Source organism: Chanodichthys erythropterus, chromosome 13, assembly GCF_024489055.1.
Source record: "Chanodichthys erythropterus isolate Z2021 chromosome 13, ASM2448905v1, whole genome shotgun sequence".
NCBI lineage: Eukaryota > Metazoa > Chordata > Actinopteri > Cypriniformes > Xenocyprididae > Chanodichthys > Chanodichthys erythropterus.
In genome coordinates this window covers 11660434-11788470 of record NC_090233.1, presented here as the reverse complement: position 1 = coordinate 11788470, position 128037 = coordinate 11660434, and the positions used below count along the sequence as shown (strand labels likewise).

At 36.9% G+C, this 128037-nt stretch overlaps 3 protein-coding genes across 8 annotated transcripts; 1 reads left to right on the top strand and 2 right to left on the bottom strand.

The window, feature by feature from the left end:
* Window positions 1-8638: 8638 nt before the first annotated feature.
* Window positions 8639-20196, bottom strand: tnfsf13 (TNF superfamily member 13). Of its 4 annotated transcripts, none has more exons than XM_067407090.1 (6): window positions 19896-20196; window positions 18549-18648; window positions 18405-18455; window positions 16556-16638; window positions 13114-13252; window positions 8639-9921 (listed from the first exon to the last, which is right to left on the bottom strand). In XM_067407090.1, exons 1-6 carry the CDS (start codon window positions 20121-20123, stop codon window positions 9812-9814), a joined length of 711 nt encoding a protein of 236 aa, XP_067263191.1. In that variant the 5' UTR covers window positions 20124-20196; the 3' UTR covers window positions 8639-9811. The 4 variants fall into 4 exon arrangements, with proteins under 4 accessions (XP_067263191.1, XP_067263192.1, XP_067263189.1 ...); XM_067407091.1 differs by having other exon boundaries at window positions 18405-18452; XM_067407088.1 differs by having other exon boundaries at window positions 8640-9921; window positions 16556-16674.
* Window positions 20197-29284: 9088 nt separating this feature from the next.
* kif1ca (kinesin family member 1C, a) lies at window positions 29285-74293 on the top strand. 3 transcript variants are annotated; one of them, XM_067406671.1, is made up of 25 exons: window positions 29285-29517; window positions 29624-29820; window positions 43454-43587; window positions 50720-50796; window positions 51481-51660; window positions 53923-53988; window positions 54333-54511; window positions 54646-54757; window positions 54835-54912; window positions 56387-56452; window positions 56629-56707; window positions 58187-58265; window positions 58357-58505; window positions 59836-59996; window positions 60835-60914; window positions 61986-62061; window positions 62520-62599; window positions 62696-62790; window positions 63791-63874; window positions 64704-64884; window positions 65198-65270; window positions 66255-66353; window positions 68624-68794; window positions 69107-69478; window positions 71272-74293. In XM_067406671.1, exons 3-25 carry the CDS (start codon window positions 43482-43484, stop codon window positions 72181-72183), a joined length of 3555 nt encoding a protein of 1184 aa, XP_067262772.1. In that variant the 5' UTR covers window positions 29285-29517; window positions 29624-29820; window positions 43454-43481; the 3' UTR covers window positions 72184-74293. The 3 variants fall into 3 exon arrangements, with proteins under 3 accessions (XP_067262772.1, XP_067262771.1, XP_067262773.1); XM_067406672.1 differs by having other exon boundaries at window positions 29336-29347; XM_067406670.1 differs by having other exon boundaries at window positions 29285-29820.
* Window positions 74294-80550: 6257 nt separating this feature from the next.
* LOC137033953 (voltage-gated potassium channel subunit beta-3) lies at window positions 80551-120242 on the bottom strand. Its single transcript, XM_067406467.1, has 14 exons — window positions 119914-120242; window positions 94394-94437; window positions 93825-93862; window positions 93271-93350; window positions 88923-88967; window positions 88164-88208; window positions 87834-87877; window positions 87679-87765; window positions 87494-87579; window positions 85785-85905; window positions 83703-83797; window positions 83407-83527; window positions 83048-83136; window positions 80551-81921 (listed from the first exon to the last, which is right to left on the bottom strand). The coding sequence occupies exons 1-14, from the start codon at window positions 120147-120149 to the stop codon at window positions 81832-81834; spliced, it is 1221 nt and encodes a 406-aa protein (XP_067262568.1). The 5' UTR covers window positions 120150-120242; the 3' UTR covers window positions 80551-81831.
* Window positions 120243-128037: the final 7795 nt, after the last annotated feature.

Sequence of the window (128037 nt, the reverse complement as noted above, 5' to 3'; positions counted from 1 at the left end):
CTATGGCTATGTGTGACCAGGGACGTTGTGGAATGGGTAGTGGCTGAAGCAGGCCAGCGGGAGATTGATGTGGTGTCTTGGATGTCTGACAAGCGGTGCAGTGGTGAATGAACTGGGTGATGTCACGGAGCATGGTGTCCCACCAGAACCGGTTTTGCAAGAGGTGGTGAGTGGCGGTAATTCCTGGGTGTCCAGAGCTGGGCAAATCGTGAACACGATGCAGGAGCCTCTCTCTCAGAGCAACTGGTACGAACAGACGGTTAGGGGGACATGTAGCTGGAGGAGCAGACTGTTCGTTGGTCTGTGTGATCTCGGATATTACATCCCACTGGACGGGTGCGAGAAGCAGAGTGTCAGGAATGATATGTTCTGCGTGTTCAGTACGTTCTAGGTGTTCAGCTTGCCGGGATAGTGCGTCGGCTTTCGTGTTCTTGGACCCAGGTCTGTATATCACCTTGAACTGGAAGCGAGTAAAGAACATTGCCCACCAAGCCTGGCGAGGGTTAAGCCGTTTGGCTGAGCGGAGGTACTCTAGATTTTTATGGTCCGTGAGTACCGTGAATGGATGTTGGGCTCCCTCCAACCAATGACGCCATTCTTCCAGCGCCGCCTTCATTGCCAGCAATTCACGATCTCCCACATCATAATTACGTTCAGCCGCGGATAACTTTCTGGAGTAAAAAGCACAAGGAAACATTTTCTCTGGGGTACCTTGGCGTTGGGAAAGAATGGCACCAATGCCCGTGTTGGAGGCATCAACCTCGACGATGAAGGGCCTTTCAGGATCAGGATGACGGAGTATGGGAGCTGTAGTGAACCGTTCCTTCAATCCTTCAAAAGCCGCCTCTGCCTTTGGGGACCAGTGCAGCCGAGATATGTGACGCTTAGTCATGGAAGTTAAAGGGGCTGCAACACTGCTGAAGCCTCGTATAAACCGCCTGTAGAAATTAGCGAAGCCCAGGAATCTCTGTAGTTCCTTTAGCGTGCGTGGTTTCGGCCAGTCCAGTACGGCTTTCACCTTCGTGTCATCCATTGCGATGCCGTCTTGACTGATAACATACCCCAGGAAGGAGGTTGAAGTCTGGTGGAACTCACACTTCTCTGCTTTTGCGTATAACTGGTGTTGGATGAGTCTTTGTAGCACGGCCCGAATATGTTGTATGTGTTCCTCCAGTGTATTGGAATATATGAGGATGTCGTCGATGTAGACAATAACCCAACGGTTCAACATGTCTCTGAACACATCATTAATGTAGGATTGGAAGACGGATGGACTGTTGGAGAGCCCGAACGGCATAACAAGGGTCTCATAGTGACCGGTGGTTGTGGAGAATGCTGTCTTCCATTCGTCCCCCTCACGTATCCGAATGAGGTTGTAGGCACAGCGGAGGTCGAGTTTCGTGAAGTATCTGGCTTGTCTTAGTTGCTCCAGAGCGGCAGGTACTAATGGTAATGGGAAGCGAAACTTGACTGTGATCTCGTTCAGACCTCGATAGTCAATGCAGGGTCTCAGACCTCCATCTTTTTTTTTAACAAAGAAGAACCCTGATGATGCAGGGGATGTGGATGGTCGAATAAAACCTTTGGCTAGTTCCTCCTCAATGTAAGCTTTCATGGCCGCGGATTCTGGTTGTGACAGGGGAAAAATTCTGCCTTTAGGAGGCGAGGTGTCGGGTAGCAAGTCTATAGCGCAGTCTCCAGGTCGGTGAGGTGGTAATTCTGTAGCTTTTTGTTTGCTAAAGGCTATGGCCAGGTCTGTGTACTCAGCTGGGATGTCAAGCTGTCCAGGGACGGTTTCCTGTATTTCCACAGAGCGAATGGGTAAAGGAGTGACGTGTTTTAAACAGTTTTGGTGGCAAAGAGTGTCCCACTGCAGGATTTGACCCTCCTTCCAGGAGATATGTGGGTTATGGATACGAAGCCACGGTATACCAAGGATGATGGGGTTGTTAGGTGAGTGGATGACGTAGAAGCGGATGGGTTCTTGATGAAGGATTCCTACTTGGAGTTTAAGTTCGTCGGTGATATGAGCGATCCTTCCTCCTCCAATGGGTTTCCCGTCTAGCGCCTCCACTGTTAAGGGAAAGTGGCAGTCAGTTAAGGGGATATGGTGATCTTTAATGAACGTGTCAGACATGAAGTTTCCCACAGCTCCAGAATCCAGCAGGGCGTGAGTGAGTATGTTCCGTTCATGAAATGTGATCTGGACAGGAATTTTGAGGCAGTTAGATGCGTAATCAGAGGGAAGAGGAGAACTCACCGCCCGGGAGCTGGTTGACGGGGGTCGAACTGGACAGTTAGCCTTGACGTGGCCAGCCTGGCCGCAGTATAGACAGAGATGCATCTGCCGTCTCCTCTCTCTCTCCTCCGGCAGAAGTGGAGTGTATCCGATTTGCATGGCCTCAGGGGCAATGTTGGTTGCGCTGGGAATCCGTGCAGGACGCCTGGTGCGAAGGAGGTTATCAATGTGAATAGCAAGTTCGATAAACGTGTTTAGTGAGCTTCCCTCATCGCGGCAAGCGAGTTCTGCTTGTAATTCCAGCGATAACCCTCGACGAAACAGCAGTTTCAGTGTATCCTCCACCCAGTTAGTTTGAGCTGCTAGAGTGCGGAATTGCAGGGCATATTCAGAGGCTGTCGTTTTACCTTGCGTGAGAGAGATTAACTGGTCACCCGGGCTCTGGCCGCCTGCAGGATGTTCGAACACCTCTCTGAATTGTTTCAGAAACTCAGTGAAAGTGGGGAATACTGAGCTGTCATTCCTCCAAACAGCAGTAGCCCAGTCCAAAGCCTTACCCGTCAGTAACGAGCAGACAAATGATATTCTACTCGTCTCGGTGGTATACAGAGAGGGCTGTTGGTTAACATACAGGGAGCACTGTAGCAGAAAGCCCTTACATTTGGCCGGGGTACCGTCAAACTTCTCAGGAAGGGCCAGGCGGGGATTGACAGCAGGAGGAGACGGGGAGGCGGCGTGGCGACCTCGGTGGGGTTGAGCCGTAGGCCCTGCAGTGTCTTTACTAATTCCTCCGTTAATGAAGTTAGTCGACTCAGCTGATGGTGATGCATCGCTAGCTGGTTGGCTTGAGCTGAGAGCTCGGAGGATCAACAGAGTGCGGATCCATTTGCAGCTTTTTATTAAAACACAGCAGTGTTTACAAACAAGGGCAAAGCAGTACCGTAAACAGGGACAGGCAGGGGTCGAGGCTGGCAGCAGAGAATCAGAGTCGGGTCACAGGCAGAGATCAAGACAGGCGGCAAACAAACACAGTCCAGGGCACAGGCAGAGATCGGGGTAGGCAGCAAAGGTACAGCAGAGAGTAACAGTCCAAGAAACAACGAGATAACAGTCCAGGGAATAACGCTCAGAAATGACCACCGTAGCAAATCAAGACTTCGCGATGTATGAATGCAAGTGTGTGTGTTATATAGGGTGTGTGTGATGCCGTGCAGGTGTGTGTGCAATCAGTCCCAGGAATGAGGGCCTATGGGTAATGGAGTCCGAATGAGATTCAGTATTCCGGTGATGGCTCCCTCCGGCGGTCCGGAGGATGAGACGAGGGAGCCACATTCATGACAATATCACGCAATTGCGACTTTATATGTCAGAATTCTGACTTTATAACTCGCAATTGCGACTTTATATCTCAGAATTCTGACTTTATAACCCGCAATTGTGAGATATAAACACATGAGAATTCTGAGATAAAAAGTCACAATTAATCTTTTTTTTTTTTTTTTAGTGGCGTTTTTTTTTTTTTTTTTTTGTGGCGGAAACAGGCTTCCATACAGAGCGCCCTCCGTAGAGGTATGAGTTGAAAACACAGTAGATCAGTGTATACAGCGTTAATATGATGAAAACAGCGCGTTTTGGGTAAAAATTTAATAAATATTCCTCCTCTGTATAGAAAATTGATATAAACGTATGACAATCCATCAATATTTCTCCAAATGTGCATGCCTTTAAGCTAAAAGCCCTGAGGGATGTTATTTTGTCGAGTTTTTTCATGATGATCTCACAGGAGATTTTTCTCAATGGCTGAGGCTGACGCTCATATTTCAATGAAAAGGTAACCACTCCGTTTTTCATATTCATAACTCCTGATACATATTAACAAATAACGGACACCATACGAAATTAAGAGTAAAATAAAGATTAAAAATTGAAGCTTGAGTCTTAGATCTTTTTAATGATGTATAGTTTGTCAAGGTAATTACATTACATTTAACAGTAAATTTGATCTAATTTAAACAAAGAAGCGTCGGTGCGCCAGTGAAGGTTAACAGGTTAACCTAAATTAAAGATAAAAGTGTTTTTGTATTTGAATGAAACAGAATGTCTTTGTCTCATTTCTCCCAATGCAGGTTAAGATACTGTGAAATGACAAATGAAAGTAGTTCTGCTGTGACTTCAGTGTAAAATGTGTAAAAAAGTATTTTGTGATGTGGTGAAATAAAGATGATCTCTCTTCCTCTTTTTTATGAAGATGATGTGACTTTACAAAATATAGTTTTATTCTGTCTTCATTTATTCTCTTTCTTTCAACACAGGTTAACATGCCATGAAATGACAGATGAAGGTTGTTCTGCTGTGACTTCAGCTCTGAAATCAAACCCATCACACCTAACGACACACGACAATGTATAAAGGGCTCCATTACCTTCTATGTTACATTATGGCCCCATAGAAACAGTTTTTGTAAAAATAAGCTAACGATTGCTTCATAACCACTCGACTCTCTGTCGCACAGTAGAGAAATTACCGTACAGACAGGAGGAGAAGCTCGCAGGCAATCGGGGAGATTATCTTAATATGGCGTACTGGCGTTACATTTTAAAATACTATACAAAATAATTAATCAGAATACTTACTCCTGCTCACTCACGCCAAAGAACTCCCCGCTCAAGCTCGCCGTCTCTGCAAGATTAACGATGGCAGTTTGCACGCACAGCTACTAGAAGATTTACATCTGTCAGACAGGTTGCGGACGTCATCAAGCTTAGTTTGAGTCTGCGCGTCAGAAACGGAAGTGCTAAAAATGGGCTTCACTTGTCTCAATTGAGTTCCAATGGGGTCGCTGTGTCCATTTCTTTTACTGTCTATGGACCAGACTCATCCGCTGGTACAGTGGTGAGGCTGGATTTTCCAGGCAACAATAACGGTGCATATTCTCTTGGAGACGATGAGAGATTAATCTAATTTATTTTCTTAATATTTCTCTTGTGGCCTATAGTGAGAAAAAATAGTATTTTTGCTGAATTGAGAAGTATTTCATCTTAAACAAGTTGTTTTTAATTGAGGATTAAGCTGTGTAACTAATATTTTATTATCCTCGCAGCGCGTCAGTTATGCTGTGATGCAATATGATATCGCAAGGCAAATTAATTGCAATATTAATTAATTTAAAAAATAAGTTATAAGTTAAAATAAGTTAATAGCCCTGCTTGCCCGTCCGCTATATGCAATGTCACGCAATGTCACCCATGGTTCCAAGTTTGGTGGAGGGGGAATTATGGTGTGGGGCTGTTTTTCAGGGGTTGGGCTTGACCCCTTAGTTCCAGTGAAAGGAACTCTTAATACTTCAGCATACCAAGACATTCTGGACAATTTCACGCTCCCATCTTTGTGGGAACAGTTTGGGGATGGCCCCTTCCTGTTCCAACATGACTGCGCACCAGAAAAAATAATAATAATTTCTAAACCTTGTGGAAATCCTTCCCAGAAGAGTTGAAGCTGTTATAGCTGCAAAGGGTGGGCCAACTCCATCTGTTTATCTCATCCCCAAAATGGCTTAATTATCACAGAGAAGAAGAAAGTCAACAGTTATGTTGTTTCTGCACCATTTGGGTTGATCACATCATGAGCAAATGGTCATCAATTGTAGAATGGGAATGGGTGTAAAACTGGTAGAAAAAGAACCCGGAAATGACATCACAGAGAGGATCCCTGTGGACCATCATCACTGTCAAGGTCAGCAGATATTTTTACCTTTTTATTAAAAAAACGTTGTGTTGAAAAATGCACAAACATGAATACAAATATTACCTTATTATATGTAGCTATTGGTTGTGCTTTCTGTCTTTATTTTATAGAAAAGTGAATTATAGACAGAAAAATATAGATGAGTTTGGGACTTGATCCAGATCAGATTCAAACCCTGTATCAGTGTTTCAACAACGGGAATAATAATAATTAAAAAAAAAAAAAAAACATTCGGAAAGATAGATTTAGATACCAATTTTGTATTATATTAACTTAAAATATATTTTAATATACAGTATATCCTTGTGTTTTCTGTCTGTTGGTTGTTGTCTCTACACTTCAGTAATGCTATTATGTTCCTTGTTTCCCCGGTTGGATTATTATCTCTGTCTTCATGTTTGGATTATCTTTGTTTATGTGTTCATGGAAAAAAGGCTGCTTTCTAAAATCATACCTGCATACCTGTGACCAGTGTTGGAGGTAAGGCATTACAAGTAATGCAAGTTTTGCAATTGCAATATGCAAAAATTTCAAACAAGTAATGCAAGTTGCTTTGTTTTCCCATTTGTTGTCTGACAGCTCTCCTTCATCATGTTGAGAGAAATCGGGAGTGCAGAGGTGTTGTGTTGTGTGTGCTGTGCAAACATGATGATTATTCTAGATTAGTTCTAGACTAAATGTGAGCATACATTTACTTCTGCATCCTATTCTTCTGTATTCCAGAATGGCAGCACAGCTGAAAGGTTTGTTTGAGCTGCGCCCTCTACTGTACAGGCATGAATTTGCATTTCCTTCAGCCTGTAAGGCTTACTTTTGGTACATTTGCCAAAAATAGAACTTTATTTGTTGTCATAAAAGCAAACAGACAGCCCGGCCCAGATGAGAAAAAGTAATGCATTACTTTTCATAAAAAAGTAACTACACGATTAATTACTTTTTTGGGGAGTAATGCAATTATATTGTAATGCAACGCTTTTATAAGTACAATTTTACAATTTTTCATACATTTTAAATGTAAATGTTTTCACAATGAACAGATTTTAGGCTGATTCAAACAATTTGAATTAATGCAATGTGAAAATTATTAAAAAATATATTTAAAAAAAATACATTCCAATAGTTTATAAACAAACATGTTTTTGAGTGCAGAAATATTGGGTGTACATCGAGTTTGTTTATTTATGGTAAAACTGTGTAATCCAAATCTTAAATTTATGCATAATTGTTTTTATAATAATTATTTATTGTTAATTTTAAATATACCATGGAACTGAAATTGGTACTACCATGATAAATGTCCAAAAAATGGTATCATTGTACTATAAATACTCTAAATTGTTACAGTACAATTTATTAGTTTTTCTCAAATTAAATTTATGGTTTGGTTCAAACCTTAAATTTTGATTTCATATTAATAAAACTATTTATTTTCCCAAGACAAAAACATTCATACAGTAAAAAGCTTACTTATTATAAAGACCATATACCACACATAATCAATTATTTTCTTTAGACATAAGCCAAAATGTTATTTAATATAGGTCAATATAATAATGTTTTGGCTTTTTACTACTTAATTTTACCATAAACAAAAGCTAAATTAGTTCTAACATGAAAACAGATTTTTCATTAAAGATGAAACTAAGAATATTTTGTTAGTCAATGTTTAGTTTACTTACTGTAAATGAAGAAAACTAAGGCCTTAATGTTTATTGTGATGTCTTTTTAAAATATGCATCATATTTTCTGTTAAGTACTAAAATAAATATATAAATAATAAAACCCACAATCATTTCTGCAGTCAGTAAATCTATCCAGCATGTGTTCTGCACATCAACACTCTGGTGTTGAGCAAAATTAATATTCAAACAAAACTTTTTTTTTTTGTTGCTGTTTTTTTTTTCATTTGTTCTATGGGGAGTGTTTTAGACACTTTTAAACACAGCAGTTTTAAACTGGAAACCATTATTTTAGATTATAACAATATAAAAATGCTCTTTAAATAAATGACAGTCATTTCACTTTTTTACAGTGTGGATGAAGTCAGTTCCTGTCTAATTCACACGTCTTCTACCAGAAAGTGTCCAATTTTCTAATGTTTATTAAGTGTCCAAAGATTTTTTGGGGCAACTGTACCTACATCTGATTTGTATGGATGTATTTGGTTGGTCCAAAGAGTTTCCGGGTCACAGGCACACAATGTAATCTCAATGATTAATGAACAATAGTCAGAAAATATGTATGACTGCACACATTAAATTTTTTTATCAGGTCAGGGAGGTTATCTGAGCAACGATGGGAAAAGGTTAAAGGGCAAATCACACAGAACCAGACTGAGAGTTCAGTGAAGATTGAACAAAGGCAATAATGGCTTCTATCTATCTATAAAAAAAGAAGCTATGGGACAGTGCAGTATTTTCCGCTGTGTTGTAGTTTAGTGTTTGTGTGACATTTCATCCCATTTCTTTCTCCCTTTTTTGTTTTTAAAGAGAAGAAAAAAACAGAATGCAAATTGTTACAAGTCCCTGATTTTACATCTTTATTTGCAGTGTAAGAAATAATTATGAGAAAACAATGCTGCACTTGCAAACAACTTCTTAAAGGCACAATATGTAAGTTTCGCCACTAGAGGGCGCTTATTCAAAACAAAGGCATAGCTTGATGATGCCGTGAAGGAGCGCAGAATCGTGGGAGTTGTCGTCTTCATATCCACAGCCGATGGAAAGGAATCCGACAGACTTGGGCAGAAATCATGTTCATGGAAGAGCTAATGTGTTAAAGTTTTACTAATGTTATGGTGGTATGTCTTACATGGTTAAAACAATCATCATACTAAATGCATTCGAGTGTATTAAAAGTTATATTATAACATTACTCTGTGTGTTTGCTCAGTGGCTGCTGATATAAGAGGCTTGTTGCACTCTGAACGCAGTAATCTAGACATTAGTAAAACTGGAAATCAAAGGTAGGGCGGGTATGACATCATTGACAGTCGACGCAATGACGCTCCGTACCCTGGATAAAATAGCTTATTTCTCTGGATCTAAACATTGTTGGAAATTTTTGGGATAATGCATGTACAAAATATATAACATTGTTCTAGTGGTTTTTGGACATTTTAATTTAAAAATCTTACATATCGTGTCTTTAAATGATAATAATTAGTTCTGTTATCAGTAGTTTTTCCAAATAAAGTTGCAATAAATAGAAATAATAACTCAAGTTGTGACATTAGAAGAGAACAGATGAAGGGGAGTTTATCAAGTCTGATTTATTGAGATTGAGAAGGATAAGTTATTTCTGTTCAGTGTTTGTGTGTAGAGAAAACACTCCTATGTGTATTTATTTATTTTTATGTTTTACTGTAAACTTGTAAACTCTTAAAAAGTGTTGAATGAAAGGTTATTATACTTGCATAGCCTATCATTTTTATTACTGCATGTTCATCAAAATGAAGGGGAGGTAACATGGTACCATACAATATATCAGATGTAGTAACATATAATACTTTGTCATTGTGGTACATATTATGGTACTGAATTATTGTCATATTCATATAACATGATATTTACATTCCAAAATACACTGAACTACCATGAACCACGTTCGTACATAGTAGTACCATGGTAAATCTTTTGTATACATTAGTACCATTAGTATCAACTTGCCAGTGTTTCAACTCTCCACTAGGTGTCACCCATTCTCCATTTAAAAATCACTTGCCGGAGCGTTCAGAATTAAACTATAAAAAAATTATCACATACAGGACTAAAAGTAGGATGAAAAGGTTTCTGTCAGTTAAACATGATGTACATGTGTGTGTGTGTGTCATATGCTGAAGAGGCCCATGAAGGTAGCGTGAGCCGTGAGGATGAGCTCTGCAGATTTACGGGGAACAGAGAGCTGAAGGGAGGATCCAGACTCCAGGAAGTGAATTCCTATGACAGAAACACATACTTCATAATCAGGCACAGAGTAAATATTTTGTAAATATTTCAAGAATTTTGTATGAACAAGAACTTCTAAAACAGATGGTAAGAGATGGTTTCACCTTCATCAATCATCAAGCAATTGAGACTAAAGCTAGAGTCCATAGAAGAACCCTGGCAACTTCTCCAGTCAACACAACATAAACTCATCATGTTGCTGATTACTACAGAAAATGCTTTAATTCAAACATCAACATACTTTCCTAGTTGATTGATCAGAGCACATTAAGATAAATGCTCTGTATTACAAGTTTTCTGAAATGTTTAAATATTAGCGGGTGTAATGGTACACAAACATGATGGTTCGGTACATTCGAAGTTTGGTTTGACAATGAAAAATGTACCAAGCACAATGTTCTCTCACCATTTTCATTCACAGCGATCGGAGTGGTATTGCTGGTGTCAGAGCAGAAATGAAAGCTGCTGCTCTCTGTATGTTTTTCCGTCGTCTCCGGGTGTGTTCAAATGTAAATTGTGTGAGTTTATTTTCTCCATTAGATCGAAAAATCTGAAAAAGCCCATACATTTACCCACCCACAGACCCTCCCCTTAAAGAAATCAGGACTGAAATGGTTGAAAGTGGACAAAAGAGAAGGATTAAAACACCAGGTGTAAACAGGAACGTGTCTCCCTCATCCACTTGTGATCCGATCAACCAAAACCAAAATCTTAAAAAAAAAAGGGTACACAGGGCCTTATTTAACCATATAGTAAATAATTAAGACATTACTAACAGGTAAAGTAAATATAATGACTATATTAAAGCTGCAAGCAGCGATGAAAGGGCCCTCGCACCCGGGCTCACCGCCATCCGTTGGCCTCAGAAAAACAGCAAACAGGGGGCGACATGCATGTGACCGAGTAATTACAGGAGAATTCATGTAATTACAGGAGAATTCATAGCAAAATCATGTAAAAGTGCCACACTTCCTGCTGCCAACAGGTGGCGCTATAGCTAGCTGAATATTGTCATATAGATGTCTTTAGGCCAGGACTTTTATCACTCATGTGAAGTTTGGGGCAGATCACACATAGTATGCCTGAGTTACAACAGCTTCCTCTTTCATTGCGAAACATCAGACTTTGTCAGTCCGCCACCGACACGCCCTTCAACGAAAACTCAAGATCTTTGGTATTTAACATCTCAAAGGCATTAAGATTAGACTGGCCACATATGATGTTGATCTGGTTTAATGTCTATGAGGAGTTAATCACAGTGTAAAACATGTCATTTCCTGTTGCCCCCAGGTGGCACTATGACTGTAACTGAATATTGCCATAGAGATGTATTCAGGTCAGGACTCTAATAAAACATGTGAAGTTTGGGGCAGATCCGACATTGTGTGCCCGAGTTACAACAATTTCCTGTTTCATGGCGAAACATCAGACTTTGTCAGTCCGCCACCGACACGCCCTTCAACGAAAACTCAAGATCTTTGGTATTTAACATCTCAAAGCCATTAAGATTAGACTGGCCACATATGATGTTGATCTGGTTTAATGTCTATGAGGAGTTAATCACAGTGTAAAACATGTCATTTCCTGTTGCCCCCAGGTGGCACTATGACTGTAACTGAATATTGCCATAGAGATGTATTCAGGTCAGGACTCTAATAAAACATGTGAAGTTTGGGGCAGATCCGACATTGTGTGCCCGAGTTACAACAATTTCCTGTTTCATGGCGAAACATCAGACTTTGTCAGTCCGCCACCGACACGCCCTTCAACGAAAACTCAAGATCTTTGGTATTTAACATCTCAAAGCCATTAAGATTAGACTGGCCACATATGATGTTGATCTGGTTTAATGTCTATGAGGAGTTAATCACAGTGTAAAACATGTCATTTCCTGTTGCCCCCAGGTGGCACTATGACTGTAACTGAATATTGCCATAGAGATGTATTCAGGTCAGGACTCTAATAAAACATGTGAAGTTTGGGGCAGATCAGACATTGTATGCACGAGTTACAACAACTTCCTGTTTCATGGCGAAACATCGAACTTTGCCAGGCCGCCACGGACACTCCCTTCAACGAAAACTCTAGATCTTCGCAATTTAATGTCTCAAAGGCCTTTAGATTAGACTGACCAAATATGATGTTGATCTGATGATGTTGATCTCTAGGAGGAGTTTGTTAAAGTACAACATGTGGAAATGGCAAAAACTGCCAACATTTTGTAGAGAAAATTCAAAATATCTCACTTCCTGTTGGGTTTACAAACTTGCACCCAGGGGCTTTTTTGTAGGTATTGGGCTGTTACATCTGTCTACCGAATTTCATAACTGTACATGAAATGTAGCACGAAGGGCGCTTAATTGAAATTTTGTAGGTGGCGCTATTGAGCCATTTTGCCACACCTAATTCTAAAACCTAATTCACCACTTCTGACGCGTGTGCAAAGTTTCATGAGTTTTTGAGAATGTTTAGGCCCTCAAAAATGCAATTCATTTTGGAGAAGAAGAATAATTGGCTGAGCAATTCCAATAGGGTCATCACACCATCGGTGCTCGGGCCCTAATAAGCTAATCTAGTGCATATATTTAGTGATATTCTCCCCTCTAGAGTTCATTTCTCTAGTGTACTAGGATGCTGTGGACACTAAATGACTTGCCTGAGGTAAATGTGATACTATGTGACATTATTCCCAAGCTATTTTATTGATGTCTTTCCATGGTTGACACACTGGTTGAGAGATTAGATGTAAATATATCGATAGCCCTGTCCCAAAATTGTCCCCCATTTATAGATCTTTTTTTTTCTTTCGGTTTTAACAGCACTGTATTACTGCACATGCCCTTTTATGGATTGTCAGTACCGTGGTGGTTCAGGACAAATACATGTTAAACAACCTATTAAATATGCAAATATACTGGTGCGATATACTGGTTCACAACCTAGGGAGCATCAATTCTCCTGGTTTTCATAGTGCATTGTGGGACTTTTTAGGGAGCAAACGTTTCAGTGCACTGGAAGGAATTTGCAAATGACTACTGACTACTGAACTAGGGAGCTGATTGAGACGCACCCTTTGTTGATATTTACAGTGGTACAGTACAAGGAGTCTGAGTTCTACTATCTGATGCATAAACGATGCAAGAGTTAATTCATTTTTTGAACTTTGCTGTCCTGATAACTCACCTGCAGTGTAGCAAGTGTTGAGTGGTTGGCTGACGTTACTGGGCATGCTTTTTAGACACTTCATCAGCTTAGTCTCCGCCCCATTCAGCCTCTTCGTGATCACATGACCCATTACCCAGGTGGTATCTTTATACAGCACCTGAGGCAAGCAAACAAATAAACTTTAATGCTTAAAGTCATTTATTATAATGAGTAGGGGACATTTAAATAGTACAAAAAGTAGTTTATATAAACTTGACCTGCTCTCCCACGAGACCAGATGCAACAAAATGTGCCGCAGAACAAGACAGGAATAGATGGAGCATGTGTAAACTAGCCTTCCCCCGCCTGCTGCTACTTCTGATTGCTTTTAGAAGGAAAATCTGCCCATTACTGCTGGTCAGTTTTCTTCATTATGATAGCATATTGGCGAAGTAGACTTGGCAAGTGATCCGGTGCGTGTCTGTGTTTGCGCTCTGGAGAGCATCAAAGGTTTATATTTACAATGTGTTTTTGCAGCGTTGAGCAACGTAGCCAATCACAAACATAACTGTACAGCTTCACTGATTATAATGGAACTTTTTGAGATTGCGATAAACTAAAATGAGTGACAGCTTTTTTTTATTTAAAGGGTTATTTCACCCAAAAATGAAAATAATGTCATTTATTACTCACCCTCATGCCGTTTCACACCCGTAAGACCCAAATTAAGATATTTTAGTTGAAATCCGATGGCTCAGTGAGGCCTGCATAGCCAGCAATGACATTTACTCTCTCAAGATCCATTAATGTACTAAAAACATATTTAAATCAGTTCATGTGAGTACAGTGGTTCAATATTAATATTATAAAAGCGACAAGAATATTTTTGGTGTACCAAAAAAACAAAATAACAACTTATTTAGTGATGGCCGATTTCAAAACACTGCTTCATGAATCTTCGGAGAGTTATGAATCTTCTGTGTCGAATCAGCGAAAATCACATGATTTCAGCAGTTTGTTGGTTTGACACAAAATCCGAATCATGATTCGACACGCTGATTCATAACGCTCCAAAGCTTCATGAAGCAAGGCAAGGCACTTTTATTTGTATAGCACATTTCATACACAATGGTAATCAGTGTTTTGAGCAGTGTTTTGAAATCGGCCATCACTATATAAGTTGTTATTTCGTTTTTTTGGTCGCTTTTATAATAATAATATTGAACCACTGTACTCACATGAACTGAATTAAATATGTTTTTAGTACATTAATGGATCTTGAGAGAGGAAATGTCATTGCTGGCTATGCAGGCCTCACTGAGCCATTGGATTTCAACAAAAATATCTTAATTTGTGTTCAAAAGATTAACGAAGGTCTTACGGGTGTAGAACGGCATGAGGGGCGAGTAATAAATGACATTATTTTCATTTTTGGGTGAACTAACCCTTTAAAGGGTGGTCTCTTTGCACGCTTTATGCCACGGTTTGTGAATGTAGATGCTTTAACATAATTAATCATAACATAATTTATCGGGAGTGTTAATGCTGGGATGTGTAGGTTGTGGCTTGGGGGCCTAACTTGAAATTATTTTATGGTAATTTCATAGACGTATACTGAAAAAATCTATGTATACTTTTACCTGCGGGCTTATGTGTGCGGAAGCGGAACAAAACAGGTGAGTGAGAGCAGGAGGAGGTGACATCTTTTTGTGGGAGCATGTATATTTAGAACTTTCTATTTCTTTTGATTTCACAGAACTGACACATTTTAAGTAACCAGAATTGTTTCATTGCGTTTGAGTTTAAGGAACTTAAATTTATATGAACTTAAGTTTTATCAGCTTTATTTATGATGATGATCACATGATCACTGAACAAAAGACATTTAAGGACCTGTAGGTCTTGACCCTGGCCATACACAAGGTTTTAGAAATACCAAGATCCAATAACTGTGCAAGATGTCTGCAGGGCAAAGACTGGATAATAATAGCTTTAAAACATTTAAGTCAATCTGTGTAGGTGACAAAAATAGATGGTTAAACATGGCATTTGGGTTTAAAATGACAAAATATGAATAGGTAAATGATAACAGAATGACAATAGAATTTTCATTTTTAGGTGAACTATACCTTTAAAGTTTGAGCACAGAGCAACCATAGACATATCAATTTACAAAGGTTGCAGACACTTGGGGGCTTTTTGTCAAATTATAAGATTAAAGAAGGATTTGTATCAAGAAAAATACTTAAAGAAATAGAATTTAAAGTAATGCATTTGATCTATTTGCAAATGTTTTTTTTTTATTTATTTATTTTACAGCCACACATAGTTGTGCTCAGAATTATTGGCAAATATGATCAAAGATGACTGTAAAAATAAATCTGCATTGTTTATCCTTTTAATCTTTAATTCATAAAATTAGCTAAAATCTAAACTTTCTTTGAAGGAAAAGAATTAAAAGTGGGGGGAAACTCACATTATGAAATAAATGTTTTTCTCCAAAACATGTTGGCCACAATTATTGGCAGCCCTAGAATTTTTTACGAGTAAAATATCTCTAAAGTATATTCCCATTCATATTTACATTTGTTAGCACACCAGAGGGATCATGAACATGAAATTATCCAGCCATAACTTCCTGTTCCAGAGAAGTATAAACATGAGGAAACACAAAGACCAAATTCCCCTTAATCATTCATTACAAGGAGTAAAACCAAAGAATATAGTTCTGATGTGCAGCAAAAGATCGTTGAGCTTCACAAATTAGAAAGTGGCTGTAAGAAAATAGCTAATGCATTGACAATCACCATTTCCACTATCGGGGCAATAATTAAGAAGTTTCAATCAACTACAGATGATACAAATGTGCCTGGAAGAGGACGTGTGTCTAAATCGTCCTAATGCGTGGTGAGGAGGAAAGTTTGAGTGGACAAAGACTCTCCAAGGATCACAGCTGGAGAATGGCAGAGATTATTTGAGTCTTGAGTCTCAGAAAGCTTAAAAAATGATCAAACAGCAAGGAGGAGGAGGAAACTGAGGCTTTGCCGAGCTCTGATATAAATGAAACGCTACTGACTATTTAAAAAAAGGGCTGGAGGTGTTCGATATGTCCTGCCCTGTCTTTCTGTTTCGGTAGAAATTATGTCAACACACTGAATAATGCTGCACGTTTCAAAGCACTTCAGTGGGCCTTTAAAACTCAAGCGTTGTGATAGAATTCACACTCAGCTTCAGTAAATAGTAATGGTAATACAAACCTTCTGCTGACCAACATACATAAATTGCACTTCAAACAAAAAAAAGAAAAGAGAAACCGAAGCTCAATCGCTTGCATGACGTGAGAATCACTGACGTTTGTTATTGCACGTGACGTCAAGCACGTACGGTCGAGCTTCCATGAGGTAACAGAATTTTTGGGTGAACTATCCCTTTAAGACTGTATTTTGATAATGCAGTAGTATCAGTAATAAACAATACCAACCTGACTGTAAATGAAGTAGGTACCCTCAGCCTCCACTGTTATAGTATCACCTGATACCTGAAGCCCCTCCCCTCTGCTCTGCCCTAGTGCCCAAGACAGAACAGTTGTGTCATGATCATCTGAGAAAAACACAGAGAAGAAATGAGAGAAAAACATCTCCAACATTTCTATCTATCTTTCTGAAGCACATGAGATTTAAAGGATTAGTTCACTTTCAAGGTCCCGTTTTTTGTGGTTTTATGAAGCTTTGATTGTGTTTATAGTGTGCAATATAACATGTGTTCATGTTTCGCGTGTTAAAAAACACAGTATTTTTCACATAATTTATGTATCTGTATGCCGCTGTTTCCACTGTCGTAAAAACAGGCTGATGACTTCCTTGTTCTATGAAGTCCCTCCTTCAGAAATACGTAACGAGTTCTGATTGTGCCAGCGGTTCCTGTGCTGTGATTCGACAGCAGCTTAGCGCTTCTTGCCCGGAAAGGTCACGCCTCTTACCATAACGTGGAGATGCACGCGCTCAGTGTTATTGTAAACATGTCTTTAATTTTACCCTATCAATTTGAGCCGGAATCAGACCCCGTGATTAAACTGCGGGATGAAAATAACAGCGTTTCGACAACATGGCGACAAACACACTCTACAAACGCAACTCTTGTGTATTCCTGTGGGCGGAGGTTAGTCAAAAAAATGTTTTAGTGACGTCATTAAAGAAGGAAGTAGAGGGATGTAGTCCAAACTGGCCGTCACTGTAGGTGACTTCTGTTAAATAAAATATCTCGCTTGGCATTGAACTTTGAGCTTTAAAATTTTACAGATTTTATTTATACTCTAACAACAACATTACACAAACTAAACTAAAGTTTGAAACATGGGATCACGAAGAACCGGACCTTTCAAATAAACATTTCCTGATAATTTACTCACCCCCATGTCATCCAAGATGTTCATGTCCTTCTTTCTTCAATCGAAAAGAAATGAAGGTTTTTGATGAAAACATTCTAGGATTATTCTCCCTATAGTGGACTTCAATTGGCCCCAAACGGTTGAATATACGGTTGAATACGATACCAGACAAGGAATAAGGGTCTTATCAAGTGAAACAATTGGCCATTTTCTAAAAAAAAAATAATAATTATATACGTTTTAACCATAGACACTTGTGTATTACTGATTTAGTATTACTGCCCTCCACAGGTCAAAGTTTGAACTAATTGTTATATACTTGCACTAGCATATTGTATATGACAATTTAGTTCAAACTTTGACCTGAGGAGGGCAGTAATACACTTAGCAGTGTCTACACTGCCGGAATTCTAATAGAGAAGAAGAAGAAGAAGAAGAAGAAGAAGAAGAAGAAGAAGAAGAAGAAGAAGAAGAGAGCTAGCTGAAGACTAGTGTCTATGTTTAAAATGTATGTAATTTTTTATTTTTTTATTAATATATATTATTATTAATATATTTTTTTATTTTTTACATAAGGCTCTTATTCCTTGTCTGGTATCATTTAAAGCCATTTGAAGCTGCACTGAAACTGTAATTTTGACCTTCAACCGTTTGGGCTCCAGTGAAGTCCACTACAAGGAGAATAATCCTGGAATGTTTTCATCAAAAACCTTCATTTCTTTTCGACTGAAGAAAGAAAGACATGAACATTTTGGATGAAATGGGGGTGAGAAAATTATCAGGAAAATTTTATTTGAAAGTGTTTAACAGCTGTTTCTTCAAAACATCTCTTTTTTTTATGTTCCTTGGAAGGAAGGAGGTCATACAGGATTGGAATATTGTTGTGGATTATCTTGGCTGCTCTATTTCCTTTAACTTTAGACACTGTGGGTGTTACACTCACTGTATGACTGCAAGGACACAGGAACAAGGTGGAGAAATGTGTGCTGCTCTGCTAAAAGAAAGGACAATTCACATAAGATATACAGACAAACAAATGTTTTTCTCTGATAAGACAGACAGAGAGGAAGTGACAGAAGCAACTCACTGTGTCGTCTCTTTCTCCGCTTCCCCTGTTCTGTCACATCTCTCTTGTCTCGGCCCCCTTCGTGTTTCCGTCTCTCAGGGAATCTGTGATAACAGCTTACCTTATAACAGAATGTATTGGAAATTAGAAATCACATACTAAAGCTCAACTGATTTCACTTCAGGGTTTTACACTGGACAACCCCACTCAATCACTTATTTGTTCTGTAATGCCAGTAATTCCAAAGAAAACACTGTCGTGCGGAAAGCTCTATTGGACTCTTCCCAAACTGTTGCAACAATGCCAAAAACACAATTCTTGGTCATTGTTCTCACATATATTACCGGAATAGCTCGACCCATCTGAAGGGGGTGTATGTTGGTCATAGTACCATAAACTGCACAGGCCCAACAATATGCCAAATTGTTTGACATAGACCTTATAGTCTTTATATTTGGTTTCATAATTTCAGCAGCCAATAATCAACGAACATTTTTTTAACTTGCAGTAAATACTTTTGTTCTTTTTTAACATTCCTTGTTAAAAGTTGATAAATCTGATATCCATATGATTATATGGTTTTTTGGATATTATTATGTGTAATTAACATTATTTCTTGAGTCATTCATTTATTTATTTCACATTTGTTAGAATGGTGTCCTAATATTTGATATTGTAATCATGGTCCAATTTGACTTTTTGTTTCAAATTTAAAATTATTTTATGGTACATTGTGAACAGAGGGCAGCCATCAGATCTGTAAGTGTAATTTTCTTTGTAAAACAGTTTAAGATGAGGAAGTGAAATCAGTTGCACAATTAAATTACTGTGGTGGTACCATGGTACATTGATATATACCACATAAATATGATAGTGGGCCACTCAATGATTACCATATACCACAAGTTTGTGGAGGCACTATTATATTTTATTATAGTATATAGTATTATAGTATAATATTTTTTTAGATCTGTACCATGGTATTCTTGAAAGTGTGTTGGAGTACTATGTAAATACAACAGTAGGCCAAAGTACATCAAAGTACTACTATAGTATTGTATACCTTAACTACCATGACACTGCTACAGTACATGTATATAATGCAGAATGATTACCATATTTATATACCATGGTGTTGGTACTTCAAGATGCCATGTTATAACAATGACAATACTATGGTACTTTGATATAATACTGAAACATTAGGCTACCATTCATATTTACATTTTAATCTGACTTTCTTCAGAGAATACCTACCTATAACCAGGATACATGTGCAAAACAGTGCATTAATATTATTTGTTTGTGAAGCAATAGATGAACAACGTTCAGCAGTTCAAATACACAGTAATTAAAGCACTCACCTACCCCGTAGCACACGGCGGCATCGCAGCACATCCCACCTTCGTGTCCCGCTGTATCCAGAGGCCTGAACCGCTGCGTTATTTCAGCCATTTCAGCTCTAAGCATCCAAATGTATGTCCACTGCATATACACCACACCCACACAGGTGCAGGCAACAGTGAACACAAGAAACCCCTTCAACACATCCACGTTCACCTTCCAAACAGACGCAGGAATGTTGTGGTTGTTCATTGTAAACGCTGATGGGATGGACAACGGCGTTTAGAACGACAGCGGTAATATTCCCCAATTGATACGATAACTTTCGGTTTCGCAACTTTCATCAGACATGTGAAAGAAGTGGGAGTGGAAAAAAGGTGTCAACACATGGTTTAATGTAAATTTGATCACATTCGCCAATAATAGGATCAACGAATCAAATGCGATCCTAGTGGATATGCCAGGCTTCCGAATAAATTGAAAGTAAAAGTAATGAATTCCATTTGCTTTCCTTTAGGGATTTTTTGATGACTAAATAATGGGAATGCCATTTCATTCCAGAAAGCTTTATAATAATGAAAAAAGTGAGTGAATGTTGAAAAACAAAACATTACACACAAATATATACAGTCAAAACAAAATTTATTCAGATACCTTAAGCATTTCATTCATTAATGCAATTTATTCACTATAGTTTTAAAAATTGTAATAAAACATGACAAGATCTCAGAGTTAAACTGTGTCAGAAAACACTTCAGCAAAACATGGTCATGGCAAAGAGTCTGATCAATTTTTGGATCCAAATTTTTATCAGTTTTACAGGTAGTTCACTGTATGAAGAATTTTTGGATATAATTTGTCACAGTTCACTTTATTTTGCTATCCTCACTTGCATAAATGAACTATAGTGTCCTGCACCCACTAGTAAAAATATATAAAAAATGTCTGAATAATTTTTGGTTTGACTGTATATATACATGTTTGTTCAGCACATCCCACAGATGCTCGATTGGATTGAGATCTGGGGAATTTGGAGGCCAAGTCAACACCTCAAACTCGTTGTTGTGCTCCTCAAACCATTCCTGAACCATTTTTGCTTTGTGGCAGGAGCATTATCCTGCTGAAAGAGGCCACAGCCACCAGGGAATACCGTTTCCATGAAAGGGTGTACATGGTCTGCAACAACGCTTAGGTAGGTGGTACGTGTCAAAGTAACATCCACATGTATGACAGGACCCAAGGTTTCCCAGCAGAACATTCCCAAAGCATCACACTGCCTCCGCCGGCTTGCCTTCTTCCCATAGTGCATCCTGGTGCCATGTGTTCCCCAGGTAAGAGACGCACACGCACCTGGCCATCCACGTGATGTAAAAGAAAACGTGATTCATCAGACCAGGCCACCTTCTTCCATTGCTCCGTGGTCCAGTTCTGATGCTCACATGTCCACTGTTGGCTCTTTCGGCGGTGGACAGGGGTCAGCATGGTCACCCTGACTGATCTGCATCTATGCAGCTCCATACGCAACAAACTGATGCTCTGTGTATTCTGTCTCCTTTCTATCAGAACCAGCATTAACTTCTTGAGCAATTTGAGCTACAGTAGCTCGTCTGTTGGATCGGACCACTCAGGCCAGCCTTCGCTCCCCACTTGCATCAATGAGCCTCGGCCACCCATGACCCTGTCGCCGGTTCACCACTGTTCCTTCCTTGGAGCACTTTTGATAGATACTGACCACTGCAGACCGGGAACACCCACAAGAGCTGCAGTTTTGGAGATGCTCTGATCCAGTCGTCTAGCATCACAGTTTGGTCCTTGTCAAACTCACTCAAATCCTTACGCTTGCCCATTTTTCCTGCTTCTAACACAACTTTGAGGACAAAATGTTCACTTGATGCCTAATATATATATAAGCATATATATATATATATATATATATATATATATATATATATATATATATATATATATATATATATATATATATATATATATATATATATTATTATTATTATTATTTATTTATTTTTTTTCCAGTTGTACCACATGATTACTATATAATTATGTACCATAGTATTTACATTGCACTTAGCAATGATAAGTACAAACAATACTGTAACAACAAAATGTCCAACAAATACAAAGGAAATTTTATTATTTACTGTCTGTTTATCTGTAGGATTAAGCAGACACATTAAAAATCATACAGACAATCACAAATGGCAATACAGTAAACATGTATCTCCATTAATATACATTTAAATTGCAAATCAGAACTGAACTTTGGTCTGTCCCTGAGAGCAAAGTCAACATGCAAGTCTATTCTTTCATAAGCCAACTGCATTAAATACTCAAAATGTTATACCAATCTTCTGACAGAGCATTAATGACTCAAACACTGTAAAGCTTATTTAAAAGAACTCAAGGTTCCGAAGAAGTAACATCTCTTCTTCAACACTCCTGGGGAACACATCAGATCCCACGGGATTCACTGTGGCACAAGCATCATCAAACATCAAAAGCGATCTATGGGCTGTTCCTGCAACAAATGCCATCATGGGGTTCCCTCCTGGAGCAAGGTCAAGAAACTGCTCATTTCCTCTAAATAGGAACTGCTGGGGGGAAATAAATAAATAACAAAATTTCTGATTTACATTTTTTTTTTACAATCACCAATTCTGGTTTTTCCACCATTTCTCTTTTTTTTATAGTCACCATTTCTGGTCATCCTACAGTACTTAGATCATTTTTTTCAGTTCTCCTAACCAACTTTCAACTTGGCACAGCAGTTAATTTCACATTCAAAATACACTAAAACTACCAGAACACTTCATACACGACTCAAATCAACTCATTCTTCCATAACACTAGCAACCAACAAATACACTTTGTCACTCATAAAACAATGACCTAAAAAACACGAACAACAGGTAGTATACATTTTTTTCTTTTGTAATAGTTCTTTACAAAACAAGAATGACACTCTCTACTTCAAATTCATTACAGTATATGCTTCATGATCCATGTTTACATCACAGCACAAAATTATTCATAAATTGTGCCCTTTGAAATGAAAAGACTTACATCTGTATAGGTGTTCAGCTACATCGATTATTTTTCATAGTATTTATTTTTTTAAATTTAGAAATATATTTTAATATGGTATTACTGTATAAATGTAGCAAATTGCTGTCTTGTTAAATGTTGTATTATAAGTTTTGAATTTAAGTTTACAGTTTTTTTTTTTACAATCGCTAGGACCCATGTCTCAATACTTGGGTCAATGTTTTTAAACTCTTCACACTCTGAGTACAATATCAGTCTATGTGTGCTAAAATGTAGATCATTTATCATTGCTTTGGAACGAAATGCATTCAATTCCTAAGAATTCTTTCAGTTTACATGAATTCTTTCATGTTTATTCTGGCTGTTTACACAATACTGTTTTTAACTAAAATTGGTCGCTCATTTATATGACTACAGGGTTTTGTGGGTCTGCAAATGCAAGCTTTTAATGGGATTGTGTGTATGCCTTGTGTGTATGGCTCTTTTTGGCAAACAGGTACGCTATGTATGTAAGTGGGCGTCCATACGGGTTTTGCACAAAAGATGAACATGACGGCACATGCTAGTGGATGAGTTGAACCAACTCCACAGCAACTACATCAATTTATCCACTAACCATTCAGAAACGTCCAGTTTCATTCTAAAAGTTGTAACTTCTCTCCATCAGTGTCGACTCCGGTTTGAACAATGTAAGGCTGAACACCAACACTGACAATCCTCATTTTGGCTGCGTGAGATTCTCCAGCTTTGGTGTTGTTGAGCTGTTAAAGCTCCGCCCTCTTCTGGAAAGAAGCCAACTGCAGCAGCTCATTTGCATTTAAAGGATTAGTTCACTTTCAAATTAAAATTTCCTGATAATTTACTCACCCCCATGTCATCCAAGATGTCCATGTCCTCTCTTCATTCAAAAATAAATTAAGGTTTTTGATGAAAACATTCCAGGATTATTCTCCTTATAGTGGACTTCAATGGCCTCCACACGGTTGAAGGTTAAAATTACAGTTTCAGTGCAGCTTCAAAGCGTTCTACACGATCGCAGACGAGGAATAAGAAACTTATCTAGAGAATAAGAAACTTATCTAGAGAAAGAAAAAAAATTATACATTTTAACCATAAATGCTCATCTTGAACTAGCTCTCTTCTTCTTCTTCTTCTTCTCTATTTGAATTCCGACAGTGCAGACACTGCTAAGTGTAATACTGCCCTCCTCAGGTCAAAGTTTGAACTAAATTGTCATATACAATATGCTAGTTCAAGTATATAACAATTAGTTCAAACTTTGATCTGCCATTAAAAACCTTTCGACTGAAGAAAGAAAGACATGAACATCTTGGATGACATGGGGGTGAGTAAATTATCCAGAAATTTTAATTTGAAAGTGAACTAATCCTTTAAAGGGACACACAAAAAATGCATGTTTTTGCTCACACCCAAATTTGACAAGCTATAATAAATGATCTGTGGGGTATTTTGAGCTGAAACCTCACAGACACATTCTGGAGACACCAGAGACTTATATTACATCTTGTGAAAGGGGCTTTATAGGTCCCCTTTATGTTAAAAACCTAAAGTAATACAAAAATGAACAGCAATTTGCTACATGTTTACAGTAATACAATATTATAATATAATATATACTGAATCTAAACATTGAATTATTATCAAAACAATAAGATGGAGCTGAACACACAGGTGTTGGGTCTTTCAATTTCATTACTATCTATACAAAAGGGGACAACTTAGGAATAATTTTGTACTGTAATGTAAGCAATGACCATGCAACATATATTGCAGTGAATTATAATAAAAAACAGTGTGTCATTCTTGTTTTGCAAAGAAATTTTACAAATGAAAATATTGTGCTAACTGATGTTAGTGTTTTTTAGATTGTTGCTTTATGAGTGACAAAGTGTGTTTTTTTGGGTGAAAACCTTATGTTAGTAGTTGATTTGCAATGTGTATAAAGTGTTTTGGTTGTATTAGTGCATTTTAAAAGTGAAATTTTCTGCTGTGCCAAGATGAAAGGTGATAAGGTGTATACTGTGTTCCAAATTATTATGCAAGTTACATATCAGTGGGAATTCAGTACAATAAACATTCAGTTTTTAGTTTTTCTAAGAAAGTGTTTGTTTATTTTATTTCTCCTTATCTTTTTAGATAACTGGTATCAATTTCAGACAGGTTTGTTAAAGGTCTACTTGGTAAATGGAAACCCTACTTAAAGAGGTTGTTCCACATTATTAAGCAAGTCACAGTTCTCATGCAATATGGGGAGGAAGAAAGATCTTTCTGCAGATGAAAAGCATGAAATGGTGCAACATCTTGCAAAAGGCAAGAAAACAACTAATATTTTAGCAATTTACAGTACAAGATAACTCGTCAGATAAAGGTTTAAATGTTCTGTCAAAAAATGCAATTGTATTAAAAGGACAGCTATATAAAAAAAGCCACTGCTGAGCAGCAAACAGGTATTTGAAACTGCTAGTGTCTCTGGAGTCTTGAGAAGCTCTCCATGCAGGCTGGAAGTTGTGCATTATGTTACATTTCAGCCACTCCTAAACAAAGCTCACAGAGGGAAACATTTACAGTGGGTTTAGAAATACATGAAGACTAATTTTTAAAGTTTAAGGAATACCATACTACAATGGATAACCCACTGAACTCACATGAACTGTTTTAAATGTGTTTTTAGTACCTTTATGGATCTTGAGAAAGGAAGTGTCATTGCTTTGAATGCAGGCTTCACTAAGTCATCGGATTTAATCAAAAATATCTTAATTTGTGTTCCGAAGGTGTAGAACGACATGAGGGTGAGTAATTTTGGGTGAACAAACCCTTTAAGTAGGTTTTCTATTTACCTAAGTAGACCTGCCAAACTACTTAATAAATTTTTTTTTGTTTTTGAAAAACTAAAATCTGAATGTTTATTGTACTGAAATCCCACTGATAAGTCACTTGCATAATAATTTGGAACACAGTGTAATGTGTTGATCTAACTGATCTAAGTATTACGAAATGGGTCTTAATGAAAAAAAAGTTTTTTGTTTTTTTTTGTTTTTTTTTAGATAATAAAATGTTCTTCACACTGCCACTTTTAAGAACTGTTCAGTGAAAGGTTATTTGGGGAACTCAAAATGGTTCTTCTATTTCATTGCTGCAATACCCCACTTTTGGAGAGTGTAGGACAAAAAAAAGCCCGCCTTTCAACAAATAAATTCTACCTGATGAGTCAGTGAGGAAGCAGCTTCACGAGGCTTTGTGTTGGTCACGTCAGGATTGTCCATAAATAAAGTACCGAGGCTATCACCATCTGTACGACCAAGAAGCTGCTCATTCCCGGCCTCAGTTGGACTTCTGCTCTCCTCTGGGCTGGACACAGCAGTGGCACTCCGCCATTTGTCCCCCTTCAACCTGGAACAAAATAGACTCATCTATCACATATTTTCTAATCCTTAATGCTTTTCCCTCCCACATTCCCTTTCTCTCTCTCTCACGCATTTATAAGACGCTGTTTCATCCTGAGTTCTCCTAGATGTTTCAGAACGTTTGCATCCACTTTCTGCAGTCCTTGACGTCTCCTCTTTCCACCCATCAGCTGTGAAGGATGCGGCAGCTTCTCATGAGTCAGGCCTACACTCTCTCTGTTATGTCTGCTCACCTGAAAGAATGAGTTTACAGCGGCTGATGTGATGTACCATAGTAAAGTGATGGTAATTCCATTCCAGAGTTCTCCAACCCTTGTGAAAAAGAAGTGTGCTTGATTGTATTGAATGTGCACTAACAGTGTACTTTAAATCCCAGTATATTAAAAAAAAAATGTACTTGCAAATAATATATTATGAATTAAATAGGCTACTGTGGACCACTCAGGTTTACTTTCATCTTTTAATAATAAAAGCAATTTGTAATGTCAGATTCAAAGTTTTACTTTAAAGTATATTTTAAGTCATGCTTTAAAGAAGTGCACTTATTTTGATGTGTTGATTAATATATTAAAGCACATGTAAAGTACTTAAACATCATTTTAACTGTAGTGTTATTTGATATTATTTGAAGTTATTTTAAATTAAATGCACTAAATTTATTTAAAAACCTGACATGTACATTTTGTATATTTTAGTTTACCATAAATGTTTGTCTACATTCAGTAGTATATTTTATAGTTCAAAGACAATAGAAGTAATTATGAAAATACATATAAAGATGTACTTAAGTGGGTCAAAAAGCACTTTGAAGTTGCGTTTAATATGCATCTTTATTTAAACTAAAATACATTTTCATTTATTTGCAGTTAACATGCAACTAAGTGTCTGAAAGCATCACATTCAATTCACACTTAAGTATACTCTTTTAATATAGGTTATTTCCATTAAAAGTGCTCTTTTTTTTTTTTTTTTTTTTTTTTTTTAGTAAGCTAATGTTAACTTCTTTTTCATAATGGAAGGTACTTCAAAAACACAATGGGATGACTGTCATGGTACCATTTCCAAGAAAAACATGTTCAAACCATGATACTTCAGAGTCATGCAGGTGGAAAGGTAAGTCATTTAGTCATTTATTTTATACAATACAAACTTTTCTATATTGAATATAATAAATAGAGCAAAGTTTGTTTCACGATGACTTTAAATGGATCTAATATGCTTTGAAGTGATAAAGGTGTATCGAGTCACTCACCATCCCAGCAGGTGAAGTGGAATGCAGGCCTGGATCAAGAAAGGGTTCACATCTGAACGACTCCTCACTGCCAACAACCATACAAACACAGTCAAACTTTCAGAGCTCCCTGGAGTACTTTCAGAATCTTTTCGACTGAGATAAGGCTATTAAATAAGCAGTTTTACCATGGCAGTGGCACATCTGGCCTCCAGAAAGTCTCGGCATATTGAGTTGGCACAGTCTCCTCAAGGTGACGCTTCACTTCCTTTGATCGCCTGCAGATGGCACAACAACATTGCTATGCAGACCATAGACACATGAAAATAGATAAACTGGAAAAAAAAAAAAAAAATGCTAGTATATTTAATTGTATTAAACGTGAAATTTTGAAGTAAAAACACCCTTAAATTTTCTTGTAAAACGTTCTCCAATAATCTGTTTTATTTACAACTTCTAAAAATATTTTTACAGTTTTTGGACATAATTGACAGAAAGTCTTACTTTAGGTAAGGCGGAAATAGTTCCGAATCCTCTTCTTCAGTTTGTGGTGACAGATATTTCGTGCTCCACATTTCTTATTGCCGCTTTTAAACTTTGCCTGAACGTATATATTATTCGTTTATTATATATTAGCGATATTCTAAGGCTTAAATAGGTTAGCTTATGTGGAATATGACCTAAAATGGGTTGAAAATATCTCTTCAAAAGCGCTGTACGATGTTAGATTTTTAAAGACATTTTCGCGCCTCTGACATGACTGCGCGTGAGAGGTAAGGTAGCCTATATATAAAACATTTTACATACATATTAATAATTTAATTACTTTTCCATTGAAAAAGTAAAGTAAGGGATTACTCTTAATTGTCCTGTAATTTAATATTTAATTTAATATAATTTAATATATTATCCAATTTATATTATCATATAATCCAATTATCCATCAGGATTATCCAATTATCCATCATTTGATCCAATCTATTTTTTATTTTATTTTTTACAGTCTATGGATCCAATGCAAAAAAAATAAAAAGCAAATACTTTAAACAAGTTCAATTAACATTTAATATAATTAGCCATAGGAAAATATTATTATTTTTATTTTTTCCCTTGAAAAAGTAAAGTAAGGGATTACTCTTAATTTTCCTGTAATTTAATATTTAATTTAATATACTTATAATTCTGTATATCCATCGGGCCTTATTTGATCCAATCTATTTATTATTATTATTATTATTATTTTTTTTTTTTTTTTTTTTTTTTTACAGTCTATGGATCCAATACAAAAATAAAAAAGCAAATGCTTTAAACAAGTTCAATTAACATTTAATATAATTAGCCATAGGACAATATTATTATTATTATTTTTTTTTTTTCCCCTTGAAAAAGTAAAGTAAGGGATTACTCTTAATTTTCCTGTAATTTAATATACATATAATTCAGTATATCCATCGGGCCTTATTTGATCCAATCTTTTTTTTATATATATATACATATATTTTTATACAGTCTATGGATCCAATACAAAAATAAAAAAGCAAATACTTTAAACAAGTTCAATTAACATTTAATATAATTAGCCATAGGAAAATATTATTTTTATTTATTTATTTAAATTGGAAAGATGTAGCAGACGAACAGGACTTTTAACTGCTCTCCGAGTCTGCTCACGTCATGCTCTGATCTTTGGGAAGAGTGACGGCAGGGCTCTAAACTTTCACATACCGGCGATTGTTTAATTCATCCGCCTTCATTCAGTAAGATATGTCAGTATCCTTAAGAGTATAAAGTAGTTTTGTTATCACTCACAATATTGTTAGATTTACTTGACGAGAGCGCGTCTCCAGGTTTAAAAGCTTTTTTTTGTTTGAAGTGCGGAGATTTGGGATAGCCACACGTTAAATGGACGCATGCGGATCACGTTCATGTATGTGACTAATAAACAACTTCTCAATACAGGGAGCAGAAACGAAGAACTGGATTTCTGTTTCTTTTTGACACGTTTGTTGTGTTGGGTTTTGTGCGAATTCCAGTGAACGGAAAAACTTCCACCCAACTTTTCCTGCTGTTGGTCGTCGTGTGATCCAGCAGGTGGAGAAACACGAGCCGCTGTTTCATCAGAGGAGAGAACATTGGAAATCGAGTTTAAAGTAATTCTGTTTTCTTCTGAAACTCCCTCTGGATTTAATTTCACGACTTGGTGGCTTGAATAAGCAACTACCCAGAACTGGTAAGTGGTACAGATGTGCTTATTTCAGAGAACACATTTACAAACACACAGGGTTGTTTCATTATATATGTTTAAGTACATCACATCTTAAAGGAATGACAATGGAAGTGTCATAATTTAAAATAAATCGTAAATGGAATATCATATTTAAGAATAAAAAAGCCATACAGGTACGCTGGTTATTATTTTTCACACACAGTATTCTTATATCTTTCAGTTTATTGTTCAGAATTTAAGTGAATTAGTATCCTAGAACATTCCTTTAGGATCCCTTCAAGGTTATTTGACAATTAATTTGCTAATTAAGTGGATTATGTTTGCTGTATCCTCTCCCACACCTACTACATAAACCTTTTTTGACTGTTTATGCACTATTAAACTCATCTTAGTTTTAAACTAGTTTCACTTTGTCCAAAAGTTTCAAAGAAATGTGTGCATGACTCATTTTAGAAAAAGATCCCACTGGATAAACTGAAATTCCTACAGGATTTTTCTTCTCGCTCATTCTTATGTATAAACTGCTTGTATTGCACCAGAATAATGTAAAGAAAATCAGTGAGAGAAACATGTTTTCCTTTTGATGTCCTACATGAGCATTTTTCCTATTGGGGGTCATCATAATAGTTGAATTGTGAACTGTTTTATGAAATATCTATTCTATTCCCGCTGAGATCCATTAGATTGTCTTTGAATTATTGCGAACTGACAGTAAGATGATGTGTGGCATCTTGAAGTCATGAATAAACCTGTTGAGTTACTTCAGGTGTCTGGAGTACATGAATTAGTTTGATTCATGCTGTTGGCTCCAGGCTTTGCTTGATTGATTTTGACAGCATGTTATTGTTGTGTTTTGGACGTAATATCATGGTAATGCCACTATTTTTGGACTTGCACCATGATATTCCTTGAAGTACCATGGAGTACCCTGCAAGTATCGTGGTGTAGGAATATTCAGTTACATGTTATACAGCCAAATAATGTAATATTTAATATGAAACCACCATGTTACCACCACAGTGCCTTGAAGGATTGGTTGTGGCCTTGATATTGCTGTGGTTATGAAAGGGAAACCACATTTTCTTATCTTAGTTCCGGTTCAGGTGTATTGATGCACTTTATTTGACATTGTATGTATTTATTTACTTAACCTGTATAAAGTGTGATGTCTGGCTTGCTCTTATTGTACTCTCAGCCTCGTCTCTGGTACTGTAATTGAAAACTGGATTTGCATGCCTGTACTCTGCACTGCAGCTGCTTGTCTTTAGGGACTTTATTACAGGGCACACACACACACACACACACACACACACACACACACACACACACACACACACACACACACACACACACACACACACACACACACACACACACACACACACACACACGTAATGACAGACCAACATTCCTCAGTCTCAGAAAGGTATGCTGTCTCTGTCTTACTCATTTTAGCTGTCCATCTCTCTTTGTCTCATTCTTTCTCTCAGATGGCTCGTGTCCAAACATAGAATCTGGCTGAAAGTTAATTGTATGAGTTGTTCAGTCTTTAACATGGCATAGTTTAGTTCTTACATAGATGGCTTAGAGAAAAGTTTAGGAATATAAACTTAAGCCCTATTCGGACGGGATTATTTTTACATGAGGATGTGGAGTAAAGTAATTTTACCTCAGGACGTCTGTAATATTAATTGGCCAATTAGCACAGGACAAGACATCTCAGTAAAACTAGCAGAAGTGGGAAGGGTAACTTGATTTATGCACCGCCGTCACCTCCCTGTCGTCATGTGGGTATACGTTGTTTCCTGATACCATGTGCGCAAACCTGGCGCAAACACATATAATCTAAATATATAAACTATATATAACAGTTGGGTCCGGTCAAATGATTTATTAATTAAATTCTGATTGTATTATGATGGTAATATGCACATTAGTTTTGTGCCTCTGACAAGTGGTTCAATCTTCTTTTTGCTCTTAATGGTATGTGGAAAATACTTGAGGTTTGCCACAAACTTGTCCCACCACCTACAACACAAATGAATGTTTCTTCAAGCGCTTCCATGATTGAAAAATGCGCAGAAAACTACTTTTAAACAGGAAATGATGGAATTTTACCGTACATATTTACAACAGGTCTATTCGAACTGGATTAGTATTACCTGAAGTAATTTTTCCGGACCTTTTTACAGAAGGTAAAAGTCGCCATAATCTTTACTGACATTGTCCGTAATGATTACTGAGATGGCACATTCGGATGGGACTAAAATCACTGAGAAGCTCTGGTAATGATTACTTTACCCCCACCTCCCCATGAAAAACTAATCCCGTCCGAATAGGGCTTTAGAGGTAGGATACAAAGTTGGGAAGATGGGTGGCATACGTTGCATTCCCAGATGAACATTATAGTGCCATGCTTCACTCTGAAACACGCAGTGTAGGGCTGCTTGCTTATTGCAAAAAAAATAAATCCTAATGGCTATTATTTTTGTCATAATTGTAATTGAGGTTATTTAACACGATTAGGAGTGGGCGATATGACCAAATTAAAAAAGCAAAATATATTATTAAATATATTAAATTAAAAGCAAAATATACCAGTGAAATTGATACCAATTTCAATACCTCAGCAGAAACTAATACTAGAAGAAGAAAAAAATACAATCTAAATGTGACCTTTTTGTCAATTTCAAAAAGGGCAATACAACTTAAAGCGTTTGTTCATCCAAAAATGAAAATTATCCCATAATTTACTCGCCCTCAAGCCATCCTAGGTGTATATGAATTTCTTCTTTCAGTCAAACACAATCTGAGTTATATTAAAAGATATCTTCGCTCTTCCAAGCTTTATAATGGCAGTGAATGGTACCCTAGATTTTTAAACCCAAAAAAGTGCATCCATCCATCATAAAAGTAATCCATACGACTCCAGGGAGTTAATAAATGCCTTCTGAAGCGAAGCGATGGGATTTGGTAAGAAATATCCATATTTATAACTTTCATAAACTACAATCGCTGGCTTCTGGGTAACAGTCGTCCGTGCGTTTAAGAGTTCTGGCAGAAGGTGACCACTGACCCAACGTATGACGAACGTATAGTGTAAGCTCAGGTGAGAATGGACGAACATGGAAGCGAAGAGAATGGAGCAAAACAAAACGCAGATCACGAATTACAAGTCTAAAACAAGAAGTTTTAAATAAAAATGTTGGAGGATTTCTATATGAGAGAAGAGGAGCTACGTCCTATGTCGGGTCAGAGGTCACCCTTCTGCCAGAACTCAACTCTCTCGTGAACTCGTAGTCAGCAGTTACCGGATGCTAGTGATTACAGTTTATAAAGTTACAAGTATGGATATTTTTCTTACAAAAACCCATCGCTTTGCTTCAGAAGGCCTTTATTAATCTTCTGGAGTCATATGGATCACTTTTATGATGGATGGATGCGCTTTTTTGGGGGTTCAAAATCTAGGTTACCATTCACTCCCATTACAAAGCTGGGAAGAACCAGAATATTTATAAGAAAAAATATTGAACTTGATATTAAGTGTGGAATTTTTTAAACGGAGACCGAATAAAATTGTGCTCTGCACTCTCTGTAAAACTGAAATGGCAAACTATAGCAGCACAACTTGTATACAAGAGCATCTGAAAAGAAAATATCCTGGGGCTCTCCTACCTCAAAACAATGAGACTGCAGCGTAAGTATTTGGACTATTACAGTGAATTTGTACACAACACTAGAATATGGTTGTCAGTCCCATAATTTGTGCTTAATATGGCTGCTTTCATACTGCATTCTGTGGGTGCAAAGTGCGCTGCTCAAACATACTCTCTGCAACCATTACAAAGCATTTAACGGTGCTGTTGGTTATTTAAAATATCTAATGGATGATGAACTCACACCTCGATTGGACTCATTTATTTACTAAAATGCTGTCAATCATGGTTAAAATATGGTTTTATGGACACTGCCATGTTTGAAACTGTCATGGTTAGTTAAAATGCGGTTTTGACTTAAGCTGTTTGTTCATACAGCTTTATGAACATATTTAAGCAGCTACTTTAATCTCCTGAATGAACAAAACATTTCAGAATTCACACTTGCAAGCAATTGCTGCTGTAAATCCCAAAAAATTGACTGAATCCAACCATAGTAAACACCTTTCCTAATCAGGCCTACACTGTATAAACCAGGGTTCCTCAAATCCGGTCCTGGAGGGCCACTGCCCTGCAGAGTTTACCTCAAACCCTGTGATTTTCTAGTGATCCTAAAGACTTTGATTAGCTTGCTGCCCTATTCAGGTGTGTTTGATCAGGGTTGGAGCTAAACTGTGCAGGGCATTGGCCCTCCAGGGCAAGATTTGAGGAACCCTGGTATAAACCTTATGTTTTGTGAGAAATAGTTTTACTTCATACATAGATTTGTTATGGTTATTTATTGGTAAATTAACCAAAGGATTAATCAACTACTCAGAAAAACAATTATTAGATTAATCTGGAAAATAATCAATAGATTATTCAATTGAAAAAAATAAAAGTCAATGGCCCTAAAGTCAATGGGTCATTCACTGACCGTGCGTATTCAAATTAGCCGTCATAAAGGGTCAAGTGACACGAAAACAAATGCTGTTCAGAGTAATTGAGAGCAAATCTGGTGCTGCACATCTTCATGCTGTATATGAAAATAACAAATACACACAAGTCTATTGTATTTCTTCTGAAGAGCTGTAATAGCTTGAGAGTCAAATGGATTACTCTTATGATATTTTTATGCCTTTTTTTTTTTAAAGTTTGACACGCCAAGTCTCCATTAACTTTCTTTCTATGGTAAAGAGCAGCATGGACATTCTGCTTAATATATCTTGTTGTGTGCCACAAAGAAAGATGAGAGTGACTAGACAACAGATGTTTCATGTTTGTATGAACTACCCCTCCAGATGGATAATAAGAAAGTTCAGAATTGACAGGAAGATTTGGTCTTAGATCAGCGTTTTTCTTTTATCAGTGTCCAGCTCTGAGCAGGCCGTATGTGTTAGCGGCTGTGCATTGTGATTTGGTTCTCTGCTCCAGATTCCAACACTTATTACTAAAATGTGACCAACATTAAAGTTCCAGACGTTACAGAAACACTGTGCTAGAGGGGAAAGGGAAAGTGAGTAAAAGGGCATAAAAGAGCGCCCTTGTTGCAGGAAGTGCTTTATTTTGACATGAGTGTTTTTAAAGTGAGTCTTTATTTCAGGGATTGATCTTTATTGATTTTAACACACAACTTTTTTTTTTTTTTTTTTTTTAATCAGCCATTTTTGTTGCTGTCATCACAAAATGCTTCACTGACAATATTAGAGGGTGTTTACTATATCATGGGGGAAGATATTGCAGTCATATGACCAGTCAAATAGGACCACAACAGTATCCAGCTGCAGAACCGCGGCTCCAGCAGTTTCAGACCAGCAGACACAGGATGGAAGTGAAGGACAGGGCTTATACACGTAATTTTCTTTTATTAGATGTGAGCAGTTTTCACATTGATTTTTGATATCTAACAACAATAATTTTAAATTCTCATTGTACAAAGTAAGTGACTAATGCTTTAAAACATTGCCTATTAATCATGTTTAAAGTTAGTGGATACAAACACAATAGTTCATTAAAAAATATATTAATAAATGTGTAACAGTGTATCCCATTTGATTGTTATATTATCATTACAAATAATACTTAGACACAGAGTATGTGACATTAAATGTCAAATATAACACATGAAATTCAAAATAAACATTTAATACAAAGCCTTGAATAAGTGAAATGTGCATTTCTCTTTATGAAAACAATAAGATATTTTTAAAAAATAGATAAAATAATCATTTAAAAATGTCTAAACGTTCATAATTACAAAAATATGCAAACTTTATGCAACAAATAATCTTATACTTAAATTATGAGCGCTCATGATTTATATTCATAAAAAATAAATATAAAGCATACAGTAACTTAATCGCAAAAAGCCCATTTACAACAACCATCTATGCACCCATAAGTAATTGAACAGACCACAGGAAAATATTCTAAACAATAAAATAACAACCCATTCAATAATAAAATTGGATATTTTCGCCACATCATGACAGAAATTTTACCACTCGACCACAAAATGTTGAACCTTACATGCGCCTCTTCTATAATGATTAGCATGGCAATTAATTTCTGTTTTAAGATATTTTATTGGGGGCTTTAATAAGGACAAATGTCAGGGTGATGCAACTGTCCTGTTATAATGAAGTAAAAAGCCTCATTAAAAGAATGAAAGTTTAAAAACAAAAGTTTGAAAGAATAATCTTTCTTAAATTTAACAAAACCGCTTCACTGCTGGATAATATTTGAAGAAGTTTAGTCTCCAAAATCAAATAAATGTGGTGCAACTAACAGCAGTTTTAAAAAGATGACCCCAAATATTGAGAAATGTGTCCTAATGATTGTGAAAAAACTGTAACAATATTAGCTCCAGCATTGGATATTTAATAATTGTAGGGGAGGAGATCAACACACATGTAAGCAGTGCAGACTAATAAAAGTATGGCACAATCTGCAGCACGCAATCTCATTTGAGTGTATGAGTCAGGAGTGTGAAACTTTAGATGCACTGCTTGGCTGACAGACACCCAGTCACCTGCTGCAGTTGCATAAGCCAGCAATATGTTTGTAATGTAGACTATGAGTGTTATGCGGGCTGTGGCACAGTGGCAAAGAGTGTGTTTGTGTTGTCTGTGCTAAAGGGTGTAGCTCTGTCCTGTAACTTAATTTGTAACGCAGATCTTTGAGTGTCTTTGTTCAGGATCCAGAAATCACAGCCTATACATGATTCACATACTAATTTTACTTGAGCTTTTTCCTCCACTCATCCTGTTTTGTGTTTACTTATTTTCACCTAGACTACAGTATCAGCTCCTTTTGTTTATGTGTTGGCTATTCAAATTTGTACATACAACACACAATATCCCTTAGGGTGCATTGCTGACTAGCCCATACTGCCCCCTCATACCAAGCTGCTGATGCCTGAAATACATTGGAATGTGTTTACAATGGGAAACATGCATGTGCTGTTACACTAACCCAAGAGAGAACAAGTGTGGGTAAAAATATGTTGTAGGGATGGACAATATATTAACATTAGCATTTTTATAATTATTGTTATTCAGTCTCATTTACGAAAGCTAATAATTGCTCTGTTAAAAAACCTTAGCATTTACATTCATGCTTTTATCAAACACTTTTCATCCAAAGTGACTTAACTAGATAAGAGGAGAAATGCAGATAAGAAGTTTTTGTTTGCTTGTTTGTTTAAATTTGTGAGTGCATTGTTTTTAAAATTGAAACAAAACAGTTGTTTTTTTCTCCGTTATTATGACGTACACTGATGAGCCAAAATAATATGACGAGTCAAAGGTAAAGCAAATATCGTTGATCATCTCCTAACAAAGCCACATATTAAAGGGGACCTATAATGCCCCTTTTACAAGATGTAATATAAGTCTCTGGTGTCCCCAGAATGTGTCTGTGAAGTTTCAGCTCAAAATCCCCCATATTATAGCTTGTCAAATTTGCCCCTATTTGGGTGTGAGTAAAAACACGCTGTTTTTGTGTGTGTCCCTTTAAATGCAAATGAGCTGCTGCTCCCGGCCTCCTTTCCAGAAGAGGGCGGAGCTTTAACAGCTTAACAAGAACAAAGCTGGAGAATCTCATGCAGCCAAAATGAGGATTGTCAGTGTTGGTGTTCAGACTTACATTGTTCAAACCAGAGTCGACACTGATGGAGAGACTCGGGAAGAAGTTACAAATTTTAGAATGAAACTGAAAGTTTCTGAATGATTAGTGGATAAATTTATGTAGTTGCTGTGGAGTTGATTCAACTCATCCACTAGCATGTGCCGTCATGTTAATCTGTTGTGCAAATCCAGCGTTGAATTGATCCTCGTTTGTGAAGCAGTCCGGCGTAAAATGATGGCATGACAACAACACTCTACTACAACAACTCTTCCTCTTCTCTAAAGCAGCCAAACATGGCTTCACCCCGCTTTTTTTGTGTTCTCGGGGGTGGGGATTATGTACATTTTGGGGTTTGTGATGTCACCAACCTGGGAAGAAGCTTGTTGTAGTCCCTACCAAAGATGGGCACTTGATTTAGTGACTCGGACTCGAGTCACATTTTAATAGACTTCAGACTTGACTCGGACTCGACCTGAAATGATTTCAGACTTGACTCAACACAAAAGACTCATAAATATTTTAAAGACAACTCAAGTCTTTTACCCTTAACTACTGATATAATAAATAAAGAATTTGTGTTGTGTTTGAATGATTGCATAATATCTGCATCACATATATTTCCCTAGGGGTCGTGGTAGATCGGACCTTTGTCATAGAATTTGATTACGTATGTCCGTGCGCGTAAACTCCGAAATGTCATAGTAAGATTCCCATGAAACATGACAGGAGCTACTGTGCCTTCTGTTCTTTCGTTTGGGTTTATTAACATGTCAGGTCAGCTAGATGCACAGAATGCAGGAAAACAATTAAAGACACCAGAACAACGACATCGGATTTTATGAGACATTGCATCCACAAAGGTTAGTCACATTAACTCGCACAGCTAGCTGTGGTGTAGCTGCATGGATTATTTGGATTGCCAGCCTGTTAAAATATAAACAAAAAACCTAGCCTTTAAACCTAGCACTACGTTTTATCAATCTTTTCGTTGTACATGCAGCTTTTCTCTTTCATAATGTGTGTCCATAAGAGAGAGATGGAAAGAGAAGTTAATCCATGTATTACTTAAAGCTCATATTTTAACATATCTCAATCAGCATGCATACAGTTATGCAGTTTTCTATTCTCCAAAACATTCTGAGGTTTGATATTTTCTGATAATGAATGTTGTCAATAAGAACGAAGCTGTATAGCAAACTGACAAACCGTGACTCACTGGCGCCATCTTGCCATCTTAGAGACTATTGAAAATGACTACTCGTGTTGCCAGGACGATTATGTACATTGTAATGGATTATAAAGTAACAAGCTGGATGTACATTATTCCTTACACCGTAGGACCTTAATTTCAAACAAAACATATGATAGAAAAAAACTTTCTTTTTTTTTTTTTTTACTTTTTTTTTTCCTCCTAGATATATAATATAAAATAGGATTTGAATATAGTTTTTTTTCTTTTTTTCTTTTTATGACTCGAGACTTGACTCGGACTCGTGACAAAAGACTCCAGACTTGACTCCAAATGAAAGACTCGTGAACATCTCTGGTCCCTACCAGCCGTTTGTTTTATTCCTTAAAAAGAGATTTCTGTAAAAAAAATTCTCCCTTTGCATTGAACTTTGAGCGTCGTAACTTTGCAGATGTTGTTTTTGCTCAAACAGCAACATTACACACTAACTAAAGTTAAAAAAGTGAAATCATAATCAAGGACCCCTTTAAGATCTGGGTACATCAGATGGTATACCAACCATTAGTTTTTGTAATCAGGAGAAATATTGCATGTGGGAGAAATGGTCAGGATTAAAGTTCTGAGTGACTTTGACAAGGGCCAAATTATGGCAAGGCGACTGGGTCAGAGTATCTCTGAAACTACAATGCTTGTTGCTCCTGGTCAGGAGAGTCCTGGGGAGAATTTACCAACAGTGTCCAAGGAGGGACAAACCGGCGACAGGGTGTTGGGTGCCCAAGGCTCATCGATGCACAGGGGCAATAAAGGCTATCCCGTCTGGTCCCAGCCAACAGAAGGTATACTATGGCACAAGTCATACAAAATTCTAATGATGGTTATGGGAGGAATGTTTCACAATGCTCTGCTGTGTATGATGACCCCTGTCCACTGTCGAAACCACCTACAATGCGCAAGTAAGCGTTGGAACTGGACCTTGGAGTAGTGGAAGAAATCACCTGGTCCAATGAGTCCCGTTTTCTTTTACATCACATGGACGGCCATGTACGTGTGTGCTGTTTACCTGGGGAAGTGAAGGCATCAGGATAGACTTTGGGATGGTGACAAGTTGGGGGAAGGAGTGTGATGCTCAGGGACATGTTCTGCTGGGAAATCCTGGGTCCGGCCATTCATCAGGATGATATAGCAAAAAATATGATGACTGTAAATAATATACTTATATAATTATTAAATTAAAAAAAAATGCACTGGTTTCACATCTTATGATTTTAGAGGTAGAAGTTTGAGTAAAAACAAATTTTGCATTTTGCATTTTTTCATTTTCTCAGTGTTGTCGCTGTCATGGTACCCTTTCAGGTCATGGAGGAGGTTTGTTTAGTTTCCTGCCTTGGTTGGAACTGACAACCAAATGTTAAGCAGCACAACTATGTTCATAATAATATGATGTTCACAACTATGTTGATAATAATAAGAGACAACTTTCAAAAACATAAATTGTAATGTTTCCAAACTTTTGACTGGTACTGTAATTCCTAATTTTCACCGGGTCACAGTGTGTTTACTGCACTAATATGATCGTACAATAACAGTAGCAAGTGTGAATGGTCTTTGTGTGGTGGAATTGGCAGAATAAGCACTGTTTTCCTCTGTTGTTTGCTGGTTTCATGCGTTTTATTGTATCTGTTGTAATGCCGGACAGCAGTAATTATCATCTTTTATAGTAACAGTGGGTGTTCCATGTTTTTGTTGTAGTTAAAGTGGTAATAATGTCCTGAGGTTGTGTGTGTGTGTGTGTGAGATTTCTCTTGAGCTGACAAGTGTACACGGCTCATTGGCTGCTGGCCAGACTTTCATCCTGACGCTGAAGACACCTTGTTGTAAACCAGTTGTAAACAAGTGATGACATATGGTGGAGTGGAGAAATAATGTGAGAATGGTTTTGATAACGTTGTGGTGATTATGATACAAATGGACCGTGCTTATTCCTCGTACTTTAATATTTGGAATTATCACAATTAATGTAAACTTAATTTTCACACTGGCAGATCAGATCAAACAAGTACGTTGTTCAACCCGGAGGGTGCGTTTATTTCTTGTGCAACAGTGAGGATGAAAGGAGTGTTGGCGCTCTTGTGCTTCTGTTGTGTAAGTGCTTGAGACCGTGGAGTGGAGATGGCAAACTTCAGCCAGACAGCAGGAAGTTAGCTTGACCAGCAGAGAGTTCTCTCAAGGCTTCCAGGATCCTTCTAATTAATCACTCTCTGTAAGAGAAAAGGGTAAACAGAAGGCAAACAGACTTTGTGAATGTCTGGGAGATCGAGCCCAGCCCTGCTCTTTCTTTACTGGTGTTTATATGGCCCCAGAGATGAGTGGGAGATGGTATCCAGGTGTGTTGATTGTTGGTCAGCTGCTCTGTGTGGCACGTCCTGATATTGATCAGTTAGATGCATTCCTGGGTCAACATATTTTGTTGATCCTGGAACAACATTCTAGTCTGAAAATTTAGTCTTATTCCTACCCCTAAACCTAACCCTACCCATAAGAAAACAGAGAGAAATGATAGATGAATAACACTGATGTAGAAGCACCAATTCATTATTTTTAAGCCTAAACTTGACATAATCTGTAAACTTGTCCCCCAAATCTGATGTACATGATCTGGTTGATTTGAATGTTGTTCCAGGATCAACAAAAATGTTGACCCAGGAACATGTTGAAATTGGCAATATCTGGTTATGCCTCCGTGTGTGTTGCCAGGATATCAGGATATGTATTTATGTAAATGTGTGTGTATATATAAAATATATATTCATGTGTATATATGTATACACATACATACACCGATCAGGCATAACATTATGAGCACTGACAGGTGAAGTGAATAACACTGATCATCTCTTCATCACGGCACCTGTTAGTGGGTGGATATATTAGGCATCAAGTGAACATTTTGTCCTCAAAGTTGTGTTAGAAGCAGGAAAAATGGGCAAGCGTAAGGATTTGAGCGAGTTTGACAAGGGCCAAATTGTGATGGCTAGACGACTGGATCAGAGCATCTCCAAAACTGCAGCTCTTGTGGGGTGTTCCCGGTCTGCAGTGGTCAGTATCTATCAAAAGTGCTCCAAGGAAGGAACTGTGGTGAACCGGCGACAGGGTCATGGGTGGCCGAGACTCAGTGATGCACGTGGGGAGCGAAGGCTGGCCCGTGTGGTCCGATCCAACAGACGAGCTACTGTAGCTCAAATTGCTCAAGAAGTTAATGCTGGTTCTGATAGAAAGGTGTCAGAATACACAGTGCATCAGTTTGTTGCGTATGGAGCTGCATAGCTGCAGACCAGTCAAGGTGCCCATGCTGACCTCTGTCCACCGCCGAAAGAGCCAACAGTGAACACATGAGCATCAGAACTGGACCACGGAGCAATGGAAGAAGGTGGCCTGGTCTGATGAATCACGTGGCCTCTTTCAGCAGGATAATGCTCCTGCCACAAAGCAAAAATGGTTCAGGAATGGTTTGAGGAGCACAAAAATGAGTTTGAGGTGTTGACTTGGCCTCCAAATTCCCCAGATCTCAATCCAATCGAGCATCTGTGGGATGTGCTGAACAAACAAGTCCGATCCATGGAGGCTCCACCTCACAACTTGCAGGACTTAAAGGATCTGCTGCTAACATCTTGGTGTCAGATACCACAGCACACCTTCAGGGGTCTAGTGGAGTCCATGCCTCAGGGCTGTTTTGGCAGCAAAAGCGGGATCAACACAATATTAGAAAGGTGGTCATAATGTTATGCCTGATCGGTGTATATATTATGTTTGTGTGTATACAATCTATTCATATTTTGATTTTACTTTTATTTCTATAGTTTCAGTTTTCATTTTAGTTTCAGTAATTCAGTCATTTTGTGCTTTTGTGTTTGTTTTTTGTTTTTTTAATTTGGCTTTTTTTATTTCAATTTTAGTAATTTTAGTTCTTTTAATTTTTGGTTCAAACTTGTTTTATTTCATTTAGTTCTATTTTTCTGAGCTATGTTTAGTAGTTGTAATTTTCGTTTACGTTTTTATTTTAATATTTTTTATTTTATTTCAGCTTTATTTCATTTTGTATTAACTAATACTGCATTTCAGTTCACAAAAACAACACTGCTACACTGAACAACATTTTATATGGTATAAATGTGAAACTGTTTTTGTGTGACTAATTATTCAGCAGCCGATGGAAACTTGACAAGAATGTGTACACTCCCAAGTCTAGTAGTGAGTGACTATCCTTTCTTTCCACGAAAGAAAAAACCCCCAGATATATTTAGATACATTTCTTTATTTTTTTTATTTATTATATCAGTTTAGTTTTTGTCAGGATGCTCAGCTACTGTCGAATGGCCATCAAAGGAGGTAAATGCTTTCTGCAGCCAGATGGTATAATTACGGCTTCTGCCAGCATGGGCTAATATCATGACAACCAGCAAAACTTTGAGCCCCTTGGTCATAATGCAGAAATGTTTATTGTATCAACCACCATTTCTGTGTTCCTTCCTAGTACATTCTTAAGTTTTACATCCTGAGAAATGGATTAACATGTTGAAGAATAGAGTATGTTATTTCTCAGCCTTTAATAAAGTGGTTCATGAAAAACATTTTTATGATTTTGTGAATTTTGTGAATTCTGAACGTTGTTTCACTTGTCTTACAGGTGGTGAGTAGTTAGGCTGCTGGTTGTCATGGCGTCATCCTCGGTGAAGGTGGCGGTGCGTGTACGGCCTTTCAACAGCCGAGAGACAAACCGAGGAGCCAAATGTGTGATACAGATGCAGGACAAGAGCACCTGTGAGTGCAACACAAACGCACACACACTGTGTTTTTCTTTCATATTATACCTTAATTTTTCTGTCTGCATTGTTTCAATACAGTAAGATGAGAAATTGAACACTACTAAAAAAAAAAAAAAACATTCCTTTCTTGTGAATGCATAAATTCCAAACATTTTATCCACTGTAGTTCATGGAGCTGGATAATTTATTTTTTTTTTTTTTTGTGCGTGTCAAAGTTATGCTGCTTTTTGCTAACAGATAAGTAAACATGCATCAGCCTGTTAGTTTTGAAATAAACATTTTGCTTTTTTTTTTTTTTTTTTTTTTTTTTTTTCCACAAGAGGACCTGCACATAATTTGCTGCCACAATTTTGCAATATGATCATCACTTTCCACAGAATTTTTACATTCTTAGAATCTTATTACCTTCCACAGGGCTTGACGCTTACTACTAGGCCAATAAATATTTACATAATTAAAATAGAGTTTGAAGCAGAAATATTGTACCTGTTCTTTTACAATCAATCATAAAATACTCAGAAACATTTAGTAAATGTTGGCAGGAGCAGCAAGAGCAGCTTCTTGGAATCTGTGGGAAGAAAACTGGTATCAGTAAGCTTTTACTAATCAGTATCTTATACTAATATTCATGTTTGCAATGTTACAAAAACAGCTAATACCTTGTGCCATCTCGTCTGTCAGACATTTAAAGGTGCCGTAGAACGTCTTTTTAAAAGATGTAATATAAGTCTAAGGTGTCCCCTGAATGCGTCTGTGAAGGTTCAGCTCAAAATACCCCATAGATTTTTTTTTTATTAATTTTTTTAACTGCCTATTTTGGGGCATCATTAAATATGAGCCGATTTAGGCTGCGGCCCCTTTAAATGCTCACGCACCCCACCCACGGAGCTCGCGCTTGCCTTTAAAAGCATAAACAAAGTTAACACAGCTAATATAACCCTAAAAACGGATCTTTACAAAGTGTTCGTCATGCATGCTGCATGCATACATCGGATTATGTGAGTATAGTATTTATTTGGATGTTTACATTTGATTCTGAATGAGTTTGAGGCTGTGCTCTGTGGCTAACGGCTAATGCTACACTTTTGGAGAGATTTATAAAGAATGAAGTTGTTTATGAATTATACAGACTGCAAGTGTGTAATGATGAAAATAGCGACGGCTCTTGTCTCCGTGAATACAGTAAGAAACGATGGTAACTTTAACCACATTTAACAGTACATTAGCAACATGCTAACGAAACATTTAGAAAGACAATTTACAAATATCACTAAAAATATCATAATATCATGGATCATGTCAGTTATTATTGCTCCATCTGCCATTTTTCGCTGTTGTCCTTGCTTTACCTAGTCTGATGATTCAGCTGTGCACAGATCCAGACGTTAATACTGGCTGCCCTTGTGTAATGCATTGAACATGAGCTGACATATGCAAATATTGGGGGCGTACATATTAATGATCCCGACTGTTACGTAACAGTCGGTGTTATGGTGAGATTCGCCTTTTCTTCGGAGGTCCCTTAAACAAATGAGATTTACTTAAGAAGGAGGAAGCAATGGAGTTTGAGACTCACTGTATGTCATTTCCATGTACTGAACTCTTGTTATTTAACTATGCCAAGGTAAATTCAGTTTTTAATTCTAGGGCACCTTTAAGTTTCAACCCGTCAAACGATTAGCGTGGCCACTGCTGTGACGCTATATAGTACACACACAAAAAAATGTGAGACTACCGACATTTTTCCTATTTGTACAGTAATAGTTTGATAGGAATACAATGTAATGCACACCTTCATTTCATTCAGGAAGTTTTCTCTCAGAACAAAACACAAAATGGACCGTTGGCAAACGTATCCAATTTTAACTGGTTTGGCACAGACCCAACATTGGGTTACATTGACCCAGCACCCAGCATCACTTGTATTGAAAACTACTTCGCTCCTGGGTAAAAATATTAAAAATTACCCAAGAGGCTGAACCCAGCATTTTGGTTAAAAAAACAAAACAAAACAAAAAAAACAGCATCTTTTAGTGGTATGTATGTATGTGTGTGTGTGTGTGTGTGTGTGTGTGTGTGTGTGTGTGTGTGTGTGTGTGTGTGTGTGTGTGTGTGTGTGTGTGTGTGTGTGTGTGTATATATTCAATGCAGGCTCTTGTAGCAAAATATCAATAGCCAGGATAAAAAAAAAATGTATGCATAATGTGGGACTTTAAATTATTAACAAGCCTGAAATACACAGACTGCAGAGAATCTTATTTTGAAATATCTATGCTTTAGTATTGCCAGCTGTTAATTAAAAAAGATGGGGCAAATAAATGCTGTGTTCATGCCATGGTGTAATTACTAAATGATTTCAAGATGAAAACATGTGACGTTCCATTCAGCTGTTTATGTCCTCGGACTGGGAATTATGCATTTCTGTGGCAACACTATCAACACCTAAATGAATCTGCATCAGTCAGGTGGTACAGCGGTCACGTGGTGCAAATAGGAGCTCTCAGAAAATTCCCAGCTTACAAGTTGTAAATACGAGCTCTACAAGGACGTGGACGCTTTTTACAAGTTGAAATCTTGTAATTATGGTAATTATGACATGGTGTGAATGCACCTAAAATATAGTGCACTCTTACAACCATCTACAACATATTACGATATAAACACCATAAAGTGAACATCATCATAATTCATCAACAGTTAATCATAAACAATCACAAGCCTGTCAATTGCGCAACAGTGCTCATGCTCGTGCTTATATTTATTTAATGAAATCATAATCTTTTGAAGTTTAATAATCACATCAACAGTATAGCGATCCCTGTTTTTCCATTCCAAGATTTAATCTATTCCATGTAATTTCAAAACATTTTCTTTTAGATAAAAAATTGCGTGATTTCATTAGTACAATCAATTCAATGCCAATAGATCGAGTTGTGATGTGATTCTGAAAAATCATGCTGCACACTTTTACTAGTTACTCTCCATGAGCTTTTCCATTGTAATATCCAAAAATACTTCTGTCTCCACCCACACGTTGAAAGAGGGGGAATTTGGAAACACGCCTTCAAACCACAGTCCTAAACCACTGTAAAATCCTGTTGTTCGCAATACTGGCTGCCAGACCTCACATTCCCGTCTTCCTCTACACAGCATTTCCACCTCACTCTCTCTTCCACTGCATCCTGCAGCGCCGCCACTGCATTTGCCTTACCCCTCTCTCTCTCTCTTTATCTCTCTCACTCACTCTCTTTCTCGCACTCTCTATCTAAAGAATCTGCCGGGCTGGCAGTCTGTTTGGTTTGACCCCCCTCCAACACAAACACTGAGCTGTGTGAGCTCAAGGCAGCAGTACTCCATTGTTACCCAGCAGTGCTTTATTCTGCTGGGGCCTTCTCCACCCTTTGGCTTCCTTTTAATGACCCTGCTCACTGGAGTTTTACTTTTACACTCATCTCAAATTAACTACATCAAACTGAATTTTTCAGAGAGGACAAAAATGATCTAGATCTGGTTTGTTTTTAGCATCATGTCCTTACTAAAAAAAGCAAAATCACAGCTAACCACAACATGCAATACCCCTCAAAATTGTTGTAGGAGAAAAATATTATGCTTTGATGCATTTGTGTGCTAGAGACAGTTCTGCTTGCTGCCAATTCCACTCACAAAAAACCTTGAATAGTATCTAAATATAGTTTGGAAAGGGTAATGCAAAGTACATGTACAAAGGACTATTTTTACTGTGACTGACTGTGATGAAGCGTTTCAACCGTCATTTACATTCTGTGTATGTATGTGTGTGCATATATTGTGTATATATTCTGCTTAACAAATTTATTTTACCACCACCCAACTGTATTGGTGATTACCAAAATCATTTTTTTATGTTTCTGTAATGGTTAATCCACACCAGTATGTGTAAGCTCTTTAGTTACAGTGGTGTTTCTAATGCTAAAGTATAATTATTGTTGGGATTTAATGGATTCAAAGATAGATCGCGACAAAAGTTTAATCAAAAGCAAGTCTTTGGGAACAACTAGAAAGTATATGGAAGTCAATAAAAACAGAGACTGTGGAAAAGTACATAAAAACAATGCCAGCAAGAATGCAAGCTGTTATCAAGGCCAAAGGAGGCCATACAGAATAAAAATAAAATATATTTTTTTCGTTATCATGTTTGAATAAAGACTATTTAGTTGTTTCGGTTTATTTGCCTCATAAGTAACACGTTTTTGACAGATACCTAAAATATGTGTTTTCTCTTTATTATGACAGATGGTCTAATAAATTTAAAGGGATAGTTCGCCCAAAAATGAAAATTTGATGTTTATCTGCTTACCCCCAGGGCATCCAAGATGTAGAGGACTTTTTTTCTTCAGTCGAACACAAATTATGATTTTTAACTGCAACCGCTGCCGTCTGTCAGTCAAATAATAGCAGTGATTGGGAACTTGAACAATAAGAGTCAAAAAAACTTCCATAGACAAATCCAAATTAAACCCTGCGGCTCGTGACGGCACATTGATGTCCTAAGACACGAAACGATCGGTTTGTGCGAGAAACCGAACAGTATTTATATAATTTTTACCTCTAATACACCACTATGCTTCCGGCTAGTGAGGTCTGATCGCGCTCTGACAACGGAAGTGATGTCTCGCGCTCATTGAATTATATGGGCGAGACATCACTTCCGTCATCACAACGCGTTTTTTGACCTCACTAACAGGAAGCTGAACGAAGTTGGACATAGTGGTGTATTAGAGGTAAAAATTATATAAATAATGTTCGGTTTCTCGCACAAACCGATCGTTTTGTGTCTTAGGACATTAATGTGTCGTCACGAGCCGCAGGGTTTAATTTGGATTTGTCTAAGCAAGTTTTATTTACTGTTATAGTTGAAGTTCCCAATCACTGCTATTATTTGAATGAAGAAACAAAGTCACCTACAACTTGGATGCACTGGGGGTAAGCAGATAAACATCAAATTTTCATTTTTGGGTGAACTATCCCTTTAAGCACTGTGTAGATATAGTAGAAAGTAGAAAATCTTAAATTTAAAGTCATGGCATTAAATGTTCCATGCACTGTGAAAATGAATATCTTCCTCAGTATTTTTAGAATCTTTAGAATCTTTAGTAATTTCCACTGGAAAATAAACCAAAAATTCTAAGGAAGAACATCACTTGTTTACAGTATGACAAGAAAGTACAGTAAAAGTTATTTCCATATTGTAGTGTTTGGGAGCATAGCTATTCAGCCCTTAAGATTCCCTACATTTTCATTAATTGAGCTTTAAGAAGATCTTTGAAAAAAGTCTTAAGTTTACCTTCATAAAACCTGCAGAAACCCTGTATTTGCTGTAGTCTCCTGTTTATTCCTATTGAAGTTTGCCCATTAAATTAATGCCACATTATTTGATGTTTTATTATATATATCTGTGTATATAACAAAATGCACTCTGTATGAGATGTTTTGTATGCATCTATGTAGAGTGGGAGTTTTCAGTTTTTACTGAGTTTTCATTGTGTGCCGGGCCTGGTAGGGATATGATGTCAAAGGTCATTCTAAATCTACTGAAAGAAATGTGTATGGAGGGGAAGCGCTGTGGCCCTGCAGTGTTTGCAGAGCTGGGATCTTTCCATGCCCATTATGATGGCTAGACAGGACTGCGTGTTGCCATGACTTGGAAATGATATCTCCTAATGAAAAGCCTCCATTGCTCCCTGATACTCTCATTCAATTAAACTTTTAAGAAGCAAGGAATGCTTGCTAGTAAATATTACACAAATAGTTCTGCTCTTGGATGCTGATTGGTCAGTACAGTATTCCAGACATGCTAAATTATATAATATAGTAACAGCTAGGGGTGGGGGAAAAATCATTTCACATATGAATCGCGATTCTATCTTCCGCCGATTTAAATCAATTCACAAATTTTGAAAATAGATTTTCTAAAAATGTATTAATGACGTGATGTTGTTGGTTCAAAGGAGGTTAAAGTCACCCAGGAGAACAGTTCAGCTTGCAACGGAGGAAGCATTATGAATGAAGCTTACTTGACAACAACAGTTACTATATCAGTAACTTAATGAATAAAAAATAGCCTTAAATAATGTTTAGTTACAAGCTTCTCTTGCGATCCTGCCATGAACAGGTACTTTTTGCACACTAAAAGCGCATTCAAATACCCGCTTATAAAAGCGAATGAACATATCATTTCAAATGAGATTTGAAAAATAATAATTCAACAAAACATAAGTTTAATTACACCTGTGAGTTGTATTTAATATCAATCGAGAGCACAGGATTTCTTATACATGGGGGCGGGGCAGGGCAAGAAATGATTTTGAATCGATATGAATCGAATCGTGAGATTCTAAAAGATTCCCACCCCTAGTAACAGCTATGACACCTGTATCTGTGTGCAGAATGCTGGGGATGTGCAAAACTTCAAATGTTATAAATCTACTAGTCTGTGGGTTATCTGAACAATTAATCGCTAGTATGTGTTCAGGAATCCCTGAATATTTAATAGAATGCACCAGTGTATCTGCCAATAATCGGTATCGGCCGATTAAAAGCAATAATTTTCACTATCAGCGGATTGTTTACAAACAGCCGATGATCGGGCTGATTATATCCTGTCAATCAAAAGGGGGTAGAAAAACATGTCAGAAATACTCTGTGTGAAGAAAATGTAAAAGTGATTAATGGATTTAGATAAGTCACTCAAGACTGTGCTTTATTGAGAATATCATCACGGCTGAGGGTTTTCAGGAACTCCACTGTGTGTTTTCATGTTTCATGCATCTCTTTGTCTTTTATTTCACGTTCATATATTTCATAAAGTATATTGTAGATCATTTTTAGTTTCCAAATTTGCACTTTAAAAATATTATATTATATTATATTATATTATATTATATTATATTATATTATATTATATTATATTATATTATATTATATTATATTATATTATATTATATTATATTATATTATATTATATTATCATTAGACAGTTTTTTTGGTCTAAATTATAATTTATTTACTTGTTTTTACCTAAAAATACAGTTGCATTTACCAATACTGTGTGTGAAATTAGTGTGCTGAATTATGTGTATGTCTTACAGGTATTACTAATCCCAAACAACCCAAGGATTCACCCAAGAACTTCACGTTTGATTATTCATACTGGTCACACAGCTCAGTAAGTTTGAAAAACTTTTTCTTTTCTTTTTTTTTTTTTATTTGTATGAATCTATTAATAAAAAAAAATGTATTTGTATAGTGATTTCAATTTTTTTTATATGTTAATGTCTAAGATGTTTTTTTAGATGTTTGTTTTTTTTTTTTTTTTTTTACACATATTCAACTTTCTTTAGTGTGTAATATTGCTGTTTGATCATGAAAAAGGTCTGCAATGTCATAAAGCATAAAGTCCCTCCAGCGGGAGTTATTCTCTATATCACAGTGTCACTGTTTCTGAACTCCCTGAACTGCCTCCATTGTAGTTTTGAGTTTTCCTTTGTCACAATAATCCTCATTTAAATAATTCCTGTCCAAGGTACACGCAAAATAAAGGGGCGGGGCCTGCTTGAGTTAGTTAGTGATGCCTCAAAAATGTTATCATTAGTCATGCAACATATTATTGCATGCAAAAAGTATGTACTTTCTACTTTGTACGAATGCACATCAGTGACGTGCAGCCCATATTAGCTGTGAATGCTCTGCATGCTCAAGATATCAATTACTGAACCACTGATGTACATACACATTTAGTTTGTTGAAAAGTATGTGAATTGGGTCTTATCAAACGCACTCACTCTTATCTTCCTCAGACATTCGTCTAAACACAAACTCCTTTTGACTGTCCCTGTTTACTGTGTTGCAGGAAGAAGACCCATCCTTTGCATCTCAGAGGAAGGTGTATCAGGACATTGGCGAGGAGATGCTGCTTCATGCTTTCGAGGGCTATAATGTGTGTATCTTTGCTTATGGACAGACTGGAGCAGGGAAGTCGTACACAATGATGGGAAAACAGGATCCTGGGCAGCAGGGCATCATACCACAGGTGTTTATATGAAGATGGCATGAATGAAAGCGTCCTGCAACAAGTCATTTTACTATCCACAAGTGAAATGCACAAAGCAATGGAATCACAGCCAATCCATATATATTTGATGTTTAATTTATAGCTATGTGAGATTTCACTATAAATGATAAAAAACGAACCAAATGACTCAAAAACTTTGTAGTCTATAGATGAGCAAAACTATATTTTTGTGAGCATCTTAAAGAAGATGTAGCCAAAACCAAATATTTCTGAAAGGGGGTCAGAATGAGATTAGAAGATAATTATTTTGCAAATGTGGCTGTGCAAAAAAAAAAAAAAAAACATACTAACCTTATAAATAGACATCAAGGAACATACTAAAATAATAAAAAGGGACATCATGAGCATGATTTTAAAATCATGTTCTTGCTTATAACACCACTACTCACAAAGTAAATAATTATCTGGACTTGCAATATTGATTTGACCAATATATTTTCTCAAAGCATTCTACTAAGAATAAAGTAATCCTTTACAATGTATAAAACAATCAAAATGGCAACAGGACGAACACTACAACAATATTACAATAACATTAATACAGAATTTCTTTGATTTAATATTCAAAACAACTGATAATTGGGATATAAGATGGCACCAGTTCAGTTTGTATGAGAGTACGTTTGTAAGAGTGAGTCTGTGGTGATACAAGAGATATGAAAGAAGAAAAGTAGGTTCTGGAAGTAAAAATTCTACTCATTTTCTCCATAGAGTAATTGACTTTTAACGTTTACTTATAAACCGTTAAACACAGCCGTTGTTAACCGATGGTATATGCTTTTTGTTGCATTTGCAACTTAATTTTAAATAATCATGCTTAACAGTGGAGTTCTTGGTGGAAAAACTACATTATCCATAATTCTGCAGAGAAATTTCCACCAATCAGAGAATTGCTGTCCCCTCCCATGAAGCACTGTGAATGACAGAGTCAGTCTCCCTATGCTCTCAAACAACTTAAAGGTGTAGTATGCAATCTCCCAGAATTGTTGTTGAGCACTATTGATATTTGAAATCAACCCAAACAAACCCACCCCTCTCTTCATTGCGCCGCCTCCCAAATTCCGACTTTATCGCCCCCACTCCAAGCCACCTCGCTCTGAGCTGGTCTTGAACCCCTATCACCAGCATTCAAGACTGGCGTGCTAACAAGGACGCTAGGTTTACCTTCGCAGCTCTCACTAGCTGGCCTCCGTTACACATTAAATGCAAGAGTGGATGTCTATTTATCATAACAGCAGCGAAGCAAAATGATGCTTCACAAAAAATATAGCAAAGATGATGAATGAATGGAAGGAAGCACAAAAAAAATAACATGCAGTACATATGAGTAAATACAATCAAGATTCGGTTGTTAGTCACCAGCAGCACAATGGCTCCAGTCAACTCACTCAAAACTGTCCTGTTACTACAGCTAACATTACAACAACAGCATTTCTTGGTTGTTTGAAACGGCAAAACCAATGTTACTCGCGTATGGAGCAGAAACAACACAACCTCTGTGTCCATTTTCACACCTTCCCGCATTCATGTTATTATGCGGGTCCTAAAGCCATTGCCTGATCATAACCCATCTTTTTACAATGATATTCCTCTGATTTTCTTTTTTGTATTCAAATCTCCTTCTTGCTCTCTGTGTCATCCACCATCATTCGCCCCCTAATGCTGATTGGCTACACATTTGTTGTGGTGCTTGGTCTGAGCAACTTTTCAACAGGGTTTTTGAAAAATCGCTTACTACACCTTTAAATGCACCCCTTCTTGTTAAAAAATGCCAGTGCAGACAGCCTACATTAGATGGGTTTATTATAAGCAAGACGCCCAGGTTCGCTCTAGATAGTGTTATTAGCCTATTCAGTTGCTTACACATCATGACACATAGGAAAACTGTTAAAGGTATTCCTAACATGTTGGACCATTTATTGAAATTAGTTTACTTTTACCTGTTAAGTCATGCCTTCACAAGCACCCGTAAAATCTGTATTTGTGATGTTTGAGTTGGAGGAGGTGCAACACATGAAAAGGGCAAGTTGTTTGAATATATGCTTTTGCAATATGCACTTCGTAATAAACAAGAACAATAACAGTTGGGTCTTTTTATTAGGGAGTAGTGAGTGGACAATTGTAATTACTTGAAGTAATTAATTTATTCTGTAGTTGTGTTGAATTGAGCACTTTTAGTGATCACATCTCTCTCTCATTGTGCAATTTTTCCCCCCATAGATGTGTGAGGATTTGTTCAGGCAAACAGCAGATAACACTGACCCTGACCTGTCCTTCTCTGTGGAGGTATGTTTGTGTGTGTCTGAGCCACTGTGTGCTGGAGTGTCCATTTGCAGTGTTGAAGTGCCTCTATTATGCTTTTTCGAATATTACCTTTCATGCAGTGTGTAATGCAGCTGTTTGTGAACGTAAACGGTCTGCAAAGTTTTAAAGGTCAAAGTGCAAGACAAATTAAGTTATTGTCTCCTGAAAGAAAGAACTGCATGGACTCATAATGCATGTGACTTCAGATTAAACTGTATGAACATTTTCTTGATATAAAATGAGCTGACTCTTTATGTATTATATTATATATTTATATATAACTTATATTAGGATTTGATATAATTTTATGTATAATATGTTTTTAGGTTTCATATATGGAGATTTACTGTGAGCGGGTCCGGGACTTGTTGAACCCCAAAAGCAAAGGGTCCTTGAGGGTCAGAGAGCACCCTATAATGGGCCCTTATGTAGAAGACCTCTCCAAAATGGCGGTTACAAACTACAATGATATTGCAGATCTCATGGACACTGGCAACAAAGCCAGGTATTATTATACACACAAACATGATTATGATTGAGTTTGAAAATAAGCACTGTTTTGATAATTGATTAATCTGTCAATGATTACTTCTATTAATCAGATTAATAAAAGCTAAAAATAATTTTTCTTACTTAAAGGACGGTTGCTGCTACCAATATGAACGAGACCAGCAGTCGCTCGCATGCAGTCTTCACCATCCTATTCACACAGCGTCGACACGACCACATGACCAGCCTGGACACTGAGAAGGTGTGTGTGAGAGATTAGAAAACACACCTTTTTATGTAATTCTGTACTCACTTTGGTTTCTTTTGTGTACTGCTCAGGTGAGCAAGATCAGCCTGGTTGATTTGGCAGGAAGTGAGAGAGCAGACTCATCTGGAGCCAAAGGCATGAGGTTGAAGGTGTGTTTGATGTCATATTAGTTTTGAATTAAAGCAAGGAGTTTAAACAAAAATAACGTACTATCATCATTTACGCACCCTCATCATTTTAGTTTTTTCCGTGGAACTCAGGAGATTTTCTGAAGGATGTTCATGCACCTCTTTTTCATACAAAGGGGATGTCAAAATTAAAATACTCCATAAACTTCTCATAAAACTAGTTGACTTATATATGAAGTACACAGACAAGCACACACAGAGACACATATAACCAGTCAAAATAAAACAGTAAAAATGGTAATATTGTGAAATATTATTACAATAAGAACCGCTATTAATAATTGAGCACCAAATCATCATCATTAGAATGATTTCTCAAGGATCATGTGACACTGAAGACTGGAGTAATGAGGCTGAAAATTCAGCTTTGATCACAGGAATAAATTGCATTTTAAATATTTATTCAAATAGAAACAGTTATTTAAAGTTGTAATATTTCACAATATTTTGTTTTTTACTGTGTTTTTTAATCAAATAAATGCAGTCTTGATGAGCAGAAGAGACTTCTTTCAAAGACAAAAAACAAAAGTGACAATCTTAATTGTTCCAAACTTTGGTCCCACTTTATTCTAAGTGTCTTTAACTGTTATACTATAAATTAAGTCATCTGCAGCTACATATGTGAAATGTATATAAGCAGAGCCTAAAATTAACACTCGCCAAGTGCCAAATGCAAGTAGAAATTGGTATTGCCGAGTATATGAATCTGTGTCACTTGCCAGTTGGGGAAGTTGATGGGCCAGCGCTGCATTGTTACGAAAGTTTAATTTAAGTTTAATACGAAACAATTTAAATATTCAAGCACAAGAAGACATGACATGGAGCTCATTCATTTTATGTGCGCACACATCCGAAGCGCGCACCCAGAAAGCCACGTCTTGGACAGCGCATGAATACTAAACTGAGCTCTCATTCACGTCGTCTTGTGTTTGAGCGGACAAATTCACACAAATTATGTAAAAAAAATAGTATCCTTGTAAACAGTTGGTTATGTCTTAAGTAAACAAACAGTTGAGACCATAAACACATGTGTACAGTATCAGTATATTAGACCTGTGCATTCACTCTTAAAGTGACAGCAGCCTAATATTCCTGCTGCTGTTTGTGTTTTTAATGTTAATCAAACTACAAAAGACAAAGAGAAATCACTCACTTCTCTTGACTGAATAACTTTTGTTTAATAAATGTTTAAATTACTTAAAAAACGGTATATGAGCGGAAGGGAATTTATCTTAAATTGGACACACGTCATATGTAACCCAGATGTATCAAGCTTTTTTGTAGTATTTGGAGCTTTACATCTCAAGTTACTTATCTGTACAGAAAACCTTTGGACATTCTGTTGAGTAAATTATGACAAATAACTCTTTCAGTTGAATTAACCTTTTAATCTTAAAAGTATTAAAAGATGTTTTAAAATAATTTTGTTTTTTAGGAGGGAGCCAATATTAACAAATCTCTGACGACACTGGGTAAAGTCATCTCAGCACTGGCAGACATGGTAAGAACTTCTTTTTCTTCTGCTCATTAGTTTTTCTGTCTCTCCTCTGTTTCTTACTGCTGCTTCAGTTCTGTTTGTTTCCCATCTCTCGTCTCCTCCTCTTCACTTGCCTTTTATTGTTTTGTCTCAATTGTTGAGTTCATTGTCAAGAGTAACAATATACTTCCCCTCCACAGCACGGCTCAAAGAAGAGACGCTCTGATTTCATTCCCTACAGGGATTCTGTGCTCACGTGGTTATTGAGAGAAAACCTAGGTATGTCTTGCTGTCTAAAGGCCTATTCACAGGCTGTGAATTGAAACGATACATTCCTATTGATCTGCTCACAACAGGGGGGAAATTGGTCTGACGAGAACCTTTTTTTTTTTTTTCTTTTTTTTTTTTTTTTTTCCTCTTCATTTAGAGAGTCACTGAAATAAACTCATCTACCAATAAGATGCTTTTGAGTCATGTGTTGTTAGACCCTGTCAACTCACCAGGAATGTCCTATTAGAAGACAACAACAAGTTTATTTGATATCCAGCTATTCATTAAGTTACTCTTCTATCAGTCAAGAGGAAGACATTGTCTTATAGCATGCTAAAAACCTTGAATTGGAGGCATTCCCTTATCTATAACTTAATTCTGAAGACAAGCATAGCACACAACAAAAGATTCAAAAGTAACAGAAAAATAATATAAAATGAGTAAATCTTGTGTATTTTTCATGTGGGGTTCTAGCAACTTACAGAGATGCAGATATCAGCTGTTTGTCTTGTGAAAGATTTAGATTTTAATTAATTTTTAAAGAAAATTGACATATTTAAATAGTTGATCCAAAAATGAAAATTGTCACCATTGACTTGAAATACAAATGAAGATCAAAATTGAAATTCAAAATTGATCAAAATGATCAAAATTTAAATTGAAAGTCCTTGCAACCAAAATATTTTACTGTTCTGAAGTTGTTGCTTTTTTTTTTTTTTTAAGAAAATAAAAACTTTTTTTCAGCAAGGATGCATTCAAATTGATCAAAAATGTCAGTAAAGACATTTATAATGTTGCAGAAGATTTCTATTTAAACTAAATACTGTTCTTTCGAACTTTCTAAGAGAATCCTGAAAAAAAAGTGTATCGTGGTTTCCACAAAACTATGAATCAGCAAAAACTGTTTATAACAGTGATAATAAATAGAAATGTTTCTTGAGCATCAAATCAGCATATTAGAATGATTTCTGAAGGATCATGTGACACTGAAGACTGGAGTAATGATGCTGAAAATTCAGCTTTGATAGGAATAAGGAATAAATTACATTTTACAATATATTCAAACAACAAAAAGATTTTTAAATTGTAATATTTCACAAAATTACTGTTTTTACTGTGTTTTTGGATTTTTTTTACTGACCCTATACTTTTAATGACTGTATAAACAGTTGCAAAAATGAGACCTTATAGACCTGTCGCTCTATTATTTTGTTAATATTAATCAAACAGCAATATCAAATGACTTCTCTTCATTTATTTATTTTATTACTGTCTTAAGTTTACTTGAATAATTGCTTGAATTAAAACATTGTTTACTTAATTGAGAAATACTTGAAAGCTTCATATCACTGCTTTAATTTAATTTGTTAATGTATTAATTTTTAACTTTAATGATAACATGAAGGAGTGTGTTCAATTGTGTACTCTTGTCTTTGGTGCTAGCACATCTTTAAACACTGATGTTTAATTGAGTGTTTGTGTTTGAAGGTGGAAACTCTCGCACGGCCATGATTGCTGCTCTGAGCCCAGCAGATATAAATTATGAAGAAACACTCAGTACTCTCAGGTAAAAACACAGTTCTTTCTTTTTAAGAATAAATTTGAGGTACATTTTCTGTTTTATACCATCTAAATTCATGAACTGTGTCTTGTTGCAGGTATGCAGACAGAGCTAAGCAGATAAAGTGTAACGCTGTGATAAATGAGGATCCAAACGCTCGTCTCGTCCGGGAGCTCAAAGACGAGGTCAACAGACTCAAAGAGCTCCTCCTGTCTCAGGGACTCAGCAACCTCATCACTGCCTCAGGTATATGTACACATACTCTTTATATCTGACATTAACAGCTCTCAGAGAGGTCCGTTCACACGAGGACAGTGCTAAAATAAGTATAAACATAGGTAATGTGTCTTGGAGATGCACTCTGATACAGTTATTTAAAGTTGGCATGAAATTGAAGATTCAATAGACTTTTGTTCCCTATTGTGAAGTATTATCCGAGTGAAATGGCTTCTGGAACAAGAACAAATATAGGGCTGGTATTGATTTTGTCCATGGGGAATTGATTGGATGATTGTGGTTTGCTATTGGTGGATCTCATGAGAGTGACGGGTTGTTCCGCCCTCTCATCAGAGAAGAGATGCTGCAGTAGGGAGAGGAAGTTATTTTGAATAAAGTTTAGGAGGACATGTGAATATTAAAAAATATATATATGTGTGTGGATAAATAAAGTTTAATAAATACTGCAATATCCATAAAAAATAAGAATGGTCAATTTTGGTTCCGTGCTGACTTTAAAGCAAAATTGAAGATGGTTTAAACCTATATTTAGGACCAGATTTTAAAATTCATTCACAATTGTGGTTCTCATTAGATTCTCATTACTCAAATTAATGAATGACTTTTTTAACATCATAAAAATCAGCCAAAAAAAAAAAAAATTAATAATGTACACTAATTGGAAAAAGGGGTCTGTAAGATTTTTCTGCTTTTGAAAGAAGTCTCTTCTGCTCACCAAGGCTGTGTTTATTTGATCAAAAATACAGTAGAAAAGGCAATATTGTGAAATAATACCATTTAAATACTGTTTTCTAATTGAATATATTTTAAAATGTAATTTCTTCCTGTGATCAAAGCTGAATTTTCAGCATCATTACTCCAGTCTTCAGTGTCACATGATCCTTGAGAAATCATTCTAATATGATGATTTGCTGCTCGGGTAACATTTCTGATTATTATCAATGTTGAAAACTGCTTAATATTTTTCTGGAAGCCGTGGTAAGCCGTTTTTTCATAGAAAGTTCATTTAATTGAAATATAAATCTTTTTAAACATTTTAAATGTCTTTACTGTCACTTTTGATCAATTTAATGCATCCTTGCTGAACAAAAGTAAAAACAAAAAAAAACAAACTTATGAATGGTAGTTTATTTTTCCTCATTAGAGAAATTAGATGTTTTTTGCATTACAGTAATGAGTATTTGGGAGGGAAATCTGATTGCATGGTCACAGGATGCCTACAAGTTAACAGACATGGACTAAAGGCCACAAACTCTTAATTTGATTTCATGGTGTCTTTTAGCTGTAGACAGTCAGTCATTTGAGAAATTAAATGAGACTCATGCTCTTTTTCTCTCAGGGTCTGAAACGGGCCGTCTTGCTTTGGGTGGTCCATCAAGTGAGCTCCATCAGCCCTCGCTCTCATATGTACAGTCTACCTCTGATGCACCAATGGAGGGTGTGACACCCACTAGTCCTACTGAGCACATCAGTAAAGAGGAGGCCGTGGAGAGACTCAAGGTACACATGACAGACTCTTTCTTACCAACAACAGCCAAAAGCTAGAACACCAACAGCATGTTGGGGAAGGTATTTTCATAATTCAGTAGCTTATAGGTGTGTGACGATACACGAAGCTCACGAGATGAGACTATACACGTTATTGGGTTCACAATAATGTGACAATATTTTAAAGAAATGCTATATTTAAGAAATCTTCAATGACAAAATATGATCGAACATTTTTCTTTTATTTGACTGAAAGTCACAAAATGCAAAACAATGCAGATGCATTTTACTTATCATTTAACTAATCTAGGGCTGTCATTAACGATTATTTTGGTAATTGAGTAATTGGTCAATTATTTTGACAATTAATCGAGTAATCGGATCATATTTTTGTGATAACAAAAATAGACCTATGTGAACAATAGCCTTTAAAATAACATAAAATACATATAACAACAAAAATTGGTTTAAATAAAGTATCCAAAGCAAGTAATTTTATGGTTTTATTAAACAACACTCTTATAATACATAATGTAATATACATAATATTCTAAACAATCAACTTATGTACATATGTATGATAACAAGGGCACAAAGGGCCTGATGATCGTTGTTGTTACACTTTACAGCATGAAGTATCAATCCTAGTTTAATACTGGCCAAACAACATTAGTTTCAAATATCCACATAATCTTTAATATTTAGCCACTATAGATCTCTTCACTCCCCTGGTAGCTTAGTATTAGAGTAGATAACAGAGTTGTAATTTCATAGGTTTTGGTCAGTTCAGAGATTTTGCTACACCACTCTCCAAAAGATTGTCAACTAAGCCAATGTTAATGTCTAACAGGAAACGGAGAAGATAATTGCAGAGCTGAATGAAACATGGGAGGAGAAACTCAGGAAAACCGAGTCGATACGACAGGACAGGTAAGAGCAGGCACAACCCAACTAAGTGTTCGCAGTATTCAAAATGTGTACACAAGTGTAACATAATTTGTTGTAATGGACCAAATTAAGATGTCATTTATGAAATAACTTTACCCTGTGAATGTGAATGTCCAGACACACCAAACCATCAAGAACTAATGGCCACTAAATCCGACTGTGTTGTCACATGCATCTGGGCTGAAAAGTTGAGCTTGAATGCGCTGCAAAGACTACAGCCAATGGCCAGCTAATACATAATTTCTCTGCCTGTATGATAGGAAATAACTCTTCATACAGCATGCGGCAGTAATCTTTCATAAAGGAAAGAGCTATGATGCAGCTATATAAATCGTAAACAAAGCAGTGTTATTAGATGTATGCATCATCTTTAATATCAAATTCTTACATTTAATCAGTAAATTCTAGGGGTGTAATGGTACACAAAAATAGGTTTTGAAGTCACAGTTCGATGCAGGGTGAAAAAACAAAACAATATGATGATTTATTTTTTTTTTATTGTTATTAAACAATGTTTTACTAAAACTATGTCTCTGTCTTTAAATTATTATTATAATTTTCTTAAGGATAAAAAAATATATCTCTGATAAAGCTGTAAACTATTAGGGAACCCTTACTTGCACATTACTATAATAAAGGTTACAATTAACAACAGTTAATTAACAAATTATTAAATTCATTTGCTATTTATTTTTAAAACGTAGTTTTAAATGAAAATGCACTAGTGTAAACAGGGCCTCAGTAACAAAGCATCGCTATGTGTTGCTTGAAACTCGGGTGAATTTCGGGTGCATTATAACAGCTTTCATTACAATGCATCACACAGCTGCATCAAGGTGTTTTATAGGTTTTTTGCAAAGCAAATGACCTACTCGAAAATGTCAGCTTGCACATCATTAAAACCATAATTATGATATCGTAGACGATACATATCCCACACCACTAGATGCCACCTTGACCAACTAATCACTTGTGCTTTGTGTATTTTGCATATCAGTCAGATGACTCCAAACTCAGTCAAACTCACTGTTTCTCTTTGTTGTGACGCATTAGGGAGTCACTGCTGGCTGAGATGGGTGTGTCTGTGAAAGAGGATGGAGGAACAGTGGGTGTTTTCTCACCCAAAAGAGTGAGTCAAGTCATATTGAATTATGCTGTATACAATACACATTTGGTCAATGCAGCTTTAAAGGTGTGAACACATTTATGGTTTCTCAGACGAAATCCGGACATTTTAATTGGAATTCATCAATCAGGAGGGCAAAAGTTCGCCCTATGCTGATTTCACAACGGGTTCAAGTTGGTCAAGCAAATTTGCTGCGTTGACTAACAAAAATCTGCTTGGTTTGAAAGTGACTTTTGTGTGAGCTGTGCTTCATACATAGTTAAACTATTGATGATAGACAGTGGAACTTTTTGCTGATTAAATTTCACTGAGATTTTGCTAATGTGACCACACCTTGAGTCTCAAAGTTTCTCTAAAACATACAAATATGATTCTACTCATACTCAACTATCCTAGCACACAACGTGTCCTCATTAGGTCCAGAATGCTTCCAGGTGATTGAGCATGTGTTTTCTCCCCAGACGCCCCACCTGGTGAATCTGAACGAGGATCCTCTGATGTCAGAGTGTCTGATCTATTATATTAAAGATGGAGTCACTAGGTGAGTGAGCAGTGAGTTTTTGAAGGAGTGATGTTTCTGTGTAAATACTGCACTGTATGTCTCATGGCTGAGTGAGTGTGTGTGTGTTTGTTTCAGGGTTGGTCAGGAGGATGTGGATATTCGTCTTAGCGGTCAGTTTATAAAGGAACTGCATTGCGTCTTCTGCAGTGAAGTCAATGACAATAATGAGGGTGAGAGCAGTCACATGACTTTCATTACATTCACCGATTTGCACAAAAGTGACACTAAAGACATAATTTTACAAAAGATTTCTATTTAAAATCAATGCTGGTCTGTTGAATTTTTTTATTCATCAAAGAATTCTGAAGAAAATCAGGGTTTCCACAGAAATATTTAGCAGCACAACTGTTTTCAACATAAGAAGAAGAAATATTTCTTGAGCAGCAGATCAGCATATTAGAATGATTTCTGAAGGATCATGTGACACTGAAGACTGGAGTAATGATACTTTATATTCAGCTTTGATCACAGAAATGAATTATATTTTGAAATATATTCACATAGAAAACAGTTCTTTTAAATTGGAATATAATTTTTCAATATTACTGTTTTACTGTATTTTTGATCAAATAAATGCAATCTTGGTGAGCAGAAGAGACTTTCAAAAACCTCAACAAAAATGAAAAAAAAAAAAATCTTGCTAACACAGTTGTGTAGGGCTACATGTAAATAAAATATTACATAAATATGTTTTGTCACATAAGTAGCCATATAGTTATATAGTAGTATATATTAGTGCCGTCAAACGATTACAATTAAATGAACTAATTAATCGCACATTTTTCTGTAATTAATCACACCTAACATTAAAGTTTTTAATATATTTTTATGTTTCTACATTAATTTGAAGATTAAATGTGAAATTATTACAATATAAGGACAGCATATTTTAAATATTTGATCTAACAGGTTGAAAATATACAGAAATTGAAGAAAATTATCAGACACTTCACAGTCTGCACTGCAGAAATGATAAATTAAATATAGTTAATCCTTATTAAAGCTACAAAAGTTATTCAGTCGAGCAGTGAGTGATTTTCTGCTTGTCTTTTTGTTCTAGACAGTGTATTTTGCCACATCAACAAGTGATGTTTTGGGCATGACAAAGCCATTTTTATGTTTTTAATGTTTGAAAGTCTCAAACCTAAATATCTGTGTGTGTGTCTGCAGTGGTGGTGACTTTGGAGCCGTTAGTTGGAGCAGAAACGTACGTCAATGGCAAACGCATCAATGATGGTGTTGTACTCAAGCAAGGTGACCTTTTTTCCAATTCAATTTTTGATGTGTTTTTATTTCTGTGGTTCAGAATGGAATACTAGTGTATTGTTTACTACACTACAGACCTTGCAGTACATACTGCCTATTATTTTAAATAAAATGCTTTTATACAGGACAACATGTCAAATACTTTCATTTGGAAATAACTGCAGCTATTTTGCATTTTTAAATCCAATTAAAGGGATAGTTCACCCAAAAATGGAAATTCTGTCATCAATTACTCATGCTTGTGTTGTTCCAAAACCATAAGAGTTTCGTTCACATTTGGAACACAATCAACAAACAAACATATAGCATTTATATAGACCCTTTTCACATTTCTGTGTTTTTTCAGAAGCAGAAGTCATCATAGTTGGGTAAACTTTTATAGCAGTGAATGAGAGACTACATTAAATATGTGTTTTGTGTTCCCATTTGCTCAAATAGCAAAAGTAAAAACTCCACAATATTGTTTTCACAACTTTCAAAAAGAGGGAGAAAAAAATAGATAACGCCAGTCAGAAGAAAGAGAGATGTCAATTTTACCATCACTCCCATAGCCGCTTGCCAGTTGATGAGTCAAGAAAGGAGAGTCAAGTTGAATTGTGGGATACAGCAACCAGTGCATTGCTCTCTGGTTGTATACTTTACTTTATGGCAAATGTCAGTGGTCATCTGGATATTCTGTTCAATTGTCATGCTATGCACAGTTCTGTGTGATGCAGAAATAGTAGTCTAGTAACATGTAACTCCCAAAATGTATCTTCCTACAAAAACATACTATAGCTTGAAAACTTTCATTCTTGTTTGTTCTTTGCTTGTATAGGTAACCGTATAGTGATGGGGAAGAACCATGTGTTCAGGTTTAACCACCCTGAGCAGGCCCGTCTAGAGAGAGAGCGCAGTGCCACACAGGAACAGCAGGGGGAGCCAGTGGACTGGAGCTACGCACAGAAAGAACTGCTGGAGAAACAAGGCATTGACATAAAGCAGGAGATGGAGAAGAGGTAAAAACACATTTAACAGATGTTCCTATATGGAAGGTCTTGTGTTCAGGTCATAGCCTTGTAAAAATGTATCTGAAATGAATATTAAAATGTGTGATCAAGCTGGTTATTGGAACGAGGTGTCTGATTTGTTGCTGGTCCAATGTGATCTACTAGTCATGACCAAAATGGTCTACAGGTCAACCTCAGCAAGATTTGTTGGTAGTCCATCTAGACCAGCAAAAAAACATGTAAAACCTGGTTTCAGCTTCTTTTTTTTCAGCAGGCGTTTCCTTGCTAATGTTTTCTCTCTCTCAAACCCACTCTCTCTTAGACTGCAGGATCTGGAGAATCAGTACCGCAAAGAGAAGGAGGAGGCCGACCAGATACTGGAACAGCAGAGACTGGTAAGAAAACACACATTAAGATAAGAGGGTAGGGTTGTCAAAAGTACAGACTTCGGTACCAAGTCGGTACTGAAATTTTAAAAATGTGATGATACCAGATATGTCTGTGATTGGCTACAATGATCAACGCTTCAAAAACATGTTGTAAATGGACATCTTTGATGCTCTTCACCGAGCACTTACACAGATACACACGGGAGCATTTGAAAGCAGGCATCTATCAGCGGATCCGTCTATCAGTGGATATTTTATGGATCTGCTGATAGATGCCTGCTTTCAAACACTCCTCTTTGTATCTGTGTAAGCGCTTGGTAAACATCAAAGATGTCTATTTACAACATGTTTTTGAAGTGTTGATCATTGTAGCCAATCACAGGCATATCTGTTGAGCAGGTGAACACAGTGGCCAATCAGAGAGAATCTGCTTAACAGTGCTCAAAATGCTAGGGGGAAATGCTGCATCACACAACAAAAATGACAGCGGTGAGAACACAGCAGTTAAGAAAGCATCTGATCATAGTGATGTGGATATGTTTGCACCAGCTCTGCTATTCAGCACTCCAGTCATGTTTATTTATATACCACTTCATACAATAGATAGCTTAAAAGCACGCAGCTTTACGTTATTAAACTTAGAAAAACAGTGTCAGTTTTGCTTTCAGTCAGAATTAAGACTTCATTTTCCACAATAAAGCAGCTCTCTACTGTGTTCATGTTTTAAATTAGTCTTTGAATTCCAGATTTTCAATGTGGACCTAGCTTTGCATCAAACTGTATCATGAGTCCAGTCTCCTGTGTGTTTTGTGTGAGGAGCGCTGTGTGTGTGTGCGGTGTGCAGAATGGCTGGCTACTGTTTGTAGAGCACTCCAAATCAGTCCATTAAGAGGTCCTGTGACATTTAGCACGTTGCCATAGAAGCTACAGTAAATGCAGCTCACTAGGTTTTAGAAACAAGCTAATGTGTCTTTGTGTCTCTGTGTGCAGTATGCAGACTCAGACAGTGGAGATGACTCAGATAAGCGGTCCTGTGAGGAGAGCTGGAGGCTCATCTCTTCTCTCAGAGAGAAACTGCCAGCCAACAAGGTCAGACACGCACCACTGTAACACCAATACAACGATCCTGAACTCTGTTGACTTGTTAAAGGTGGTAAAGAGGATGTTTTGTTTTATACATTTTTGCAATATTACTTGAAACTGTCTTTACTAACTGATAAAAGACACTATTTATTAGGTGCACTGAAAGGAATAATATTAATATACATCATCTGTGCACGAGGTAGGGCCTTAAAAACATCAGCCAATCGTTTACGTGATCATCGCGTGAACGATTGGCCCTCTGGCTTGTCAATCACTGCCATGACGTTCCTTGTGAGAGACGCGCGGCTGCGTGCTCTCGTAACTTTCCACACTCTACATGCGCCGCACGCGATGTTTTTGTCAGGAGACCAGAGTAACAACTGCAGATTATGAGTTACCTGCGGTGAGTCCGACATAATGAATCCACTAAGTGTGTGCGCGGCTTAACGATTGTAAGGCCGATTATGAATGTAAATTGATACTTATGACTGATCGCGCTCAAACGCGTCCAGTCAGAGCCAGTTGCGTTCAGTCTGCGATTACAGTCGGTGTTCAAATTCCATGTGAACGTATATAAATTTGCTTCAGGAGCAGGAAACTATCGCTGTATGTTGAGCACAGTCTGAATGTTTTAGCTAGTCGTAAAATGTGTGCCCGGCTTAATAACACAGCGAATGCCGGTGGTAAACAAACACTCGTGCACAAGTTTTGGGAGGCGTTCACTTGAAATCAGCTGTGAAGGAGGGGGATTGTTCTTCCGCATGCGCTCATTTCAAAAACTCAGTCGACGAAAACATCCTCTGTACCACCTTTAACGTGGTTTGTCTCTCTCTAACACATGCACAACCAACCTTGTTTTGAAATTGCTTAGGTTGTCGATTTATTAAATAAACTGTATTATATATATTTTATATTTTAATCCAAACTCGTGCTCTATAACATTATTTAAATCATTGTTCTAAAAGCTTTTGTCGCAAAGCTTTTATATGGCTTCAGAAGACATGTTTTGGAATTTTGCACACAGGTTACATGAACCACTTATAGAATATATTATGATGCTTTTTTTTTTGTCATTTTTCAGTCTTCATTCACTTTCATTGTATTGAAAAGGACGGCCAGGATATTCATAAATTCTGCTTTTGTGTTCCATGCTAGAAAGCTATATAGGTTTGGAACAACATGAGAGTAAGAATATTAAAAAAGAAATTACATTTTTAGGATAAAATTTCCCAAACCTTGCATGCTATGCTAATAAATATGCAGCATTTTGCTGTATTACCAAGAAAGAGAGGAAATTTTATTAGAATATTTAGAATATTATGTATTATGCATTTTTTTCTTGATAAAACATAAATGGCTAAATGATGGCTAAATAATTCTAGGATAACATTTCCCAAACCAAATATGCAGTATTTTGCTATATTACCAAGAAAGAGAGGACATTTTTATTAGAATGTTTAGAATATTATGTATTATGCATTTTATTCTTGATAAAACATAAATCGCTAAATTTTTTCATTGCATCTCACAATTTGGTCCCACTTTATATTAAGTGACCTCAACTACTGTGTACTTGCATTTAAATTAATCATTTGATACAATGCACTTATTGTGTACATACATGTTTTTACATTGTACTTATATTTTAAAAACACCTGCATGTAATTACATTTATAATTACACTGTTGACCCATGCCTTAAACCTTACCCCTACCCTTAAACCTACCCATACCAGCAAACATGTCCCTAACCTTACCCATATCCCACCTCAATACCAGCAGATGTGTTTTGCAATTCAATATGAACCCAATACGTACATTGTACTTATTTTTTGATGTTAGTACATAGTAGTTAAGGCCACTTAATATAAAGTGGGACCCATGATTTTTAATGAAGACTGCACTCAATTTTAGATGTTATCAAAGATAAACTTTAAAAAAAAACCTTCTATAAAAGTTTTTTTTTTTTTTTTTTACTTTCCTACTATCCGTGGTAGGTGACATGGCATTACATTATTAACATTACAATCAATTAATTTACATTATAATCAATTAATCATTGCATCTTGCTGTCATTTATCTAAAAAAAAAAATTATATAATCTTATATCTTGAGTGTTTTTGAGAAGCAGCCTTAAAATTGTTTGAGTTTTAAAAGCTCATCTCGAGACCACTGCATTCGGTTCCATTCTGTTTCACTGTGTGTAGCTGTTTCTGAACACTTACTTCCTGTCCAGTGTCAGAAATTAAGTCTTCTGTTCTCGCTGATTGTTTGCAGATGCAGTCTATCGTGAAGAAGTGTGGTTTGCCCAGCAGTGGGAAGAGGAGGGAGCCACTACGTGTGTATCAGATCCCCCAGCGCCGCCGCATACCTACCTCCCAGGAGTCCAAACACAGACTCAGCTTGGAAGAGCTTCGCACACAGGCTGTTAAAGAGATCTGCTATGAGGTGCCTCATTGTGTTCAACTTTAAATCTAAAATGGGAAATGCAGGCACCTGAAAATGGTTTGTTTCAGGCCTGAGAAAGAATATTATATGTATTGCTAACATTGTTCTACAGTACATTACAGAGAAATATTAGACCATAATGATGAGCCTTTAAAATATAAATTTTAAGTTTTCTCAAAACTGCATGCTCCAATCTAATCGGCTTGTCACCGACCATATGTGTCTATGTATATTAATGTATAATGTTTCAGACCCTTACATAAGCAGGAGTTTACATTAATAGGAGCATCTCTTTTTATGTCTCCTCTTAAGGTGGCGCTTGGAGACTTTAGGCACACACGGCAAGAGATCGAGGCCTTGGCCATTGTCAGGATGAAGGAGCTTTGTCGGACATACGGCCAAAAAGACCCTCAGGAGAGAGAGACCTGGAAAAGTGTGGCGAAGGACGTATGTGAGACTGTGGGCATTGGAGAAGAGGAGGGAGACCGGGAGGAAAGAACAGCAGGAGGAGGAGGAGGGAATGAGGGAGGAAAGGCCGATATGGGAGATCTCAAGGCTCATATTGACAAGTTGACTGATATACTGCAGGAAGTGAAGTTGCAGAATAATATGAAGGATGAGGAGATACGATCGCTAAGGGATCGCATGGTGAAGATGGAGAAAATATTCCCTGTCGAAGTTCAGGTAACGCTCGTATATCAAGACACAGCCGCAAAATGTACCTACACTTCTCCCCAGTCCATTTACTAACTGTATGATGCAAACAAAACTGGCAAGTGCTGGCTGAAAATCTGATTGACTTGCCTTACGCAACTTTCAGGAGTCGGTGCACCAGCCTGCCTGGAAAGTTTTCTGAAGAAAAAATAGTCACTGTATTGATTCGAATTCATGTGTTAATATGGCATTAATTATTTCCGATAAACCTGTCCCAAAACGACATTTAAAAACAAACTCTGTAACCATCCTATTATTAGACAGTTTTGCTTGTGGAATAAATAATCAATGATCATGTACTTGTGTTAAAGGTGTAGTCTTGTAGTGGTCAGCCAATATATTGCCAAGGGCATTTTTTTATTTTTTTATTATTATTTGCATTGGCCAATAAGTGTTGCGTTTGGCTGATAAAGCGAGACTTTTATTTTGACCACTGAGAACAGGGATTTAATCACTGTCTTTCACTTACATTACTAGCATATTTTGGAGCATGTCTTGATTTTGAAATAGTGAGAAATATGTTTTTATAGAAGCTTGTTTCCACCACTAAATAAAAAATTAAATCTTACAATTCTGACTTTTTTTCTTGCAATTGCAAGTTTGCATCTTACAATTATGAGAAAAAAAGGCTATTGTGAGTTATAAAGTCAGAATTCACAATTCTGACTTTTTTTCTCGCAGTTGTTGTTTTTTTTTCGCAATTGACTATAACTCGCAATTCTGACTTTTTTCTCAAAATTGCATGATATAAACTCACATTTGCATCTTGTAAAGTCAGATTTGCAGGTTTATATCTCGCAGTTCGTTTATAACATGCAGTTGTGAGTTAGTCAGAATTGTGAGATAAACTTGCAATTCTGAGAAAAACAGTGTCTTTTCCCTCACAATTGCACATTATAGCATGCGTTTGCGAGTTTATAACTCGCAATTCTGACTTTATAACTCGCAATTCTGACTTTATAACTCACAATTCTGACTTTATAACTCGCAATTCTGACACTATATCACACAATTCTGACTTTATAACTCGCAATTCTGACTTTATATCTCACAATTCTGACTTTATAACTCGCAATTCTGACACTATATCACACAATTCTGACTTTATAACTCGCAATTCTGACTTTATATCTTGCGATTCTGACTTTATAACTCGCAATTCTGACATTATATCACGCAATTCTGACATTATATCACGCAATTCTGACATTAGAACTCGCAATTCACTTTCCCCTTAAAAACATTCTACCGCCTGTGTAGTCATGTGACTCCACCTCGTCCAGTGAGCGGCATGCAAGCAACACTGAGGCGAACACCGAGTCAATACACACAGACGGTGTGCGAGCGGTGAGCCCTAAAGTGTGATAACTTTTACTTTTCACTTCTTGCTTAACTCCCAACTCTGACTTTAGAACTCGCAATTCTGACTTTATATCATGCAGTTCTGAATATATATCACGTAATTCTGAGAAAAAAAAAATCTGAAATGTGAGATATAAACTCGTGATTGCTAGAAAAATAGTCAGAATTGTGAGATCAAAAGTTGCAATTACCTTTTTTATAGAAACAAGCTTCTATATGTTTTTTATAATGCAATGGAGTAAAAAGTAAGATATTATGCGTTGTAATGTCGTGAAGTAAAGTATTAGTTCCTAAAACTCTGATAAAGTACAGAAAGCAGAAAATACACTGAAGTACAGACACAAATCACTTTGTGCACCTTTAAAGCCAATGTCAAGATTTTCATAGTATTTTTATTTCAGGGTGACGAAGAGGACATTGAATTTGGTGGGGCCAGAGCTGATGAACAGGCAGCACAAGTCCACAGACGTGATGAGGATTCTGGGTACCGGCGAGGTCGTCATCGCTGGCAGTACCCAGAGAAGTACCACGACCCTAAACGCCGCAAAGGAACCAACAATCAGCCAAACAATGCCCTCTACACCGCTCCCTTAGGACACTCTCAGAACAACCCATTTAGTACGGCATCATCTCGATTCTCAAATCCATCTTTAAATTCTCAAACCCCTCGCAACCCCAATGGACCTTTTTTGCCAGGCACCGGACGGTTTTTGCCACCTCAAGAGAGGAAGTTACAGTTCCCCTTTAAGAATAATCCCCAGCACAGAGGCTTCATCTGGGGCCCGTCTGCAAACCAAGAAGGTGGAAAGGACCCATCTGCTCAGTCGTCCTCCAATCCTGATTTGGTTCATACCTTCCAGTCCTCTCCCTCGCCAAACAAGGGCCAATGGCAACACAATCATCACCAACAACGGCGCAATCACGGTAACAGAGGCTACGGTAACTGGGGTAACAGGCAACGACCACGAAACCGGGGACGGAATCCATTCGATGGATATTTAACCAACGAGCAGGCTGGGAACGCTGAGCGCAAAGACGGTGGGTCAGTCCAAGGGCAGCACAAGCAAGGTAGAGCACGCTACTCCTGGTACAATCCCAATTTTGCTTCAGACCAGTCTGCTGAAGATGGATTCCAGCACTTTAACTACAACCAAAGCAGACAAGGTCTTTACAAACACCCCAACTCACAGTACAACCACTACCAGCACCCTCATAATCAGGACAACCCTCCAGAGATGACCCAACTGAGGTCTGAAGGCAATCCCAATCCACCTTCTATCCCAGATTGCAATAGCACCCCGATGGAGACCTGATTTCATCTGTGGAGACAATGATCTTTTGCATAGTTCTTGGACAGGACTCTTAGAAACCCAGATATACGGTGTTGTGGTTTGTTGTGGAAGGGTTTTAGATGCTGGGAGCGTCCAGAAAGGGAGAAAATCCCTAGTGCAATAACAATGCTGTACGAAACATTTTATGCACCTGAATTTTTATGTACATATTGCAGTTTCATACCTGCACCTACAATATCTGATTTTATGTGCGCACATATCCATGTTATTCAGATGTATATATATCTATAAGTAGGTTATAAACTGAAAGCATATGTATTTGCAAGAGAATTGAGCTTCTTATGTCGCACAGTGCACTGCAACATTGACGTTATGGCCTGAGAAGTACTGTATATGGCCCATGAAGCTGTTTGGAGAGTTCTGTTGGATATCTGATGATTTTACATTGTGCCTTTTGAAAAGCCAAAGAATTTGGAGAATTAGTAGCCCTCAGACTCATACTGTAACTGCTTTGGATGCTGCCTTTTTTATAGCTGATGTTTTTCTTTTTTTATCTTGCCATTCATTTATTTATGTTCTTTTATTCTTGCATCCTGAGGGGCTTGTGTTTCAGAAATTGTCTTCTGTTGTTAGGGGATGAAAAGACATGGGATACATAATCCTACCACAAGTGCAAACAGTTGAGGTGGCAAATTCTTGTTTTTGTTACCTTGTCCTAATCGGGCACATTATGATAAAGAGACAATAGCTGCGTTTCCATTACCCTTCAAATTGCGCAAATTGCAAATTGAAAATACGGCCAATGGAAACACATCAATTTCGGCAAAACTCCCATATATGGCGAAAAAGTTTTTGCACTCAATTCGAAAAAGGAAAATTTCGCAAAAACTGCAATGGAAACTATTTTTTGGCATTTACAGGTCACCTTGCATACGATCATTCTTTAAAGATGAGGTGGTATGTTTGGACAGAAGATGAGACAGAGTTCTTTATTAAACTCATAAAAGACCAAATAATTACGGGAATACTGGATTCTAAACAAAGAAATGCCACAATTTATCAAGACCTTGAAGCAGATGGATTGAGAAACACCCAGAAACACCTCATACGTGGCCACTTCAAAGTATAAAGGGCTTTTCTTGCCATTAAAGCTTGGATAACACTCCTAAATCTCCTTTGATTAAAAATAATGGCTAGTGCAGTGGCTGCGATATACTTTAACATCCGTCGCCATGATTTTTGGAATGACTTATCGTGCGTTAATGGAAACGCTGTCATTTCGCAATACATTATTATCAACATTTAGAAAATATGGCAAAAGTTTTGCGCAAATCTGTAATGGAAACTCGGCTAATGATCTCTTCTCTGTTAAGGTGCAATCACACTGACAATGTTTTGCTGCAGCAAAGCGACAAAGTAAATCATTTTCAATGAGAGTTGGCAACAATCGAAAGGCTGTTCGAAATGCAAACAACCTGAGCGGAGTTCAAATCCCGCTCCACATACAGCAGCTGTATAATAAAAACCGAATGATCTGACGTGCTATTATATTTATCGCTTCATGCATCATTTAACATACAGCGAAACAATCTTTGGTGTTTGATTCTTATTTTTGGCCAGAATAAGCTGCGGAGTGGACCAGACTTTATACCGATAGTCAACAGTCTGACTCTGTGATACTAGCCAAATACTGCATCCTAAGATGCTGATTGTTCAGCTGGTGAAATATCCTTCCAAAAGACTTTCAGTAGATGACAACTCCGTAAGATTTTTCAGTTTTTGAAAGTGACGTGACCTTTATACAGCACATGTAAAGCCTAACTCTATCTTGTTTTCATCCATGTTAAATTCAATATGGTGTCTACACTGACTAAGGTCTGTTATCAGACAGTTTTGGTTGAAGAATAAATCATGGATAACAACCATTGAATTCTTGCTGTATTCTTGTAACACCCGTTTAGGACATGCTGTTATTCCCATTTTGACCTTTTGTAAGTTCTCAACTGACAATGATCTAAAACTGAAAAATAAATAATTTTACCTTAATTGTCCCAGGTGATGTATTTGTTTCAGTATAGTTTCCTAAATACAATACAAATAGGTAAGCAGTAGTAGTAAAAACAAGATTATTCAACATTTAGGTTACATACACAAATGTGCATGTGTGAATGCATACTAATGCTCATACACAGTCATTCTTGATGACCGCTTTTCTCTACTATAAAAGGCACAAAATTCAGCACAATAATCTGTAACTTGTTTATTTAGGTGATTTTGGAGCATTGTGATTGTGTGTGTGTACTGTAGCTACTGTACTGTATAATGCACATTCAGCACATTATGTCACTGGTGCAATGATCATAACACTCCCACTCTCAGTGGGACATGAGGCACATATTTTACACTAAACCAGCACACATTTATCTACCCACTCTGCTTTCTGCCGCATGGCTATTTTCAACCCTTTGCGAAAGAACTGGGTCAGCTGTGTCATCCACATCTGATGTTACACACTCGCATACAAGCAAAATATTCAGATATATTTTTGCTACGATATTCAGATATACTGTATGTTCATCACTGTTTTATGAAGGATTTGAAAATATAATTTTTTTGTGTGTACACTACGATCCTGATGACTCTCTTTGATGTAAGAGATATTTACATATATTCAACAACACAAAATAACTCAATTAAAGATGTACATGACCCTTGGTTCTTAAAGAACAAATGTAAATTCTGTCATCATGTACTCACCTGTCATTCCAAACTTCCCTTGTGGAAAAAGATGTGTGTTTAATTGTATTGAATTTGCACTTTTAGGCCCGGTTTCACAGACGGGGCTTAGCCTAAACCAGGATTAGGCCTTAGTTCAATTAAGCATCTTTTATAAATGTACACTAGAAAAAAACATTATTGGTGTGCATCTTGAGACAAAACAATAGCACTGATATATTTTAAGATCTGTCAGTACAAGTTGCTTTCAGTTAAAACAGCTCAAACATGCATTTTAGTCTAGAGCTAGCTTAAGTTTTGTTTGTGAACCCGGGGGTTAGTGTACTTCAAATCTTAAAAGTATATACTTTTAATAAACTGTACTTGCAGAAAATATTATTGAAATAAAAGGCCACTTAAGTGTACTTAAAGAGAATACACATTAATGACTATGTTTCTTATTCAGCAGTATCTTTAACCATAAAACCAAAAGAAGTAATTCCGAAATTACATGTAAAAATGTACTTTAGTCCTACTTAAGTTGGTAAAAAAAGCACTCTAAAGTTCAGCTAACTGCATTTAATATAAATTCAAACTATAATACATTTTCATTGCAATTAACATCTGAATAAGACAAATGAAAATTACATTAAGTATATTCTTTTAAAGTATATAATTTTCATAATAAGTATTGTAATTCAAACTCTGCTAAAGTGTACATATTTTTCACAAGGGTTGTATGCATTTCTTCATTCTGTGGACCAAAACAGATCATTTTGGGAAAAATGCCTCTTGTGTTTTCCTCTAGTATCACTGGCTGCTTGTTGAACAATAATAAAGACCATATAGTTTCTGCATGGGGTTTATTAACATGATTAGGGATCTAAGATATATCAGCCACCATATCGGTATCGGCCGATATATTTTTAATGTTAATGTTTTAATGTTCGTTCGTTTTAAATATCGTTATTGTCCTGGTAAGAAAATGTGGCCAATATATTAAAGCCGATAAATAATGTATTATTTCCTTCAGCTGAGACACTTCAGATGCGCACTGTTAACCATGATGGTTTTGAATTGCTTGAAATATGATAGAAAACACTTCAAAAAGGAAAATACAGTTACGTTCATCATGTGTAGCACAGTCTGTCATATAATCTATATAAAATAATAATGAGAACATTAAAATTGTGTGTTTGGGACATGGCTTTTAATGGTGAGATTTTTGTTTTTGTAATCAGGCTCTCAAAAATTATATAAAAACTTTTTAGTTGTAGATTTATAGATTATCGATCAATATATCGGTTATCGGCCAAAATTTTCATATCGGTGCATCCCTACTTATGAGCAAAAATGTATCTGAATACTGTTGAACTCAGTGTAATGTCTAATGCGCAAGAGGTTCGAGGATTGCGTTTGTTTCATCAGATAAATCACTGGTATGTTTTTTCTCACAGTTGCTTCATACTGTCTGACAAAACTGTACGGCTCATACTTCATTTTCTTATTCTGTTGATTATGGGATGAAATTATTCCCTAACATGTTTTGGGCAGTTTTTGCAAGACCCACTCAGGCAGAGAATATCCAAATGTCAAATCACTTTTAAAATGCTGGATTTGTTCACATGACCTTTTAGATGCGTTTTAGAGTTTTGTGCGCTGTAAATTTGTGCTGTTGGATGACATTCACAACATTCTTCAACACAGACGTGTGTATGTGCGCATGAATCATGCAGGTGTTGCTGTGATCGTCATGCTCCAGTAGTTGACATAAATGACTCCTGTGACAATAGTTTTCTCCACACATTTTAAAGGCAAGCAAGATACATTCAGTACAGGGCATGTTTCTTGTTTGTTTGTTGTTGTTTTTTTTTTTTGTTTTTTTTTGTTTTTTCTTGTTGCATGACAGTAAATTTAACATATTCAGGCAAAATTACCATATGAGGGAGTGCACTAAATGTATATATACATTAGTGATATACACTAATGATAGTTCAGTCCTGCTAATGATTATGCACGTTGGTTAAAAAAGATCAGTCATTTCGATGCCTTTCCATCTTGCCAAAAAATGTTTCAGTAACCAACTCAGGTGCAATACTTCCAGAAGTCATTGAGAACTGTAAATACAAAGAGATATCAGAACCAGACAGTGCTGAATACAGAGGTGAACTTGGATTAGCACTAAAGGGACTTGTGTTACTTCATTCAGAACTGACACAGGACCAACTTGACCATACGCCCTTTAACTTTTGGTATGCCAAGAAAAGCAGCAAAACTGATCTCAGATCTGTTATGCTGTGCATTCCCTGTTTAATAGAGTAAAGCTGTGTTCACACTACCAGCAACAAAGTGATACAATCTCCTTAATTTCAATGGAGAGCTATAATTTTTTGTGATAATCCAAAAGCCTATGGAAAAATCATATTGGGTTTTTGTCAAGGGAACCAGTGATGCTAATAAACTTGTGTCATCTCTGCACCGCTCATGTTTATCTTTATGCAAATGAAAAGCGACTTTCAGGAGGGACAATCTATAGGAGTAAAGTCAGTGGAGCGCACGTGATCCGTTACCTGTAGTGTTGCCAAGTCCACGGTTTTCCCGTGGAATTGAGCTACTTTAACACTATTACCACAGGTTGTTTTTCAAGCAACCCCAAATAACATGATATTTAGCTCCTGGAATGTGAATTTTACGAGGGAACCCCGTCAAAAACACAAATTTTACCCGACAGAATGTGATTTTTACCGGGGGGACCCCCTGAAATGCAATTGGGCTAGTTTTGGGCTAGATTTGAGTAGAAATCAGTTGCGTTTAGCAACTGTCCTGTAATTTATGATATGTCTCCTTGTTCATACGGTGGTACTCGCCATGCTGAGTCCAAGCCAGAATGGTTTTGTGAACCCAGACAGACTGGCGGTGCTTTCGCCGCAGATAAAAAGCCGTGATGGCAAAGAGCACTCGCTGTTTCTCGTTCATCTTTAATTTTGAGCATTTTTTGTACTGATTCCATTTATATTAGACTTTTCCCTCCAAAATGTTTGTTTTTAGTGGCAAGAAAACGTATTCATTGTCTACAACATGGAATAACATCCGTGAATGTCATTCATAAACGTTAGGCAACCAATATGGGACTGCCCACAAGTGACCTCAGACTGCCAGCAACACTTTATTTTCTTTTTCTTTTTTGCATATCTAGATTTTAGCCAGATCAGTTTATGAAAGTCTGAACAGCAAAAAAAAAAAACAAACAAAAAAAAAACATGAAATCTGATTTTTTCTAATCTGATTCCAACCAGGGAGGTGGTTTGAAATGCGATTCCAATCAGATTTTTACAGATGTGTGTGTCAGTCTGGATGCTCTGGCTTCTCAAATCGGTCACTGGACACACAAGTCTTACTTGATCACTTGCAATGAACAGTGCGGACAGTCTGCCTAAAAAAAAGATCTGATTTGAGAAAAAAATTGATTTGGATTTGCAGTCTGAAGATAGTCGCTGGCAGTGTGAACGCAGTGTAAAGCTTATGCTTGAATTTTTTTTGTGGAAAGCAAATCGAACTATCCAATAAAATTGAATTGGATTGAATTCAAACAACATAAAAATAAAGAACCAGATTGTAAGTGTAACAAATACAGTGAATCTTGCTAGCTTTGCTGACCTAGGTCTAGTTTCTCAAATTCAACACATATGAGCCAGATCAAAAGATTGCAAAACTGATCTCAGTTCAATATAAAGGGTAGAATTCTGTTTGTGCCTGTTTTTTGTGCTGAGTTAAATGTTTTTGTCTTGACTGGGTGCTATGGAAGCTTGTTTCAGCCACAGAATAAAAAAATAAAAAAAAGTTATTGTGACTTTTTATCTCACGATTCTGACTGTTTTCTAACAGAATTCTCAGTTTGTATTTCACAATTCTGATTTTTTTCTCGCAATTCCCAGTTTCTCTCTCACACTTATGAGGGATTGCGAGTTATAAACTCGGAATGGGAAAACGGTCAGAAATATGAGATATACTAGCAATTGCGAGAAATAAAATCAGAATTGCAAGATAGAAAGTCACAATTAACTTTTTGATTTTTTATTCCGCGGCAGAAACGAGCTTCCGTAGGGTTTAGCAGCGTGCTGTCAATTTACCACAGAAAATTGTTTTTGGTTGTAGCTTTAGTTTGCAAAAAATAAAAGATGCATTTTCACAGTAATGCACTTGCTATAGTGGAAGTCTATGGGGCAAGGCATTGCAATATGACAAATGTTAAAATACATACAATTTTGAAAGACTAATGTGAGAAAATCTCTTACTACCCTTCTCTGTACAAAGCATCAGCCGAGCTTCACATTTCAGCTTAAAACCTTGTAGTGCATTTGCCCCTAGATGTCATTTTAAATGCATTACTTTAAACAACATTTTTATTTTTGCAAGCTGAGGATCAGTCCAAATGATTTTCTGTGGTAACAGCAGGTGGATTTAAGAGCCTTCTGATATTCAGTAATGACTGATGGGAAATGAACAAAAGATATTAAGCCAATCTGTGTCTTTCTGTCTGAAATCACGGAATGACACAAACACGTTAAAAGTGAAGCGCTTCGCTTTTCATTGTCACTGACGCAGCTTGTATTTGTCAAACACACAAAGCAATACTAGCACAGTTCTCTGGTCATGTTAACCTATGACCCTTTATGACTATTTGTGAACTATGACCTTTAAATTATGACTCTGTCCACTTAGTGCAAAGGATGCTGACCGCTGAAGCCAAGCCCCACACATGTGATGCCTTACAAAAGTATTCAGACCAAGAACCAATTTTTAAATTATAATGAATTACAAATCCTGCACATAAGTATGTATCTTCTGCACAAAACAAGCACCAAAAATAGATTTGAAAAAATAATGATCCTCTTTGCCTGCTATTATTCGAGCAAACATATCTGGCCCAGTCATACTTCCCAAACATACATCTGTGGGACTTGATTTTGTTGTGGGAATTGATTGGATGTTTAGATGGTTGTGGCTTGCTATTGGTGGATCTCATGTGAGTGACAGGTTGTCCCGCCCTCGCGCTGTGCTACTTTCTTTTTATCACGACTTTAACGATGTTTGCGTTCAAATTTTCAGTTTCAGTTCCAAACAAAAGATTTTAGATTTTCAAACTAAAGTAGAAAAACGCTGTTTCTATACCAACTCATTCTCATGGCATGTTAATAGCTATTTTGCGTTTGGGCGAATTGGTGGCTAATTTGTATGAATTCATACAAATATTATTCACGCATTACACTGATAGTTAGGTTTAGGGATCATGCTTACGTTTTTCCTAAACAATCGTACATATCCGTACGAATGGCATTGTGCAATTCATACGAAATCTGTGTTTGGAATGGTTTATATCAGACTTTCATCAAGCGCTTCAGTTTTAAGTAAAATGTGAGGTAAGATGTTAGTAGTATTTTACTAAAGAAAAGCTGAACGACCAACAGTAATATCCAGCGATGCAAACTACTCAACTTTTGTCTTTCTGAATCGAAAAAAATAGGTTGTCAGTTATGTGTTTTATATCATTCATAATTGAATGTGACGAGACTAGAAGCATTTTTCTGTTTTGAGTTTTCAAAATATTGAATGTGTGCATATTTTTTAATATTATCTGCAAAAAAGTTCAAATTCATTCTTAAACAGTTAAACTGGTTCTCATTCTTTTACTGTTCTTTCTTGATCTTTATTCCCTTAAATCCATTTTAATTCCTTTAAATAAGACTATTACCATTGGGGTCTTCTATTTTTTATTTTTATTTTTTAAATTAAAATCACTTAGAAAACTAATAGCACACCTCTCTTAAACAAGCCACATGTTTTGAGGTATCTTTCTTGTGGGATGAGTTCTGATCAGTTGTTTGATAGCAATAGTAGCAGTGACTAAATTACTTGTTTTTAAATGTGTGAATTGGTGAAGGTCTGAATATGTTTGCAAGGTACCATATACACACTCCCACGCCCCTCCCCTAACTTCTCTTAAAGGGACAGGTGCACCATTGTAAACACAAGGAGAGATGGAAAGGAGGGAAATGGAGGAAGACTTGTGATGTGTCCAAACAGCTGTTTGCAGTTGCTGCATGTTGCTCCCGTCACACGCCGGAGTCTTTGCCACGCTCTCCTGCACCGCGAGAATGAAACGTGACAGGCGGCGAATGCCCCAACAAAAGGGACGGGCACCTCAGAAACATCTTCACTTGTGTAAAGTCCACCTGGCTTTCATTTCCCAAGTCACTCAGGTGCAACACCAGCAGTGGAGAGTCGGAGCGAAAGAGTCACTTCATACACGCGCGCAAACACTCGTTCATACTTTCTTGAGCACACACTCGCACATCCAGGCCCACGCGGAATCTGAGCAGATTTCCGCAGAATGCCTACGATTCGCAAACTTTTACACATCATGCGCCCGGCACATTGTTCGTTTAATAAATATTTGATAATGCTTCCAGCTGCCAATAATAACATAGCACTCTTAGCTTCATTCCATTGCACAGAATTCCGCAGTTGGAACGGTGGCATTCCATAGTGAAAACGGCGGAATTCCACAATGGAAACTGCAAAAAAGTACAGATTCCATCTGGGCCTGCTGATAAAGAAGTTTTCTCATTCGCCTCCTTCGATCGGAAGTACGTCCTCCTGGAAGACTGAAACTTCAGTCTCTGCGAATAAAGAAATGGAAATGTTCTCGTTCGTCGCATTTCTGTGATGTTGCGGACAGCCGTTTCCATGTTTAATTGGTAGGTTATGTTGGGATATTTGAGTAGGGTTACAGAGAGCAGTGCGGTATGGGCTGGAAGCATGTTGAAGAAGGCATGCAGGTGTTGTAATATACGGGAGAGCAGAAAAGCGATGGTACGCCGTGTTCCGTCTTTCCCCCCCTTGCTTTCTTTGTCTTTTCTGGCTGCACATGTTCATGTCATCTCTCTAGTTCCCTCACGCACGTGACTCTTTCTTGGAGTGAGGCTTGTTGCCCAGGAGAGCATCCATCTCGCTCACAGTCTGAGGCGTCATCTGAGACAGCACCTGGAGAGAATATGAAAACAGTGTTATTAGAACGGCTGCGTCTCATTGATCAAACGTGTCAGTAAAGACGTTACAAAAGATTCTATTTTAAATCAGTGCTGTTCGTTTTAACTCTCTAATCAAAGAAATGTATCAAAAAATGTATCACGGTTTCCACAGAAATATTAAGCAACACAAATGTTTTCAACGTGGGTAATACGAAATGTTTCTTGAACATCAAATCAGAATATTTGAAACTTTGTGAAAAAGATGTACACTTTTGCACACTTAAAAAAGTAATTATTATGTAAAGTGTGAATTGAATGTAATGTTTTCAGACACTCAACTGCATGTTTTATGCAACTAAATGTATTATACTTAACTTAAGAGTGCTTTTTACCAACTTAAGTAGGACTTAAATACATCTTTATGTCATTTCATAATTCATTGTAGAATTAAGTGTAGAATTTCTAGCATTTATGGTAAACAAAAAAAACTTATGTAAATTCTATTAAACATACAGTATGTCATGTATTTAAATATTTGTAATTACACATTTTTGTGTAATGATACAGTTGCAATTTAGTACATTTAAAAAATATTTAAAATGAACACACTACAGTAAAAATTATAAATTATAAGTATTTTACATGTTAGTCAACATTTGAAAATAAGTGCATGACAAAAGACTTTAAAAGTAAAACTTTGCATTTTACATCATTATAAAAGTGCACATTTTAAAAGTGTACTTAAGTGTCTTAAGAAACAGACAGTAGTCATGAATGATTACTTTCTTTAAGAACACTTTAGTGGACTTTTATTTAATTAATATTACAGTATATTACCTGCAAGTATAGTTTTTTTTTTTTTTTTTTTTAAATATACTTTTAAGAGTTAAAGTGCACTGCAAATACACATGTAATATAATTTTTTCACAAGGGAATGATTTCTGAAGGATCATGTGACACTAAAGACTGGAGTAATGATGCTGAAATTTTGAATAAAAGTTTTTCATCACAGGAATAAATTATTTTAAAATATATTAAAACACAAACAGTGTGAGTGTGTGTGTGTGTGTGTGTGTGTGTGTGTGTGTGTGTGTGTGTGTGTGTGTGTGTGTGTGTGTGTGTGTGTGTGTGTGTGTTACCCGAAGCGCTCCGAGGTTCTCAAGAAGTTGGTCTGTATTTGAGACACCTAGAAGTACAGAACTGACCCCTTCACTGCGCAAACACCACGCTGAGTGAGAAATTTCACAATGTTATTTTAGACAAGCACTTTTTTATTAAGAACATGGAGACATTTGAATGCACAGGCCGTTTAGTGACTGTCTGATGCATATACAAATTGCAATGGCACTTTCTCAGTCTGGCATGCTTTAATATAACTGACTTATTTTTCACAACTCAGCACATATAAGTGGATGATTCTTGGCCAGAATAAGCTTGAAAGTGAACCAGACCATTGGCACCAATAGTCAAAAGTGTGGCTGAGCAGAGAAACACTCACCAATGGCAAGTTGAGCAGCCGTGCAGCCCAGCCTGTCAGCCACCAGATGGAGCTCTTTGATTTTTGCAAGCTGTCTGCGCCCTTCTTCACTGTACACTCGCTCCTTTAGCCACTGATAACCCTAAAAAACAATCGAACATTGATAAGAGACCATGTATTCATCAAGTACAGGGCTGTAATATGAATGTCATTGCATTAGATAACAAAATATCAACTCAAATGACATCAGGAAATTGAAAAGAGATACATATGAGGAGGAGAGAAAATCTACGGTTGACAAACTCTCTATGACTCACTTTCATTGCAGCTCTTGAACAGTCTGGAACGCCATCGCTGTATTTTCCAGTGATCAGCCCACATGCGAGAGGAGACCAGGTCATCGCTCCAACACCTGGCCGAGCGTGTGACAGTCACAAGACATGGAGTTTAAGTTGACATCTGTCCTAATTAAAACTCAAATCAAACAATTAAGTCATAAAATAAAAGTAATTAATTTTAAAATGTACATAATTTAAGAAGACGGTCATTGCAAAAGTTGCATTTGCATCATAGTACTGTGGTTTGAACTACTTCTTCAGACCATTTTGTTTATATTTTCCATCTGGAACATGGGGACAGGGTTAGTTTCATTAAAAAGTCCCTGCTGGTAGATTCAGTATTAACAAAATATATATTTGTAGCATAAAACATTTCAAAAACACCAAAAAAAATCACCAGTGACTGATTTTCGGAGAGCTCATATTAGTGTGAAAAACACTTAGTAGATTTTCCCTATCTGTAACTATCTGCGCTAATATACAGTAGAGTGATCAGTCACATGACATCTGCGGCCCATGGCACTTTGCATACTTACAAAACATCACAACTGCCATTTGGTTTAATGGCACATGTTTTGGTTTAATAACACATTTGGTTTAAAGATAGACAATTGAAAGTAATTATATTGTCCTCTGGACTGTTTCATGTTAAAATAGGATGAGACAGCATACGTGTGATGTGTTAACCTAGCGTTCACGTCTGCATAGAGAATGTATCTGGCTTTACACATTAGATTAATGCATATGCTTGTGAAAAAGATGGTGCTTAACAGTACTAAATGTGCACTTAGTGTATTTCAATTTTTAAAAGTATATTTAAAAAAAAAAAAAATGTTCTTGCAGATAATATAATATTAATGAAATAAAAGGGTACTTCACTGTACTTAAAGAGAGTACACCTTCATAACCGTTTCTTACAATTAGGTAGCCACACTTTAAAATGTAAAATTGTAATAATAATAATGTAAAATTCAAATTTTTAGTTTAAAGTACATTTTATATCATTGTTTTTAGAATGTTCATGCTTTAAATAAGTACACTCATTTTGATGTGTTGACTAACATACTAAAGTATATGTAAAATACTTGATTATAATTGTAGATAATGTAGTATTCAATATTACATGTACTAAATTCACATTAAAGTACATTTTAGCTTACCATAAATGCTTGTCAGTACATTCATCAGTGCACTTTAACCATATTTCAAAGACAATAGTAGTAATTATGAAAGTAATTTGAAATTATATAGATGTACTTAAGTCCTACTTAAGTTAAAAAATCAATACATTAACACAAACTATAATACATTTTCATTTAATTGCAGTTAACATGCAATTGAAGGGATAGTTGTCCCAAAAATTATCCCATGGTTTACTCACTCTCAAGCCATCCTAGGTGTATATGACTATCTTCTTTCAGACGAACACAATCAGAGATATATTTAAAAATATCCTGGCTCTTCCAAGCTTTATAATGACAGTGAATGACAATAATTGTTTTAGACTTCTAACTCGTGGCCGGTGTTTTGTTTTGCTCTATCCTCTGCGCGTTCGTCATTACATCATGCGTCGACTCGGGTCAGAGGTTACTCTTCCGCCACAAATCGATGTGTATGGCTGTCTGCCAGGAGCTAGTTATTATAGTTAATAAAGTTTTAAATATGGATATTTTTCTTACTAAAACCAATCACTTCACTTCAGAAGGCCTTTATTAACCCCTGGAGCCATAATGATTATTTTTATGATGGATGAATGTGTTTTGTCGGGGGTTTTTTTGGCTTCAAAATGTGGCCCCCATTCACTTCCATTATAAACCTAGGAAGAGCCAGGATATTTTTAAATATATCTCAGATTGTGTTTGACTGAAAAAGATAGGATGGCTTGAGGGTAAGTAAATTATTTTTGGGTGAACTAACCCATTAAGTGTCTGAAAACATTACATTCAGTTCGCATTTAAGTATATTCTTTTAACATATATTATTTCCATGCTCCTTTCAAAAGTATGGTTAATGGTAATGTCCCAATTGTGTTTCATTTTAAGGTAACTTTTGTGGACTGACCGATCTTGTGGTAGAGCTCTGGCAGCTGCACCTCGACTTTATCCCTCTGGAAATAGTGATACTCGGCCTGCTCACATACTGGTGGGATTAAGTTAAACTGCCTCGCTACAGAGTACGCCTCCTAAACACACAAACACACACAGAAGACAAGAAAAGGTTAAATTTTCCTTTCTTTGGCCGAGATGTTAACAACCAGTGTTGTCTACAGCAGTGTTGAGGAGTAACTAAAAGAAGTGACACTACAAATTTAAAGGTACACTATGTAGCTTTTTCTTGTTCAAAATGAACAAAATTTACATCAATACATCAATCTTTCTTTCAAAACATGTTTTTGCCTTACCCTGATTCACTATGGTAAGCCTTTTATAAGTGTTTATATTCTAGACCTGTCGGGATGATTTTCGTACATAGGTCACTCGCCAATGCATGTAAATAGAGAAAAGTTGCTCCGGCTGCTTTGACGCGTGACTGGAGTGGGTGTGGCAGACTTTAGTTGTCACAATGAGCAAGAAAGGTTGACATGGAGCTGCTAAAGCCCTAGGTATACTTCGTTTTTTATGCATATGCACACAGTCGAACATACAGCCTTGCAAAGTATACTTCACTTGACTCGTACGAGTACACAGGTGTTCGATGCATGCGCAGTTTTGAGCAATCTCTCGCCACGAGTTACAACCCATGTACATATCTTTGTATTCTTTCATGCTAAAGTACATATGAGGGTACTTTCTAACTTCTTCGCACAATCTCTCATCTATATAGGCCTCTATTGTCACTGTAGCTCGCATGCGTTCCAGTGTGGTGAGAAATTGAGTCCCCCCAGGAATCGGGTCTCCTTTAGGACTTGAGTGATCCCATTGGTTCAACAGACTTTTAATGGGTAGTATTTTTAGCGCCTGATTATAATTCCTGCAAAATCACATTACGATTTCTATCATTTAAAATGCGTTGTAATTACCATTAATGTCTTTTAAATTACATGGTTTATATACTAGTATATAACTAAAGCTATATTGTGAAATCAAGCATTGCTAGTTAATTTATTAAAAAATTATAATAATAATATTATGTACTATACCACATTGCTATTATTATGTAAAATCAATATTAAATTACTTTTACAGAACATAGTATGTTGAAAAACAATCCCTATCCTTATAAAAAAATACATTTTTAGGCATGGTTGTGTTTTTTGCAATACATAGGCATTCATTTTGTATTTCAAGCATATTGTTTGTGAACTTAATGTAATAAACATCATACAATAGTGAAATAGGTTAAAATTAGTCCAAACATCACAATAAAAACTTTTTTTTAATCAGGCATTACCGCCTGGGTCCTAAAGGAGACCTGATTCCTGGGGGGACTTGATTTCTCATGACACCGGTCTTTTCCGTTTATGCAGTTTTTCTTCATCTACCTTGTGAATCGATGCCCCCAGGGCACGGGTGCAACCTTGTGGATAATTACTGCAAAAAAATTTAATGCGCATGTGTGACCTGCACATACATTTAAAATGCCCTTAGGTCTTGGTAGCTTGTAGTGTAATAACTACTATAAATTGCAAGCTTGTGGCTTGACAACATACAGTTTCAAAGTTTCCCAACACTGGTATACACTTATTTCATTACAATGGTAAATGTGTTATATAATGAAGAACAGATGCTTATGGAATGAACTTTGGTATATTGAGGGACGACAGATCCTACCATGATCTCCATGGCACTCCAGCGTGACGTTCCCCAGTACATGGCCATACCCTGGTTTATAACAAATGTCATCGCACGTACTACCTCTGAAAGAACAAACACACAACAGTGCTCATGATAAGCGATATAGCATAAATTATGCATTGGTAACACATGCCATGCAAGATGTAAAAGCAATGATAGACCTTCCATAGGGCTGTTGACATCGTTTCGGTTGGCAAAGACAATATCCACATAATCCAGCTGTAGTCTAGACAGAGAGCCTCTGAGACCTGTAGATACATCACCATCACTGTCTGTGCGCTTAATTATTATCATCATAATGGAGGCGGCACTTTACCTTCTATGATGTGTTTTCTAGACAGGCCTCTCTCTGTCTCTGCCCTGAGGATTACGAATGCAGATGTCAGAGAGAAGAAGATATGGAATCAGAAAAAAACTCAAGATGAATATATTCACTGATATATACTGTATTTGCTGATCACTTGAGATTTGTATGTGGATATTTTGAGACTTTACTAACAGATTTTGGTTCAAAAATAAATTTAAGTTCTTTCAACTGCACAGTTACATTTGTAAAAGACATTTTGTTTATATATTCATTTGGACACTATCCTGACACATTCGTGTCATTCTGAATATATGCTTGTAGAACTGAACAGATACTCACTGTCCTCCCCAGTAGATCTTAGTCGTTACTACATAACTGGACCGTCTGAAACAGATTTTTTTTTGGGGGGGGAAATGGTGGTTATTATAGAGAGGACAAGCCTAATCCTGTCCTATAAGTTTGCTCTACTGAATCCAGATAACACCCACATCCAGGGCTTGACATTAACTTTTTTGCTCACCAGCCACTGTGGTTAGTGGTTTTCCAAAGTTACTAGCCACTTAGCATTTTCACTGGCCACAATTGTGACATTGATGGAAAAATTGCCATATAGATATTTTTAATATTATCTCATAATTTGGCAGCAGGTATATTAGGCTGCTGTCACTTTAAGACCTGATGCACGGATCCAATATACTGTTACACATGCGGTTTCTTTCTCAACTGTTTAAGTTCACTTAAAGCATCACCTGACTGGCATTTTGACATTATTTTGTGTGTATTTGACTGTTTAATCACAATAAGCAGCGAAAAATAACTCAATTTAGTACTTTATGTGCGCATACTTTGGGTGTGAGCACAAAATCTGCGGGAACGAGTAAAATTATCCGAATGCACGCAATCTCACGCCGAAATTCAAGCCCTGGTCAGCGGGTGTTAATGTCAAGCCCTGCCCACATCTACTCTGAACTCAACCTGACAAACCCAGAGCAAAAAAAGAAATACAAGATATAATGTAAAAGATTAACTTAATTCATGCAAACTGATTTGACACAAAATTCACCCAAAATGAGAGGCATAAGAATAAAAACAGGTCACCTCCAGCCTTTCTTCTTAATGATATTCCCTAGAGTGATTTCAGCCCTGCAGAAAAAAAGGACACAAAATCTGAAAATCAATTATACATTATTATTATTATTATTATTATTTCTACACTGGGAAAAAAGAAGATTAGATTCATTAGATTAATTAGCCTCAATCTCAGTCTTGTTTTTAAGAAGAAATATTTTAGCTGATATTCCACAATGGCTAAATATATTACATATATATTACATAAACGTATTATAATATATATATTACAGTAGTCATATACATTTTATTTCTTACTCTCAGTATATTAATTGCATTTATACTCTATGTAAGGAAAAAGAGAATAAAGAAACAAATGATAGAAGGGCAACAACATGACAGCAAGAACAAGAGGAGAGTGCTGAAGAGAATGTGCATATAGAAACAGAGATTGAGAGGAAAAGATTCGTAAATGCCTTGTGGCAAAACAAGCCATGAACAGTTGAGCACACATTTATCAGGTGCCTCGGCTCTCCGCATGCATTCAAACAACTGAGTCTGTGCTCTTGATGTTTAGTAGTGTTGTTTGCTAAGACAAGCATCACTATTACTGTTTCTTATGTGAACATACCAAACTCTATTAAGCTTTAGCATGTAACTTGTATCACATTGTTTGTGTATGGGCATGATGATATTCAAAAATATATAGTTTTTATTTCAATAAAAAATATGAAATGTTTTGAAAATGAAAGCTTCTAACATGAAATAAGAAGTAAAGGTAACAGGTAAACCTTGTGATTACCCTTATGAAAAAAGTGTACTATTTTGTATTGAGTGTGCACTTATGATCTTATAAGGATATATATATATATATATATATATATAAAAACTGTATTTGCTGATAATATAATATTAATGAAATAAAAGGCCACTTAAGTGTACTTATAAAGAGAGTAAACTTTCATGACTATAATTTAAAAAGTGCACTTTGTAATAATGTTAAGTTAAAAGTTTTCATTTACATTTTAAATCAGTATGTTTTAATAATCGTTTGTCGTGATTTTAAGTGCAATTATTTTGATGTGCTCACTAAAAAACTAAAGCACATATACAACTTTGTTGTGTTTTAAATATACTAATGTACTACAAATGTGTAATAAAAAAGAATTTAAATACATGACATACACGTTACAATAGAAATTATATTATAGTACTTTTTAAAGTATATATAAGTATATTTTACAGTTTACCATAACTGCTTGTCAGTACATTCGGCAGCACACTTTATATTTCAAAGACAACAGAAGTAATTATGAAATTACATTAAAGATATACTTAAACCCTACTTAAGTGGATCAAAAAAGCACTCTAAAGTTCAGCTAAATGCATTTAATATAAATTTAATCATATACATTTTCATTTAATTTCAATTACCATGCAATTAAGGGTCCAAAAACATGACATTCAGTTCACACTTAAGTATAATCTTAAGTATATTTTTCCATAATACGTTTTTTTTTTTTTAGAGTATGAAAACCTTTACAATTTTTTACAAGGGAAATAAAATGGCTACAGGTAAACCAATGATTAGAAGTGATTAGAGAGGAGGAATGGAGGATTCTATCCAGGTTTCTTCCATTATTTGCAGAACTAATGTCTGAAATCAAACGGTGTCTTACAGGAGTGAGATTAATTCCATTACAGCTCAAGTTGTGAGGCAAATTCAATAGATTCTTTAAAAAAAAAAAAAAAAAATATGTCAGCACATTCATGAAATTAGCTGATGTGAAAACAGAAGTGACTATGTGTGACCATGTAAGTCCTAATGTAGGTCACCAGAGCCGTATGCCAGCCAGATGCACGCTGTATGACTTTGAAAGCGTGAAATGGAAAGACATGCTACTTCAAGTGTAGTGACCCTGCATTTAAAAGTGACCTGGCTACTGGCTACTGGTGATTCATTTTTCAGCACTGACTATTTTAAAACTATTTTTTAAATGGATTAAAAAATTATTCAGTCATTAAAGGTGTATTTCACCACTGACGAAATGGGCTTTTAATAAAACTTGGCTGCCTATTCAGTAGAAAGGCAAAGAAAAAAGGCAATTTTTACTATTTGCCAAAAAGGAAGGAAAACATCAACACCCATAATGCACTGGGCATGTTACCATCCAATGCCACTCCCAGGGTACGTTTGAATGACAACGATGTACTAAAAACTAAAAAGTTTTTTCTTTGTACAGATGACAGTGTTATCAAAACTATCCCAGTTCACACAGATCAGTGAAAACGACTAAAAACGCTGTATTACACATACCAGACAAAGCGGTTGAACATCGGCAAAGTTACACTTTAATTTATCAATTATTAAAATGAGTCACAAAATGCAATGCAGTTGGGTAGCATGTCTACTGACCTTTTTAAAATGTATATAAAATAGTTTAGACGATTAGAATAGATTCAACTTTGTCACTGTGCAGAGAACAGTACAAACATAATGAAATACAGAAATATAACCAGAAGCAAATAGCAATATCTATAAGTATAAATACATATGCATATATAAAATTATTATATAGTTTATGCTAAAGTGCATTTAGGATGAAAATGCATTAGGGAAGTTGTATATTGTGTAAATGTTCAACATTAGTTAATATTTCACATTTTTAATCAGTCCTGCAGTGATGTATTTTTAAATATTCAATAGGTAATAAAAGCTGCATGCATAATAAAAATAGTTTTAGATGGAGTATAGCATGTCACACTGCAGGACATGTGGATTTCTCAGAGGTGATTCATGTAATCTACGAATGACGTTGAGCGTGTTCGTACAATCCCTCCAATCACAAAGATCTACAAACAGCTGTTCAGTTCACACCCCCTTTATTTCAAACTAACTAGGTTATGCCACATTACATCAGCGCAGTCCAATCCTGCTGCTGGAGGGTCTCCTTCCTGCAGAGTTTAGCTCCGATCTGCTCCAACACACCTGTTTAACTGGGACTGGAGCTAAACTCTGCTGGCAGGAGGCTCCCTCACCGGGATCAGGATTGGAAAGCCCTGCACTACACCACAGATCTTAGAGATATAAAGAAAAATATCCAATCTCTTGTAAAAAAAAAAAAAAAAAAAAAAGGGACACTTTAGCATGCTTTTACAAAGAGTATATGGAAATAATAATACTTAAAGGCCCACTGAAGGGTGTGTTGACGTATAATCTCAAATGAAACAGGAAGACAGGGTGATATTTCAAACAGCCCCGCCCCTTTTTTTAAATAACCAATAGTGTTTTGTTTATGTTACCGCTGGTCAGAGCCTCTGTAAAACCTAGTAAATGTGTGAGCAAATGACCGAAGGCTTCAGCGTCTGTAACAGTGTAGGAGGAGGCGGGACTTCAGATTCTAGAGAGCATTTGATTGGACCGAAGATTTGACGAGAAACTAAAGTGCGATGTGATGTCATGAAAATCTGTGATCCATTGTATTGGAACACACCAGCTTATTCATAACATTAAGGCTAACATATTCATACTGAAAGATAAAAAATGTACTTTTTGATTTCAGGGGGACTTTAAGAATACGGAATGTAGTTATAAGAATATACTTAAGTGCAAACAAAATGTCACGTTTGGACACCAAATTGCATATTAATTGCAATTAAATGAAAAGGTATTATAATTAATAAATGCAATTAGATGAACTTTACACAGTTTTTTTTTTTTTTTTTTTTTTACCCACCTAAGTAGGACTTACAGTAAGTACATCTTTATATGTAATTTCATAATTCTAATGTCTTGATAAAATATTGTTAAAGTGTAGAATGTACTGACAAGCATTTATGATAAACTAAAATATACTTTAATGTCATTTCTGTTCAAACCTGTATGTCATTCACTTAAATATATTTGTAATAACGTAACTTTTGTAATTATGGAAGTTGCAATTTAGTCTATTTAAAATATATTAAATATAATATTGGATAAGACACTACAGTTCAATTTATAATCTAGTACTTTACATGTGCTTTAGTATGTGCTTTAAAGCATAAAAAAATGTATTAAAACAATGACTTAAAATTTACTTTAAAGTAATTTGATAGTATAACAAAGTGTACTTATGAAAGTGTACTCTCTTTAAGTACACAAAGTGGCCTTTTATTTAATTAATATTATATCACAGTATCTACGAGTACAAAAAACAATTATATACTTTTATGATTTGAAGTAAATAAGTGCTCATTCAATGCGATTAAACACTTTTTTTTCACAAAATACATTCAGAAATGTACTGATAGGAACAAAATCTACACCTGTGGTCCAGTACAGGACAAAGAGGAAACAGCAAGAATCTCTTATCCAATACATTTGTGGGAGTCATACCTGCCTGAAGCATACACTTCTGCTGTGTCAAACAGATTCACTCCATTCTCATAGGCTATCGTCATCAGACTCTCTGCCATCTACAGAAAAAAACATCCACACACAAACACATGCATAAGATGTCAGAGATCAGGTCATTTAAATAAGTTAAAATATAAAGATGTTTCAGTTACCAGAGAAAAATGATTTGAGCTCGTCCAGACTAGCTATATCTTTTATCCCAGTACTTCTCTGATAACTACATAGTTCTGGCACGAAACTCTAAATGGCGCAGGCTGATAGGTCTTTAACTCATTTGGTAGCGATCATGTAATTATCTACATAGCACAGCTGATTGGTTGTTGTTGCATCACTGGCGGCTCAACATTCAAACAAATACAGTAGTGTTTGCTGTTGTAATGCACATTCAGAAACCCTCCACCTTCCCCAGCTCCACCTGTATAGATCTGCTGTGGGGTTAATCAAGATTGCAGTCTCTTAAATATTAATTGTGCAGCTCTAGGAGGTAATCATGTGAAGTAATGTAAAATTTATCCCCAAACATTACAGTTCACCTCATCAGAGATCTGAGATCCAAATGTCACCCAGGTGCCTGTGAACAGAAAAAGAGTGCGTGAGACAGAAGGGTGAGATAGGAGAATGGTGTATTAATACAGTTGCAATTTAGTATGTTATATCAAAAAACACACTGCAGTAAAAAATATAGTACTTAACGTGTGTTAACACATCATAATAAGTTACTTCTTTAAAGAATGACAAAAGATTATTAAACATAATGATTTAAAATGTACTTTTTATTTTCACATTATTACAAAGTGCACTTTAAGAGTGTTAAGAAACATAGTCATGGAAGTGTATACTCTCTTTAAGTGGCTCTTTAAGTACACTTAAGTGGCCTTTCATTTAATTAATTTTAGATTATGCAAGTCCAGTTTTTAAAAAATATACTTTTAAAATTTGAAGTACACTACAAGAGCATATTCAATACAATTAAGCACACCTTTTCAGAAGAGTAAGCTGGGTTAAAGTATTTTAACATGGAAGAAATAGTAACTTTAGCTATAAATAAATAACTGACTCTCCAGTCTTAGACAGAGATGACTGAAGCTCTCTGGATACTCACCAAGTCCCAAGCAAGAAACACGTAGACCCGACTTTCCAAGGTTTCTGAAAGAGAAGGTGAAACAGAGGAAGAATATTTAGTACTCTGTTTTTTTTTATATATGCATGGGCAACAATCCTTAGTATCAGTCTTCTACTCATCCATATTAGGAATCACTTACCAAAAATACCTGATATAATAACAGGTATTATACGAAAAAGCTGTTCAGTATACTGTATGTAGGATTTGCGTCAAACAGACAGAATGCACAATGCTAACATTGTGGCAAGGTTCTCTCAAAGTTATGAGCAAACGTTCTTCCAGTAGTGTTAATAGAATGTTTGTTCAAAGTCTTTAATAACATTATGAAAACATTCACATCAAAATTTTATCAGAAAGTTTTTCTGAAACATTTTAGTTGGACATTATTCTAAAAAATTTTACATTTTAACTGCTTACTACTTTTTTCAGATGGATAGGAAACGTAACGTTCCCATAACACTTGCAAAATGATAACATTTAATTTCATTAAAGGATTAGTTCACTTTCTTCAGTTGAAAAGAAATTAAGGTTTTTGATGAAAACATTTCAGGATTATTCTAGGATTATCCTTATAGTGGACTTCAATGGTCTTAGACGGTTGAAGGTCAAAATGACAGTTTCAGTGCAGCTTCAAAGAGCTTTAAACGATAGCAGACGAGGAATACGACTCTTATCTAGCGAAACGATCTGTCATTTTTGAAAAAAATGTAAATGTATATGCTTTATATAAACAAATGATCGCCTTCCAAGTGCTTCCGCCAAAACCTTCCCTATTCTACTTACGGAAAAAAATGGAACTGCCACTGCGTTCATTCCGTAAGTTGAATAGGGAAGGCGTAGGACATACAGCGTAAGCTTTTTGAAGAATGCGAAAGTGCGATTTTGGCAGAAGCATTTGGAAGGTGATCATTTGTTTATATAAAGTATATACATTTACATTTTTTTTTTAAAATGACAGATCGTTTCGATAGATAAGACTCTTATTCCTCGTCTGGTATCGTTTAAAGCCCTTTGAAGCTGCACTGAAACTGTAATTTTGACCTTCAACCGTTTGGGCTCCATTGAAGTCCACTATAAGGAGAATAATCCTGGAATTTTTTGGACATGAACGTCTTGGATGACACGGGGGTGAGTAAATTATTAGGAAAATTTTATTTGAAAGTGAACTAATCCTTTAATGTTTTCTCTAGCATTCACATAACCAAGAAAAACCTGGAAAAACTGTCCGTTTAAACATTCTGAGAATATTCAGAAATAATCTGAATGTTTTTATACTAAGAGGGGGACCTATAATGCCCCTGTTACAAGATGTAATATAAGTCTCTGGTGTCCCCAGAATGTGTCCGTGAAGTTTCAGCTCAAAATACCCCACAGATCATTTAACATACTATGTTGTATATTCCCCATTTTTGAGTGGAAGGAAATTCATGCTGTTTTTGTACATGTATCTTTAAATGCAAATGAGCTGCTGCTCCCCGCCCCCTTTCCAGAAGAGGGCGGAGCCTACAGCTTGTGCCTCGGATAAAACATCTGTTTAGTTTTGATTATCATCTCTATCATGGTCACGCTCAAGTGACATTGCAGTTCTTCATCATCATGAAAGTTTATTATCTGCATGCTTTTCAAAGCCATAACAGTTTAAACTTCTGATATATGGTTTTCTGAGCGCACACATCTGAAGCAGGCGCATAGAAAGCTGACTGTCAGACGGCGCGCCGCTTTAGTATTAAAGTCATTTCTCTTACACATCTTATTTCACTTAAACTATCAAATACACACAAGGTTATGTCAAAAACACACACAAAGATCACATAAACACAGTCGGTTATGTCTTTGAACGTAAACCGCAAGCAAAGAAATCGCATGTGTATATTAGATCTGTGTATTAAAGTGTCAACAGCATAATACACAGTACCTACTCCTGTATATACTGTTAATATGATTCAAACAAGAAAAGAAAAACAGAAAATCACTCACTGCTCTTGACTGAATAACTTTAGTAGCTTTAAATAAATACATTTCTTACTTGAATGCTGCTGTTTGTTAAATAATCTGGCGATAAACATGGTGTACTGTGTACAGCACACTGAGGGCGGGGTCTATGCTAATAGGGCAGAGTCCGTCAACAGTTGTGGGCGGGGCCTAATAATTGTATGACGTCACATTGTTAGAATCAGCAAATGGTTTGTTCTGAGACACTGCTTATGATTTATGAGGATTAAAAAAAGAGGAGTGGGTGGATTTTTACCATTATAGAGTGGTTGCACGCACACACTGCCGACACACATTTATGTTCAAACAGGTCCCCTTTAATGGGAGCATTAGCAAAATGTTCCTAAAACATATTTTTGTTAACTGGGATAATTCTGTTATTTATGCATTTTAGATGTTAAATGTAAGTTCAAAATACTACATATAACAAAAATGAATTTTATGATAGCAGTAACAGTAAAGGTACTATCGTAATGGGGTAAAAATTTAATATAAGTACATAATTACATTATATAATTAATAATGTTTAGATGAGTAAATGTGTATGTTTAATCTGTACTTTTGTTTTTCTATTATACTGGGCAAGCAGTTGTTTTATTCACTTTCACTAGATTAGTTTTCATAGCCTTTAATTTACACATTGTTTGGGAACAACATTGAGTAGGATATAGAATAACTTTTTATATAAAAGTACCAAAAATCTTTAATGCGAATAATCAAAGACATAATCAACAGATACTATACCTAAACTATATTTTTAGATGTCAACTTTTCATCTTAACATCAGATTGCATATATTGGCTAATGGATATCAAGCTGTGTTCATAACCATTGTAAAATAGCCAATGAAAAGAGTTGAAAGCTAGAGCAGCGCCCTTGGCTGCTTTAATTACAGATGCATGAACACCAGTTGAAGATCAGCTATGCGTTACCCGTGCCTGCTTTTCATTTGAGCCGCTGCTCACTTATGTGTCCGATAGAAACGGAGAGACAGAAAGGGACAGATTGTCAGTGTGTTTAGATGGGCGGCTGAACCACGCTTTCTCTTCTCCACATCTATTTTTGTTTGCCCGGCCAGTCTATTTATAGAAATGTTGCAACTGTGCATTTGTTTTTGTCCAGTGTGTGTGTGTGTGTGTGTGTGTGTGTGTGTGTGTGTGTGTGTATAATGAACTATTCATTATATTGATGCTGACATATTACCAGCCAAGACTGTGAGGAATAACTAAATTAATAGCATGAATCATTAATTTGATCTAAAAAAGCAGAGCAAAAAGGCACATCTATTCATCACATGAGAGGAATGGGTGAGAGATAAAACTGCAAAGCTCTTTCTCGCTGACACAAATATTTTCACTTTCTCTGTCATCCTTCATTTTTATCTTTCTCCATCCTTTCCTCTTTTCCACAGCGCTGCATTAGAGTGCTGAATCACACACGCACACATCGTTATGAATGTATATGATGAGAAGCCGCAGGGAAGAAAACACGAATCATGCGCTGAATACTTACAGTCGATGCTGCATGTTTACATGCACGCTTACACACACACACACACACACACTCGGTCCCCAAAATGTAGTGAACACGAGGACCACACACACTTGTTTTTCTATCATGGTGGGGAGTCTCCATTAAATTTTCTATCCCTACATGTAATCCTCATAAAAACCATTTTGTAATATTATTAGTTAATAAAATTTTGTAGAATAAGAATCTGTTAAAAAATCAGCTATTATTTACTCTCCCTCATGTCGTTTCAAAACTCTATGCCATTATGCATGACGTATTGTTGAATGTAGAAGCACAGAGGATAGAGCAAAACAAATCACCGCTCAAGAATTAGAAGTCTAAAATGATAGTTTTTAATGAGAAATGTTGGAGGATTTCGACATAAGAGAAGAGGAGCTTGAGTTTATTGCCCAGCCCTATTTGTTTAATATAACTCAGATTGTTTTTGTCTGAAAGAAGATGGCTTGAGGGTGAGTAAATCATGGGATAATTTTCATTTTTGGGTGAACTAACCCTTCAAACGCCCTTTCCTATTCTACTTACGGAACGAATGTAGCACCAGTTTGGTTTTTTTAGTAGAATAGGGAAGACTTAGGATACACAGCGCAAGCTTTTTGAAGAATACGGAAAGCGGAAGCACATGCACGGCTACAGTTGTATTTTTTCCGAAAATGACCAATCGTTTCACTAGATAAGACTCTTATTCCTCGTCTGGTATTGTTTAAAGCTCTTTGAAGCTGCACTGAAACTGTCATTTTGACCGTCTAGAGTCTATTGAATTCCACTTTAAGGAGAATAATCCTGGTATGTTTTCATCAAAAACCTTAATTTCTTTTCGACTGAAGAATGAAAGACATGAACCTCTTGGATGACATGGGGGTGAGTAAATTATCAGGAAAATTTTATTTAAAAGTGGACTAATCCTTTAAACAAACTATCGAGAAGACTCTGAACCCCCATTCACTGTAAGGAAAAGAGTGATTATGTTCCATTCGAAAGGTTGGGATTAATAGGATTTGTTTGTTTGTTTTGTTTTTGAAATAAATTAATATTTTATTCAGCAAGGATGCATTAAATTAATTCTATTTCAAATAAATGCTGTTCTTTTAAAATTCCTATTCAGCAAAGAACCTCGGAAAAAAAGTATCTTTCCACAAAAATATGAACTGTTTTCAACATTGATAATAATCAGAAATGTTTCTTGAGCAGCAAATCATCATCATTAGAATGATTTCTGAAGGATCATGTGACCCTGAAGACTGGAGTAATGATGCTGAAAATTCAGCTTTGATCACAGGAATAAATTACATTTAATAATGTATTCACTTAGAAAATATTTACTTTAAATTGTAATAATATTTGTAACAATATTACTGGGTCATCCCGTGTCAAATCAACCAGAGGACCCCGGCTCATATTTTTGATTTTGTTCATATTTTTTTCTGTAGAATGACAAACATAAATAGTGAATATTAAATGTCGCAGATGTACATTTACTGAGTAATCCACTATTTTTTAGAGGGTGGTCAAAATTACAATTTTCACCTAAGATCTGGAGCCAATTTACAGGGGTGAAAAAATTATTTTAGAAAGATGGAGGCAGCATTATTCTATTTTTACACAGAGATTGGTAGGTCTACTAGTAAAATCTGCTGTCTTTAGCAATCTTCGTTTCATTATGTGCCAACAGTGATAGTTAAAAAAATTGCAAAATGCACTTCTTGTGTTTTTTGGTTTGTTTTGTTTTTTGCTTCAGGTTTGCAAGCCTAAAGAACAAATAATGTTGATTTTGGTTGATTTGACACGGAATCAAAATAAATTTGATAAAATAAACGCACTTATAAGAGAGTTCTTTCAAAAACATTCAAAAATCATACAAACCCCAAGCCACTGAACGGTAGTGTTCAATGACAGAATTTTCATTTCTAGGTGAATTAATCTTTTAAGCGTTTTTTTTGTTTCCACACCAGCCAACGGGAGGTCATTTCAGGTTCTACTAACAATATTGGCAAAACCCGACCACCCCACCCACACATGAATCAAACACATATACAACACAAATGCACACATGTCGACAGATGCTGGCTCTTGCACTGTGCCCAAGATAAGTCATATCTCTCTCATAATTTCTAATATTTCTAATATCTCCTAGCAGCAGTAGCGACAAAACAACCATACATTTCGTTTATAACTTGGTTTCTGTTTCTTCAGCATCATTCTAGGCATCATGCTGCAAACAGGTTTATATTAAACCACTTCCTGATTGGTTGTGACTGTGTTATGTGAAGCAGCATTTCACTTTCAGAGTGGAAAGACAAATAACTTGTCGCCTGGTCATCATCAGTGAAGGCTTTTTATTGTCTTTATTTGTTAGGTAAAGACTTTTAGAAGTCATGCACCCTCTATATCACTTTCTTTTATCTCTCTCTTTTGAACACAAGCTTTTTCTGTGAAAGAAAGTGTTTAATGATGCTGAGATCTTGGCTGATTCTCTTTTTCCTACCACAAGCCTGGCTATAAATCATCCTGTTCACACACAAACACATGCTGTAACACTGGCCTCCGCAACAACCACGGCGTTCTGTTTACTGATATGTTTACATAGCCACTATGGTGTATGTATAGACATGCACACAACTGTAGTTTGTGAGGACAGCACTGAAAGAATCCATCTTATTGTGCACTTTTGCACACTTTATGTTATTGCTGGAGTATTTGAATTTAACCTATATAATTAGTGGTGATTTCTAAGGCCTCTAAATTAACAACATGATCAAAACCTGTTACTCACAATCTACTACAAGCCTTTTGCCGTCTGATTGATAGTTCACACTTTTTAATAAAATCCTTATTTTTTATTTAAGTCCTTTTAATATAATTCTAAAAATGTCGACTTCTAGGTTCACATGTCTTTTTCCTGTGAAATGGATTTTTATAAAGTAAACGTAAGAATAACTTTTATATTGTTAGTAATATTTTAAGACACTTACTGGACTGAAGCAACTTAGGTTTTTGTTTTTTTGTTTTTTTAGAAAGATCATGTTAAAATGGGAGTATCAATTATAATATATCAGACGTTTATTTGTTCATCTCTCAATCATTGTATTATATGTTTTGCCCAGAGCTTTGATCATAAAACTAAGCATTTAAATATCTTAGGAAGACATATTTTTAGGATGTATAGCATGACATCTGATATTTATATGCATTGTATTTAAGTATTCTGCTATACTGTTATAAAGGTCTCGTTGTTTTTCAACATTTCATCTTATTTTTTGTCCATATACACAGTATATATCAGCAAGTGCACCGACTTGCATATTTTTTTCTGTTTGGGCTTCTGAATAATATTGAGCTGTAATTTCTCCCTTAAGTATGAGCTCCATATTCTCAGAATATATGAGCCATAAAAGCCTGATGTATCAAATTTGAAAGAAAAAAAAACTTTTTTTTAATTTTTTTTTTTTAGATTTTGTCTAAAAGGTTCAATACACAGTTCCATTTAAAAAAACGTAAACATCTCACTCAAATTGTTATGCTGATAATATAATTTGCAATGACATTACACATTTATTTTCACTTTTGGACCCCACTGAATCTGCAAGAGGTCACATCAACAGACACATCAGGCAGATTCATAAAAATCAGAAATGCAGAGCACACAACACCATCCAGACACACTCCTCTCAGAATACTGCAGTGCACCACAACAGGGTGGAGAGAGAGAGAGAAAGAGAGAGAAAGAGAAAGAGAGAGTGTGTGTAACAAATGTGAAAATGTGAGTGAAGGCAGATAAAGTGGAAATGAAATAATGACAAACACAGGCAACAATGAGATAGAAACTGGGAGAGAACAAAGAATGAAAAACAATGATTTAGAAAGAAAGAGGGAACAATTTTGAGGGAGTGTGGTGAATAGCGAAAGAGAGAAAACAGAATGGACAGAAGTGGTGGGAGAGAGCGCTCATTTCTCCATAGAGTGTCTGTCTGCAAACCGTAAAAGGCCCATTCTGATTAATGTACTTTATAATGAGTTAGCATAGGCAATTACTGCACATGCTGAGAAGAGAGGGGGGAAAAAACGAGTGCGTGAGCAGGAGAGAGAGTTGGCAGAATGGCGTTCTCATGCTACACCTTACATACGTCTATATACTACATATATAGTGTGCGCAAGAGAATATTGCATAATGTGCTCAGCTTCACCTTCTATTTCTGGTGTGATGAATGAACCGAATATGCATTATACATTATTATTTGATTGGACAGCCAAAAGTTATGATGAACCAACAAAACTGGAATAATGCAAAACACTGAATTGTTTATTTCTGAAATGAAAACTGGATGCCACTTGCCAAATTAAATATGCAACAAACTAAAGTCACGCATCATTAGCATACATTATTACGTTTATGTTTGAAATTTTGGTCTCACTTTATATTGTGTTTTTAACTACTATGTACTGACATTTAAATTAATCATTTGATACAGTGCACTTATTGTGTTCAAACATTTTTACATTTGTACTTATATGTATAAAAAAACACCTGTAATTACATCTATAATTGCACTGTTAAGCCTTCTCTTACACCTTAACCCAGCCTTAATCTTTACCTAATGTCAGTATTGACACCACTCTTTAAAATAATTAAACCTCAGTAAATTAATAAAACAAAATAAGCAGTTAATTAATTTGACATTATACACCTAAATTGAGTTGACCTAACTAATTAATTTTTTTTTTAATGAAATAAATTAAATTGTGTGTAAAACTTTCTTCAATTAAATTAAGCAAGGCTAATGAAGTAAGGGTAAGTGTAACTGAAATTTTTATTAGTACATACTGCACACTCTCATGTGTATACTTTAAAAGTATATACTGTGTATTCAGTAGTTTGCCGAATTCTAAATATTCACAATATATTCACATTATTTTGCTGGAAATATTGTCATATTGATGCACATCAATTAATTTTGTTTTATAAATTATTCAACAAATTAATAATTTTTTTTAGCAATATTTAGTTATCAATATGTTACCCTGCGTCTGAAATCGAATACTACTCTACTATATAGTATGCGAAAAACAATATGCAAACAGAGTAGTATGTCCGAATTCATGGTATTCAAGCAAAAAGTACCCGGATGACTTACTACTTCCGGAGAGATTCTGAAGTGCGCATACGATGGACACTTTACTATCCCATGAGGCAACGGGAGAGGATTTGTGAATGGAGTTGAAGGGACGTAACTGACGCAGGTAGGTCATGTGACAGTAAAAACATAGCGGATGTAGTATGTCCGAATTCATCCATACTACACACATTCCTACTAAATAGAACATACTTTTTCAACGGTTGTGAAGTAAATCTAAATTCAAATGCAGTACCTACTCAACAGTACATGATTTCAGACGCAGCTTTAGTATTCTATTCCAAACATAGCATCATTCGAATAATTTGCACTTGACTTATTTCCATTAGGGACTAAACAACCCCCAAGAGTGTAGTGCTGGTGAAGGACAGGGATGGTATGAGTAGCCAGAGTGGATCTTTGACGTAAGGTCTGGGTGGAATCTGGGTACCAACTGATGGAGGCAGTGGCGGAAGTGATGGAGACCCAGCGCAGCTGATAGGCTTACGGACCAGGGCAACATCCATGGCTCGGAAGCCCAAGGTGGAGCCGCTGATGCACGGAACCAAGGGAGCGAGGATGACGGGGAAGCCAGAGGGAAGGAGGACCCAGGTGGAGCTAAGGGGTGGAGGTTCAAGGCGTAGCTGGAGACCTGGAAGTCCATGGCGGAGGCAGAGCAACGACTGAGAGAGGCTGAGCCGGATGGATGAGGGAATCCGGAGGAGTCCTAGGGCCAAAGGATCACGGAGGAGCCGACGGGCTGACAGGCTGAGGTGGAGATGAGGTGAAGCCAAGGAATCCATAATACCATGCCGAGCTGGTGATTGGGAGGGCCGAAGCAGAGCCAGAGACTTGCACGGAGCTAGCGGTGGTGGCAGAGCAGAGGAGCTAGACAACACCAGGGAAGGTGGCGGGTCAAGAGGAGGAGATGGGAGAAGGGAGTCCGGGTGGGAGCAATGGAGCAGGAAGGTCTCCGGACAGACCTCCAAACAGCCAGATGGAACCAGCGGAGAATATATAAATTCAAGGGTCGAGGAGGGAACTAGATCTATCAGGCAGTGGTCCGCTCTTGGCTCTCTAGGACTGACATGGCGACTGGCACTGGCTCTGGGACAGATGCGGTGGCTGGCTCTGGCTCCGATGTGGGAGTGGGCTATTGCTCTTGGACCATGGTGGGCATGGGCTCAGGCTAAGAGTCAGTAGTGGACCCATGCTCTGGCTCAGGTTCCTTGCTGGGTGCAGGGCTAACGTGTTCTCCTTCCTCTCCCTCACAGACCGTGAAGGGGGACCCACAAATCCGCAGAACTCACTCTACATAACTGGCAAAAATCCTTTGAGGACCTTCCACGGGCAGACATGCTTTTGACAGCTCATTGAGGCTAGTCTGGTAAAACAGACAGAGGGAGCAGTCAGGATAGTGTAAGGCATGCCAGGTTGAGAAAATTCCTCATGTGATCCTCAAGGGAACGTTCCGCCTGATCCAGGAGGAGGAGGAGGAGGCACACAGATGGTATGTCCATAGTCCATTTAAATCTTTATTTGAGGATGGTTCCTCTGTCAGGTGTAGTGGTAAGCTTGCAAGAAGAAGATTAAAGTAGACAGTACTTATTACAATCCGAAACACTCAGGGGAACATAGGAATCCACGTAGGAGAAACGCTAATCCAACAAGGGTATAGTATAAACACAAGGTACATATTAAGAGAGACAGATACAAATCAAAAGTAACCATGGAAAAAAACAAGGACTTAACAAACAAAACAGGACTGGAAAACTAAAGGAACTAAAGGAAAAAAAAAACCCTAACCCCTAACCGTGACAATAATGAGTAGTACTAAAACTGCATATCTTTTTTTGTGTTCAGCAAGATGACAGAATTTAAATTTATATGTGAACAATCTAATAAATAATAATATTTGTAATTTAAAAAGAAAAATAGCGAAGGTATTCCAAACTGTCTCAGCATGGCAAGTACATCTCATCTCAAATGTTCAGACTCAGTTAACTGTAACTGTACAGTAGCTGCTGAAAAAATGAACCAGCATTGGAAGAAGTACTTATGTGACATGTCTGATCAATCCATGTCCCATAATGCATTTTTAGAAAAGGTCCCTCCCCTGGAACTCCTCAACCTTCAAAAATTTGATCTAGGCATCTTATAGCAACATGAGTTTCTCCACAGTTGACAGCATAAAGCATCTATTCGCTTGGCCAACTTGCTGGGGCAGTGATAACTGTGATGCAATGTCTAAAGCAACAGCAGACATAACGGAGGAATATGTGTAATGATGTAGGACAGGAATGAGACTGGAAGATGTTTCATGACATTACACTGAAAAAAATAACTGATGCAGTTAAATATGAGTCACCATATGTCTGTGAGATGAGCTTGATAAGATTAATTTGCTTAATGTGATAAAACAGATCTGTTTCATTAACATGACTGTTAGCACCTTGGAGCTAGAGCAAAAACTGAAAACACTAAAACCCAAATATAAATGTTTAAAGACCGATTAGAGTTGGAGTACTGGTCTTGTGGAGTACTCTGGAGGTTTTGGTCTTGGGGTTAAGTTATGGTCTAGTTCTGGGCCTCAAGGGTTCTAGTCTTGGTCTCAGAGGGTCTGATGTTACATTTAAAGTTCATATATTTTTCTTTTATATTTTGAAATTGCAACTTCATCATTACAAATGTGTAATTACATATGTATTTAAATGAATTACATATATTTTTAAATGAATTTTAGTTAACCATATATATGCCTGTCACTACATTCGATAGTACTCTTTAACCATATTTCAAAGACAATAATAGTCATTATCAAATTACATACTAAGATGTACTTAAGTCTTAAGTGGGTCAAAAAGGCACTCTAAAGTTCAGCTAATTGCATGTAATGTAAATGTAAACTATTATGTATAATATTTTATTTTTTATTTATTTTTTTTACAAGGACATACTTTTGCCACAGTGTTGAAATAACTTAAAAGAGCTCACCATCCAATGTATTTTCAAGTCAATGCTGAAGGTCAGAGAATTACAGAACTGTTTCACTGCAGAAGTCTGTAGTATTTGGTTTTTCACTTAATACAAAAACATGCTTTAGATTACAATTTAGATTTGTACAAAATGAACAAAAATTAAAAAAATTTCATTTGTTCACCCTCATGTCTTTCCAAACCCATAAGACTTTTGATAAGTTTCTAATCACAAATGAATTTAGATTTCTGTGCCTCCAAAGTCCATTTACCCAAGACTTTGAGACTTCAAAAAAATTCATAAAAAGATATTAAAAGAAATGCATATGAATCGAGCGGTTTAACTAAAGGCTCGATTCAGGCTCATATAGTTCAAACGAAGTTCTTTTTCGTTCTTCGTTTAGGAGTAAAACGAAGTTCAAAATGCGTGACAAGCGATATACACTGCTGAGAGTGACGTTTAGATGAATATGTAACTCAGTAACAAAATTAACACAACAAAAATGAGAAAACAGCAAGCATAAGCGTCTGATCATAACAACATGGGTATGTTAGCACAAGCTCTGCAAATTAGCACTCCAGTCACGTCACGTCTTCATATAGCACTTTATTCAATAGATTGCTTAAAATCAAGCAGCTTTACAGTATCAAACAGTGTTAGTGCCTCATTTTTTTACAACCACAACTTCATTTTGTACTATAAAGCGGCTATCCAGTGTGTTCATGTTTTCACCCGTGGAGATCTTACCTCAACAAACTCAAACACACAAAATGAATCAGAGACGCGTCCCACGCGAGTGAAGGTGGAGCCTCAGCACACACCTCCTGTTACATTATCATCACGGACCAATGGTAGTACGAAGGTGTTTTGCAGCTGGAGCAAACTTTTTCTGAGAGTTCGCTTTTGCAAGCCGTTTCGAACTTCCAAAAAGAACACAAAATGAAGTTTGTTTTGGCCTGATTTTGTTCGAAATTACGTCACATCAGTTCGTTCTTCGATTTCGTTTGAAGTATACCGGGGCCTTGAGTCTTCTGAAAAGACACGATTGCAGAGTATATGATGAACAGATTTAATTTATGCTTTTATTCACATATAAATATTGACCAATACACATATAAAAAGCACATCAAATATGGTAAACAGGAGCTCAAACATGCATGTCTACAGGTATTATAACCTCCTTGCTTCATTTAATTTGAAATATACTTTTATATATAATATACTGCATTTATGGTGCATTTTGTCCTTTTTGGAGCTTAACTTTGGTTATATGAAAAATGAAATATGGACATTCTTCTAAACATCTTTTTTTGTGTTCCAAGGAAGTAAAAATAGTCATACAGATTTGGAACAAGGGTGAGTAATCTATTAAAGCAATAAGCGCCAAGAAGCTGTGGTTTACAGTGAATGTATAACAGCTAAGGAGCGTTGTTAGGCACACCATGGAGCGATTGGAGTCAATTGAACAATATCAATTGAGAATAAACATATGTTTACATTGCTAAGAGTGGTTGCTAAGGGTGTTGTGTAGTGATACACAGAACCGTTGGGTGAAGCGGTCATAGCCGTGTTTTATTGCGAATAAAACTAATGACCAATCAGAATGAAGGACTGATTATAGTTTTCATTGAACCAACACTTTAAAAACATTTCACAATGAAACAGACCCTTGTAAAAAGTGCACTTTAGCATACTTTTAAAAAGAGTACTAATTATGGACACAATACTTTTAATTGAAATTAACAGTGCCTTTTTGACCTACTAAAGTAGGACTTAAATACATCTTTATGTGTCATTTCAATTGCCTAGTGTAGAATGCACTGACAAGCATTTATGGTAAACTAAAATACTCTTTAGTGTCATTTCTATTGAAACATGCATGTCATATATTTAATAGGTTTGTAATTACACATTTATAGTGATGAAGATGCAATTTAAAAAATATAACCTTTACATGTAATATCAGATAACACACTACAGTTATAACCAATTTAAATGTATAACCAAGTGCTTTAGAATGTTAGTCAACACATCAAAATAAGTGCACTTCTTTAAAGCATGACAAAAGATTATTCGGTTTTTAGTTCAAACAAAGTTAAAACATAATGATTTAAAATGAACATTGAAGTAAAACCTTTAATTAAAGTTCACATTTTCAGTCTACTTAAGTGTGTTAAGAAACAGTTATGAAAGTGTATCCCTCTTTACGTGGCCTTTTATTTCATTAATAATATATTATCTGCAAGTACAGTAAATATACTTTTAAGATTCAAACACAACAAGTCCACATTCAATACAATTAAGTGCACTTCTATTCCACAAGGAGAGATCAGAACCTTCTAGTGTTCACATGTTTGCCTGACAGCAGGCACAGCACCGGCCAACACGCAATAACAAATGAACATGTTTAACAACACATGTAAGCCACTTCAACCCTGTAGGAACTGATATAAAAATAATCTAACATATGGTTTGTGAATATTTTTCTGACTAAGGACGTTGCTGTATAACCTCTCTCTATGACAAGCACAACTGCGATATTCACAGATGATGTGTCGTCAGATGCATATGTTTCTTAATGGCCTCTATCTCTCAGTGAATGAAAATGAAATGTAGGCTATTTAATCACAACAATCAGGAGTAATTAGCATAATTATAGCTATTGTTATTCTGAATGCCATTAATGGCCAAAGCAAGTATATTCTAATGTGTTTGTATACATGCCTTACATTTCGAAAAGTGTATGCGTGTACATTTAACTGCATTTATGTGGGGGTGTTTTGAATAACATCTATTAACTTTACCAGAATAAAAGAGAGAGAGAGAGAGATTTGGTTGAGTGACAGGAATGGGAATCTCTTGAAATAGGCTTTGGCATGAAAATACAGTGACCACTAACTGAGGTTACAATCTTTCTATTTTTACCAGCCAACTTCCACCCTCTGGCTAATAACCTCTATCTTTTACACACCATGGCACAGCTGCTGCTCAATAGAGATGATAGCGCAATGTAAACTAGACAAATTTTGATGTTGGCTTGGGAAAGCCTAGCTCAGGGGTGGCCAAGTTTGGTCCTACAGTGCCACTGTCCAGCAGAGTTCAGCTTCAGCTCTAATCAAACACACCTGAACAGGCTAATCAAGCTCTTCAGGATTACTAAGGCTACATGCAGTCAAAGAATATACACTAACAAGAAGCGAAACTGAAAAGAACGTTCCATTGCAACACTGGCGCCCAGCGGCAGCCCTGCTGTTCCACCATTTTGTTAAAAAAAAAGTACATTAAAGCTGAAATCCAACCTGAATGATGACAACACAGAATAAAATACTATCGCTAGTGATCATCAAATCCTTTTTACAGTTTATTTTACAGACTTTGTGTTTAAGACTTCCACTATTTTCACAAAACATTTTTGCTCTTTAGAAACCCAGTCAGTTTGGGTTAAAATTCTTTAAAAGCAGGGATGCAAACAGGTAAGGGAGAAAAAAGGTGAGAACGTCACGTGGGCGGAGGCATGCTTGGCACAATGTGTTTTTTAAGAAAATGTAATGCAGGATATTTTAGACAATATTGGCTGATTAGACGGCAATACTGAGCTAAACTGCAAAACTCTTTGCCCTCTCTCTTCACCGTTCCCACATCTCATACCTCAAATAAATAAAATATTCCCCTTTAAAGACATTAGTTTTTAAAGTTAGAGTAAAGGAAACAAAGTACAGTACTTGAATTGAAACAACCAAGTAGCCTTGTAAGACCCCCACCCCCATAAAAACATTTTCTCATTGGATCAATGCAAATCCCATAAGTGATCCATTCTGATCTCAAAAAGGTGAGCTGTCACTGAAAGGTGAGGAGTTTGCATCTACAAACCCGATTCCAAAAAAGTTGGGACACTGTACAAATTGTGAATAAAAAAGGAATGCAATAATTTACAAATCTCATAAACTTATATTTTATTCAAAATAGAATATAGATAACATATCAAATGTTGAAAGTGAGACATTCTGAAATGCCATGTCAAATATTGGCTCATTTTGGATTACACATTCCAAAAAAGTTAAATGTACATATAAAGACTAATTTGCAACTTATTAGGTCAATTGGCAATATGATTGGGTATAAAAAGAGCCTCTCAGAGTGGCAGTGTCTCTCAGAAGTCAAGATGGGCAGAGGATCACCAATTCCCCCAATGCTGCGGCGAAAAATAGTGGACCAATATCAGAAAGGAGTTTCTCAGAGAAAAATTTTTGAAGTTATCATCATCTACAGTGCATAATATCATCCAAAGATTCAGAGAATCTGGAACAATCTCTGTGCATCTCAGTTCAGAAGCCTGCATCTCTGATGGTATGGGGTTGCATGAGTGTGTGTGGCATAGGCAGCTTACACATCTGGAAAGGCACCATCAATGCTGAAAGGTATATCCAAGTTCTAGAACAACATATGCTCCCATCCAGATTTGAAACTTCCACATCATTGCATTCTGTTTTTATTCACAATTTGTACAGTGTCCCAACTTTTTTGGAATCGGGTTTGTATGTAAAAGGCTTATAAACGCTCAATTATTACCAACATATGAAATTAAATTAAGGACATGCATCAGAAAAATTGGGAATGTTGGACAATAAATATATGACAGAAAATAACAGCTTGTTTTTGCGGTGTTGTACTGTATGTTAAAGCAAAAGTGTCCAAAAGTGGGAATTATGCGATAACGGACACAGCAATGCATCATGTATTATAAGATCATTATGTTTGTAGTGTGATCCATTAAAACGTACAATATATATTTAAATTCAGATAGTGGAGTAATACTACACTGCTCAAAAAAATTAAAGGGACACTTTGAAAACACATCAGATCTCAATGAGGAAAAATATCATGCTGGATATCTATACTGATATGGATTGGGTAATATGCTAGGAATGAAAGGATGCCACATCGTTTGATGGAAATGAAAAGTATCAACCTACAGAGGACTGAATTCAAAGACACCCTGAAAATCAAAGTGAAAAAATGATGCAGCAGGCCAGTCCATTTTGCTGAAATTTCATTGCAGCAACTCAAAATGGTTCTCAGTAGATTGTATGGCCACTACATGCTTGTATGAATGCCTGACAACATTGGGACATGCTCCTAATGAGACGATGGATGGTGTCCTGGGGTATTTCCTCCCAGATCTGGACCAGGGCATCACTGAGGTCCTGAAACGTTTGAGGTGAAACCTGGCAGCGTCGGATGGACCGAAACATAATGTCCCAGAGGTGTTCTATTGGATTTAGTGAGCGTGGGGGCCATTCAATGGTATCAATTCCTTCATCCTCCAGGAACTGCCTGCATACTCTCGCCACATAAGGCCGGGCATTGTCGTGCACCAGGAGGAACCCAGGACCCACTGCACCAGCGTAGGGTCCGACAATGGGTCCGAGGATTTCATCCCGATATCTAATGGCAGTCAGGGTGCCATTGTCTAGCCTGTAGAGGTCTGTGCGTCCCACCATGGATATGCCTCCACAGATCATCACTGACCCACCACCAAACCGGTCATGCTGAATGATGTTACAGGCAGCATAGCGTTCTCCACGGCTTCTCCAGGACCTTTCACGACTGTCACATGTGCACAGGGTGAACCTGCTCTCATCTGAAAAGCTCAGGGTGCCAGTGGAGGACCTGCCAATTCTGGTGTTTAATGGCAAATGCCAATCGAGCTCCACGGTGCCAGGCAGTGAGCACAGGGCCCACTAGAGGATGTCGGGCCCTCAGGCCACCCTCATGAAGTCTGATTGTTTGGTCAGAGACATTCACAAAAGTGGCCTGCTGGAGGTCATTTTGTAGTGCTCTAGTAGTGCTCATCCTGTTCCTCCTTGCACAATGGAGCAGACACCGGTCATGCTGATGGGTTAAGGACCTTCTATGGCCCTGTCCAGCTCTCCTAGAGTAACGGCCTGTCTCCTGGAATCTCCTCCATGCTCTTGAGACTGTGCTGGGAGAAACAGCAAACCTTCTGGCAATGGCATATATTGATGTGAGTTGGATTGCCCGTGCAGCCTCTGTAGGGTCCAGGTATCGCCTCATGCTTCCAGTAGTGACACTGACCCTAGCCAAATGCAAAACTAGTGAAAAACAGTCAGAAAAGACGAGTAGGGAAACAAATGTCAGTGGCCTCCACCTGTGAAACCATTCCTGTTTTGGGATTGTCTCATTGTTGCCCATCTAGTTCACCTGTCGTTAACACCAAAGCTGCTGAAACTGATTAACAACCCCCCTCTGATACTTAACTGACCAGATCAATATCCCAGGAGTTTAACTGACTTGATGCTATTCTCTGATTAAAAAGTGTTCCTTTAATTTTTTTGAGCAGTGTATTATTATTCCATTAGGTCTATATTGTTCGTTGCAAACATAATGATCTTAAATGCATTAATTATTAATTTACTATTAATAAATGTGTAAAGTTGCATAAAATGGAAATACTCAATCAAGTAGGCTAACTTTGTTACCTCAGATGGTTGAATGGTTGGATTCCACAACTGGTAAAATAAAACATATGTGACCAGTCACGGAAAGTAGGGACACACGTCGGTTCTGGGGCATTTTGAGTTATTCACAGATTCTGAAAGTGTAGTCTCCAAGCTTTCCAACGATGTGTGACACATGGAAATTGATAATGTTTGGAGAAGTTGTGGCCATTTGAAGGTAGGCATTCAAGAAAGCTCTATAGGGAGAAAAACGCCTCTAAAGTTGCAGTTCTCACCTGTTCCCACCTGCTGGGAGTGACAATAGGGCTCATTTACATCTCATTTAGATAAACCATACCCCCTGTAAAGCTGCATGGACTGCATACTTTTAATAATAAAGGTTAATGTGCATTATAAATGTCAGTAATTTATCTTTTTTGACTTTTATAAAAATGATTTAGAGGCTGAAATATGTGACTTTTTTTGTAAAAACTCTATTTGAACTTGTGCATTGTAGAATGTTGTAAGACACTCCTTTAAAATCTGCCCATCATTTTTAATGTTATTATTTTAATGTTTATGTAAAGAAAAAGTACATATTGATGCTAATTTTATTTATTATTTGCTGGTTTTCCACATGAAACTTGGTGAATTTACTTTTTGAACAGGATTCTGTGATAACCGTGATCATTTTGGTCACTATAATCATGAAATGAAATTTTCTCACCTGAGAAGCCTGTTTATAGGCAATCCAGGAACTAACTGGACTAACAGAGGCCAGAGATCGCTAACTATGGCTATTCAAAACACTTTTCAAGACAATAAATACACGATTGAGACGATGAATGCATATATTGACTGAATTTGTGTCTGAATAGCGCTCCCTCCGTGGGCGTGGCCGCATTAGCGGATAATGAGCTGAATCACGGAATCATGTCTGACATGGCTCTCTTTTCACGATTCACTGACTTACACGATTTAAAACCTGACATTTCAACGTTTTTTCAGACACAAGTATAATTTTTTATGATTAGTATTCACTAAGTTACAGTTCATTTTCTGAGAACTATCAGATTGGACTTTGTTCAGAGGGAGATGAGAGATCACGCATCATGTTAGTTTTCTTTATTTTACAAAAAGCACAACATTTTGTTTTTACTCTGAGTGTACACAAATAAAAGAAGACATTCTATAGTTTCAATTGATATATTACTTATGTCTCTATGACAAAAAAATGACGGAGTATTTTAAGTCTGTTTTGCTGCAATGTGAAAAAAATCCTGCAAAACGCGCCGGCGCGTTACCCGACTCCAGAGAGGTAATGTCTTATTATGCCGCTTTCATCGTCGCTCAGATCGTCTTCAGAATCAGTGAGCGCTTGTTCATAAGCATCCGGCTAGTCGAAGAAGTACTTCAAAACATTTTCGGTGTAACGGCCACGGTTCTTCATTGAATTTTGATATCAGCTAGAGCCGGCCAGAGTGCTGTATAATAAGTAGCCACGCTTCCCAGTATGGAAATACACACAGACATGACACGCCCCTACTGCGTGCTAGAATCTCCGAAAAACAAGCCGATTTCAACCTCAAAATGTACGCTTTTAAATATCTTCATGATCTCAACTAACAGATTCTGCAAAAAAACGAAAATCACCAATTTTGAAAAAAAGTGCTTCTTTCTCATTTTGCTTGAAAGTTGTGCTGCCGACTTGTGTCCCTTGTTTCCGTGATGGGTCACATATATAAGACAATACAACATTTACTGTAGGAGCCCAACAATTTACTGGTGCCAAAAAAAAAAAAAAAAACCTGTTCTATTGTGCTTCTGATTTGCAGTGAAATTCGCTGATTTGGGGTGCATAAGATTTGAAGGATTCAATGGTCCAGTTAGCATTTTCACCCCATAATGGCGGCCACGCTACCGGAGCGCCATCTAGTGGCTGTTACCCAAAAAGGATAAGAGTTTCGCCGGGTTCTATACTCTTTGATGCAGTTGAGGTTTTTTTTAAGGGTTGGCGCTAACCTCTGCAGGACAGCGGCTTTCTAGGACTGAACTTGCCCACCCCTGGCCTAGCTAAAAGGTTTGTAGTAGTTTTAAAAGCTTAAAGTCTGAAGTTTTAAAGGGGACCTATAATGCCCCTTTTACAAGATAATATAAGTCTATAAGTGTAATATAAGTCTCTGGTCTCTCCAGAATGTGTCTGTTAAGTTTCAGCTTAAAATACCCCACAGATGCTCAGATGTGAGCAAAAACACGCCATTTTTGTGTGTGTCCCTTTAAATGCAAATGAGCTCCCGGCACTTTCCAGAAGAGGGTGGAGCTTTAAGCTTGCACTTCAGATGCTCAACAACAACAAAGATGGAGAATCTCACGCAGCCAAAATGAGGATTGTCAGTAACGGTGTTCAGCCTTACATTGTTCAAACCGGAGTCGACACTGATGGAGAGACTCATGAAGAAGTTACAACTTTTAGGACGTTTCTGAATGGTTAGTGGATAAATTTATGTAGTTGCTGTGGAGTTGATTCAACTCATCCACTAGCATGTGTCATCATGTTAATCTTTTGTGCAAATCCAATGTTGAATTGACCCTCGTTTGTGAAGCAGTTCGGCATACAATGACGGCATGTCAACAACACTCTACTACAACAACTCTTCCTCTTCTCTAAAGCAGCCCAACATGGCCCCGCCCCCTTTATCATGTGTTCTCGGGGGCGTGGATTATGTAAATTTTGAGGTTAGTGATGTCACTAACCCTGGAAGAAGCTTGTTGTACACTACCAGCCATTTGTTGTAGTCCTTAAACAGCGAATTCTGTATAAGAAAATATCTCCCTTTGCATTGAACTTTGAGCATTGTAACTTTGCAGATGTTGTTTATGATCAAACAGCAAAATTACACACTAACTAAAGTTAAAAAAGTGAAATCATAATCAACCACCCCTTTGTGGCCATGCAGACAGGCAGACAGATACATACATATATACATACCACTCCCTATCTACAGATACCGCACAGGAAGGGAGTGTCTGTCCAATATGAACAATGAACATCCAGAGTTTGCTTTTAAGGCCAGGTAGATCAAATAGACTGATGTGCAGCAAAGTGGTAACACATTTAAATAATGGCTCAGCAATCACTGAGAAAGTGGGTGTGCAGTCTGAGGCTGACATTAGTACAACACAAACACACACACACTCTAATAAAAATGTACTGAAGGCAACGTGATATTTTGAAACGCATCTATGGATTCCTCTCGCCTCCACCCAGAAATGAAAGTAATTACAGTGGCAGAGCAAGTACATTTTGATCACAAATGATTCTTTCCTTTATAGGATAACATGCAATGATGAATCACACAGAAGCTTGTTTCCTCCATGGAGTAAGGAAATTTAAAATGGTAAATGCAACTTTTTTTTCTCAGAATTCTGAATTTATATCTCACAGTTCAGACTTTATAACTCGCAATTGCGAGTTTATCCCCCAGTTTCACAAACAAGGCTTAAGCTAGTCCTAGACTAAAATGTGTGTTTGAGCTGTTTTAACTGAAAGCATCTTGCACTGATGTATCTTAAAATATGTCAGTGCCATTGTTTTGTCTCAAGATGCACACCAGTAATGTTTTTTGTTTGTTTTTACATAAATGCCCTAATTGAACTAAGGCCTAATCCTGCATGGTTTAGTCTAAAACCTGTTTGTGAAACCAGGCCTATATCTCACAATTCTGAGGGGAAAAAAAGGTCAGAATTGCAAGATATAAACTCAGAATTCTGACTTTATTTCTCACAAGTCCAAGTTAATAATGTGCAATTCTTTTTTCTCATAATTGTGAGTTTATATTTCTGACTCAGATTTTCAAGAAATAAAGTCAGAATTGTGAGATCCTTGGCGAAAACAAGCTTTCGTAATATCATGCCCAGTCAGACCTGGAATGTGTATTAGGGTCAATTTGAATCCATGTTGACTTTAATGGATAAATCTGCAATGCCCCATGTTCTAATAATAGCATCCCTCAGACAGTCAAACATGACCTTTAAAGACTTAATGGACAGCATGGATTGTCCAACTGTGAAATATGTGCATGTTTGTGCTATATAATTGCATTCCACAGAATACACCTAACCTAAAAAACACACACATATACACACATACATGTTTGTTTCAATACAAATTTCTGTCATGAAACTCTAGATGGCACAGGCTGATAGGTCCTTAACTCAATCTGGTTGCAATCACATCATTCTCTGTAAGGCACAGCTGATTGGTTCCTGCTGTATCAGCAGCCAATGAGCATGCTGCTCAACCATCAAATACTAGTCAGTATTTGCTGTAGCAGTAGCAGAGCGCTTTCAGAAACCCTCCACCTTCCCCAGCTCCACCTGTATAGATTTACCATGGGTAATTCATGTACGCAAATCCCAAACTTGCTCTGCAGCAGCAGAAGCAGCAATAACCAACATCATCAGCAGCAGTGTAGCAGATCTGTTCCGCCAATACCAAACATATCAACATTGTCATAACCATTACCATACTAAACACTCCCAGAGTTGACAGAACTATATTAGTGAGGACAGTGCATAGACTTCCATTGATTTTATTTAAGGTTAATGATATTTTCTATGGCCTAACCCAACCCCTACCCCTAAACCTACATGTGCAAAACACTAGATTCAAATAAAAACATGTTTTGGCCAATTTATTAGTCCTTCTAACTACCGAGAACAGGTCAAATGTCCTCACTAGTCGGCTGTCATTATACAAAGAACTCCATTACCCAGCTAAATGTTTACATTCCCTGATGAAAATGTGAGTGGCACTTGTCTGTGCAAAACTCACTGCCACAATTCTATATAATTGTAGGTGACTGCCAGAGTGTTGCTATGCTGTTGCTAAGGTGTTTGGAGTAGCACATTGTTGTGCAGTAGCTAGAGATTTCTGGGAGGTTGCTTGAGTATTGATAGGTGGTTGCTGGATGGTTGATTACAAATCAAAATAATCATTTTAACAGTACAAAACTGTTAATGGTTTAACATCACATTATATGTAATTTTACTGTAAAATACTGTCAAATTGATTGGGTTTGCAAATAAAAACTATGAAATATCTTATCATTAGTGAAAAACAGTAAAAGGACAGTCCCAGAAATTACTGCATGAAACATCCAATATGAATATATTTTCTTTAAATAGTTTTGTTATCAGTAATGTTCATTGGGGTGTTTTTGTGTTACATATTCTGTTATATTACATATTAGTACATTTTTATTGCATTATTTTAGTGTTGTGTTTGTTACACTGTAAAAAATATTTTCATGATTTGTTATGACAACATTTTTTCTTTTGTCAAATCAACAATAATAATTATGGAAGAGGATTAGGGCCAAGCAATAATAATAAAAAAAAAAAAATCCATCTCGAGATTAAAGTTGTTAAATTTTGAGAAAAAACTTGTTAAATTTTGAGAAAAAGTTAAAATAAAATGTTGAGAATAAACTCGTTAAATTAAAAGAAAAAAGTTGAGATAAATGTTGAGAATAAACTCATTAAATTACAAGAATAAACTCGCTAAAGTTCAAGAAAAAAGTTGAGATTTTGTTCTCATAATTTAACGACTTTTTTCTCGTAATTTAATGACTTTATTCTCAACATTTTATTTCGACTTTTTTCTCGAAATTTAATGAGTTTTTTCTCTGAAAAAAAGTCGAGAATTTGTTCTCGTAATTTAACAACTTTTTTCTTGTAATTTAATGAGTTTATTCTCAACATTTTATCTCGATTTTTTTCTCGAAATTTAACGAGTTTTTTCTCGTAATTTAATGAGTTTATTCTCGAAATTTAACAACTTCAATCTCGAGATGGTTTTATTTTTTTATTATTGCTTGGCCCTAAACCTCTTCCGTAAATAATTAATTTGATTCAGATAACATAATATTTTGAGTTTCTGGTGATTAAACCAATCACCTTTATTGTATTAACTAAAATTTTTAATTTCAATGAACTCAAAATTTTAAGGCAACCAGGTAACTTACTTTTTAAATTTCTTTTTAATTTCTTTTTACAGTGTATAGTGGTGTTTTATCTTTGTACATGTGTATGACCATGTTCCCCCCATCTATATATGAGCACTGGTCATGTTTTATGGACAGACCACTTATGATGAACTCCGATTCATCATGTGACTTTCTTCTGTACCGCCTGTGTTGTTATATTGATAAAAGGTAATTGATTTTGGTAATTTGGTAGATTGGTATAATGAAATATACTGTTGCAATACAGGCACCAATATACAATCCCATATAGCTGAAACATTGTTAGTTTTCTACAGTGAATTTCTGGCAACAACAGCTGCCGTTTGGTTTGTTTGTTGTTGGTTTTTTTTTTCAGTAAATTTAACAGGATATTTTTACAGTGTATTTATGGCTCAGGACCATCAACTCTAAAGCTCACCTGTTTATCATCTGCCAGACACAAATCACAAGTCAGATTACTTTTAAAAAGTAATAAAACAAGCCCTACTCTTTCAACTTTTGGCAGGTTCTGTGTCTTATGTAACAACTAACTCTGTGAGCTTATCAAATGTAATTTAGAATATATAATAAGTTTTAAATCAAGGCATTGTCTTGAACATTGGCGAAGGGAAATTCTAGGACTAATTGGGAAATAATCATTTGCAAATATTATATGCATTAATTTGCATTTGCACACATGTAGGCTACTTTTATTTGTATGCCTAATGTGTCGAAAACATAAAAGTGTCTCGCCACACTATGAAATTACATGAATCGCATAAAAGCATTTTCCATTCAAAACGGCAATATTTGAGAAAAGTCGAGTACATCACAGGATGTTACTTGTCGGCCTTTTAACATTTCTATTGCAAAAAGTATTAATTGTTTCGCTATTTACATCTTAACTCACTCTCTTTTAACATTAAACTGACATGTCATGCTCTGCTTTTGCTTCTGATTGGCCATCTCAGTCATTTTGACATTGACTAAAACTGCAACTTTTAACAACATACAGAGCACTGTGAAATTAAGTGCAGCAGAGCAGTGCAAGAATTTCAAATATTAGGGGGGTCAGTTTGGCCATTTCTAATTATTGGAGGGAACTTGTCTGCCTCAGTGTCTAAGTGGTGACAGCCCTGGTTTAAATATACTCAACACTGAAGACATTACATGAACTGATCAGAAAATTAGGCAAAGGGTGCGACTCAATGCCTGGCTCTTTGACATCCAGTTTGCCATTCATTCAACTCACCCACAACACAAGCATTCAAGTGAGCACAAACGCACTCAGCACTGTCAGAGGCCCCTTATGAATCTTTAAAGAAGCCATAAAACATCAGCCAGGGCAGAATAACCCAGTCCCAGCCTGAACTGCCACCCAACAGGTGGTGTTACACACATACGCACGCCAGCTCCACCTGTCTCACCTGTATTTCATGCTACTGTGCCGTCCAAAAGCCTCCTTCATGTGGGCGTGGCCTTGAGGCAGGGGCCGTGTTTTGACTGAGCTCTGAGGGGGGTAGTTGCCATTTCCCCCTTGTCCGCTCCCTCCTCCTCCTCCACTGCTGCTGCCCCCTGGTGGAGGGGCAGTTCGCAGGCCACACAGCCGGTCCTCGCTGCGGCTCTTCAGATTGTGCTCCGTACAAGCAAATGAGACCTGCATCTTGACTAGCTCTCACACACTTGCTGACACTGTGTGTTTGAGTTTATCAGACTGAAAATGTTTGTGGTAGTCTCACAGTACGTGGCAGATAGATAGATAGATAGATAGATAGATAGATAGATAGATAGATAGATAGATAGATAGATAGATAGATAGATAGATAGATAGATAGATAGATAGATAGATAGATAGATAGATAGATGGATGCACAGGGCAAAGTCAGGTCTTGCACCTGCTGACACAAACTTGCAGCTGTTGCGCGGAGGGAACGCGTCCAAACGCAACCCTAACGCGGTGGGGTGCGTGTTTATGTCGCCAGGAAAAAAGTCACGACTGGCTGCTGTCCAGGCCTTTAATGTGCTGCTGTGTGCACAGTCTGTCTATGCAGTCGCTTACTGCACTTCTCCAATACCCTTATCGACGCAACTTGAAGACGCTCCTCTCCGTCTTGAGGCATTCCTCCGCAGAATCCGGGTGGTCTCTCTGTGCGAGGCGGGGGACCTCCTCAAAATGCGGAACCACCCATCCACACCGGGTTTCCACCGACAGGATGCGCAACAGCCGGTGCCGCTTCACCTAATGGCAGTAAAGCCCAGATACGCGGAGGTACGACGCGACTGCAGAAACGCGACTTGTGTTCACGCGCGCCTGTCCATCTCGTTGTATGAACACAGAATCACGCACAAGCAACCTCTTTCACGCACTATGTGGTGATGGTCACTATCTGACACACAGCGCGCCCTTACGCGCTCGACACACGGCAGCAAATGTAGCGCTGTTCTTCTGACGCGTAATTATTGCCATGGTGATCATCGTACGCGATCAAAAGAGAGTTTGACAGCTCCGCAGTGTCCATATTCCATCGTCAGATCTCACTTTAGAAGAAGATATGTCTCATCATGAAGGCGTTATAATGTCAAAATGCTGTCGATGGAGATGTGAGGAGAATTGTGCATCCGCTCAGAGCGACAGAGCCATCAAGCGCGATACTGCCAACTCAGAACCCAATGAAACCCTCAGTGAACCCCCACCCTCTCCCTCTCTCTCTCTCTCTCTCTCTCTCTCTCGCTCGCTCGCGCGCGCTCTCTCTCTATATCTCTCGGATTTCCATTGTGATTAATGTGTGAATTGAGCAGGACCACTGCGGAATAATCATGTTATTGTTTGGGTCACACACACACACACACACACACACACACACACACACACACACACACACACACACACACACACACACACACACACACACACACACACACACACAATATTTTACATTCCTCAGTTGCTTATATAGCCTACGTATAGACCTCAAAGGATATTTTTAAATAATGTAATAAAATAATAATGTAAATAATACATAAAATAAAGGTTCTAAATATCATAAAACACAAAGAATAAATGGGGAAAAAACGAATAAAGGTTTAAAAATATGTGCAGTTCCCTATACAAGTAGAACAAAACATCCAAACTATCAGTTAGCCCATATAAAGCTATACATTTCACTGATAATGCTGTAGGCCTATATTACATTTTAGCTACTGCATAAACCATAAACTGACCAAATTTGATTAACATCTTGAAAGAAAAACTGCAATAAAAGATGGAATATTTTTGTTTTGAAAGAAATTTCCATATATTTATATATCAGTAGACACCCTGCAGTACATTCTGTGAATATTAGAAAAGTAGAATATTATCAAATTAGCTTCAAATTGACTATCAAGTTCCATAAAGTCAGTAATGTTTCCTAAAGTAAGACATGAGATCTTCGCTTTTATCCTTTGAGAAAGCTAACAAAGTTCTTCATTCATTCAAACCTTTTACAGTCTCTGGACACAATCACACTTCAAACACACAAGCCATGAGAATGAAAGAGCAAGGAAAATATTAAAGTCACAATGAAATGAAAGTAGTGATAGACCTTGATGGTGAATGCAATTTCACCAAGTGCCACATATTCCTGGAACAACATTCCATTCAACCAATCAGATTTGAGGGACAAGTTTACAGCTTATGTCAAGTTTAGGCTTACAGCCAGGGTTAGGTGCTTCTACATCACTGTTGTTCACCTAACATTTCCCTCGGGTTTTAGGGATATCTTATGGGTAGGGTTAGGTTTAGAGGTAGGGATAGGATTAGGACTACATTTTCAGACAGGAATGCTGTTCCAGGATACAACAAAATATGTTAATCCAGGAATCCGAGTGCAGGGGATTATTGAAAAAAATGTAGGGTGATTAGATGTTGAAATGTGGGCGTGGCACTCAAAAGTGGAGGCAGATGAACATGAGCTTGGAGGGGTGGAGTTTAAACAGACTAAATGACTGGAGAATTCCTGACTACATCTGTGGTTTTCACTGGAAGATCCAGTTTTGACATTTTGATCGAACATTACAAGGTCCAAATATAATAAAAACGAAACGCGAATGGATGAATGGTTCACATTAAAGGATTAGTTCACTTTCAAATAAAATTTTCCTGATAATTTACTCACCCCCATGTCATCCAATATGTTCATGTCTTTCTTTCTTCAGTCGAAAAGAAATGAAGGTTTTTGATGAAAACATTCCAGGATTATTCTCATTATAGTGGACTTCAATGGACTCCAGACAGTTGAAGGTCAAAATTATAGTTTCAGTGCAGCTTCAAAGAGCTTTAAACGATACCAGACGAGGAATAAGAGTCTTATCTAGAGAAACGATTGGTCATTTTCGAAAAAACGCATTTTCGTATTCTTCAAAAAGTTTACGCTGTACTTCCTACGCCTTCCCTATTCTACTAATGGAAAAAATGCTACTGCCGCTGCGTTCATTCCATAAGTAGAATAGGGAAGGCGTAGGACATACAGTGTAAGCTTTTTGAAGAATACGAAAATGTAGTTTTGGCGGAAGCACATGGAAGGCGATAATTTGTTTATATAAAGCATATACATTTACATTTTTTTTCAGAAAATGACAGATCGTTTCGCTGATAAGACACTTATTCCTCGTCTGGTATCGTTTAAAGCTCTTTGAAGCTGCACTGAAACTGTAATTTTGACCTTCAACCGTTTGGGCTCCATTGAAGTCCACTATAAGGAGAATAATCCTGGAATGTTTTCATCAAAAACCTTCATTTCTTTTCGACTGAAGAAAGAAAGACTTGAACATCTTGGATGACATGGGGTTGAGTAAATTATCAGGAAAATTTTATTTGACAGTGAACTAATCCTTTAATATCTATAACATTCTTTTAGAAAATGCATAGTGTGAATTTTCATTTCATACTGAATTCAAGGTGGCATGATAATGAAAACCAGGGCAAAAGTATCACATAAACACGGGTACAAGCTTAAACATGAAATATAACTCAGACACACTTTGGTTCGAACAGGTTGAACCAAACTGCAAGAACCTCTCAGTCGATCATAAACCAGTACAACGAGTAAATTGTACTCAAATATGAATCACAGAAATGTGCTCTCGCCTCAAACTGTTTAAGAAGGCCAATGGTGTTTTTCAGAGCCAGATGGCTGTACTTCTGTTGCTGCTGTTGTAACATCTGCACTGAACCAGCTCTCTGATAGCAGACCACAAGTACAAGAGTTAAAATCCTCAAAATCATTCACACCAAAGTATGTCTTATACTGAATCAGTATGAAACTTCAGTTGTTTAAGGAGACATGTAAGTATTTCTGCATTGTGAGTCATGGGAGTTCTTTCTCAACTGACGGTTCAAATGCATCAACATTTGTACACTGTCATGCAGCTCTAGCATGTTTTTCAAAGCTGTAGTCAGTGTGCACAGAAACTGCTGCCAGCCAATCAGAGCATGGCAGTGCAGAGGAGGCAGCCAGTGACAGCGAAGCCGTGCTGTGTAGTGAACATGGGGGAAAAGAACAAATCTGTTCTCATCAGAGAACATCTGCATGCAGAGCCAGAGAGAGAGATGGGAGTGTATCTGTCACTCAAAGCATGTGGATTCTGACAATGCAAACGAACCAATCAAGAATCCTCTTTCATCATTTGCTGACAATAAATGTCTCTAACCAGACCAATATTGCAGGAACTGTCCAAGGTTCTGAAATGCTCCAAAAATGCCGGATCAGCAAAAGATTTACAATTTAAATTAAAGGCAGATTTTTAGGGCATTATATATATATATATATATATATATATATATATATATATATATATATATATATATATATATATATATATGTTATAATATGTTAGCAGCAGATCCTTTAAGTCCTGTACGTTGTGAGGTGGAGCCTCCATGGATCGGATTTGTTTGTTCAGCACATCCCACAGATGCTCGATTGGATTGAGATCTGGGGAATTTGGAGGCAACACCTCAAACTCATTGTTGTGCTCCTCAAACCATTCCTGAAACATTTTTGCTTTGTGGCAGGACATTATCCTGCTGAAAGAGGCCACAGCCACCAGGGAATACAGTTTCCATGAAAGTGTGTACATGGTCTGCAACAATGCTTAGGTAGGTGGTACGTGTCAAAGTAACATCCACAGGGACGGCAGGACTCAAGGTTTGCCAGCAAAACATTGCCCAAAACATCACACTGCCTCAGATGCACACGCACCTGGCCATCCACGTGATGTAAAAGAAAACGTGATTCATCAGACCAGGCCACCTTCTTCCATTGCTCCGTGGTCCAGTTCTGATGCTCACGTGTCACTGTTGGCTCTTTCGGCGGTGGACAGGGGTCAGCATGGGCACCCTGACTGATCTATGCAGCTCCAAACTGATGCACTGTGTATTCTGACTCCTTTCTATCAGATCCAGCATTAACTTCTTGAGCAATTTGAGCTACAGTATCTCGTCTGTTGGATCGGACCACACAGGCCAGCCTTCACTCCCCACCTTGGCCGCCCATGACCCTGTCGCCGGTTCACCACTGTTCCTTCCTTGGAGCACTTTTGATAGATACTGACCACTGCAGACCGGGAACACCCCACAAGAGCTGCAGTTTTGGAGATGCTCTGATACAGTCGTCTAGCCATCACAATTTGGTCCTTGTCAAACTCGCTCAAATCCTTACTCTTGCCCATTTTTCCTGCTTCTAACACATCAACTTTGAGGACAAAATGTTCACTTGCTGCATAATATATCCACCCACTAACAGGTGCCGTGATGAAGAGATGATCAGTGTCATGTTATGCCTGATCTGTGTAAGGTAACACTTTATTTCGATGGTCCACTTTAGACATACTTCTAACTATAAGTAACTTTGCAACTACATATCAACTTCTACGTTTCTACTAACCGAACCCTAACAGTCTAAATATGCTAAATATTACTTCTTACCCTTTTTATTTTTTACTCTGATGTGATATGCACATGTTCTTGACAAGCTTTGTGAGATTTACTCTCAGAAATAACATTAGATGTTGTTATGCTCGAACTGATAATAAGTGCAGCAATACTGTGTTCTGAAGGTGGTCACAGCTGTGTCAGAGATGAATTTCCACTGCTGTGTCCCCGAGCAAGGCTCTAAAATGAAGCTTATCGCATCCCAAATGTATTAGATTGAACTCCTGTTTAGCTTCAATAGTTGTCTCAGCTGCAAACAACGTGAGGTGCAGCGACTGAACATGTGCTTTTGTGGAATCAGAGCACAAACCACCTGGTGTGTGATTGAGTCCATATGGCAGAAGAAAGAAAGACAGAATATGCCCTCTTATTTGCCTGTAAGGTGTGTCCTACTAAAAGCATAATTAAGATATAATTGCAAATTAATTGACAAAAGTAGGTCTTGACCGATACGGAGGACAAAAAGCTCTACTTTCTTTCTTGTTCCAATTTCATGGAGTAAAAACACATTGGAAAACAGTTAATTCTCATTAGCTTTTTTTTCTTCAATAAATCTGTTGCATGGCCTCCAGTGGACAGCAAAGAGAACTGCGTGTCTATTATTCATGGAAGTAAGAATATGTTTTTCAAAAGAGGAAACCTGGAAACAGATCACTGTCCCCCCTAGAGAGACGGAGCTTTTAAGTGCTTCCATCTGGAGAAAACACAACATGCGATAACATAAAAGCGTACACAGATACACACACGTGCACGGACACTTCTAACCGCGGTTTGTGAATTCAGACAAACGCAAACCCAAGACATTTTGTTCTCCCTCTGCGCGCTTTTCTTCTGTCACTCATCTTCCAGATCCTCACCAATCCCTGTGGTACTCATTGCCCTCTCTCAGTGCTTTTTTTCTCTTTAAGCTGCTGAGCATAAGCCTCTGCTTCCTCGCCATCTTTATCTTCACAGAACCAATATGTCCCATAATTCAGGCAAGACATTTAAAACATGAGAAATCACACAATATCAGGAATTATTTATAGACCTCATGTGGTGAAAATCAAGTTTTTAATGTTGTTTATATGTCTGTGTGGTGTATTAAATAGCCTATGCTTTAAAGGGGACATGAAAATTTGATTTTTTTGAGTGCTATAATCGATTCCCGGTGCATCTACTAACCCAGAAAAAGGGACAGCCAAGTAACTTTGTTTTGGTAAGCCTTTCTCTGCACGCATGTGAAAAAATGAGCCGCTCAGATTTCACTCCCCTTGTGATGTAGAAAGGGGATTTTATTCTAATATTACCACCTCTTAATCTGCAGGTTCCCACTTACGGTGCCGCCATTTTGTTTCTGCAAGCAAAAATAGTGTACCAGCTCTAACACCACGGCAAAAGCATGCTAACAGTCAACATCGTTGACTGCAAAATGAGCACAGAACACTATTTAGCTTGGAGAGCCTGCAAGTTGACTAAAAAAGGAGCATTTCTGTCCGAGCGATATTTTGGGGAAAAAAAATATTAGACCATTTATAGCATTTGATTGTAATCGTAAATGTTAGCCTGGTGTGTATGATATGACTCTGTTTGGCAAACAGGTTCGCTATGTATAGTGGGCGTCCATATGGGTTTTGAATAAAAAATTAACATGACAACACATGCTAGTGAGTTGATGAGTTGAATCAACTCCACAGCAACTACATAAATTTATCCACTAATCATTCAGAAACGTCCAGTTTCATTCTAAAAGTTGTAACTTCTTCTTGAGTCTCTCCATCAGTGTCGACTCCGGTTTGAACAATGAAAGTGTGAACACCATTACTGAGATTTATGAATACATGATCCAAAAAGCACAAAACTTGACCTTCTACACTGTCAGGGAAAAAAGTGCAAACATATGTACCCTCTAAATCAGTGGTTCCCAACCACATTCCTGGAGTACCCCCAACACTGCACATTTTCCATGTCTCCTTTGTCTGACACACCCATTTCTGGTCTTGGAGTCTCTGCTAATGAATTGATGACTTGATTCAGGTGTGCTTGATCAAGGAGACATGCAAAATGTGCAGTGTTGGGGGTACTCCAGGAATGTGGTTGGGAACCACTGCTCTAAATTGTCTCTATTATGATTTTTTTTTTGTTTTTTTTGGTTATTGTCTCCCAAAAGAAAGCACTGATTCTGAACTGCCTGAAACAATTAGTCAGTAACTCCAGTCCTACTTCCTGCACAAACTTACATAGGTTTGTAACAAATTTGCATAATGCCCACCTATGCAGTGTTGTAGTACTCGACACTCGGGCTCGGTCTTGGACTCGTTCTGGAGACCATATTGTAACAGTCTTGGTCTTATCATGGACTCTTGTGCATATTGACTTGGAATTGACTCCAACTCGTACATATTAGGACTCGGACTCATTCCTGAGTCCCATTCGATATATTTCATGCTTAATGACCTTTCAGTTCAACTTGGGTCTTCAACCATCACTCCTTCCAGGACAGCCAGAAACCTTGGAGTGGTGATGGATGATTGTCTAACCTTCACAGATCATGTTGCAGCACTGACCCGGTCCTGCAGATTTGCCTTGTACAACATCA

Coding starts and splice junctions, on each gene's coding strand:
- kif1ca (XM_067406671.1), top strand. CDS start 43,482: ATGGCGTCATCCTCGGTGAAGGTGGCGGTGCGTGTACGGCCTTTCAAC. Junction 56,708..58,186: donor GTTATTGAGAGAAAACCTAG/GTATGTCTTGCT, acceptor TTGTGTTTGAAG/GTGGAAACTCTCGCACGGCC. Junction 68,795..69,106: donor TTAAAGAGATCTGCTATGAG/GTGCCTCATTGT, acceptor TCTCCTCTTAAG/GTGGCGCTTGGAGACTTTAG.
- tnfsf13 (XM_067407088.1), bottom strand. CDS start 20,123: ATGAACAACCACAACATTCCTGCGTCTGTTTGGAAGGTGAACGTGGAT. Junction 16,675..18,404: donor TGTGTCCTTGCAGTCATACA/GTGAGTGTAACA, acceptor TGTTTTTCTCAG/ATGATCATGACACAACTGTT. Junction 13,253..16,555: donor CCTACTTCATTTACAGTCAG/GTTGGTATTGTT, acceptor TGCTTGCCTCAG/GTGCTGTATAAAGATACCAC.
- LOC137033953 (XM_067406467.1), bottom strand. CDS start 120,149: ATGCAGGTCTCATTTGCTTGTACGGAGCACAATCTGAAGAGCCGCAGC. Junction 88,209..88,922: donor ATTAAGAAGAAAGGCTGGAG/GTGACCTGTTTT, acceptor AATCTGTTTCAG/ACGGTCCAGTTATGTAGTAA. Junction 83,798..85,784: donor AGAGCTCTACCACAAGATCG/GTCAGTCCACAA, acceptor ACGCTCGGCCAG/GTGTTGGAGCGATGACCTGG.